The following is a 121,896-nucleotide window of genomic DNA, read 5'->3' as shown; positions in this document are numbered from 1 at the left end:
CCAATCTACACCTGTGGAGCCTAATCCCTTGGAACCTCTTTCTACAGTACGACTGGAAAATTTATCATGTAGGCTGGGTATTATTCGTAACTGTGCTATTCTATCTCCTGGTGAAATTACTGATATACCCTTTGGAGAACTGGCTATAATTTTTATTTCACCTTCATAATCGGGATCAATTACCCCAGGACTTATCATAAGTCCTTTTAGAGTAGAAGAGCTGCGTCCCAATAATAAGCCTACTGTTCCTTGGGGAAGAGGTCCTTTCACCCCTGTGGGAATGATTTGAACTCCCATCTCTGGAGTTAGTACTGCTCTGGCGGAGGCGCAGATGTCCAACCCTGCGCTCCCTCTGGTTTGTCTGATGAGGGATCTGATGGACAATGTGTCCTGGGCACTACCCTGATGGGGTTGCTGGGTTCCTCCAGTGCTCCGTATATTTGTGGTTTTGGGCCCCGGAGCATTGGGCCCCCCTGTCCATTTTTTGGCAATGGAGCCCGATGCCTTTCTCCACGATATCGTGGATAAACACCTGGTCCTTGTTCGTTTTTTGACAATGGAGTACCCTCTATGGTGGTTTGAGAACGGCATTCATTAGCCCAATGTCTCCCTCTACGGCATCGTGGGCAAATACCTGGTATTCTACTCCTTTGATATCTAGTTTTGTTAAACCCTCCTCCAATGGGGCAATTCCTTTTAAAATGTCCTGTTTGTTCACAATTGTAGCATGTTCTTGGCCTGGCATCTAAAGCCTGTTTTACTGCAGCTGCCACAATTTGCCCTTGTTCATTAATGTCTCTGGCATCTAAAGCCTGTTTTACTGCAGCTGCCACGACTTGCTCTTGTTCATTAATGTCTCTACATAATTTAATATATGTGTTTAAATCTTCATGTTTCCATGGTCTAATGATATCTCTGCACCAACGATTCGCTTGCTCATAAGCCAGGTGTTTTAGTAATGGCATTGCTTGTTCTGTATTCCCAAAAACTCTGGTAGCTGTTTGAATAAGCCTATCTACAAATTCAGCATAAGGTTCATTAGCTCCTTGTATTACCTTAGATAATTGACCTTGTAAACCTCCATGTCCTTGTAAAGTCTTCCATGCCTTAATTGCATCTACAGCAATTTGTGCATATACACCAGGATCCTATGCAATTTGTTGCTGCTGATCCTCATAAGGTCCCTTTCCTAACAACATATCTAGATTTCTCTGAGGATAACCAGCTGCTGCATTTCGCCTAGCCGTCTCCTTGCAAAATTCCTCATTGGCAACCTTCCATAACAGGTATTGTCCTCCATTTAGCACAGCTTTACACATATTAGCCCAATCTGCTGGCATCATGTTCAAGTTGTTAATGGATTCGACCATGCTTACAGTGAAGGGTGCTTGAGGACCATAGGTTGTTACAGCCTCTTTTAGCTGCTTCACTGTTTTGAAATTTAAAACTTGGTAAAATCGCTGCCCTCCTGCCTCAAATACAGGGCGTGTTAATATTTGAGATCTTGTCTCAGGATCCCAACTATCAACTGCGGGGGTTGGGGACCTCCCAGCATATGGATGTGGCCTTGTTAGTTGGACACTTACACCCTCTGGTGATAGAAAGGTGTTAGTAGCAGTCTCCTGTTGTAACTTTCCCCCTGATGGCTTTTTCTGTTTTACACTTTCTTTCTCTGTCTGACTAGCTTGAGAGGCCTTCTCTTTTACTTGAATCTTTTCCTCTGTCTGACTAACTTGAGAGACCTTCTCTTTTACTTGAAACATTATGTCTTCTTCTTCCTCTACCATTGTCTGAACTGAAGGCTTTGGACTAAGCAAACAAGATATGAACGTCCACAATGGCAATGTGCCAACTGGCAGAGTCCCTGGGCTTTTCTTTTCTATTCTTTTTAAATCTTCACCATGATGGTTCCATTGTGATATATTTAACAACTCCTCCTTAAAAAGCCATGGGCTACATTTTTGTATTGTATCAACGTATGCCCTGATTGTTCTTGATTTTACTGAGATGCCTCCTTACCAGAATTCAATGTGCTTACAGTATCAACCTTGAAGGAACCTGGTTCTGGTGAGAGCACCTCCAGAGAACTTGCATTTGAACTTCTGCTCCCAGGACGTGTTCTTGAATTTGAGGCTGGTTTTGAAATCCCATCTAGGTTTCCCTTTATAATATCCATTGGTATCCTGATCATTCTGATTTTCAAGTCTTGGAGAAAAGCTGGGAATTATTGGGCGGACTACAGCTAGTTCTTGGAGTTTTTTATGAATTTCAGCAAGCTGCTGATGCTGGGTGGCTGCAAATGTGTATCCTTCTCCTGGGACCAGCCAATCAGACTGATCACCCTCAGAACTGGACAGTCCCGAATCTCCATCATCTAAGTCCTTCAAAAGTTCAGCCAGTCTTTGCTTCTCTCTGTCAATCATAACCACTGGGTTTCTTGAATTCTTAGCCAACTCAATGTTTCGCTTAACAAAATCGTGGTTGTGTTTACCCCTGAGCTCAAATTTTTCTGTATTTGAGAAAGGTTTCTTTTCTGCTTTGATCAATGACTCATTTCTTTCCACATCATAGGTAAAATCTTGATTGGCATTTTGCATATGGTTTTCATATTCTTCTGGAGATATCTGAGTGTGAAACACTGGGAAAAAGGTATCTTCATCCTCACGATGAGAAAGATCAATAGTTTCTTCAGATGCAGCAGTCAAAGATAAAAATTTCTTTGTATTTTCCATCTCCTCATTACTTTGCAAAGCTTCACTATTTTTTGCAGACTTAAGTTCTTCCCACAACTTTATTCTCATTTCTAGACCTTGCTTCTTAATTTCTTTTTCTCTGTATTGTTTTTTTGCCAATATTTTATCAAGTCTGTTCATTTTATAAATAGCATCTTGAAGTTGAGAGACTACTTCTTTTAATTTGGTTTCATCTGAACATTCAGGGGTCATCTGATGTTGAATCAAGTCCAGATCTTCAACTGGCCCCTGTTTAGCCAGTTTTATTTTCTCAGAGTAGTTTGCCCCTTTATCATCATTATTATATCTTCCTTCCTCTGTATTACTGCTTTCTGAGTGCTGCCAGCAGTTGACCAAGTTCTAGTTAGTGAGATGGAAACAAATGTAATGTGGTAGCTACAGGAGCCTTCCTTGTCAACCCTTTCTTTGTACTCTTCAACTTCATTGCTTCTTCAGTTGTTCTGCAGGATTAGAGTGCAGATATCTTGAATCATGAGTTGAGGCTATGATCAATAGCACAAGAGACACCTGAAGCACCACAAAGCCCTGAATTGCCTTTTCTGTCTTTTACATATTAGAAAAGCAGGAAGAAGGAAAGGCAGAGAAGGGAGGAAAGCTGGGAGGATAAGGGGTAAGGGGAGAGGAGGTAAAGAGAGAACTGGGAAAGGAGGGAAAAAGAATGCAAGGAATAGAAAAAGCGGGGGAGAGGAGGACGAGGAGGAAGGACAGAAGAGAGGGAGGAAGGGAAAGACAAAAAATAAGGGGTGAAAAGAGGGAAAGGGAAGAGGAAAAGGTACAGGAAAGATGGCAGGAGCAGAGAGATTATGTGGGAAATTATCATGATGTATTCTGGTACAAGTTACAGAAAACTAATTGAAAAGGTAATGTGTTTATCTCAGTTCTTAGAACAAGCTCAGGCATAGTAAGGAACACAGTAGACTTTGGCTTCACACAATGGCTACTATAGTTTCAGTTATGTTTATAGACAACATCATTTCAAAAGAAGAGGGACCATCTCCTATGTCTTTTTTTTTTTTTTAAGGTACCGAGGATTGAATCTAGGGTCTTGTACTAGCTGATGAACTTCATCCCCAGCCCCTTTTATTTTTTTGATAGAGGGTGTTGCTAAATTGGTGAGGCCGGCTTCAAATTTACAATCCTGAGCCTCCAAAGTAGCTGGGATTATAAGCATGTATCACTGCATTGAGTTCCTATGACTCTTTCTTCCTACTTTTTTTTGGTGTGTGTGTATGTATGTGGCAATCTTTCTTGAATGTGATGAACTGTTTTCTAGAAACCCTCTAGTCCAGCATCACTAACCAAAACTAGATTATTTACCCATTACCGAAGCAATCACAGGCAAAGAAATAGGATTACCATGAACAAGAAATCATTCACACTATGCCAGATCTACCTCTGGAACTGGGCATGAGATCACCTTCTCTTGAGTCACAAAAGGAAGAGACAGACACCAAACTACTTATGTTTATTACACAATACTAGGAGGCCTAGTGATTGTCATCTGTAAAGTGATTATGACAGATTTCCAGCAGATGGCAGTAAAGTGCTTGGGGAAAGGGCACATATTTCAGATTTACACAAAGTGAAAGCAATCCAACAAAAAATGGTCAGTCTTCCTTATCTGTGGTTTCTGCATCCATAGATTGAATCAACCACAAATCAAAAATATTTTGACCTGAACACGTTTTCTTATACTGTATTGTTTAGGGAATAATGATAACTACTACTTATATAACATTTATACTGTATTAGTTATCATAACTAATTTAGAGATGATTTAAAGTTTATGGGAAAATGTGTATAGCTTATATGTAAATATTATCCATTATGCGAGACCTTAAATTAGGGTCTTGGATTTTGATATGGAGGCAGAGAGTGCCCTGGAACCAATCTATCTTGGATATGAAGGAAAATGGAATTATGCCGCAGTCTGGCTGGGCACAAATCACGAGCCACTGAAGCAGGAACAAACTTTATTTTTGAACTGCAGGAAAACACTTCACACAGCTCCCGGGGAATCCTCCCAACGCCACGCGGCTCGTCCAGGAACCCCCAGCCGGAAATATCTCTCCCGGAAATCCCTCCTCCTGCACTTCCCCAACCAATGGGAACTCTCGGGGAATCCCGGGAAATCCCCACGAGAACTCCAAAATAGTGCGAGAACTCAAAAGTTGCGGCAGAGGCGGATAGTAATGCCTCACCTGTCAATCAATACTGTTGGCAAAATGCCAGGGGCCATACAGACTCGGCCGTGGCTCTCAGCATCTCCCCCTTTTTGTTTAATTAAACAACAAGCAATGTGGCTTAGGGATCGTGCTTGTTAGGCAGTCCAATTCAACATATGGTCCTTACCCGTCATCGGATGAACTGACCTCTAGGCGTCAGCCTCCTGTCTTAGGTTGGTACCACTGCAATTGGATCATACCCGTCACTGACTACCGGTCCAGCATACAGCCATACTTGTGGATAGGCCTTTGCACCAGTGGGGGGGTGAGGTTCTTTGCCTCACCTCTGTTGGCCCCCAAATTTGGCCTTGGTGCCAGTGGGGGGGTGAGGTTCTTTGCCTCACCTCTGTTGGCCCCCAAATTTTAGACCATCACTAGTAGAAGGGAGGAGGATGCAAAATGCCATGACACTAAGCCAATTGAGGGCTCCTTTGAAAAATTGTACCACCGGTGACACCATCAGCAAAAATACTCCAGCACTACCACAATTCGCTGCACCAACAGATAGTTCACAATGCATACAAGTGATACATAGTCCAGGCAAGTTCTGCAAGCAGTTCAAAGCAGAGGAATCTGTCAATATGTCCATTTCCTCCCAAAGTAAATCGACTCCTTGATTGAGCATTACTTGTTGAGTTATTATTCATTGATGCATCAGTTTATACAGTTTATTGTGATAATTATCGAAGAAGCTGTAGTTTGGTTTTATCTTTGTCTTCACCGGCACTGGGATGAAGATAGGAATTCTGGCAATGATGCTAAGAAAAAAATTATGTAACATTCCAACAGGCACTAAGAAAACAATTTTTTGAACAATTTACATTATCCTGAACAGAATTATTAAATATAATGAGAAGGAAAGGTGAAAGTAAACAAACAGATCTGTTAACCTCCTTATTTGTTCACATATTAAAACAATTTTCAACAGCTGTTTACCCAATCTAAATTAAACCATTAAAATCACGTGAATAAAAAAATTCGCATCCATTTATTCATGAGCGCTCCTCATATATGATATATGGACATACGCACATACAGACATACAACACAAAACAGAAGTGTGCACACATAACATACAACACATAAGACAATAGTAAAGGCCTTGTAGCTTTACCTAGGTGAAATCTCCATTGCAATGTTTAAAAACTCCACAGTCAAAAAACAAAACTGATCAGAAAAACATTAACCTAGGTATGTATGAGCTCAAAAATAAAATAGAAATTTATGATGTGGGAAAAGGCAAATAATAAAATAAATATTGAAAAAAGCATCCTGGTTAATCACTGTCGCAGATGTAAGAATAGCCAAACTGGAGTTCTGGATATCAGCTGTTATGGATTTGATTCAAATCATCTTCCTTTTGGTCTGTAGAAATTGTTTTAGTTAATCTCTCTGGAATCCAAATTGGCTGCTGTTCTCCCTGTGGAAAAACACAAACAGAACCCCGACTCCAGACAATCACTGGGTCAGGATCTTTCCATTCTCCTGTTAGAATATCCTTCCAAAGTACCTTAGGCTTATGTACATTTTTTGGACACATATGCCTTTCCGCAGCACTAAGCGCTGATGAATCCAAATTTAAAAAGTTTAGAGTAAAAAGGGTTATTTTAAGTTTATCTTTGGGTGATATATACCCCTTTCCAATTCCCTCTTTTTGCTTTAATAAGTACATTTTAATAGTTTGATGAGCTCTTTCAACTATGCCTTGTCCCTGAGGATTGTATGGGATTCCTGTTATATGAGTAATGCCAAATGATGAGCAAAATTGTTTAAAAGAGGTAGAAGTACAACCAGGACCATTATCTGTTTTTAACTGTTTTGGAACGCCCACAGTGGCAAAATTTTGTAAGCAATGAGCTATAACATCTTTAGTTTTTTCTCTGGAATGAAGGGAGCCCATCAAAAATCCGGAAGAAGTATCAACTGTAACATACAAATATTTTAATTTTCCAAATTCTGGCAAGTGTGTGACGTCTATCTGCCAAATATGGTTAGGTATCAGTCCTCTAGGATTGACTCCAAGATTAACTTGTGGTAAAAAGGTCACACAATTTTGACATTGTTTTATTATTTGTCTAGCTTGTTCCTTAGTTATTTTAAAACGCTTTTGTAAAGTATTAGCATTGACATGGAACCTTTTATGAAAATGTGTAGCTTCTTCTAGTGTAGAGAAAATATGTATGTCATGTGTAGTTTTATCTGCTAAATCGTTGCCCAAACTAAGGGCTCCAGGCAATCCTGTATGTGCTCTGATATGTCCTATAAAGAATGGATATTTTCTGTCCCAGATTAGACTTTGTAGAGCAGAAAACAAAGAGAAAACAGTAGAGGAAGGGGAAATCCTGCCAGCATCTTCAAGGGATACTATAGCATTAACTACATACTGACTATCAGAAAATAAATTAAATACAGAATCTTTAAACATCACAAAAGCTTGTAAAACTGCATTAAGCTCTACCTTTTGAGCTGATTGTTTGGGTACTAAAAATGTAAAAGTTTGATCAGGGGTAACTACTGCTGCTGTACCACTATTTGACCCATCAGTGAATACATTTGGAGCATTCATGATAGGGGTTTTTCTTGTCATTTTTGGAAAAACTACAGGATGCGAAGACCAAAAAGACAACAAAGGATTAGGTGGTAAGTGATTATCAAATGAAACATTAGATTTACACATGATTATTGCCCAAGTATTTAACTCATTAGCTAACTCATCAATTTGATTCATAGTATATGGAGTAATAATTTTATTGGGAGAAATTCCAAACACTCCCTTTGCTGCTTTTAATTCCTTTGAGTATTAATTGTCCTACATCCTCAGGATACCTAGTAAGAATAGTGTTAGGAGAATAAGATAAATGTATCCACAATAATGGACCTTCTTGCCAAAATACTCCTGTAGGAATATTTTTTGTTGGTATTACAAAAAATAATAAAGGCAAAGTTATATCAATTCTATCCAAATGCATATTTTCCATATATGTTTCAATAATTTTTAATGCCTTTCTTGCTTCAGGCGTTAACATGCGGGGTGAATTTGGATCTGATGGACCTTTTAGGATATCAAATAAAGGTCCCAACTCTCCTGTTGGTATGCCTAGATAAGGCCTTATCCAATTTATGTCTCCTAATAACTTTTGAAAGTCATTAAGTGATTTGAGTTGATCTACTCGTATTTGAATTTTTGGTGGATGGACCATGGTTGAGGATAATAGAACTCCTAAATAATTAATTGGAAAATTTAATTGTACTTTATCTATTGCTATCTCTAGATTATAATTTTTTAATAAATTTGTAAGTGTGGCATAACATTCTAGCAATGTGTTTTTATCTTTGTGTGCTAACAATACATCATCCATATAGTGAAATATTTGTAGTTTAGGATTTTGATTTCTAAGTGACTGGATTGCTTTGTTAACATAAATTTGACACATAGTTGTGCTGTTAGCCATCCCTTGAGGGAGTACTTTCCATTCATATCTCTGATCAGGACCTTCATGATTCAGTGCAGGGATAGTAAATGCAAAATGTGGACTATCCTCAGGATGAATTGGAATTGAATAAAAACAATCTTTAATTCTATAGCTAAAACGTACCAGGTTTTTGGCAAAGCAGACAATTGGGGAATCCCTGATTGAGCAGGTCCCATAATAACCATCTCATTATTAATGGCTCTTAAATCTTGCAATAATCTCCATTTACCAGATTTCTTTTTAATGACAAAAATGGGAGTATTGTAAGGAGATATGGAAGGTTGTATATGTCCCTCCGCTAATTGTTGTTTGACCAGGTCATGGGCTGGTTGTATCTTTTCTTTAGTCAGGGGCCACTGAGGAACCCATACTGGTCTATCTGATTTCCAAGTAATTTTTATTGCCTCAGTGACCCCTTCTGAAAACCCAGTCCATATCTATTTATTCCTTGATCTATTTGAATTGGTGCTGCTATGTCTTGTTCTCCTAATCTTTTTTCTTTCCTGAAACCTTGTCTAGCCCTAATAGTGGGCGCATTTGGATTGATGTTATTTGTTAATGTCAAACCTAATTGATCTAGGACATCTCGTCCCCATAAATTTATAGGAAGATGATCCAATACATATGGCTGTATAGTTCCTTCACATCCTTCAGGATCCTTCCAATCTAATACCATTGCACTTCTATGGGGATTAGTCGCCACTCCTAGGCCTCGAAGCGTTTGAGTGGCTTGTTGTAATGGCCAATGTTTTGGCCATTCTTGACGAGAGATGATGCTAAGGTCTGCACCTGTATCCAGTAGCCCATTAAATTCATGTCCTTGAATATTTAGTTTTAGCATGGGGCAAGAATCTAAATTTAAAGAAAGCATAGCCCAATCTACACCTGTGGAGCCTAATCCCCTGGAACCTCTTTCTATAGTACTACTGGAAAATTTATCATGTAGGCTGGGTATTATTAATAACTGTGCTATTCTATCTCCTGGTGAAATTACTGATATACCCTTTGGAGAACTGGCTATAATTTTTATTTCACCTTCATAATCGGGATCAATTACCCTGGGACTTATCATAAGTCCTTTTAGCGTAGAAGAACTGCGTCCTAACAATAAGCCTACTGTTCCTTGGGGAAGAGGTCCTTTTACTCCTGTGGGAATGATTTGAACTCCCATCTCTGGAGTTAGTACTGCTCTGGCGGAGGCGCAGATGTCCAACCTTGCGCTCCCTCTAGTTCGTCTGATGAGAGATCTGATGGATAATGTGTCCTGGGCACTACCCTGATGGTGTTGCTGGGTTCCTCCAGTGCCCTGTACATTTGTGGTCTTGGGCCCCGGAGCATTGGGCCCCCCTGTCCGTTTTTTGGCAATGGAGCCCGATGCCTTTCTCCACGATATCGTGGGTAAACACTTGGTCCTTGTCTGTTTTTTGATAACGGAATACCCTCTATGGTGGTTTGAGAACGGCATTCATTAGCCCAATGTTTCCCTCTACGGCATCGTGGGCAAATACCCGGTATTCTATTCCTTTGATACCTAGCTTTGTTTGTCGCGACCCCTTGCCCGCAAGGAAGACGCAACTCAGGAATCTTCTTTCAGCAGTTTATTCAGGTCCCTGATATTTCTTCTTCTCCTTCTCGGATGCCCCTCCCAGCCTTAATAAAGCATCTCAAGCCCCAATGCAAAGCTGCCGCGTGGAGCTTTCTCATAGGGTGATAAGGGATTACGTGCCAACTCTCCAAAAAAGGAGTTGTTTATCACAGGCCACAGTGGAAGCCGGCGCCATCTTCTAATGGCGGCCACGGTCTATAGGAACGGCTCACCACAGTTCCCCCTTCTGTTTTATAAAACAATGCAGGTGAAAGTAGAGGTCCTATCCCACTGTGCAGAAGTGGCTGCAATGTATGGTTCAGTCCTAAGGAGGCGCCTTCCCCAGACCTGATCCCATATCAGCCGACGCCTTTTTTCGTAGGGCGGGGCGTGGACGTCAAACCCGCATGCAATAGGACATGCTTTCCTTGAGGTCCGTTGAGGGATCACTCAAGTGCAGTGCCTTGCCTCGCATCCTGCATCGTGACGACGATGAGAAGTAGGATAACACAGGTAGCCTGGTAATGATGACAAAATTTAAGTTGGCAACACAATCCCTAAGCCCCAGAGGAAGGTAAAGAGTCTGTAGCCGAGAAGAAAGACCAGTCCTGAAACCCATCTGCGTGCAATGGTAACAAGACCTGCAGAGTGCAAGGGCTATTCAGTACCGGGAGAGCATAAAGAAGAGGACATGCCAATCCCAGTGCAATGTGAAACTAACTTGGGGTGCAATGGCCATGCCCAGAAATCACTGTTTAAGATGTGCAAGCCAGATTTGTGGAGAAATGCCATTTTCTAAGGCCGCAAGAGCCTGTACAATCATAGCTTTCTCTTGCGCATGACGAGCTTTAAGGCGACAGAGAAGCCACAAACAAAGTACAACACCGAAGCAACACATTGCACCAAAAATGCCTACCCCCACCCACTCCTTGAAGAAGGAAAAAGCAGAAGATATCCAATCGGTGAATCGACCCAAAGTCACGGGATCGACATGGGTACTGTTCAAGACAGCTATCTGGGTTAGTTGAGACTGGATCATGTCTTCCGCTGCCATGGACCAATTTCTGGCCAAATATTCGCCAATGATGCGGGAGGCATTCCTGGAATCATTAAATCTGACAGAGGTTATGCATAAATGTGCACGTTGGTCAACACAACCCAAAAGCACCAAGTCAGCCAATTCTTCTACCTGAGTTTGGAGTAAATCTATTCTTTGGTTGGCAGCTAAAATCCCTGACAAAATATGTTGATTAATTGTATTTTGGGATTCAAGTATAGTGGAAGTTTGTTGAACAACTTGATTAATGGTGGCAGCAGTTTGTACTTGACTGGCCATGGCCACTCCGGCCGGCCGTAACCGCTGCAGCAGCAGACACTGCCACAGCTGTCACTATAGCTGCCGTAATTCCAAAATCTCTACGGGTTCTAATCAATTCAACAATAGGAAAGGATTCTGGATCTGCAGTAACCGGGATCAGGACAAAGGTTGGAATTTTCATAATCACTGCCATAGTCCAGGAGCCATTCCAACACTCAGACAAGTAGCAAGTAACATTAGAACAATTAAGCATCCCCTGTAATGTAACATTAGCCAAAAGAAACAGGAACGGAGATTGGAGACAGACTGCTGCGGAGGGTAATGTAGCATTAGATAATTGTGAATTATTTGCAAAAATTTTAAGCCTCCTACCTCGCTCCGAGTCTTGGGTAATGCCAGAAACATTAAACAGCCAACTTTGGACTCCTAATATTTCCCTGGGGAAACACAAGCGCGGACTAGACTAGCCCAATCTGAGGGAGTCATACAAAATCTAGTAAGTCCCTCCACCTGAGTGAGAGTGAAAGCGGCATCTATGCCATAAGTGCGGACGGATTCTGCCAAGGTTTTAACTATCTTAAAGTCTAAAGGCTCATGATATCTTCCCCTGTTATTGTCCTGAAATACAGGGTATGCAAGTCCCATATCTGTATTAACTGTCCTCCAAACTTGCGCATGAAAAGACCTCCCAGAACCTTGGCTCCCCCCCACATACGGGGGTGGGGCAACAGGCATCATATCTTCTTCTAAATTTTCAACCTCCTCCTCCTCAGAATTCTGTTGACCAATATTAGATCCCTCCCCCTTCTTACAGTAGGCATGCGCGCCTTGTGTCTCCTTTTTCTTCTTTTTCATTTTTATCTTATGTAGTTGTTGTAACAATATATCAAGGTCCTCAGAACTCTCTGAGTCGCTTGTGTTCTCAGGCGTTCTGAATTCGGTCAAGTCTGGGTAGAGCCTTCTCCTATTTTTATCTTCAGGCTCTTTTGCCTTCTCACTACTGTTACTTTTGATACTCTCTGCCACTTCACTATGTGATCCTTCAGATTTTTCCTCATGTAGTTGTTCAAGAACGGCCTCACCCTCACTCACAGCTTCTTGGCATTTACCATCTGTAAGGCAACTACGGACCATTTTCCAAAGGGGTATCACCCCACCCTCTAATATGCCCTGCTCAGAAGCAAAGTCAAGATCTTTGCCTAATTTATCCCAACTAGGTACAGTAAGGCTGCCCGAAAATGCAAACCACGGTGCAGCGATATCTATCTTCTGTAAAAATCTCTGTAAAGTACTATGTTTCACTTCCAGGCCCTTGGAACGTAACAGGCCATCTAGGGCCAGGAGAAGCGGACTTGAAGATGCGGCACCCATGACACAACAACAAAGGAAGCACAAAAAACAAAAGCGAAAGTAGAAGCAAAAGTACACAGTGCAGCTGCAATAAAATGTAATGCTCTCTCTTTCTTTACAGAGGAGCTGCCCCGCTTTGGTCCCGGATCCCACTTACCTGGGACTAACCCCGCTTTGGTCGCGGATCCCACTTACCTGGGACTAACCGGTGCACCACCCCTGACTGCTGAAAGTTCTGGTTCCCGGGTCTCGGCACCACTTGTCGCGACCCCTTGCCCGCAAGGAAGACGCAACTCAGGAATCTTCTTTCAGCAGTTTATTCAGGTCCCTGATATTTCTTCTTCTCCTTCTCGGATGCACCTCCCAGCCTTAATAAAGCATCTCAAGCCCCAATGCAAAGCTGCCACGTGGAGCTTTCTCATAGGGTGATAAGGGATTACGTGCCAACTCTCCAAAAAAGGAGTTGTTTATCACAAGCCACAGTGGAAGCCGGCGCCATCTTCTAATGGCGGCCACGGTCTATAGGAACGGCTCACCACATTTGTTAAACCCTCCTCCTATGGGGCAACTCCTTTTAAAATGTCCTGTTTGATCACAATTATAGCATGTTTTTGGCCTGGCATCTAAAGCCTGTTGTACTGCTGCTAAGACTTGCCCTTGTTCATTAATGTCTCTACATAATTTAATATATGTGCTTAAATCTTCATGTCTCCATGGTCTAATGACCTCTCTCCAGCAACAATTTGCTTGGTCATAAGCCAGTTGTTTTATAAATAGCATTGCCTGTTCTGTATCCCCAAAAATTCTGGAAGCTGCTTGAATAAGCCTATCTACAAATTCAGCGTAAGGTTCATTAGTTCCTTGTATTACCTTAGATAATTGACCTTGTAAATCTCCATGCCCCTGTAAAGTTTTCCATGCCCTAACTGCATCTACAGCAATTTGTGCGTATACGTCAGGATCATATTCAATTTGTTGCCATTGACCCTCATAAGGTCCTTTTCCTTACAACATATCTAGATTTCTTTGAGGGTAACCGGCTGCTGCATTTCACCTAGCTGTCTCCCTGCAAAATTCCTCATTGGCAACCTTCCATAACAAATATTGTCCTCCATTTAGCACAGATTTACACATACTAGCCCAATCTGCTGGCGTCATGTCCAAGTTGGAAATGGATTCGACCATGCTTACAGTGAACGGTGCTTGAGGACCATAGGTTGTTACAGCCTCCTTTAACTGCTTCACTGTTTTGAAATCTAAAGCATGGTGAATTCGCTGCTCTCCTGCCTGCTCAAGTACAGGGCATGCTAATCTTTGAGGTCCTGTCTCAAGATCCCATCTATCAACTACGGGGTTTGAGGGCCACTCAGCTATCTCCAAGGGGGAGCTGTTGGTTGAATTACGCCCTCTGGTGATAGAACGGTGTTAGTAGCAGCCTCCTGTTGTAGCTTTTTCCCTAATAGCTGTTTCTCCTCTAAGCTTTCTTCCTTTAAATTTTCTTCCTCTGTCTGACTAGCTTGAGAGACCTTCTCTTTTGCTTGATCTAAAATGTCTTTCTCCATGGTCTGAACCTCTAACAATTTACTTAACACTCTTTCAGTTTGTTTTTTACTAATTTCTAATCTGTTATAAAGATAACGCAACCCAATAAGATAACACAAAACAAAACCGAAACAGAATGAAACAAAAACGGAACAAAAAATCGTTGTATCAATTTTCCTATTTTCTTGATATGTGCATTTGTGGTCTATTTCTATCTCTTCCTCAGGGGCGAACAACTTCAAACCTTGAGCCAACCATTTTTCCCAATCTGCCTGAGAAAATTCTAGGGATAGGCAGCTTGAAACAAACACAAAACAAATCAAAACAAGAACACATTGTTTTTTAAAATGGTCACCCATTCTCTCGCCTTCCCTTAGGGGCAAGCAATTTCACTTGCCCCGAAGCTTCAGATGTTCCCTGTACGGGCCACCAATTGCCGCAGTCTGGCTGGGCACAAATCACGAGCCACTGAAGCAGGAACAAACTTTATTTTTGAACTGCAGGAAAACACTTCACACAGCTCCCGGGGAATCCTCCCAACACCACGTGGCTCGTCCAGGAACCCCCAGCCGGAAATATCTCTCCCGGAAATCCCTCCTCCTGCACTTCCCCAACCAATGGGAACTCTCGGGGAATCCCGGGAAATCCCCACGAGAACTCCAAAATAGTGCGAGAACTCAAAAGTTGCGGCAGAGGCGGATAGTAATGCCTCACCTGTCAATCAATACTGTTGGCAAAATGCCAGGGGCCATACAGACTCGGCCGTGGCTCTCAGCAGAATTACTGTAGATATTTCACAAAATCAAGATCTCTTAGAAGGAAGGTGGTAGCAGAAATGGGAAATAAGTGCTTAGTAGGTACTTTGAGTTCTGCAACAGGGAAGTGATAACTTATTGTAAACCTTTTATAATTATATGTGTTAGTCAGGTGTGATGGCATATACCTTGTAATCCCAACAATTCGGGAGGCTGAGGCAGGAATATCACAGGTGTGAGGCCAGCCTCAGCAAATTAGTAAGACCCTGTCTCAAAATAAAAAATAAAAAGTCCTGGGGATATAGTCAGTGGTAAAGTACCCCTGGGTTTAATCGCTAGTACAAAAAAAAAAAAAAAAAAAAGGAGAGAAAAAATTACTGCAAGTTGAAAAAAGCTATCATCAATTGAATGAAGAGAATATTATTACTAAAGATTAATCACACTATAAGGCATGATTACATTTTTAAAATCTAGAATTTAAAGAAAGTATTTAAGTTCCTCTATTATTTCTGTCAACCATATGAGCACAGAAAGAGAAAATATTGTCAAAACTAAGCAGGCACAAAGCCAGGCGCAGTGATGCACACCTCTAACCTCAGTAGCTAGGGAGGGTAAGGCAGGAGGATCTCAAATTCAAAGCCAGCCTCAGCCACTTAGCAAGGGCTCGTCTCTGAAAAAAATATAAAAAAGGGCTGAGGATGTGGCTCAGTGGGTAAGTGTTCTTGGTTCAATCCCTGGTACAAAAAAAAGCAAAAGTTTTTATTTATCATTTATTTATGTATTTTGGTACTAAGGAACTGAACCTAGAAGCACTCTACCACTGAGCTTCACCCCAGCCCTTTAAATTTTTTTAAATTTTATTTTGAGACAGGGTCTTGCTAAGAGGCTGAGGCTGGCCTTAAACTTGGGTCTGCTTGCCTCAGCTTCTCACATTGCTAGAATCACAAGTGTGTACCATCATGCCCAGATAAGGAAAAAAATTTTAAGTGAGATGGGATAATCAATTTTCTTGTCTCCATAACCTTTACAACCTTCTCTTAACATCAAAGCAAAATTGTACAAATAATTATATAATATAAAAATGCAGTTTTCTTTGGATCAGTTTGCTTAGGGTCAATAATATATGCACCGTGTACGATGAAATGGAATTCCTTTCATATCTTCCCTATGGTCACGGGCATAGTCCCATAAGTAAAAATCCAGAAGAATGGAATTGATCTCTCCATTAGGCTTTTCACCCTTTTTTTCAATAAGTTCCAGAAGACAATCCCGGATCAATTCAACACACCACAGGGAGCACCCTCTGATTTCCACCTCCTGCTTATCCCCATATGAAAGCATTTCTCCTGCAAGGGTTAAAAAAATGGAGAGAAAAAAAATATTTTCTAAACTCAGACATTAGTGCAAAATTACAAATTTATATTTCACAAGGACTGGATGGCTTGTTTCTCTCAATATTCCCAGGACCTAGAATAGCAAGCACCTTGCACATACTTGCTCCCTAAATAAACATTTGTTATTGAAGATGAAATAATTCTAAATTTAAAAATATGACAGCAAGCCGGGCTCAGTGGCACACGCCTGTAATCCCAGCAGCTTGGGAGGTTGAGGCAGGAGGATCATGAGTTCAAAGCCAGCCGCAGCAAAAGTGAGGTGCTTAAGCAACTCGGTGAGACCCTGTCTCTAAATGAAATACAAAAGAGGGCTGGGGATATGGCTCAGTGGTTGAGTGCTCCTGAGTTCAATTCCCGGTATCTATCTATCTATCAATCAATCAATCAATAAAATAAAATATGACAGCAAAAAAAAAAAGAGAGAACAGGAAAGAATAAAAGGAAAGAGAAAAGATGAAAACAAGTCTGATTTTTTTTAGGGGTTGGGAATATAGCTCAGTTGGTAGAAAGCTTGCCTAGCATGCATGTAGCCCAGAGTTCCATCCCCAGCACCACAAATAATAATAAATCAACAAATAAAAAATAAAAAATGATTATTTATTTATAATTATTGATTTATTAGTAACATATTATTAAGTTATTAGTAACCACAAATAATAAATTAAATTGTTAATTATTTAATAATTTGATAATTATTAGATCATTTAACAATTATTAATTATATAAATAATTATAGATTATTAAATTAATAATTATTTGTGGTTATTATTAATTTATTGTTATTATTATTTTTAAAGGATTTAAAAGTGGGTTACCAGGGAAAAAAATACTATTTCAAATTTTGAAAGACTCTGTGGCCCAATAAACAGGATCTTTCTCCCTTAGCTGGCTGAATACTGTCTTGGGGACATCATAGGTGCATCAGGAAAAATGCAGGATATCAAAGTTGTTAACCTGAGCATAGAAAATCATCACTGTTGTTTGGATTCGGGATCCTTGAGTTAGCTCTGCCTGAATATGGAGCTACAATCTTACGTAAGACCCCCAGTCTATTCAGTACCTATCTCCAGGATATATCTAATTCTGAAGGGTGGGCATTGGCTGCCACTGAGAATACAGTACAGTTCATCAACTCAAATGCCTAAGGGGATCAGACATTGTAAACTGCCTAAAGTACTGTTCAGGCCAAACAAAATACACCTACAGGCTATATTTGGCTTCTGGCCACCAATCTGCAATCTTGCACAGAGTTTTACAATATACATGAAGCCCTGTCATTCACCAAAAGCTGGGGAGAGGCAAGGAAGATTCCTAAGAATCTTTAGAAGGAGGAAGGTCATGCCAACACCTTAATTTTAGATTGCTGGCCTCCAGAACATTTCTGTTATTCTGTTATTTAGTCTCCCAAAGCAGCAGGATTACAAATGTGCACCACCAAGCACGGCTCAAAGAAATGTATTGTTTGTTTTAAAATAATTTTTACACAAACTTCAACACAATTTACCTATTTTATATACAATAATAGCCCCAGTCTTTTTTTTTTTTTTTTGGTACTGAGGATTGAATTCAGGGACACTCAATCACTGAGCCACATTCCCAGCCCCCCCCTTTTTTTTTTTTAATTTAAATTCAGAGACAGGATCTGGCTAAGTTGGCCAGGCTAAGTTGCCACCTTTTTGTCTCAGCCTCCCAAGTAGCTAAGATTTCAGACATGACTCACCATGTCTGGCTATGTCCCCAGTCTTGATATCAAAAATTATATCTGGGGATGGGGGATATAGCTCAGTTGATAGAGCACTTGCCTCGAATGTGCAAGGCCCTGGGTTCAATCCCCAGCACCACAAAAACAAAACAGCTACTTGGGAGACTGAGGATTGCAAGTTTGAGGCCAGTCTTGGCAACTTAGTGAGACCATGTCTCCAAAGGGGGAAAAAAATATCCAGTAATGTTGAATAGACAAGAGTAGAGAAGGGAGTCATTTGTGCAAGATAAAGATAAATCAGTGGGGATGATGTTACAGCCTTCTGACTCAAAGTTCTGTAAATATTACCTATCTCTCATTCCACCCTTTATATTAATATGCAGTGTCCTCTTCAGCTAAATTAATGCTCCTCAAATATTACACCTATACTGTATATCTCCTTGTACCATAAATTTAGGTTTATTTTATTAGGCTCTTGTAATGTTCCAATAGCACAATTTTCAACAATATCCACACTTCATAGTATAAACAAGAAGAGCCATTTTTCCTATATTTCAATTGCCCTTACATTTTTCTTCACATATATTTTTAACAATAGTGCCTTTTTTTTTAAGTAGAGTTTTTTTGTGAAAGAAACTAAACAGATTTAACAACAATGTATAGAATAACAAATAATGAGCTAAAGTTGCAAACCTTTAAGAAGCTTCTTCAGTAGTTCATTAGAGTATTTCAGGGCTCCAAGGTAAACAAGAATCTGAGGTAATCTATAGTCAGCAAACATAGTGATACTGGAGATATCCTTAAAGAAGCCATCTCCTTTTCCTTCCAACACACTCCATGTGTCTGCCACAAGGATTTGGGCTCGTTTATAAAAAGAAATTCTTTTCCCCTGATGAATGGAGAAGATATAAATGTTACCAGGGCATCTGAAAGCTTTATAAATGCTATTTTTTTAAATATTTATTTTTTAGTTATAGGTGGACACATATCTTTATTTTATTTTTATGTGGTGCTGAGGATCGAACCCAGTGCCTCATGCGTGCTAGGTGAGCACTCTACCTCTGAGCCCAAATCCCAGCTCTTATAAATGCTATTTTTAAAAAGACACATGTGCCAGGTGCCATGGTACACACCTGTAATCCCAGCAACTTGGGAGGCTAAAGCAGGAGGATCACAAGTTTGAGGTCAATCTCAGAAATTTAGTGAGGCCCTAAGCAATCGAGTGACACCCCCATCTCAAAAAAATAAATAAATAACTTAAAAAATAAAAAAAGGCTATGAATGTAGCTAGCTGAATGATAAAGTGCTCCTAAGTTCAATCCCCAATATCAAAAAAAAAAAAAAAGAAGAAGAAGAAGAAGAAGCCGGGTGCAGTGGCGCACACCTGTAATCCCAGTGGCTTGGGAGGCTGAAGCAGGAGGATTTCGAGTTCAAAGCCAGCCTCAGCAATTTCGTGAGGCACTGAGCAATTCAGTGCTTAGTGATACTTAAGAGATGCTGTCTCTAAATAAAATTACAAAATAGGGCTGGGGATGTGTATCAGTGGTCGAGTTCCCCTGAGTTCAATCCTCAGTACCCGCACCCCCAAAAGAAAAAAGTTGTTTCTTCAAGAGCAGAATAGTCTTGCTTTTAGAATTTATAGAAAACAGGACAGGGATTGTGGCTCAGTGGTACAGTTTTTACCTAGCATGCATGAGGAACTGGGTTCAAACCTCAGCACCACATAAAAATTAATTAAATAAATAAATAAATATATAAAAGAATTTATAGAAAACAAAAGAATCTAACATAGTTATCTCTCTTACTCAAAATTTGCTTCCTATTTCAAAGAACATAAAATATAAATTATGTAATCCCGGTACTATTTGGTATTCTTTTTCAATAACATTACTTCATATGCATATTTTAGTTTCACTATAATTCAACGTTTTTTGTTTTTTTTTTTAGTACTGGAAATTGACCCCAGTGTTACTTTATCACATTACATTCAAGCCCTTCTTATTTTTTTAAGATGAGTTCTCACTAAATTGCCCAAGCTGGCCTTTACTTGTGATCCTTCTGCCTGAGCCTCCTGAGTAATTCAGGTTACAGGCATGAGCCACATCACCTGACCCCAACTAGTTATTATTTTTAACATGTAGATAGTTTTTTGAAAAGTTTAAAACTTTAGTTTAAATATGTGTGTGTGTGTGTCTGTATCTGATTGCAACATAATTCATGTTAACTTTTTCTTATGGGGGAGGGGTACTTGGGATTGAACCCAGAGATGCTTTACCTCAGAGCCCAAAACCCTGATCCTTTTTATTTTTTATTCACTTGCTGGCTTGGAACTTGTGATCTTCCCGCCTCAGCCTCCTGATCACTGGGATTACAGGTGTGCACCACCATGCCCAGCAAGAATTCTTCAGTGTGTTTGTTGTTGTTACACTTGGGAAATTTTTCGTAAAACCTTATGAGCACTCATGAGAAATGGTTCCTGTGTCAATATTCATTTTAAAATGCATCTGCCTTGGGCTGGGGATGTGGCTCAAGCGGTAGCGCACTTGCCTGGCATGCGCAGGGCGCTGGGTTCGATCCTCAGCACCACATAAAAATAAAATAAAGATGTTGGGTCCACCGAAAACTAAAAAATAAAAATATTTAAAAATTCTCTCTTTAAAATAAATAAATAAAATGCATCTGCCTTAAAATTAATCAACTTCTTGGTAAATGAAATAGAAACTCTACAAAAATAATTCACATGGGGCTGGGGCTGTAGCTCAGTGGTAAAGCACTTGCCTCACATGCGTGAGGCACTGGGTTCAATCCTCTGTATCATGTAAAAATAAGTAAAGATACTGTATGTTCATCTACAACTAAAAAAATATTTAAAAAAAAAATTCACCTTTCGCCACAAAACAAAAAAGACAACTTGTAAGTAAACAAACTACACAGTGCTCTCAATTCATTCCATCCTAAAGTCATGTTAATTTTTAATCCTGATCCTTGCTATACTACAACCATGTTGATTTTGGAATACATGGATTACCAGCCACATGACTGGCAGATGGATTTCTTTTACATACTGTTCATCATAATTAGCCTCAATGATGGACCAAGGAACTTGATTCATAATTTCTGAAATGACATACTTTGAAGACAAAGATGAATTTCAAAGTAACCTTTGCATTATCAAAATAAAACAGAATGGAATTCAGCAGTGGCCTACAGACTCTGTTCTAGGAACTGCCTCTCTGCCCCATCCATTCCCAGCAGCAGTACTGAGCTGGTCATAATCTGTGCCAGTTCAATCAGTTTTTGTCCAGGAGTTTTAGAATTGGCATGGAGAAAAAGTATCTCTCTCCTTCTTTCTGTCCAGTGGCCAAAGAAATAAGATGCAAATAATGCAAAGACATTAACCTTTAGTTTTTTCACTGCATGGAGAAAGTTAGTCTATAGATACATGGAGTTAACAGAGGCAAAGATGAGAGGCTGAATGCTGCTGGCATTTGAATCCCTAATCTGGTATGTTCCTATCCCAAACACCCATCTAAAGATTCTTGCTTAAGTTTTTTCTAGTTTTGTATGTGTGTGTGTGACCTGCAATTTAAAAAATCTTGGCTGGACATGGTGGTGTACACCTGTAATCCCAGTGGCTTGGCAGGAGGATCACAAGTTCAAGGCCAGCCTCAGCAATTTAATGAGGCCCTAAAAGATTTAGCAAGACCCTCTCTCAAAATAAAAAATAAAAAGGGCTGTGGCTCAGTGGTTAAGCATCCCTGGTGTTCAATCCCCAGCATTTAAAAAAAAAATTAACTTTTTGTACAATAAACAAATAATATTGTGAAAGCATACTGTGTATGAAAAAGAAAATACATACTATATATATATACACTGAACTTTGCAAGAAATTGTTTGTTTGTTTGTTTTACTGGGGATTGAACCCAGGGACACTTTACCACTGAGCTACATCACCAGTCCTTTTTTAAATTTTTTTTATTCGAGACAGGTTTCATTACCATCCTCCTGCCTCAGCCTCTCCAGTTGCTGTGATTTCAGGCGTTTACCACCACACCTGGTGTAAGCTTTTATTCTTAAAATGAATTCTGGAAGAAAAAGAATTAATACTGAGAGAACTATTAAAACTTCTTAAATGCTAAACAAACAAACAAACAAACAAACAAAAACACACCTCAAACTGAGTCACATCTCTATATGAAGGAAAATTTTCAACCACCAAGTGCATTAACTTCTGTGCACTTTTTTCACTTTTTCTGATACAATTAATAAAAGAGCCTCCAAACTTTTCCAGTAGAATTTTCCCGGTTTCATTGAGAATCCGATGCCTCTCTTCTATCAAAGGCATGGATACATCTGTGTCGGAACGAAATATATGCTGAACCTGATCCAGGGTCACTGTGGCATAGTAGGAGGCACTAGTTATTGGTATTCCTTTAGAGAGAAAATATTAAAAAAAAAATCAGAGGAACAATGTCATGCTTTGAGAATTCAGCAGACCCTTGGTTTTATAACATGCAATTATGTAAAACCAAGTGCTGCAGAAATGCATTAGAAGTGCATAAAATAGCAATCAAAAGCAAAACCTTCATTTTCTACTACTTATTCCCCATTTCTAACTATTGCAATGTAACATCACATGCATTTTGACTACGTTTCATAATATCTGTCCCTTTGTTCTTCAGGTGTCACTAAAGTGGCATTCTTTTTCCTATGGTGAGATACTAAAAGCATGTTATTTTCCATTGAATATGCTTCTTCTCTTGCTTTTATATTAAGCAGAGAGACTAGCAAGGAAGAACTTCAAGATCGCCCTAACATATAATTCTAACACCCAACCCGCTCCTTGACACCCGCCCCTGAACCCCCCACCCCCGTCCCAGAGAACTAAAACCTCAAAGGCTGCCGGGTCCAACCGCGAGCAGGACACCAACCTTCGTCCAGGGCTCTGTTAACTGCGGCGCACAGGGACCAGTACCCACTGTAGGTCTTCCCCTTGTACGTTACCAGACACTTGTGCTCATCCCGCTCCGACCAAAAGGAGAAGTTGAGCGTGTCTACCACAAACACCCAGTTGACCGCGGCCTCATCGGCGGCCCTGGGGTTCAGCTCGTGAAGAGTTTTCCACCCTTCCACGCGTAACTCCGGCCCCGAGGCCTTGGCAAGCAGCAGTTCGGCCACCCTCCGCACGCCTTCGCTATCAATGAACACATCCTGACTATTTTCTGCAATAAATCTAGCGGACTCTCTAGGAGTTAGGAGGACGTCCATTCCGTCCCTCTCCTTTACTACTGGGAATGACGCTTTGGACTTTGGGTCAGCCAAACTCTTCCCCCTCTACAGAGGACAAAGTCCTGGGTCCCGCCCTCCCCGAGAGTGGCAAGGAGAACTGCGAGCAGACCAGTTGCAGGTTCCCTCCCCTAGCACTCTCAAGACAAGGAACCGTGGAAACCGTGAGGCCAGGCGCAGGGTAGAGGCCACAGGCACTTCCGGGAAAGTGGCCCCACTTACTTTCGCTCGGGCGCGCGCCCAGGCCTCGCTTCCGGTTCTGAAGGTGCGGAAACCGTCTGGAAGGGTACGTCGCACGCCGGCAGGGTGTCGCCCACCCTCGGACGTGAGGCTCCGCCATTTTGTGCCTCCTTCCACACCCGCTTTAGCTGGGTGGGACACGAACGCTGGGGTTCGCCGCCCTTTCGGGTAGCGTTTACTCCAACTGTTGTACCGCGTTGCTCTCACCTGGCTCCCGCCCCATTTTTTTCCCTGTGGGTCAAAATCTGGGTGAGATGCCCTCGGCGCCACCCCGCATCTCGGTTCCTTGGCTGCGACAAGCAGTCGATCTGACTTACCTGGACCCAGTCATCCCCAGTTCGTTCGATACGGAGCTGCGGTTCCCTTTTCCCAATCCCTAGGCAGGGGGCTCCCTTCTTTTACTGAATTCCTGGCCTATTTGGAGGCCTGATAAACATTTAGGATTAGTTGGAAGGCTTGGGAAAACAGATGAGGACACAAATGTATTAAATTGTTAACGTTTTATGCCTGTGCTTAATTACTAAATCTCAATCTCGTCGGGGTAATGACAGAGCGGCTGTAGTGATTCCCGTTTTGCAAATGAAGCTGGATGGTTTCGGTAATCTGCCGCCATCCCAGCAATGATTATGGCTGAGGCTCAACGCTTGGTTAATCAGTCTTCCCAAGTGAAGGGCATTATATGAGTCCATTACCAATACCATTCTAGTAATAACTATCAATGGCCCTACTGAGGAGACATAGGGCTGGGGATATAGCTCAGTTGGTAGAGTGCTTGCCTTGCATGCACAAGGCCCTGGGTTCATCCCCAGCACCCCCCAAAAAAAGTTTACTGAGGAGACATTAATAAATGAAAAAAGTATTACCTTTGAACTTTATTAGCTGGGCTCGTTGTTGCACACCTGTAATCTCAGTTTCTCGGGAGGCTGAGACAAGAGGATTGCAAACTCAAGCCGAGCCTCAGAAGTTTAGCAAGACCCTGTCTCAAAATAAAAAAAGGGCCGGGGATGTAGCTCTGGTACAAGGCCCCTGGATTAAATCTCCATGTAAGGAAAAAAAAAAAAAAAAAGAAAAAGAAAAACATCAACAGCAGCAAAACAAAAACAACCTCTTCATTAACAGATATAGGAGTCAATTTAATGATGATCCAAATTAACCTGGTGATTAACCCGGCTCAGCCCTTTTTGGTTTTGAGATAGGGTCTCATTATCCAGGCTGGCCTCGATTTTTGTGATTCTCCTTCCTTCTCGACCTACCACATTAGCTGAGATTATTGGTGTGTGCCACAGCACTGGATTGAAGTAATCCTCTAAGTAATCTCTAAACTTGCATTTTAAAGGTTAACAAAGAAGTATGATTCTGTGTTTCTATCACATTTCCCCCCTCCCAAATAGTACCCAAATTAGATTATTACAGTCATCAAGAGAACCATCATTGGGCTGGGATTGTAGCACAGTGGTAGAGTGCTTGCCTAGCATGTGTGAGGCACTGGGTTCAATCCTCAGCACCACATAAAAATAAAATAAAGGTCCATCAATAACTAAAAAACAATTTTAAAAAAAGAGAACCATCATTCTCAGGAGCTAAATTAAATGTCAAGCTCTTGGCAACAATTGTTGCTATATCTTCAGTTTTCTGTAATGAATAGGCTATGGCAGGTAACTAAAGAAATAGAGGGTTTATGAGGTATTGTTGAGGAAAAGTTGTAAAGGTTGGTTAGAGGCGAGGCACAGTGGCACACGCCTAAAATCCCAGCAGTTAGGGAGGCTGAGGCAGGAGGATCTCAAGTTCAAAGCCAGACTCAGCAGTTTAGTGAGGCTCTAAGCAATTCAGTAAGACCCTGTCTCTAGATAAAATACAAAAAAGGGCTGGGGATGTGGCTCAGTAGTTAAGTGCCTCTTGGTTCAATCCCCAGTACCAAAAGAAAAAAAAAAAAAAAAAAAAAAAAAAGTTTGCTAGAGCTATGGATGGACAATAGACACTGTTAGAGGAGAAAGTGTAGTTTCTCTTATATGTAGATGGAGTTATTTAGAAAAGTAACATTATAGGACACAACTAATTTGCTTCCCTTGTGTTACCTTTTTATCACTGTGACCAAAATACCCTCCCTATAAGAACAACTTAAAGGAGAAAAAATGTATTTTGGCTCATGGTTTCAGAAGTTCTGACCATGAATTTCTGACTATAGTGGTCTTGAGTTAATTCTTCTGGGCCCAAGGTGAGGGAGAACAGCATGGTGGAGGATGTGACAGAGGATTGCTACTCCATTCATGGCAGCCAGGAAGGAAAGAGGGGAAAAAGGGAGAGAAAGGGTGCAGGGAGGGAGAATGAGAGAGAAAGAAATATACTAAACAAAAAATCATTTGAACAGTTATGAAAAGTTCACAGGGTGGAAGAAAGGGCAGGACAACCAGACTCAAAAACAGAAACCAAGCAGTTTTAGACTATTGAAAACAGTAACTGCTTGAAGTTCTCTCATAGTAGAGCTGCTGAAAAATACTGTAATTATTACAACTTGCTTGCATCATTCTGCAAGATTGGAAAAAGAGACTGATTGGCCAAACCTATGTCTTTACCTTTTGGGTAGTAGAGGCCCTTCAAGGACTAGGATTGCTCTCTTTCATGCAACGGGAAAAGAAAAATTCCACAGAAAAACGTGTGAGAAACTGATGCTATATTTTTAATAAAATTGTAATTCATCCCTTTGGCATTCAAACAGTTTTGCTCTCATACATATACTTTCAAAAAACGTCCTGCCTAGGGTGGGAGGGAAAGGGAAGGGGAAAGGGATTAGCAAGGATGGTGGAATATGATGGTCATCATTATACAAAGTACATGTATGAAGACTTGAATTGGTGTCAACATACCTTATATACAGAGATATGAAAAATTGTGGTATATATATGTATTAAGAATTGTAATGAAAAAAAGTACATATATAATGGCATAAATTGACGTAAATGTTCATGCTTAGATACGAAAAATTATGCTCTATATGTATAATAAGGATTGTAATGCATTCCACTGTTGTCATGTATTTTTTTTTTTAAAAAAAGTCCTGCCTAATATAACACAACTATTCCATTTATTTATTTATTTATTCATTCATACATACATACTGGGGATTGAGCCCAGCCAGGTACACCCTTCCACTATGCTACAGCCCAAAGCCCCCCCTTTAAATTTTTTTTTTGTTATAGGACACAATATCTTTATTTATGTTAATATGGTGCTGAGGATTGAACCCAGTGCCTCACATGTGAGGCAAATGCTGTCTCTGATCCACAAACCCAGCCCCACAGCCCCAAGCCCTTTTTATTTTTTATTCTGAGATAGGGTGTCTTGCTAAACTTCCCTGAACTTGACATCCTCCAGTCCTCCTGCCTGACCCTCCTGAGTTTCTTGGGCCAAGTCCAATTCTGAAACAATTTTGAAAGGTTTTGGTGACTATAACTTTTATTTCCCTCACACTTAATAAATTTGGGAATTTGGAGATGAATATGAATTTGAAGGACCAGGGAAAAAATGGAGGATAAACTATTGGGTGAGAAGACGGGAAATTCTCATGGATTCTAGACAAAAAGTGAGGTAGGGATTAGAGAAGTTTGAAGTCATAAGGTAGTGGCATACTAATATATAATCCTGTTGATGGTGTCTGTTACTCGGTTTGCAAAGAGGGGAACCCATCTCCATGAAACATTGGCATTTTTAATTTATTTTGGTACCAGGTATCGAACCCAGGGTTGCTTTACCACTGAGCTACATCTCCATCCTTTTTGAGACAGTCTTGCTAAATTGCTAAGACTGATCTCAAATTTATGATATTCCTGCCTCAGCCTCCCCAGTTAATGGAACTACAGACATGTGCCCAGTGACATCTTATTTCCCAATGTGTATTTGTACACATAATCACCTCAACTCAGATTCTCTCCATTGTAAATACAAATTTATACTGTCTAGGCTTTCTCTAGTCATCTCCTTTTCCTTACATCAAATTTCTTCTCTAACTGCAAATGTTGAGGCCTGGTTGGATAAATTATGTCCATTTGTGTACACAGGCTCTGACAAGGTCTACATTTGTTCAGCTGCTGAAAGGAGCAGTCAGCAGCAGAATTTTGGATCCCAGACAGGGACAGTGGCACATGCCTTATAATCCCAGCTCCTTGGGAGGCTGAGGCAGGAGGATGGCATGTTCAAAGTCAGTCTCAGCAACTAAGATCCTCTGCAATTTAGTAAGACCCTGTTTTTTTTGTAAGACATTTTTTAGTTGTAGTTGGATACAATATTTTTATGGGGTGCTGAGGATCAAACCCAGGGCCTCGCCTGTGCTAGGTGAGAGCTCTACCACTGAGCCACAACCCTAGCCCTGACCCTGTCTTAATATAAGGAGGAAAAGGAAAAAAAAAAAAAAAAGGATTGGGGATGTAGCTCTGTGATAAAGCACCTCTGGACAACTCACTCCCCAGTACAAAACAAAAAAACAATTTGGGGTTCACTTTTTTTTTTCCTTTTTCTGGAGACTGAACCCAAAGGTGCTTATACCACTGAGCTACATCTCCAGTCCTGTTTTGAGACAGGGTCTCAATAAGTTGTTGAGGCTGGCCTGGAACTTGCTGTCCTCCTGCTTCAGCCTCCTGAGGTGTTAGCATTGCAGGCCTGTGCCACTGCATCCACCTGGAGCCCTAGATGTTGGATTTGAAATACTGGGATTTTTTTAAACTCCATCTCACAGTACTATTTTTGGTATTATTCTACCAGAGTCACCATTTCCTCCCACCCCAGCCTTTTTTAAAAAAAAAAATTTTGCAGTGCTGGCGATAGAACCCAAGGTCTTGCACATGCCAAGCAAGTGAAGGCTTATAGGTATTTTAGTGATATGTGAATCAGGAACTGCAGTTACTCTACATTATCTCCAATGTTCTCAAACATTAAACTAGAATTTTTCTAAGATATTTAAAGCAGGCAGAATTGCACTCTTAGGCTTAAACAAAATGGAAGCTCAACTACTAGAATTTTACCTATCACCCCTACACCAAGTTTAACTTATAAACTCCCGAAAAGTACTTCACATACACAAAACACATTTTATATTTGTATATATATATATATGTAACACACACACACACATATATATATATTATATATAAAATTTAAGATTACTGTTATTTCATTTCCCTACAAGAGGAATGCTTCAACAGATTTTACAATGTCAATCAACCTTCTCATTCCGGTACACATCAAATCTAGCATCATGGGAGTTTTATTTGGAAATGAATTTTGGACTATCAATACAAATGCCAAGACACTACACAAAACATCCACAGGAACTTTTTTTTTCATTTTTTTTGAATTGTTCACAAACATTTCCTACATAATCCAACATACAACAGAGAAATGATACATCTTTTCTTTCAATTTGCATACAATGGAAAAACAAGTGTGTATATATATATTTTTTACAAAGTTTAACTAATAGACACTAGCAGGTTGACAATTTAAAGTCTATAGTTGAGAAATTATCTAAGAAAAATAATCAGAATTTATTCTGCATTAGCCACTTCCATAACCAAATGTTATCGATTAATAAAACTTGCTGCCAACCAGGCATCTGATATATACTTATATCAATTTGTAGTATTGCTCCCCACCTTGGTTCTTCACAACTAACAGAAAATTGTTGAAAAGTAGGGGCAAGCATTTGCAAAAAAACAAAAACAATCCCCAGCTTATTATAAGCATGAGTATGTGTATGATGGAATCTCTTCCCAAGCAATGGACTTTCAAACCATCAAGAAATCACCAAAACCAAATTTGCCAATATATTCTGTCTATATCCAAGAGATGCATTTATATCCAAAGAGGAGCTGAAAATCAAACTTAGTGTTTAGTTCAGGGGTGGATTGGGAAATTCAGCCACCATTGAAAAATGTCTTTAAAAAAAAAAAAAGACCACCAAAAATAGGTTCACTAAATTTATTTTAAAAATCATAAAACGTTTCTTACAAAAGAGCATTACATTCTGCACACTGCTCTGAACAGATGCCAGGGACATGTGGACTATTGTTACTTTCCTCCCTGTCCCACCCCCCAAAATGTTTACAGTGACCACAAAGCAAGGTGCTCACAATAATTACATGGGGGGATTTTTTTTTAAACCACCAACAATGAACAAAAAATAAAATTCACTCACTCTGCTGCTGTTTCAAAATTTCAATGTTAGTTTTTGCACGCCCTTCCCCCCCCCAACCCTGTTTGTAAGGAACTAAAACATTACATCTGGTGAACAGCAAAGATTTCACTACACCTCAAATGCAGAACACCTATGAAGCAGAGGAATGTTGGCTTTTTAAACAGAAGCAGATAAAAAAAAAAAGATGCAGGACTCCTTCAGTTCTTCACTAGTCTTAGAAAAACTTTCCAGAATACTGCTTCACACTATAAAAAAGAAAAAATATCTTGCATTAGAATCCTTCAACATCTGCATACTGCTTCACACTATAAAAGAAAAGAAAAAAAAGTACGAATTAGAATTTTTGTTCGTAACATCTTAATCAACATTAAGACAATTCAATGCTAAATTAAAAAAACATGTCCATTACAACTAGAAGACTTTAAAGCAATGTAAAAGTTCAAGAAAAATGATTAATAGTAAATCAGACATTAGTAGAGCAGAATTAAGAAAATGAAATTGAAAGTCGTTAATATTTGGTAGAAAAGACAAAAGAAATGCCAGTAAGGTGGGAAATGCTGCATTTTACAGCACCAATCATTTGTCCTGTAGAGGTGGCCTGTGCCATATGGCAGACTGTGATTTGTTGTCAATTTAGTTATCTAAAAACAACAAAATCACTAGTCTTCCACACAGAACTAGGCCAACATCCAATGAAGCTTCTACATTTTCTACAGGCTCTGTATAATTTATAACAAGTGGTTTTGGCAGCAGTTTTCACCAGAGAAATGAGAAGTTTGCTTGGTTAAGGCTTCTTCCAGCAAGATTAGTACTGAATGTCTTCGTTTTTTAGTAAGAAAGCAGAAGAAAATTAAGGCAAAGCTATTAGAATGTTTAGTAGGTCCCCAACTGACTGAAACACCATGGTTTCTAAAAGAAAAACAATTGAGAAGAAAAGCTTTTAAAGTTTTTAGTATGCATAAGTCAACAAAAAGCTAAACTCAAACTGACCTGTTCTGCAGCAAATACTGTGCATTCTGTATCTGGTCCTGTGTTCCTGTAATGGTAATGATCCGATCTTCGGATCCTTCTAAAGGCTCATCAATTTTGATCGAGGCTCCGGACTCATGACGGATTTGCTTAATCCGCTGACCACCTTTGCCAATAATAGATCCAGCCAACTGAAAAGATTTTTAAATACAGTATTTATGACATCTTAAAGGTACACTTACTACTTATATTTTGTACCTATTAATTTGTTCAAACGCCCCTTCCCTTAAGCTAATCAAAGTGTGGATTTAAGATGTATTCATATAACATAAGTTAATTACAGGTTCAAAACCCTTTTAAAAATTAATGGGCACTGAGTATCTACTTGACAATACTCAAAACTGCTAAGTGACATCTCACGGAAGCCCTTACAACTTGTAACGTAAACTTACGGAACGAAATAAGTAACGATCACAAAAAACTATTCATTAAAATTTTCCTTAAGTAGAGATACTTACATCTTTGGGAATAGTTACTTGTGTTGTAATAATAGGTCCACCAAGATCACCATATGAGCCACGACCCCCTGCATAGGAATAATCTGATTTAAATAATGAGTATTAAGTTCACTTTAAAAGTATGAAATAATGTTTGATTTCATAAAGGAGAAAACTTACCATATCCAGAGCCACCCTAAAAATAGAAAAGAAGAAATAGACACATTACTTTGTCATCAAAACAACTCATTAATACTCAAAAATCCCTTGATTTGAAAATCAAAGCCCTCCCATGTTCTCCCTAATTTACTTCCAATAAGTAAACTTTCAGAAGACAACCCTCAGAAAAGTAATAAAAAGATTCAGGTACATGATATGCCAGGAAACAACAAAAAAATTTTAAGAGTGAAAATAAAAATTTACTGGTGAGTAGGTAAGGTACCTTAGATTACTACTAACACACTAATTCTGATACTCAACCTGTGGTTCATAAGCCATCTGCCATTCTGATGGGCTCCATGTATCTATTGCAGAGTCCCAAGTTTCATCAGCACTGAAACCAACCTGTTAGAAGATAAAGATTGACAACTTATATTTGTCAGTTACTGTTTTTATATGTCCAACTATTTTTCATAACTAAACCAGACAGTGGGCAGCAATTAGATATTTGGGGTCAGTAGATTCGATTAAGTCTTAATATTCCAGCAACAAACACTGTCTCAGTGTTTACTGAGATGTTTTAAGAACATTTTAAAATTACTAGTATTTTCATAAAAGATTATAATTTTGATTTTTAAGACCCTTACAAATCAATAGAAAAGTTCTTACCATGCCATCGTAGCGATCTCCAGGTCTTCCTCTTCTGTCATAGGCCATTAAATCTCTGCAAACAATCATGTTTATAATCTGTTTATAAAGACCACACAAATCAAAACCCACCCCATCTAACCCAATTGAAGCTATTGTATGTTAATCTGCAAATGCACAAAACAAAACTTACCCTCCTCTAGGTGGTGGTGGTGGAGGAAGAGGAAGATTCCGAGCTCTGCTTCCACCCCGGCCACCTCGACCAGGAGGAGGAGGTGGGGGTCCTCGACGAGGGCTCATATCATCATAGTCTCTTCTAGAGGGAGGCATGGGACGCCCACCCCTACCAGGTGGCATTCTGTCGAAACCACCTCTTCCCCGCATGGGAAATCCCACTGGACGGCCACGGCGGTCATCAAACATCATCGTAAAACCACCATAATCGTATGTTTCATCATAAAAATTAGGATCATAAGGCTGTGCACGTCCTTTGATGGGAGACTAAAAACAAAAATATAACAACCTTACAGATGAAGAAAACAGCTGTGGTTCATATCAACCCTTCTTCAACAAACTATTTTTACTAGGAGGTAGTACTTTTTACAAGAATAGGAACACTTAGGCAAAGATAATGACTAACCCGGGGGGATTGTGAGACCCACTATCTTGGGCATGAGTATAATCCATTCTAAGGTGAGGAACATGGAACAGAAAGCATGCAATCTAGTACAAGTAGCACTATAGGGTGCTACTTCAAGACCAAATCCATTTAATAGTGGAAAAAACTGCTAGGGAAAGGGCAAATAAAGACTATCAATCCAAACATTCTGAACTATATTTGTAAAAAGAAATCATTTCATGAATTGAATGTAAACAAAAATTGTTCTGAAAATACCTCAGATATAAGATCAAGGATGATCTTTATGCACTCTACAACCCTATCAGGCTTTCCTCCAATAAGAACGACTCTGTCAGTGGAATGAGGGCAGCATTCCTGGAAAAGCTTGATTGTTGTCTGAGTGTTCTAAAGCAAATTTACAAAGAGAAAAAACAGTTAAGAAATAAAACACTGAAAAAGCTTCCTAGATTCATTAATTTGCATTTGAATTCAGTAATTCCTCCCAGTATTAAAATGTGACCAATTATTGTAGGATTTTGGTAATAAAGTAAAAATGGACAGGAGGTGCATGTAGAACTGCCAAAGCTGTTATTTTAAATAGCAATAGATAAAAACAAAGTAATGCCTTTACCTCTCGAAGTTCTTTGATTTTAGCACCTTTGACCCCAATAATTCCTCCTGCCAGACTCTGATGAATCAACAGTCTCAACTCGCAGTCAAAGTCGCTTCCTTTATAGTGCTGGTACTGCGGAGGGAGAATTACAAAATTTCAGACTCATCTCAATAATTCCCCAAAACACACTTATCAGCTATAAGCACAATTTACTGTTGCAGTGAGCAACCTGAATTTATATTTCAATAACTTTACCAGTTATGTGCTTATTATCCTCAATAGCCAGGCCCAAAAAGGACATTCTGCACCACCTTAAAAAACTATTTTATTTTCAGGTCCTGCAACACCATACCCACACTGCAGCCATTTAGCATGTCGCTGTTACCACAAAATTATTATAACATTCAAATAACACCATAATAAAAATGACTGCAAAGCACTTTGCAAATGTAGTTAATTCCCACTGCAGCATGGAGCAGGGTCAACAGTGAGTTGTAAGACCATTCACGTATCATGTTTTTAAGCCTTTTTCTGTAGAGATGGGAAAAGCACACTATGTTAAAATAAAATTGATCCTATGGGCCAGGCTCCATACTTCAGTGGGGTTCAATGGCACTATGACATACATTTAAGCATTCCACAGCATCAGATTCGAGCGGGAGCTGGCTGGTTGCAGTGGGTGATGGCAACTGCAGGCCCTGAAAGTAGAAAAATAAGAGTAATAGGTTAAGTGTCTAGCGTGATCAGGCTATTGTCGCATATATTGGTAAAGCTACTATAACATCTTGCTCTATATTAAATAATGAAAAATTGCTTATCTAACAGTAAGACTATACTTCTCTACATACTTATTAAATAAATTACACAAAATTTTAACATTCTAGTTAAACACAAATAATTCCTTTTCATGATGTCCCCAATGTCTTTATAATCATAAAACACTTCCTTTAAGACTAAATCCTTTAAAATATGCTAAACCCATGGCAATGCGCAACCACAAGTTTTTCATCTTTATAAGAGTGGCCAGCTTGAATCTTTAAGTATTTCATATATAGTAATGCTGTGCATGATACAGCAGGTTCCAAGATATTGCTGCTACAAACTCATTATATCCACTTTCTTTCCCTTTTCCATTATGTCCCAATAAAACATTCTTTAAATAATCCCCCTAGTAATTGCCAAATACATCTTAAAAAAAAAAAAAAAAATGAGCCTACCTCTTCCAAGGTAGGGATGATTTTCTTCAGAATTTCTCCGATTGTTTCAATATCAGCACTGATACTCAATATGCTGTCAAACATCACAAATACCAGATAGTACAAAAAAGGTGGAAAAGAAAAATGAGTTCTGTGCTTGTCACCAATAGTCATACAAACTTTTAAAGAAGTAACAATTATTTAATATTCCCCATTTAAAGTAACCTATTTAGATTTTTCACATGCATTTTATTTATGCCCAATACAGACATGATAACAATATTAGGAGACTTGCAGAGAGGCAGAGAGACAGAGAGAATGGGCTTTTGGAAGGGCTCAGATTAAGTGGGCAATATATTGACCAGAACTGAAGCAGAGTTGAATATTTATGTTCCCCGCCACCAAGTTAAGGATACCCTCGCTGTTACATTGGTAAAACTGGCACACCTTCTCTTAGGCAAAGTGGGGGAATATGCAAGTGGTGAACATTGTATCTGGAATAAGGTTATGGATACCAGTTAGAAATTAGATCACTAATGGGCTCTGCAAGAAAACAAATACAAATGCAAGACAAAACAAAGACAACACAAATGAGAAGTGAAGGAAAGTGAACCAGAGTTAGCATTTCATCAGAAAAAATTATGAACAGGCAATGTTGGGAAGCAAGGTGGGCCACAAAGACAGAGCGAGAGACTATTTTGGTAACAATTTGATTTACAATGCAGCAAATATGCAACACTTGAAGCTGTGCTCCTTCCATCGAAATAAAATTAGTGGATCGTTTGGGTGGGCAACTCACGGTAAAAGTTCAGTGACAAAAAGACTTAATGGGGAAAATAAGACAGAAACTTGAAAAACAATACACCGTCTAAAGGGGATACTATTTAATTATATAAAGGCAGGTAATAAAATACATTTCTCTCTTTCTAATCAGGCAGTGAGGCATAAACTGTTGGGACATACCGCTCGGGGCCACTGCTGTCTGGGACTGAAACACTGGCATTGTACTGCATTGGTCATTGGCGTTCGTGGATGTTGGCATTGGGCATGGGCATTCAATCAGAAGTTGTCAAGTATGGTACCCGTTTGGCAACGAGCACATTTTTGGGCATAGCCAACCAGGGTTTTCACATGGGCGTTCAGGGGCGGATGGGCCAACGTCATGGTGGGCAACGCAGGGGTAAGTCGATCCAGTACATGGGCAACGGAGATATATGGCCAAAAAAACAAGGAGAGGGAAAAGGGGGAAAAGCAATAAATTTTAATTTAATACAAACTATACTCATACTCTCAATTAATGAAACAAGCTTAAGTTGTTCTGAAGACTAACACAATAATGGACTTCTCTATATCTGACCGTGGCTTAACATTTAAGGATCTTAAATGATGGTTCTAGGCTTTTTTTTTTTTTTTTTAAACAAACGATGCTTCAGTAGCAGGCTGGCTCATGAGGGTAGACACAAAACCTGTCATGACTCAAAGTTTACTGAAATTCCTGAGGAAAATGGGGAATTTAATAACCCAGATAATACCAGAACATCTGGATTAAGAGGAGAGAGGTTTATAAAAGACAAAACAAAAATTCCCACACCAAAAATCCCAACTAATAAAAGACTCTTTTCCTGAGGTTTTAAAACGCATTCCTAGATCTTAAAAGGCAGGTATGTAAAATTCTAAACAAAATTTCAAGTTCAGTTTACAGTATCAAGAGGAACATACAAAGATCTGCGACCAAGAAGAGAAATGAAATACTGTCAAATAAGTACTCAACACAAAGTTATTTGCCTCAATTTTAGCAAGAAAAACATTCAGAAATGTGTACACTATGAGAAAAAAAAAAATCCAGAAATTTTGGTGTAGCCAAGTCCTATAAATACACTAACTTCTGATGCTGCCAATACTTAAATGTGTCTAATCACAAGAGTCAACCCACTATAAAATATGAATACTCGATTCATAGGCATTGACAAAGGTTTCCTGATTATAAGTGTTCTTTATCCATATTTAGATCATGCAACCTCAACATTAAAATCTTGGTGCTCCATGTGCAAGCTGTTAAAGAACAGATGGGTGTTTTAAAAAAAAGGGAAAAGAAAAAGTTCTGGGTTCAATCAGCCACCTATGATGGTTTTGGGTAATATTGTCATGCACATGGGAAATGGTGCAATCAAGGGCTTTTACACTCTGTCACTATGTTATCTTGTGAGTGAGTAATTTGGTGGAATCTTATTAGAAAGTGAAAAGGTTTAGGTAAACCTTTCACCCTGCTCAATCTGAGCTTGTATAAAACAGGAACAGCAAACCTTGAAATCATCTATGTAATTAATTTTTACAAATGGCTTGTAGCTACATTGTGACTTCTAAGATGTAAACCTTTAAAAATTCTAGAAACACATAAACTGAATCTGTTTGTTCAGTAATTTAAATCTATACTTACGTCTGTCCGGAGAGCCTTAATATTCTTGCCTCCTTTCCCAATCACTGCCCCAGCATTCTGGAAAAGATGTAAAAGAAATAAAAATTATTTGGCCTACCTTTAAAAATAATCTCTACCTGTGACTTCTGAGTTTAACTAAAGCATATCCAATATATTTGAGATAGGACTAGAAACCTATCAGATATCAAAATCAATCACAGAGGTGGATGACAACATGGAAACAAAGATTCTGTATGTGCTACAAACATTAAGGTTTTAAGGAATCATACCTTCCCCTTCCCACTAAAGTAGTCGGACCTGTAATTGTTCACCGCAGCAAATGCTTTCGCTGCAATTAATTGTAATCACAAAATTGAACACTTTATTCTTCATCATAAAGTTGTGAAGCTTCACCAGAATTTACCTTGATCCATTCAAATTTTCAAGAATAAAAGTTCATACCTTGCTCTGAAGCAGAATTCGTAATTCAACCATCTCATCAGTGTTTCTAGATCTTTTAAAAGCTTGCTCCTCTTCCATATCTTCTGCAGGGCGCTTACCTAGAAATTAAAATTCAGATTTCAAAGAAGGCATTCTTCTAGAAAAAGCACTATAAGGCACTACTACATAGTCTATGCTTCCTTCAGAAGTTAACACAAGCCAAGATTCTTGGGAGATTTTAGAAGTTACAAAACGCATGGAAACTTCTTGCTCATCAATAAAAGCAAAGTCATAACTGATACAAAATTTATATAAGAGGTACCAAGAACACATTTAACTGTTAATTATAAACGACATTAAAATTAACAGAATAGGAAAATAACTAAACAAAATGTCTTCTCACCAAATTCACCATTGGTTTCAGTGTTGGGGAAGGTTTCCTCTGGCTGTTCAGTTTCCATTTTCTTGTATTAAATGGACACACCAATCTGTTGAAAAATAAAGAAACCTAGTACATATGTGGCTGTCTGGAAAACAAGCTGTTCATCTTGCCAGATTATACTCTTTAAAAAACAGAGCTTTGCTTCTACAACATACCAGTTATTATATTTCCTTGCAGAGCAAAACTGTAGTGTTCTGGGCAGGACCAATAACTGACACACTACTGCTGCAGTAGCCTATAAAAACCAACACAAATCAGTTTTTCTTCTTTTATATTACCGAATAGTAATTTCTGATCACAACACTGACTCGAATATGACAAACTACCTATTTCTAGACGCACTCTTCATTTTTGGGTCTAAAAATCCAAGGAATCTCAATTGTTCCAAAAAAGAAAAAACAATAATTTGTAACCAGGGAATTGTCCCTCACCATAGCAACTCGTTTCATTCTGTACTTTCATTAAAGCCTAAAAAAGCCTAACTCTGTGGCCTCAATTTTGCCTACCAAACATTAATAATTACAAAAGACATTAAAATTTCAAACTGCTTTTAGGTTTCTACGTCGACTTGAAACACTATTCCCTGAAATCTGGAAAGTTTACACATGCAAATGTAAACCATATCTAACGAGATCAATCTAGTGGAGGATAAATTCTAAAACGTTGATTAAAGATCATACTCAAACTACCACTATTATTCAACAAAGCTAGTGGAGTTCTTGAACTAACACCATGACTACCAGAATATTAAATTAGGCTAAAAATTACGTAAAAATGTATCATCAGTAAAAAACTAAAAATTATACTGCCACAATGTCGAAAAGACCGGTAGACGAGACATGTGCCTCCCCCCAACCAGTGGCTAGAAACACGGGGCTGAAAGTCACAACATTTATGCCTCCTATTCTACCAAAACGTTTGTTGATGTATCACTCTCCTAACGACCAACTGAAACGACATCCCTTCAGCCCGTCAGTTCAATTCCCAGGGCAAGTAGACGATTTAGAAAGCAGACTTAATGGGGGGGGGGGGGACCCCAAGAGCGTCTTTCAGTAAAGACAACGCTGCCGCGCGCGATTCATCCTTCAGGTCCTGTAACCATTTCTCAAGTCTCAGAAATTCGTTCCGTATTTGCTCGACCAGCCGAGCGCAAACATGCCTTGCCTTCCTAATCCCACCTCCCAACACCCGGACGGGCAACAGCCAAGTTAAAACTTGAAAAAGCCAGTTCAAGTAGAAGCGCCGCACCTCTCCTCACCCGGATCCGACAGGAAATGGCGGCCCGCGTAATGGCGACTACGTGCTACTAGGCGGAGCCGAGAGCGGACCCCCTCCCCCACCCACCACGCGGTCCCGAGATCTCGTCCCCCGCACCCTCCCCCCGACCGACCGGGAAGACAAAGCAACGGAAGCAGCCCCGACCATTCCACGTCCCGCTCCAGCTCCGACCTCGAGTCCCGAGAGTCACAAGTGAGGCGCGCCCCACACAAAGAAAGCGGCGCCGAGGCGTCCCCACCGCCTCGGACACCCGCCCACCGGCTTTTCTTCCCCCTATAAAATGCGCCCAGTTCCCAATATTCCAAAAGTACACCTTATCCCACAGACACATGCCTCACGAGCCCCTCAAAGGCTCTAGTACCACAACGCAACAGCAGATAGACACTCAGAGAAATGGCGGAGGTGGGGGAGGGGAAGCCGGTCAACGTTTCCCCTAAGAGAAGCGGCCAACCACCAAGCAGCCCTAGAACGCCTCCCTCAAGCGGAAAAACTGCGCTACGACCCTCACCCCACGCGCTGCCCTCTCAGCCCCACTCCTCACCGCGCGAATCTGCCGTCCCCTCACGGCCGCGCCGCCTCAGACGGTCACAGCTAGACAGAGAACAGGCGCAGGCCCCCTCCTCCGCCTTCTCACGCCCTCCCACCCCGCCGTCGCGCCCAATTGGCTACTCGGGCTTCAGCGGTGGTGCGAGGACGAAGCGATTGGCCCAGAGATGCATCAATCAAGGCAACAGAAGAGGCGAAAACTGCGCCTCCCGCCGGCGCCTCCCTTCAGGCTGTAAGGCCACGGGCCCGAGAAAGCCCAAGCTTGGAAAACGTCAACGCAGCCTTTCAGAGATGCCATACCCCCGCCCGAACCCATAAAACCCAAGTCCCAGTAATTCCAATTACCTATGGGCCCCAAACAAGTGAAATGCAGGCAAATCGTCGAGGTCGGTGCAGCAGAGAAACAGAGAATAATGGCGACTGCAGTGCTGTCGCCTGGAGCGCCCTCCTCCTTTCTCGTTCGCGCACTGACTAGCCGAGGGGAGGGGAGGGGGAAAGCGTCTCGCGAGATCTAAAGTCTGCTTAGTTCACGCGCACTGGGAGGGGGCGGCGAAGGGGCGTTTTCCAGCCCGGAGGGAGTCTTTTGGGGTTGGAGGAGGGGCGCGAGCGCGGGGCAAATCTGGCGGGAAAAGGCAAAAAAAAAAAAATTAGGTGGCGCGCCGTGGCGATTTCAGTTCTCAGGGCGCGGCCCAGGATCCGCTGTTGCACGAGGAAGGCAGAACGCCCAGGTCGGTGCTCGGCCCAGATCTATGCCCCCGTTTCTACAGTTCACACTTGTGTCTCCCTCCCTCCCTCCCTGGCTTTCTCCTCCCCTCCCCGGGCTGCCGGGCTGCGGGACCAGCTGCGCGGTGGTAAGTGCAACGCGCCTACGCCTCAGAGACCCGATGTTTGTAGCGGTCCACCGTGCCAGTCAGGCGCAGCCCGCGGTTCGCGGCCCGCTTATCTCTGGGGCGGGATCCGGGAAAACGCGCGGACAGCCTGGACTCTGGGAGGGCTGCTCAGGTTTCGCCCCGGAGTCAGTGCTCTCCGTTCTAATGAGACTTCTCGTTTCTTTCTTCTTTTTTATCTTAATTGGCCCTGTGATGCAGGTATTTGTAGTTTAGTCGTTGTAGTTTGAGAAAAACTTAAGTATTGTTCATCTGCTAAAATGCTAATCGCAAAATGTGCTGCAGACATCCGCATTCCGTTCATTCAACTCCAAAGCGCTTACCTTGAGTCATGGGATTGGGCAGTGATGAAAACACAAGTCCTCCTCTGGCCTGTTCCGTTTACACTTGTTTTGTAAGACCCCTGCGCCAAGTTATGATGACTTATTTTGTTAAAACGCTTAAGGTCATGGGAAATCGTTAGCTCTGCTAGTACCTGGCTTTTCGCATGGTTGCTCAGCCTTCCATCTTCCACCCATCATTCCAAACGCAAGCTGAGCGTAAAGATTTTGTAATCTACCCATAAGGCTATATCTGCTATAGAAATACATGTGTGTGTACGTACAGAGAGAGAGAAGATTGTGTGGTAATGAATTTGTGCTGATTCGTTACTGCTATAACAATTTCTTGAGTAATTTGCAACATACTTTTAGCAACATTCTTTTAAATAGCTTTGTAGTAATTACTTTCGTCCATTATTTACTTGCATGATTAGGAAGAAAACTCTTGTTAGGACTTTTGAAGTACCAACATTTACATTCTCGGAAGATGCCTCGACAAAAACTATTAAGAACACAGCGTTTGGGGTTGTGGAGCTTCTAAAAGTCCTTAAATGTTAATGCAATTTTCAAATGCTCCCACCATGAAAAATGTATTTGTTAAAGAAGTAAAACTGAGCTCACATTTTAGTTAGAAAGTACAAAGTTAGGATTTTTGTTAAACCTTCACCCAAGAATTGATGAGTGTATGTAGGGGCTGGTAATAAATTATGGAGATTTAATCTGCTAGTCAGGATTTGCAACATTTAGTTGAGTCTCACTAAAAATATGGGGTGTTTCACTAACACTAATAAGCACATATAAGAGAATTGTAATAATGATGCTTTTAAAAAAGTTAATAGTTTTGTTGCATCTATGTTATTCTGCCTTGATAAGCGGTGAAAAGTGGGAATCCAACGGAAGCAGCAAGCAGCTCTGGAGAGGGCCAGCTTCCTCCCAATACCACTGTCTTGACTAGACCATAATATGTCAACTTTCTTTAGATGCTATTGTGAGATTGTTATTTGGTCTTGCCTCCATTTGTCTTTCTTATCTCTTCTATTTGCTCTTTTTGTTTCCTCCTTAGATAACAGGAACTCTGTCTTTTCTCCATCCTTTCATTTTTTATTTAAAATTGCGAGTTTTAACAGTATGAAACCTGTGCCCAGGGCTGGCAATATTTTCTTAGTGACAGAGCACTATCCCCAGCACTACAAACACAAAAATCTGTGCTCATTCAAAGACTTGTGATTCCATTTAATTCATTCAGTGGCTTCTGTCTGGTGTAATTGTTTGGAATAAATGGTGTAGTGATGATTTTGGGCCTTCAGTGATTTTAGAGATAGTATTAACTGTGGCCTTTGTTTTAGTTAGGCTAATGTAATTGACATTATACACTAGCCAACTGGATTGTCATTTAAATATTTTTTATAACTACCATTTCCTGAATTCCCCATTATGTGCTAGACAGGGTGCAGTAATGTTTAATTACACCCTTTTGAATAAGTTGTGGTTATCTTTGGGGTTTGCTTTGTTTGTTTGTTTTATGGAGGAGAGAATTAAGACTAAGAAGGATCACAGTAGAATTGAGTTTCAGACTTTTATTCTGTCTTTTCCTACATTAAGTTATGGAGCATCTACAAAAAGCTCCTCTGATTGCTTTTCTGATTTTAGTCATTGTAGATTTTTTTCCTCTCTAATTTTTAGAGTACCTTCTCAGAATTCCAAAATTATTATGAAATCATCCCCCCAAAATTAAGACACAGACTTACATTTGTTTTTTTAGATGAAGGTAATGGACACATAGAATGGATTTAAATATTTTTATTGTTGCTGGGCCTGGTGGTACACACCTTTATTCCAGTAAGAGGCTGAGGCAAGAGAATTGCAAGTTTGAGGTCAGCCTTTGCAATCTAGCATGACCCTGACTCAAAATTAAAAATTAAAAATGATTGGGGATATAGATCAATAGCAGAGTGCCCTTGGCTTCTACTCCCAGTAGCAAAAAACAAAAACAAAACTGAATTAAAAAAACAAACAAAAAGAAGTTAAGTGTTTTTAAATTTTAGTTATTGATTGAATGCCACATACTATATCCAAAAGGATGGTAGCTTTTTCTGTTTTTAAAATTGGGTGAGTGAGGCTGATTGAATTAATCTGTAAGTCAACCTTATAGATTGACTTTTTTTTTTTTTTTTTTTCTGGTACACAATTTAAAAGATATCTTTTCCAAATTTATTTTTATCTTGTGCAGTGGATGAAGATCAGAAGCTATTCTTTGTGTATCAGCAGATGGGAAATTGTGCTGCCCTAGCTAACCTCTCTTTTGAGCTGCTACTAGCTGCTGTGACTGTGGGTGCTCAGTTTCTCAAGAAGGGAAGGGATGAAAACCTTAAGAATTCTCTGAAGGACTAGATGCTAGTAATACAATTTACCAAATGATTAAGGTTCTCATTTATTGAATCCCAGTCTAAACCGTGTAATGTAACCAGCATGGTGGTGCATGCCTGTAATCCCAGCAACTGGGAAGGCTGAGGCAGAAGGGTTGGAAGTTTGAGGCCATCCTCAGCATTTAATGAGACCCTGAGCAATTTGGCGAGACCCTGTCTCAAAATGGCGATGTAGCACAGTGGTAGACAGTGGTAGAGTGCCCTGGGTTCAATGCTGGAGATGGGAGCGGAGCCGGGTGGGGTGGGGTGGCATAATATAGATCCTGTGTGTTAAAAGTTTTTCGTTGTTGTTTTTTCATTACCCTAGTACTAGGGGTTGAACTCTAGGCCTGGCACATGCCAGGTAAGTGCTCTACTGCTGTGTTATACCATAAGCCTTTTTAAGTTTTATTTTGAATCAGGATCTCACTATTGCTGAGGCTGGCCTCATATTTAGTGATCTTCTTGCCTCAGTGTCCTAAGTAGCTGGGATTATAGGCATGCTCCACTGCCTCAATTAAACATTTTAACAAACATTTCTTTGTAATCCAAAGGAAAGAGTCCTATTTTTTAATCATCTTTTTATTAAAATTCTGATATGTTATATGGACTATATATGTGTTCTGGATTAATCATACCTTCTACTTTGCTGAGGTGAAAAACTCTGTGTAACAGACATGCATTTAGCAGTCTATCCCCCACCCCCACCCCCAAGTTCTTGACTTTTTGGTAAAATATTTGAGAATAGCTGTATTTTGAGTGCTTGTACAATGTATCACTCATAACATTTGCTTGTGTTTTACTAATGTCCTGTTTTTTCTTTGTTTGTTTATGATAACATTACTATCAAGTTATGGTATGTCAGTTGAGATTACAGAAGTATTGAGATTCAAATCTGGAGGGCAGTACTTGGAATTATTATTTAGGACTGGCACACATTAACAGAACAATTTAGTTCATATGGTTTAATGAACAGTGTTTTTTAGAATTTGATCTACTTGTCAGCTGAAAGGAGTTTTGTTACTTTGTGTCTTCAGTAGCACATACTGGGAAGTGCATGTTTCAAATTAAAACAAAAATTGACATATAAGCATTAAAATGTCAGTTTATAATATTTTGAAAAATATAAAAATTATTCTATGTGGCATTTTAGTCTTACAGAGAAAGGAAAAATACTGTTTAGCTATAACACTGTTGTTTTGACACTATCACAAAGGTAAAAGTAAGTAGAAGTTTTTAAGTTTTTTATTTGACTTTGTAAATGAAAGAATTTAGAGTATGCTAGGTAAGGTTGTTATTTACATGAAGTCTGACATACTGATGGCATCTGTTGTTACACTTTTGTACATGTACTCAATACACAGTGTAACAATCCTTATCTTTAATTCTCTGTTTATACTCTGTTTGTTTTAATAATAGTGTGATACTCTTATAAAAATGACCATTTATTTGGATTTTTATCTAAGGGACTGGGTGTACTTTCCCTTTGTGCTTAAGTAAATACAGTCTGGAAAAAGGTATAGGAATAGAAATGAACAGGATTTAAGTTCTAGCTCTGGGTCTACTGATCTTTATGCCTTAATCTTTGTACCTCAGTTTCATCATCTGTCAGGCAGATGGTAATATCTTGTCTATTGCAGATTATTATTTTGAGGGTTAGATAATGCTGCAGATATAAGTATTTTGAAAAAAATTAAAATCTTAAAACTAAGAGCTTTGAATTTATTTTCAGCAAATCCTTATCTTTAATTCTCTGTTTATACTCCTGTACCTGCTGGAATATAGGACTGATATCTCTGAAGTTATCCTTTTCATTTCATTTTTTGTCTAACCTTGACCTTTTCTATTCACAATTAGTCTTTCTTCCTTTCTTGCTAGTTCCTGCCTCCTTCTAAAAATCTAAACACTATCATCTCCTGGTATTTAATAGGGTCATGTGGAAAATAGCATTTGTGTTACTTGGCTGCAAATAATAACTTAGGGGTATATATTCTATTCAGAATGATGTATAGGATAAAATATTATCCAAGCATTTTAGCTGTAATTATGCATTTATAATTCACTGAGACAATTTATAACTCTGCTGAATTTGTACTTTGTTCTCCTTTCAGTTTACTTGATGACCATAATCACATTACCACAACATCTTTGAAAATTAGACTAGGTTCATTTGCCAGCACTGTGGTGTTTAAATTTTAGTGGAGGAAATAAGTACCATATTGAATCAGGGCAGCTAAGGGCTATAGATCTAGCTTAATTTTTGAGATTAAAAAAATTACAACAGGGCTGGGGTTGTAGCTCAGTGGTAGAGCGCTCGCCTAGCACGTGCAAAGCCCTGGGTTCGATCCCCAGCACCACATAAAAATAAATAAATAAAATAAAGGTATTGTGTCCAACTACAATTAAAAAAATAAATATAAAAAAATATAACAGGTGCAATTAAATTGCACTTTGAAATCTTAGGTCACATGAGTACAGATCTTAGTATTGAGGAAAAGGTATTTCTAAGCTATGACATGGAATCATGTTGAGCGGTTTTAACATGCCCTTATTAAAATCTTTTTTTCCCCACATTTTTATTGGTGCATTATAGTTGTACATACTGATGGCATTTGTTGTTACACTTTTGTACATGTACTCAATACACAGTGTAACAACATAATTTGGCCAGTATCACTTCTCAGCGTTTCCCTGATCCCTCCCCACCTCCCACCCCTTGGTCCCTTTCCTCTACTGATGTCCCTTTGATTTTTATGATATCTGCCCCATCTTTCTTTTCCTTTTCCACTTCTAGCTTCTGCATATTAGCATACCTTTATTGTAATTAATTTCATATTTTGGTGTTGATTTGTTTTAGGTCTCACGTTTTGGTGAAGCATTCATCTGGTTTTGGTTTATACAATTTGAGACTATTTTTTAATAGGTGAGTTTAACCTATTATGTTCATTATTGTTGCTGACAGATTTGGACTGTTTCTATTTATAGCACTTATCCACTCTTTGTGCCTTTTCTTGAATTGTTTTCTTCTGTTTTCCTTAGCTAGTGTAAAAGGTAGTTAATTATATTTCTCTTCTTTTGATGTTTACCTTTAGTTTTTCTATTGGGCCATAATTTACACTCAATAAAATTTATACTCTGGTGTAAGTTCTGTAAGTTTTGATAACACATGTACCTGTAGTCAGTGTAACTACCACAATAACAGTTCCATTGACCCCAAAATTTCTTTGTGTCCCTTTCCACACTCCAAGCCTTTGGCAACCATTAAATTGTTTTTTGTTTTTGTAGTGTTACATATTCCAGAATTTCATATAAATGAAATTATATATTCTTTGGCTTCATTTACTGCATTTGTGTTTTTGTGTGCATTAATACTTTTTTTTTTTTTTTAAATTACTAAGTAGTATTTTACTATTTGGGTATACCATGCTTTGTTATTTATTTGCCAATTGAAGTACATGTTTCCAATTTCTGTGTTTATGAATAAAGTTACTATAAATGTTCACAGTCAGGATTTTTTTGGGGTGGAGGTGGTGGTACCAGGAATTGAACTCAGGGGCACTCAACCACTGAGCCACTTCCCCAGCCCTATTTTGTATTTTATTTAGAGACAGGGTTTCACTGAGTTGCTTAGTGCCTCACATTTTGCTGAGGCTATCTTTGAACTTGCAATCCTCCTATCTCAGCCTCCCAAACCTCTGGGATTACAGGCATGTGCCATAGCATCCGGTGCCCACAGTCAGTTTTTTTTTTGGAGGTGGGGAGGGCCAAGGATTGGATTCAGGGACACTCAGCCACTGAGCCTTATCTCTATTTTGTATTTTATTTAGAGACAGGGTCTCAATGAGCTACTAAGCACCTCTCTCTGTTGCTGAGGCTGACTTAGAACTCATGATTCTCCTCTAGCCTCCAAAGCCACTTGGATTACAGATGTGCTCAACAGTCATGTTTGTATTGAATGTATTATTTATTTTATTTATTTGTATTATTTATTTTATTTGGTGCCAGGGATTGAACCCAGTGATGCTTAACCCCTGAACCATATCCCTAGCCCTTTTGACACAAGTTGATCAATTTTGTTGCCCAGTACCTTCCCTATTTTATTTTATTTAGAAACAAAGTCTCATTGAGTTGCTTTAAGACCTCGGGAAGTTGCTGAGGCTGGCTTTGAACTCTGATCTTCCTGCTTCAGCCTCCAGAGCTACTGGGATTACATGTATGTACCACTGTGCCCAGCTTCATAATTTTGGCTATCTAATATGTGCATAGTGGTATAACATTGTGAATTTAATTTTCCATTTCTCTACTGTATTTTATTTAGAGACCTTGTCTCTAAATAAAATAATATTGAACATCTTAAGTTGGGCATGATGGCATGTGCCTATTGTTCTAGCTACTCAGGATGGCTTGAGCTCTGGAGTTTAAGACCAGCCTGGGCAATGTAGCAAGTGCCTATCTCCATAATCAAAAACACAAGAGAGAGAAAGAGCAGGCAAGCACATATGTTTTTATTGTCACATTGTAACTATAAAATTTGTGGAGAGCTGGAGTTGTAGTTCAGTGGTAAGAGTGCTTGCCTGGCATGTGTGAGGCACAGGCTTTCTCAGCACCACATAAAAATAATCAAATAAAATAAAGGTGTTTATCTACAGCTAAAAAAAAAAAATAGTGGAATCCATTGTGATATATTTGTATATATACACAAGTTGGTCAATTTCATTATCCAGTTCCTTCCCTATTCCCTCACTCTATCCTCTCCACTACTGATCTCTCTTCTATTGTCATGAAAATTCCCTCTGTCCTCTCTCTTCTCTAGCTTTTGCATAAAAGAGAAAACATTTGACCCTTGATTTTGAGTTTGGCTTATTTCATGATATATTCCAGTTCCATCCATTTACCTGCAAATGACATAATTTTGTGCTTTATGACTGTATAAAATTCCATTATGAGTACTAGACTGGTTCTGTAACTTGGCTATTGTGAATTGTGGTGGCATAAACCTGTATGCATATATGCTATAGTATGCTGATTTTAATTCTTTTGGATAAATGCTGAGGAGTGAGATCTGGGTCATGTGGTGGTTCCATTTCTAATCTTTTGAGGAACCTCCATTACTGATTTTGGTAGTGGTTGTACTAATTTACAATTCCACCAGCACTGTATAAATGTTCCTTTTCCCCCACATTCTTTCTAGAATTTTTTATTGTTTGTATTTTTGATGATTGAGAGCCTCTATTCATGTGTTTGTTTGCCATGTACATATTTTTGTATGTGAAATATGTGCTCAAATCTTTTGCTGATTTTAAGATTTTTGTTTTCTTACTAAATTTTAAGAATTCTTTACATAGTCAGGATGTAAGTCTAGCCTCTGTTTCTCCCAAACTGTGGTAGCGTGTGTGTCTTTTTATAGTCTTATCTATGTTTCACAGAGATGTTTTGTATATGTTGTAAGATAAGGTCTGTTTAAAGTCTTTAGCATGTAATATCATTTGTTGAAAAGAAGACTATACCTTTCCCATAGTCAGCCACTATTGTCAAAAATCATTTGACCAGACACATGAGGGTTTATTTCTGGGCTCTCTGTTGTGTTCCATTGGCCTACAGGTCTCTCTTATACTATTTTTCCTTGTTTAAACTATGTGCCTTTTATTTCTTTCTGTTGCCTTATTGTTAGTACAGTGTTAAAATACTGACAGTAGACATCCTTGCTTTGTTAAGTTTATGATCTTTATTTTATTTATTTATTTATTTTTGGTATGAGGGACTTAACCCAGGGATGTTTAACCACTGAGCCACATCCCTAGCTGTTTTTATGTTTTATTTTGAGACAGGACCTTGCTAAGTTGCTTAGGGCCTCATTAAATTGATGAGGCCGGCTTTGAACTTGCAGTCCTCCTGTCTCAGTCTCCCCAAGTCATTGGGATTATAGGTATGTGCTACCATGCCCAGCAATACCTTTTAAGTTTTAAACACATATACTCTTGTGCTATTTTGTTCATTGCTAGTAGCAGTAATGAAGAACTTAGAAAGATGGAAGATAAAGTTAAGAAAATTTTCATCTACATCATAAACAACTAGAAAAATGAGAAGTTATACTCCATTTATGTATGATATGTCAAAATGTATTCTGTCATGTATAACTAATTAGAACAAATTTTTAAAAATTTGAAAAAAAAACTTTTTTGGGGGGGTACCAGGAATTGAACTCGGGGGCACTCAGCCACTGAGTCATATCCCCAGCCCTATTTTGTATTTTATTTAGAGACAGGGTCTCACTGATTTGCTTAGCGCCTCGATTTTTGCTGAGGCTGGCTTTGAACTCACCATCCTCCCAAACTGCTAGGGTTACAGGCACGCACCACTTCTCCCAGCAATAATAAAAAAAAAAAAGTCTAAACATTAAAATCAGTGCAAAGAAATCAGTGAAACCTAGACGATAGAAGAAATGTGTTATACATAAATCATTTAAATATCAAATTTTAAAGTGTTTCCCCCCCCCCCCCCCCGCCATATTGGGGGATTGAGGGGTTGGGGATTTAGCTGGGTGGCAAAATGCTTGCCTAGCATGTATAAGACCCTGAGTTCTGTCTTTGGCCCTGAAAAAAAACGATGGAAAAAAACCAAGGTTAACAGCATAGGGAATTGAACCTAGGCATGCTCTACCACTGAGCTCCACCGCAGACCTTTTTTAAAAAAGTTGTTTTTTTTTTTTTTTTTGTTGTTGTTGTTTGTTTGTTTGTTTTAGGCAGGATCTTGATAAGTAGCTGAGCCTGGACTTGAACTTGCGATCCTCCTGCCTTTGTTACAGGTGCACAGGTTAAAGCATTTTGAAAAAGACATCCCTTGCCCCCCACTACTATAAGCATTTCAAGTGTATTCTATTTTGTATTTACTGTGATATCTCTGAAAACCAGGCATAGATTTCTGCTTCTTGTTTTTCAGTTTTAGTTTTTCTGTTGACTTTTACCTTAGAGATGAGGATTTGGTCTCACCTATCTTTCTCACTGTCCTTCATCTCCATCCTCACACATAGTCATGTTAAAATTTTTGTCTGTTTAGTATTTAGAGTGTGTATTATTTATGACTACATATATGATGCCTACAACTAGGTCATGTTGTATATAAATAGTGCTGTATCTCTTCTCTACAACCTTTGTTTTTCTCTTGAGTTATCTTGCTTTATTTTCAGAGGAAATAAATATAAATATAAATACAATATTCTATATATTATCAACCTCCTAACTATTTTGGTTATTTAAATCTCCTCTCTACATTGAGAGGCATCAGTGTTCCAGTGTCACAAAAGAGTAAATCAAGAAAAATGATTATGTGAAAACCTGAATATAGTGTCTTACACAGTTTCATCTTGTTGAAAAAATAATCTATCCTGAAGCCCTCTGACTGTTTGTCCTTATATTCCTTAAATACCCTTCACCATGTTTTACCCTTCTTTTGTGTAAGACCTCATGTGTTCTTCTTTCTTGATTTATTTCTTTGTTATGTTAGGGCACATCTTCTATAATTGAGACAATGATGGTGTGACCAAATGTATTTCACTGTCATAATTGATAGATACTTTGCCTAGGTGAAGAATTATTGGTTAGAAATTATTTTCATTCAGAAATTTGAAATAATTGCTTATTTACCTGCTAGCTAACACTGAGAAGCATAAAGCCATTTTCATTTTGTGGGCTCTCAGTGTTACCTATTTGTTGTGTTTTCCCTCTCTGATAGCTGTAGAGTCTTTATCCCTGTATTCTAAAATTTTGTAATGATATTCTTTGTGTTGGTTCCTTTCTATTTGGAAACTCTTGTCTTTATGTTCTGGACAATTTATTTTTTATTATTTTCTCCTCCTGCCCCCCCGCCCCCCTTTTTTGAACGCCTAGTTTATTAAGACTTTCTGGGTTTCCTTTTTGTTTTTGTCTTTCCTTCTGTGTACCATAGATTTCTTTGTACTAGTGTTTTTGCTTTTGGAGATTTTTATAACTTTATGTTCCATTTATTCTACTGAGTTTATAACTTTATTGTCATTTTAAATTTCTCAGGTTTTTTTTGTCCTATTCCTTGTTACAGCATACTACTCTTAATTAATGAATATGATATCTTACCTGCCTGAGGATATTATTAATGATAGCTATTTGAAGTTTTCATCTCCATAATCAATTCATTGCATTTTTCTCTTAGATAACTTGTCATAATTAAGAGTGGGAAACTAGAAAGCTGATTGGAACTCTGGATCTGGATGTGGTCTCAAGATGGGCTGTTTAAGGGCTGGGGTTGTGGCTCAATGGTAGAGCACTTGCCTAGCATGTGTGAGGCACTGGGTTCAATTCTCAGTACCACTTATAAATAAATAAATAAAAGTCCATCAATAACTAATAAAAAATTTTTAAATGGGCTGTTTAATTGGAAATCTTTCATGTTAGTATCTTTAGGTCTTTTCTGTTGGTGATAAGATTGCCCAGAGAAAGATTTTTCAGTCTCTTTCTTGGAGAAAATAGGACTAGTCACTGATACTTCTTGAAGCTTTGTGGATGAAGAGAGTGTTATATGTTCAGCATTCAGTATTTAAGAATTTATTAAGTATTTAAGTATTTTAAAACAAGTGATTCTCCCTGTTTTTAGTATGCTTGTGTCTACTTTCAGCTTTACTCTTATTGTCTCCAGGCTAGAGACCATCTCTTTTTCCTTTCCAGAAAGTAGAAGTCTAAGTTTCTGACATGGGCTAGTGTTGGCCACAATTTAAAATGTCTTCTTCCAATCAAATCTATTTTTAGACTCTTCTTTTGTCTTCCAGAGTACTTGTATTGCCTTTTGTGGGTTCTGGGAATTTTGTTTTGTTTTGTTTCTTATGTATTTATTTTTATTTATTTATTTGTTTGTTTATTTATTTATTTTAATTTTTTATTGTTGGTTGTTCAAAACATTACAAATTTCTTGACATATCATATTCCACACTTTGATTCAAGTGGGTTATGAACTCCCACCTTCACCCCATACACAGATTGCAGAATCACATCAGTTACACATCCATTGATTTACATATTGCCATACTAGTGTCTGTTTTGCTCCGCTGCCTTTCCCATCCTCCACCATCCCCCCTCCCCACCTCTCCCCTCCCCTCCCCTCCTCTCTCTCTACCCCCTCCACTGTATAACCCTGAGGGTCTCCTTCCATTTCCAAGCAATTTCCCGTCTCTCTCCCTTTCCCTCCCACCTCTCATCCCTGTTAAAGGTTAATCTTCTTCTCGTGCTCTTCGTCCCTACTCTGTTCTTAGTTACTCTCCTTATATCAAAGAAGACATTTGGCATTTGTTTTTTAGGGATTGGCTAGCTTCACTTAGCATAATCTGCTCTAATGCCATCCATTTCCCTGCAAATTCTATGATTTTGTCATTTTTTAATGCAGAGTAATACTCCATTGTGTATAAATGCCACATTTTTTTAATCCATTCGTCTATTGAAGGGCATCTAGGTTGGTTCCACAGTCTTCCTATTGTGAATTGTGCTGCTATGAACATCGATGTAGCAGTGTCCCTGTAGCATGCTCTTTTTAGGTCTTTAGGGAATAGACCAAGAAGGGGAATAGCTGGGTCAAATGGTGGCTCCATTCCCAGCTTTCCAAGAAATCTCCATACTGCTTTCCAAATTGGCTGCACCAATTTGCAGTCCCACCAGCAATGTACAAGTGTACCCTTTTCCCCACATCCTTGCCAGCACTTGTTGTTGTTTGACTTCCTAATGGCTGCCAATCTTACTGGAGTGAGATGGTATCTTAGGGTGGTTTTGATTTGCATTTCTCTGACAGCTAGAGATGGTGAGCATTTTTTCATGTACTTGTTGATTGACTGTATGTCCTCCTCTGAGAAGTGTCTGTTCAGGTCCTTGGCCCATTTGTTGATTGGGTTGTTTGTTCTCTTATTGTCTAATTTTTTGAGTTCTTTGTATACTCTGGATATTAGGGCTCTATCTGAAGTGTGAGGAGTAAAGATTTGTTCCCAGGGTTTAGGCTCCCTATTTACCTCTCTTATTGTTTCTTTTGCTGAGAAAAAACTTTTTTAGTTTGAGTAAGTCCCATTTGTTGATTCTAGTTATTAACTTTTGTGCTATGGGTGTCCTATTGAGGAATTTGGAGCCCGACCCCACCGAATGTAGATCATAGCCAACTTTTTCTTCTATCAGACGGCGTGTCTCTGATTTGATATCAAGCTCCTTGATCCATTTTGAATTCACTTTTGTGCATGGCGAGAGAAAGGGATTCAGTTTCATTTTGTTGCATATGGATTTCCAGTTTTCCCAGCACCATTTGTTGAAGATGCTATCCTTCCTCCATTGCATGCTTTTAGCCCCTTTATCAAATATAAGATAGTTGTAGTTTTGTGGATTGGTTTCTGTGTCCTCTATTCTGTACCATTGGTCCACCCGCCTGTTTTGGTACCAGTACCATGCTGTTTTTGTTACTATTGCTCTGTAGTATAGTTTGAAGTCTGGTATCGCTATACCGCCTGATTCACACTTCCTGCTTAGAGTTGTTTTTGCTATTCTGGGTCTTTTATTTTTCCATATGAATTTCATGATTGCTTTCTCTATTTCTACAAGAAATGCCGTTGGGATTTTGATTGGCATTGCATTAAACCTATAGAGAACTTTTGGTAATATCACCATTTTGATGATGTTGGTTCTGCCTATCCATGAACAGGGTATATTTTTCCATCTTCTAAGATCTTCTATTTCTCTCTTTAGGGTTCTGTAGTTTTCACTGTATAAGTCTTTCACCTCTTTTGTTAGGTTGATTCCCAAGTATTTTATTTTTTTTGAAGATATTGTGAATGGAGTGGTTGTCCTCATTTCCATTTCAGAGGATTTGTCGCTGATATACAGGAATGCCTTTGATTTATGCGTGTTGATTTTATATCCTGCCACTTTGCTGAATTCATTTATTAGCTCTAATAGTTTCTTTGTAGAGCCTTTTGGGTCTGCTAGGTATAGAATCATATCATCTGCAAATAGTGATAATTTAAGTTCTTCTTTTCCTATTTTTATGCCTTTAATTTCTTTCGTCTGTCTAATTGCTCTTGCCAGTGTTTCGAGAACTATGTTGAACAGAAGTGGAGAGAGAGGGCATCCCTGTCTTGTTCCAGATTTTAGAGGGAATGCCTTCAGTTTTTCTCCATTCAGAATGATGCTAGCCTGAGGCTTAGCATACATTGCTTTTACAATATTGAGGTATGTTCCTGTTATCCCTAGTTTTTCTAGAGGTTTGAACATAAAGGGATGCTGTACTTTGTCGAATGCTTTTTCCGCATCTATCGAGATGATCATATGGTTCTTATTTTTAAGTCTATTGATGTGGTGAATAACATTTATTGATTTCCGTATATTGAACCAGCCTTGCATCCCAGGGATGAATCCTACTTGATCATGGTGCACAATTTTTTTGATATGTTTTTGTATCCGATTCGCCAGAATTTTATTGAGGATTTTTGCATCTAGGTTCATTAGAGATATTGGTCTGTAGTTTTCTTTCTTTGAAGTGTCTTTGTCTGGTTTAGGTATCAGGGTGATGTTGGCCTCATAGAATGAATTTGGAAGTTCTCCCTCTTTTTCTATTTCCTGAAGTAGCTTGAAAAGTATTGGTGTTAGTTCTTCTTTAAAGGTTTTGTAAAACTCTGCTGTATACCCATCCGGTCCTGGGCTTTTCTTAGTTGGTAGTCTTTTGATGGTTTCTTCTATTTCCTCAATTGATATTGGTCTGTTTAGGTTGTCTATATCCTCCTGACTCAATCTGGGCAGATCATATGACTTAAGAAATTTATACATGCCTTCACTATCTTCTAATTTATTGGAGTATCTTTTGTATTTCTGAAGTGTCTGTTGTGATATTGCCTTTTTCATCCTGTATGCTAGTAATTTGAGTTCTCTCTCTTCTTCTCTTCGCTAGCATGGCTAAGGGTCTGTCAATTTTGTTTATTTTTTCAAAGAACCAACTTTTAGTTTTGTCAATTTTTTCAATTGTTTCTTTTGTTTCAATTTCATTAATTTCAGCTCTGATTTTAATTATTTCTTGCCTTCTACTTGTTTTGCTCTTCTTTTTCAAGGATTTTGAGATGAAGTGTGAGATCATTTATTTGTTGGTTTTTTCTTTTTTCAAGGAATGAACTCCAAGCAATGAATTTTCCTCTTAGAACTGCTTTCAATGTGTCCCATAGATTCCGATATGTTGTGTCTGTGTTTTCATTTATCTCTAAGAATTTTTTAATTTCCTCCTTGATGTCTTCTATAACCCATTGATCATTCAGTAACCTATTGTTCATTCTCCAAGTGATGTATGCTTTTTCCTTCCTTCTTTTATCGTTGATTTTCAGTTTCATTCCATTATGATCAGATAAGATGCATGGTATTATCTCTACTCCTTTATATTGTCTAAGAGTTGCCCTGTGACATAATATATGATCTATTTTTGAGAAGGATCCATGTTCTGCTGAGAAAAAAGTGTAACTGCTTGATGTTGGGTGGTATATTCTATATATGTCAATTAAGTCTAGGTTATTAATTGTGTTATTGAGTTCTATAGTTTCCTTATTCAACTTTTGTTTGGAAGATCTGTCCAGTGGCGAGAGAGGTGTGTTGAAGTCTCCCATGATTATTGTATGGTGGTCTATTAGACTCTTGAACTTGAGAAGAGTTTGTTTGACGAACATAGCTGCACCATTGTTTGGGGCATAAATATTTATGATTGTTATGTCTTGTTGGTGTATGGTTCCCTTAAGCAGTATGTAGTGTCCCTCTTTATCCCTTTTGATTAACTTTGGCTTGAAATCTATTTTATTTGATATGAGTATGGACACTCCTGCTTGTTTCCGAAGTCCATATGAGTGATATGATTTTTCCCAACCTTTCACCTTCAGCCTATTTATGTCTTTTCCTATCAAATGCGTCTCATATAGGCAGCATATTGTTGGGTCTTGTTTTGTGATCCATTCTACTAGCCTGTGTCTCTTAATTGGTGAGTTTAAGGCATTAACATTTAGGGTTATTATTGAGATATGGGTTGTTCTTCCAGCCATATTTGTTTATTTCTGTTACTAAACATGGTTTGTTTTCCTCTTTGATTATTTTCCCCCCCTTTACTGTCCTACCTCCCACTGTTGGTTTTCATTGTTATTTTCCATTTCCTCTTCCTGTAATGTTTTGGCGAGGATGTTTTGAAGAGATGGTTTTCTAGCTGCGAATTCTTTAAACTTTTGTTTATCGTGGAAGGTTTTAATTTCATCTTCCATCCTGAAGCTTAATTTCGCTGGATACACAATTCTTGGTTGGAACCCATTTTCTTTCAGTGTTTGAAATATGTTATTCCAGGATCTTCTAGCTTTCAGAGTCTGTGTTGAAAGATCAGCTGTTATCCTGATTGGCTTACCCCTAAATGTAATCTGCTTCCTTTCTCTTGTAGCTTTTAAAATTCTCTCCTTATTCTGTATGTTGGGCATCTTCATTATAATGTGTCTAGGTGTGGATCTCTTATGATTTTGTACATTCGGCGTCCTGTAGGCTTCTAGGATTTGGGATTCTGTCTCAGTCTTCAAGTCTGGGAAGTTTTCTCGTATTATTTCATTGAATAGACTGCTCATTCCTTTGGTTTGGAGCTCTGTACCTTCCTGTATCCCAATGACTCTTAAGTTTGGTCTCTTAATGTTATCCCATATTTCTTGGATGTTCTGCTCATGGTTTCTTAACAGTCTTGCTGAGCTGTCTATGTTCTTTTCCAGTTGAAATACTTTGTCTTCATTGTCTGATGTTCTGTCTTCTAAGTGTTCTACTCTGCTGGTAGTATTCTCCATTGAGTTTTTTTAAGTTGGTTTATTGCTTCCTGCATTTCTAGGATTTCTGTTTGTTTGTTTTTTATAACCTCTATCTCCCTGTAAAGTTGATCCTTTGCTTCCTGGATTTGTTTGCGTAATTCATTGTCGAAGTGATCTTTCATTGTCTGATTTTGCTGTCTAATGTCTTCCTTGATACTCCAGATCATCTGAAGCATGTATATCCTGAATTCTTTATCTGACATTCCATCTGCTGCAGCTGTTACCTCTTCTAAAGTTGCGTTGACCTGCATTGCTTGTGGTCCTTTCTTTCCTTGTCTTTTCATACTGCTTGTGTTTCTTTCCTGCAGGCGCGGGCGGCGGCTCTGCCCTGCCCCTCCTACCACGCCTGCGGACCGCTGTGCCTGATCTGCAGGTTGGTCACAGGTCTGCTCACCCTGCGGGCATGCGTGGCGGTTTCACTCCGCCCCCACTCCAATTGGGGTCACGTGACCACCACACCGGCAGGGCCTGATCCGGGCATGGGCGAAGGATCTGCTCTGCCCCTACTCCAGTTGGGGTGACGTGTGTACCACGCTGGCAGGCCGCTGGGCCTGACCCGCCAGTCTGTCACAGGTCTGCTTACCTTGCAAGTGCGGGCGGCGGCTCTGCCCTGCCCTTCCTACCACGCTCGTGTACCACTGGGTCGCGGGTCTGCCCACCTTGCGGGCGCGGGTGGCGGCTCCGCTCCGCCCCCTCTCCAATTGGAGTCACGCGGTCACCACGCCGGCGAGCCGCTGGGCCTGCTCAGGGTGTTGGCAGCGGCCCGGCTCCTCGCCTCTGGCTCGACGACAAATCAAGAGAGACTCGGGTGTCTGTGCCTCACCCCCCCTACTAGGAGACCAACTGTTTCTGTCGCCGCTGGTATTGATGAAGTTCTCTCCTCCGCCGCTTTCTGATGACATCAGATCTCTGCCATGTTGGTATCCTATGCGAATGGCAGCATTTCGTTCCCCTTGCCGGGCAACCAAAGCAACGGGTGAGTCCTGACCGGCCCTCAGCAGGAGCCGGACCGAGAAGCAGTTTCCGCGGGCTCCTAGCCCTGGGCTAAGAGCAGACTCCAAGAAGCAGCCTCCGCAGGCTCCCCAGTCCTGGGCCAGGGCGGTTCCGGGAGCCGGAACTCGGCCGCCCCTCGCTCGGTGCTCGCTCCGATAAGAGCAGGCACTAAGAAGCACCCAGGCACTGAGCCCGAGCAATCTGTCTGCAAGCCACAGGCAAATGGAAGCCTGAAATTACCTGTTATATGGCTGAATGAGCTGCGGTCAGTCGAAAACAGGGATGGTGATGTCAGCTTTCCAACATGGTGGCCGCTGGCCTCCTCTGTGGTCTGACCGGTGTGGAGAACCGAGATGGACCGCTTCCTTCCCCCGTCTCGAACCCAGAATTCAGCCGTGAGTACGGTGCTTGCACAGCTGGCAGAAACTGCAGCGCTGTATCCCTGCGTCGCTATCTCCTCGTTTCCCAGCGCGCGTTGTAGACTCTAGCCGTGGGGCAATTTGCTGAATAAGCAGTGTTACCCTCCGTGCGACAAACCTCTCGCGTTTGAGTCCCCGTAGCCGATCCTCGTGCGATGGAAATCCTTCCTCCAGGTTCCGGAGCACCCCACTATTGCTGGAAATTCCTAACAAGATAGCCTTTAGCCGTCCTGACTTGTCATACTCCCACACAGTGAAGCAGCACACGGGGGCAATGCACTCCCCTCGCCGCCATCTTCCTCTCTCCTTATTTATTTATTTTTATGTGGTGCTGAGGATTAAACCCAGGTTAGGAGGTTGATAACTAGGTGAGCGCTCTACCGCTGAGCCACAACCCCATCCCGGGTTTGAGGTTTTTTTAAGCCATCCTTAAAACCAGTTTAACATTCAACTTTCTGATGCCTGCTAAGTTATGTACCACTTACTTATTTGTATTTGGCTTCCAAGATTTGTTGACATTGTTTCATTCTTAGGTTTTTCTTCCCCTCTGAACTCAGGATTAAACCCAGGATCAACTTGTACATACTAGACAAGCTCTCTACCACTGAGCTACATCCAGAGCCCTTATTTTCTATTTTGATACAGGGTTATGCTAAGTTTTATGACTTTTTAAAAATTCATTTTGGCCAAGAGTGATGGAACATGCCTATAATCTCATCTATTCCATCTACTCAGGAGGCTGAGGCAAGTTTGAGGTCAGCCTTGGTAGCTTGGCAAGATCCTATCATAAAGGGTTATAGCTCAGTGGTAGAGCGCTTGCCTAACATGTCTAGCATGTGTGAGGCACGGGGTTTGATCCTCAGAACAATATAAAAATAAATAAAATAAAGGTATTGTGTCCATCTACAATTGTGTGTGTGTGTGTATATATATATATATATATATATATATATATATAGAGAGAGAGAGAGAGAGAGAGAGAGAGAGAGAGGGAGAGAAGGAAAGGAAAAAAAAAAAAAAAACCCTGTCATAAAATTTAATGAAAGGGTTAGGGATGTAGTTTAGTGGTAGAGTCGCCCCTGAGGTTTAAACCCTAGTACCAGGAAAAAAAATTCATTTCGCATGGAGTTTTAGGGTGTTTATAAATGTTTTCCCAGTACTCGTCATCCTTACCACAAACACATTTTATATTTTTCTGTAAAATTCCAAACTTACTATTTTTATTATCCTCTTTGGCAATATAAGAATACCTTAATTTCCTTGTGAATTCTTTTTCTCATTTTCTACATTTTTATTAACTAGAATTTTAGATCTAGCTTATTGGCTCTTAAGATACTTTTTTCTTATATCTGTAATGTTTTCATTTCCCACACTATATTTAAGGGGATTTGATTTTAGAAAATGCTGATTAGTAATATTGGGCTTTTCAACCTAGAAGGTCATTTTTTTTTTTAAACTTTAAAATAAAGTTTCAACCATTATCTTTTTTTTTTTTTTTTGGTACCAGGGATTGAACCCAGGGGTGAGCCACATTTTTAATTTTGTATATATACATGTATTTTGACAGGATCTTGCTGAGTTCCTTAGGGCATCGCTAAGTTGTTGAGGTTAGCTTTGAACTCCAGATCCGCCTGCCTTAGCCTCCTGAGTTGCTAGAATTATAGGCATGTGCCATCACACCTGGCTCAACCATTATCTTTTTTATTTTTCTTTTTGCCATATTGGGGATTGGAGCCCAGGGTTTTTGCACATACTAGGTAGGTACTCTACTACTAATCCATGCCCCTAGCCCTTCAGTCATTATCTTTTAAAAAATATCTCCTTCACTGCTAGTTTCTTCTTCTAAAGCTGTAATTATTTCACTGTTGGAACCTGTCTTCACTACTTCTTAGCTTTCCCCCTCCTCTTTGCTTAATTTATTAATCTTTCTTTCTTTTTTTTTTGGTACTGGGGATTGAACCCAAGGCCTTGGGCATGCAAGGCAAGCACTCTACCAACTGAGCTATATCCCCAGCCCTATTAATCTTTCTTTGTAGTGTGTTTCAGGTACTTTCCAATGCATAAATTCTCTATTTGTCTTTAGTATTCTCTTTAAGAGTCTTAATTTTAGGGCTGGGGTTATGACTCAGTGGCAAAGCACTTGCCTTGTACATGTGAGGCACTGGGTTCTATCCTTAGCACCACATAAAAATAATAAACAAAATAAAGATACTGTGTCTATGTATAACTAAAAATATTTTTTAAAATTCTTAATTTTACATTTTTTTCTTTAGGTTTGAATTCTCCTACTTGTATCTGCTGCTGTGGCCAATGATTATGATTACAATTTTCCTGGAGTATATAATTTTGGTTTGCTGGCTCATGTTGAATAGAAGTTTTTCCACTTTTGTTTGGTTTTGGAGTTTTCTATGTTGGTTGTTTTATTAGGGATTTTTATTTTTATGAATAGCCCAATTCTGAACCATCCTGTGTATGTTATGTACCCTCATACATGCTATGCAAGCCCAGTTTCTATCCTCCAGGTGCCTCTGTTTCTTCTACAGGCCACAGGTACGTTTTGGGTAGGATGTTGTTTTCCATCAATTCCAGCAAGACTTCCGTTCCGGTTTTGGTTTTTCTGTCCTGTGCAAGGTATGCTGGACGTTGGAGCTTTAGTGACACTGTTTTTTATCTAAGTCCCCTCCCTATTCCCAGTGGGCTGCATGGTTTTAGTGTCCATTACCACTCTTGAAATATCTCCTCTGTTCCTGACAATGAAGATTTTGCTCTTGTTATTGAATGTAGCCATGTACTTGAATTTTTATGTTTCTTTTATGTCCTTCTGGGGGACGAAGTTTTATGTTTCTCATATGTCTTTCTGGAGGTCCTTCATGAATATACATATAATTAAGAATATGATTATTTTTCTGTATTTCATGTACAAAAGTTAGCATACTGTATAACCTGTTTTATGTTTTACTTTTTGTGACAATCGGGTATTTTCATTTGATAATTCAGGGAGCTGATTTAAAGACTCTTGGTTTCTTTGTTACAGAGACTTGTCAATTTGACACTATATCGTTTCTTATCTTTTTTTGTCTCCTCTCCCAGTTGCTTACAGTGTTGAGAATTGAATCCAGGGCATTCTACCACTGAACTACTCCCTAATTCTTTTAAATTTTAATTTTGACAAAGGGTCTTACTAATTTGCTGAAGCTGACTTTGAACTTGTGATCCTCCTCCCTCAGCCTCCCAGGTAGCTGGGATTATAGGCATGTACCAGTGTGCCTGCCTCCAACCCTTTTTTTTTTTTTTTGGTATCAGGGATTAGACCCAGAGACTCTTAACCACTGAGCCACATCTCAAGCCTTTTTATTTTTTATTTTGAGATAGGGTCTTGCTGAGTTGTTGTGACTAGCTCTGACCTTTGCTCCTCCTGGCTCAGACCCCTAAATTGCTGGCATTACAGGAATGTAGCACTATGCCCAGCTTTATTTTCTGTGATGGGGCAAGGTCTTGCCAGTTCTGCCAGGCTGGCCTTGAACTTTGAATCTTTCTGCTTTAGTCTTTCTAGTAGCTAAAATTATGGGCATGTGCTACCCACCCTCAACTTCACGTTGATTTTCATCACAACAGGAAAAGATCTTCTTACTTTTGAATTTTTCCATTGATTTCATATAGAATTAAAATATATATATATATATATATATATATATATATATATATATATATATATATACACATTAAACATATATATGTGTGTGTATATGTATATACATATATATATGCTCTTAATCATTTTCTTCAATATAAAGATTCACCAGTTCCATAATTAAAATGACCTAATGTCCCTTATTTATTTATTTATACAGGGGATTGAACTCAGGGGTGTTTTACCACTGAGGTACACCTCCAGCACCTCCCTCCCCTTTTTAAACATTTTCTTTTGTAGATGGACACAGTATCTTTTTTTAAATTTTTTTGTGTGGTGCTAAGGACTGAACCCACAGTGTCTCACTATGTTGTATAGGGCCTCTCTGATTTGTTGTGGCTGGCCTTGAACTTTTGATCCTCCCACCCCATCCTCCTGAGCTGGGATTATAGGCATGCGCCACTATAACTAGCCATCTCTATAAATTTTAATAGTTTATTAAATTAATAATAATTCATTCTATGGGTTCCTGAGAGCTATGTGATTATATATCCTCTTTTATGGGTCTTTAAAAAAAATTTTAGTGATAACAAGGACTTATCTGGCATTTACTTGTGCTAGGACAGAAATATAGGACAAAAGAATAATTTAAAGGCAATGATAAGGAGTCCATGTCACTGAGAAATATGAGAAGATGTTTGGCAGTTTTAGCATCAAGAATAAACTGAAGTTTTAGTTTTCTCTCTTTGCATTTGTCAGGGGTGTATTATACTTCTTTCAGTTGTTCTTACAGAGATACAGTATAAAATAGTTTTGTTGCTACGGTATAGCTTAAGGTGAGTTAAGCTAGCATTTTCAGAGTTCAAGCTCCTAAAATCTCAGGTAGGTGTATTATTTTCTTGTTTAAAACCTTATGAAAAAGTGTTAGTTTACTAATTTCAGTGACATCTAGAATTTTATCCAGTGTAGAAACTGGTTATACAATCTAAAATACAAATAACTAAGGGTTTTTTGTTTGTTTGCTAGGATTGAACCCAGGAGCATCTGAGCTCCCCAGCCCAGGATTTTAATTTTATTTGGTACTGAGTCTCAGTAAGCCAGGCTGGCCTTAAACTTGAGATCCTCCTGCCTCAACGTGCAGAGTAGCTGGTATTATAGGCATGTATCATCACACCTGGCTATAGTAGGTATTTTAATAATATAGTTTACATTCCCTAGGTCTTACTATGTGCCAACTGCTGCTTTTTCTATATTAATTTAATGTTCATAGCAAATCTAAAAAGAAAATGCTATTATTATTATTTTACAAATCAGATAAGTAGGATACCTTGAAGTTGAACAACTTGATCACAGAATTTATAAGTGAAAGATTATCTGGTACTACAGTTATACTGAGAATTACTGCTTGTGTCCTCCTATCTTTAATTTTTATGAGGTAAGTATAGAAATTAGGAAACAGGCTAAAAAAGAATACCTTTCTCATAGTCACTTATTTCTGTTTCTCTCACTCCAGCTTCATGTTTTTATTCTGTGTAGCCTCTGTTCTACCCTGAATGATAACAGGATTCCCAAGAACCGTACTATCAAATTCTTGCACCCATGAAATTAGGCCCGCAATTCTTTCTACAGTTTCATCTTTTTTTTTTTTTTAATAATAGGGATTGAACTCAGGGGCACTCGGCCACTGAGCTACATCCCTAGCTGTGTTTTGTATTTTATTTAGACACACGGGGTCTCCCTGAGCTGCTAAGCACCTTGCTGAGGCTGACTTTGAACTCATGATTCTCCTGTCTCAGCTTCCCAAGCCACTGGGATTACAGGGATGAGCCATTGTGCCTGGCTCAGCTACATTTTATAACCCTTAAGTGCTAATTGTCTTACCTCTCAAGGCCATTTCTGAGCAGTAGAGGGTTTGAGTACTCTATTAAACTACCAGTTCTCAATCCTGTTATCAAATTCTGTGCTGCTTTTCCAAGTTAGTTTTCTTACAGATAGATTAAAACTTAAATAAATTCTCTCTCTTAAATATCTTCATTTTCCCAGGTATACATCTATAATTCCAGCAGCTTGGAAAGCTGAGGCAGAAGGATTATGAGTTCAAAGTCAGCCTCAGCAATTTATTGAGGACCTAAGAACTTAGCAAGACCCTGTCTCTAAATAAAATGTAGAAAATGTCTGGGGATGTGGCTCAGTGGTTAAGCGTCCCTGGGCTCAATTCCAGGTATGAAAAATAATCTTCATTTGTAGGAGACATAAATTCAACTTTTGTGAATACTTGATGGATTAATACTTACTGTTTTGCTTATTTGCCTGACAGGGCTACTGAGAATGTTTAGTGAAACAAATAAGATGTTTTATATCAGCTCAGTCTGCTGTTATTTTTCTTGTTAAAGAACTTATAAAAAAGTATCAGTTTACTAATTTCAGTGAAGTCTAAGACTTTATCCAATGTAGAAACTGATCATACAGTCTAAAATAAAAATAACTATAGGTTTTTTTGTTATAACTTTATTCTTTTTTTTTTTTTTTTTTTTTTTTTGAGACAGGGTCTCATTAAGTTGCTATATCCCCAGGTTTTTTTACTTTTTTGAGACGACATCTTGCTAAGTTGCCCAGGTTGGCCTTGGACTTGGTATCCTCCTGTTTAAGCCTCCCCGGTAGCTGGGATCACAGGTATGCACTCCTACATCTGGATCATGTAATTCTTTTTTTTTTTTTTTTTTATAGTAGATGAACACAATACCTTTATTTTATTTTATGTGGTGCTGAGGATAGAACCCAGTTTCTCACATGTGCTAGGCAAGTGCTCTACCAACTGAGTTATAACCCCAACCCATGGATCATGTAATTCTTAATGCTATAAGATAGATGTTGTCATTGACACTTTATAAATGAAACATCTGGGTTAGAAAAATTATGAAACTTAATTTAGATCATATAGCTCTAATTTGACAGCTTTCAACCTTAAGTATATCTGTCTCAAATGTTTTGCTTTTCTCATTATACTATCAGATTATTCTGATATTTGAATTTGATGAGTAGAAATTCAAAGATTTATAAGATGTTAGAGAAAAATAGAAAAGATATATTGTTTATATGTATTTGTACATTTTAGAGAATAGTAGTAGCTGTAATTAAATGTACTATATTATTATAATATTTAATTTTTTTGTTTTCAGGTAACAGAAATGAGTGTAACTGGTATTGCTTCAAGAGTTGAAACCTGGCTGTTAGCTACGTGGCATGTTAAAGTACCTCTAATGTGGCTGGAAGCTTGTATTAACTGGATCCAAGAAGAAAGTAATAATGTTAATTTGAGTCAGGCACAAATAAACAAACAAGTATTTGAGCAATGGCTACTTACTGATCTGAGAGATTTGGAACATCCTCTTTTACCTGATGGCATTTTAGAACTTCCAAAAGGAGAATTGAATGGATTTTATGCTCTACAGATTATTTCCTTGGTTGATGTAAGTCAACCTGCATATTCCCAGATACAGAAGTTGAGAGGAAAGAATACAACTAATGATTTAGTTACTGCTGAAACACAAGTTACCCCCAAACCTTGGGAAGCAAAGTCTTCACGAATGTTGATGCTGCAGCTAACTGATGGAATTATACAATTGCAGGGAATGGAATACCAGTCTGTTCCAGCTCTTCATAGTGATCTTCCTCCAGGTACAAAAATTTTAATTTATGGAAACATTTCTTTCCGTCTTGGTGTTCTCTTGTTGAAACCAGAAAATGTAAAGGTTTTGGGAGGTGAAGTAGATGCTCTTTTAGAAGAATATGCACAAGAAAAAGTACTTGCAAGATTAATTGGGGAACCTGATCCCGTTGTTTCAGTCATACCAAATAATTCTTGCCAAAACATCCCCAGGGTTACAGATGCTCTAGATCCTGCCTTAGGACCTTCTGATGAAGAACTCTTGGCAAGTCTTGATGAAAATGATGAACTTGCAGCAAATAATGACACCTCCTTGGAAAGGTGTTTCAATACAGGTAGTTCCTCAAATACTATTCCCACAAGACAACCAGGTATTGAGCCAGGATTTGTTGTTTCTCCTAGACCAAAGGAGAAACCACCAAACCAATCTGTGCATTTCACTGATGGGGAAGTAGATGACTTTTCACTGGAGGAGGCCTTGCTTTTAGAAGAAACTGTCCAGAAAGAACAAATGGAAACTAGAGAATTGCAGACATTGACTTTGAACAGAAACAAAGATGAAAACATAGAGAGATTTTCACATAAACCTAATACTCTGCATGACTTTTCTTTGATTTACAAACAAGAAAATAGTAAATGGAATGAAGAACATTTATCTAAACAAGGGACTCATGAAGATAGGTGTTTTGGTAGTCCTTCTGGTAGAGACAAAAACAGCAGTGTTTTTTTGGATCATTGTAATGTGTCCTTAGCCCATGATTTTACAAGAAAAGATAAAAACTCAGAGACAGATTATAAAATAAAACAAATCATCAGCCGTTCAAGTAGCTATTCCTTAAATGATAAAATATTAAGTAAAGAACTGGTCAATGATGTATCGAAAAAAAGCTCACAAATTTCTAATGAAAATGGTTACCATTTACATACCTGTTCTTTACGTTCCTCAGAGACTAGCACTGATTTTTTTACAGGCATGGATTTGTATTCACCACCTTTTATCTATTTGTCTGTTCTAATGGCTAACAAACCAAAGGAAATTACTACAGTGAAAATCAAAGCATTTATTGTAACTTTAACTGGAAATCTCTCAAGTTCTGGTGGCATTTGGAATATAACTGCAAAGATTTCTGATGGTACTGCATACCTCGATGTAGACTTTGTAGATGAAATACTTACTAGTTTGATAGGGTTTTCCGTACCAGAAATGAAACAGTTAAAAAAAGATCCTCTTAAATACCAAAAGTTCCTAGAAGGTTTGCAGAAATGTCAGAGAGATCTAATAGATTTGTGCTGTCTAATGACTATTTCATTTAATCCTTCCTTGTGTAGAGCAGTGGTACTTGCATTACAAGATGTTAATATGGAACACCTTGAGAACCTAAAGAAGCGGTTGAATAAATAATTTACTAAAATATATTGCATGCTTTTTTGTTGTTTCGTTTTTTTAAGACAGTGTCTTGCAGTGATGTCCAGACTGCCCTCAACCTCATGATCCTTACCCATAGACCCCTGAGTAGCAAGGATTATAGGATTGGGCTACTGTACTCAGCCTTAAAACAGTATTTAAGGACATTCAAAACAAGGAAATATTTAGAATTTATTCACAATTTTATTTTTGAAACTTTATTTTTATAGAAAGAAAAAGTGAAGTTTCATAGCGTATTTCAGTTTAAAATATTTAATCATGTTTGTTATATGTGTAGGGTTTTTTAAACATGAATTTTTTATAGTATAATTCAGTGACTCACTATTAATAAGTTTTTTTAAAATTAGTGGATTATTTAATGAATATCAATGTTTTGACCTTTTTTGTTGTTGTTGTTGTGCTGGGGATTGAACCTAGGGCCTTGTACATATGAGGCAAGCACTCTACTGAGCTGTATCCCCAGCCCAATAAATTTGTTTTTATCTTATTTCATGTAGAATAATTGCAAAGTATTGTATTGATGTTCCTGAGGAGTCCTATTATTGAAGTTAATAAACAAGTAATTTTACCTCTAATATGTTGAGTACCTAACATTTGATTTGTTTGTTTTGTTATTCTTAGGGAAAAAAATGGATTAAGATATCAGGCCTTCAAATGCAAATTGCCATGCTGATTTTTTTTTATACCTTTATTTTATTTATTTTTTTTGTGGTGCTGAGGATGGAACCCAGGGCCTTGCACACGTTAGGCAAGCGCTCTACCACTGAGCCACAACTCCAGCCCATGCTTTGCTAATTTTTATTTTGCTAATTTTAAATATTTGTCTGGCATATTAAAAGTAACCCTTACTAACTTGATACTTCAGAGATTACATTGAATGATTAAAATGCTTTATTTAAGGAGAATTTATTTTAAATGACATTGAAAACTTCATCATTATTAAGTACTTTATCAGATTAGAAGAGGTATTTTCCATGTCGTTAGATGAATTAGCTATACCTATATGCTTTTCTTTAGTTTTGTTGTTAAGTGCTGATTGTTTTGAATGGAGGCTTTTAGCCGTTCTTCCACTTTGCTCTTAGAAAGTTACAGAATACAACAGACACTAGTATGGCAGTATGTAAAAAAGTGGATGTGTAACCGATGTGAATCTGCAATATGTATACGGGGTAAAAATGGGAGTTCATAATCTGCTTGAATCAAATGTATGAAATATGATATGTCAAGAGCTTTGTAATGTTTTGGACAACTAATAATAAAAAAAAAAAATTAAAAAAAAAGAAACAACTTACCACAGCCGCTATAGTAAGAAACAGAACTATAAATATTCCAAATATTCTTTATTAAAATAATTTTAAATTGAAATTAAAGCCATTTCCACAAAGAAAAGAAAAAAAAAGTTATACTTGAGAGTTAAACTTACATTAATTAATCTTTCAAAGTTTTAAAGTACCTTGAATTTTAAAATGTTAAATAAATGCTTAAATAATCAAATGGAGACACTGTGCTTACATTAGTGAAAATAGCTTGATAGGAAATATATGGAAGGTAAATACTTTTAAAATGATAACAGAAAAAAGATTTTAAAATACTTTCCATTGTTTGAAGAATGATAATCATAGTTCAAAGTGTAAGAATACAGAAACTGCTGATGTATGCTCTAATAATCTTGCATGTATACTTGTGTATCTCTTTTAGTATAAGAGAACTAAATGGGATGGCATTATCTTTTTTCTAAATGTCTGTATTCTGTCTTTATGAATGGTGCTTAAAGACTATAATTCGATCTTTTATTCCCTTCATACTGAGTTGCTGAAAAAAAGTACCAGTTCATCCTTCTATATTGTTTCTTCATGCTTTGCTTTTGTTTGTAGTTTTCTCTCACCTGGATTATTCCAGTGGTTTGCTAATTGGTCCTTATCTTATTTTTCTCTCAAACCATTCTCTATAATGCTGCCAGAATGATCTTTCTAAAATAAATTTTCTTTTTGTTTATCGTTTACCTTTAATATCAGTCTCTTCTCACTCCTTAATTACAAGGTGAAATCTGAAACTCCTCATCTAGTCTAAAGCCCTTTATGATATGACCCTTGATTTCCTTTTTAGCCACATCTTACCTCAATACTCTCTGTCTGCCTACTCTGCATCTGAGTTTTAGTTACACCAAATTACTTGTAGTTCCTTAAATATGTATAGGAATATACCTTTCACTTTCATATTCATGCTTTTAGTGCTTATACTCTCAGATTCCCCTATCTCCTCATATTTCCAACTCAGTGTAAGTTTTAGATGCCCACCATAGTGTTTCATGAATTCCCTTTCCACTTACATGCCCTCCTGTGCATTGTTCAGACTAATATGTATGTTGTAATTGTGCTTATTTGTTGCTTCACTGCTAGACTTTTTTTCCCATATTTTATTGGTGTATTATAGTTATGCACAATGATGGGATTTGTTGTTACATATTTGTACATGCACACAATGTAACAATGTAATTTGGCCAATATCACTCCCCAGCACTTCCCCACTCCCTCCCTGCTTCTCATCCTTTAGTCTCTTTCTTCTAAGGATCTCCCTTTGATTTTTAGAAGATCACCCCCACCTTTTTTTCCTTTTTCTTTTCCAGTTTCTGCACGGACCTTCTGAGTTTGACTTAATTTGCTTAATATGAAATAAATCTCTAGTTCCATCCATTTTCCTGCAAATGCCATAATTTCATTTATATTTATGACTGAATAGAATTCCATTGTGTGTGTGTATGTGTGTGTGTGTGTATTTTTTTATCCATTCATCCATTGATGGACACCTAGGCTGGTGCCACAGTTTGGCTAATGTGAGTTGTGCTGCTATGAACGTAGGTATGAGTGTATCACTGTAGTAAGATGACTTTAATTCTTCAGGATAAATACCATTCCTTGGTATAGCTGGGTCATATGGTGGTTCGGTGGTTCCATGTGTAGTTTTTTTTTTTTTTTAATATAGGTGGACACAATATCTTTTTTTTTTTTTAATGTAGTCCTGAGGATCGAACACTCTACCACTGAGCCACAACCCCAACCCTCCATGTCTAGTCTTTTGAGGAACCTTCATACTGATTTCCATAGTAGTTGTACTAATTTACAGTCCCATTAACAGTGTGAAAGTGTTCCTTTTTCTCCACATCCTCTCCAGCATTTATTATTATTTTTATTTTTGATGACTGACAAAATGACTTGTATGAGATGAAATCTCAGTGTAGGTTTTTTTGGGGGGGCGGGGAGGTGGATCATGGTACCAGGTATGGAACTCAAGGACATTCAACCACTGAGCTACTTCCCCAGCCCAATTTTGTATTTTATTTAGAGACCTGGTCTCACTGAGTTGCTTAGCACCTTGCCATTGCCGAGGCTGGCTTTGAATTTGTGATTCTCCTGCCTCAGCCTCCTGAGCCGCTGGGATAACAGGCATGCGCCACCATGCACAGCTCAGTGTAGTTTTTATTTGCATTTCCCTGATAGTTAATGGTGCTGAACATTTTTTCATGTATTTGTCGGCCATTTGTATTCTTTTAAGTTATGTCTGTTTAATTCATATGTCCATTTGTTAATTGGGTTATTTGATTTTTTTGTTGTAAAAGTTTTTTGAGCTCTTTATATATTCTAGAATATATAAAATTAATCCTCTGTCAGAAGAGTAGCTAGCAAGATTTTCTCCCGTTCTGTAGGTTTTCTCTTAATATTTTTTAATATTTATTTTTTAGTTATAGATGGACACAATATCTTTGTTTTATTTTTTATGTGGTGCTGTGGATTGAACCCAATGCCTCACGCATGCGAGGCAAGTGCTCTTCCTCTGAGCCACAATCTCAGCCCCCTCTGTTCACATTTCTAATTGGTTTTTGTTGTTGTTTGTTTGTTTCTGTGCAGAAGCTTTTTAATTTTATGCTGTCCCATTTATTAACTCTTGACATTGCCTCCTGAGCTTTAGGGGTCCCTCTACTGCTATTTATTAGGACAATTATTGTAGGAGGCTATCCTGTGCATTATAGATGTTTAACAACATTCCTGACCTGTACCCACTAGATGACAACAGAATTCTTCCAGTTTGGACAACCAATAATCTCTAGACATTGCCAAATATTTCCTGGGGGGAAGATGCTTCCGCTTAAGAATCACGGCTCTGTTAGCATATAAACTGCTTGAGTATATGGTTGAGTGATTTGCCTTTAACCCTAGTAAAGTATGTCATCAAAATCTTTATGCCTTTGCTTAATGCCTTTTAGTGACTTCTCATCAAGCATTTTATTTTATTATTGTGTGTGTGTATAATTTTTTTTTAAAATGGGTATTTGATTCTGTGGTGGTGCTTTACCACTGAGCCATGTCTCTAGCCCTTTTTATTTTAAAATTTTATTTATTATTTTTGGTTACTGGGGATTGAATTCAGGAGCACTCAACCACTGAGACTGTTTTTTGTATTTTATTTAGAGACAGGGTCTCACTGAGTTGCTTTGTTTCTTGTTTTTGCCAAGGCTGGCTTTGAACTCACAATCCTCCTGTCTCAGCCTCCTGAGCTACTGGGGTAACAGGCTTGTGCCACTGTGCCCAGCTTTATTTTTTATTTTGAGACAGGGTCTCACTGAGTTGTTGAGGGCCTCACTAAGTTCTGATCTTCCTGTTTCCGCCTCTGAGTTGTTAGGATTATAGGTGTGGAACACTGTGTCTGATTCCCATCATGTATCTTAATAGCATGGTATTTAAAGCCCTGAAACCTCATCTTACTTAGCTCCTCAAAGCGCTATTCTCCTCAGTGAAAGAATTAGTTGGGAAAAAAAAAAAATAGGTTGGTTCTATTATAAAGGCAGACTATGAGAAAACTTGACGTGGCAGAATGAGGGGAAAAAAGTTTTTTAGTTTTCCCTGAAAATTTGTAGCTATAGGTTTTTGCTTATGTGGGTCTAAAAAGACATTTAAGCTACCTTCATGATAACCTCCCAAACAAAATTTAACATAAACAAGTGATCTTATCAACATACGACAGTAGGCATTGGGAAACAAAAAATGGACCTAATCTATCTTTTTCCTGTTGGAAGTGAATCTGTTTCAGAGACTTATGTTTTTTGCTTGTCCGTTCTTAAATCTTATCTGCATCCATTGGTCCAGCACTGCTTGTGACTGATTAGGTTAAAGTCTGCCCAAAGTCTGGATTTAGCAAGTACCACATGAAATTCTCAGACATTCTTTTTTTTTTTTTCTTTCTTTTAAAAAATTTGTCCCAGACATTCTTGGACTTAAAATAAAAATTTTACGTGCTTAAGGAAAAAAAAAAAACAAAACTAAAAATTTCAGTAGAGAACTGGGAATTGAAAAATGGAAATTCTGTGAAAAATGACATAGTTAAGAATTCAGTGAATGAATTCAACAATAGCTGAATTACAGCTGAAAAGAAATATTGAACTACATTTTGTCAGAAGAAAAAAAAGTGACAATAATGCCTACAGAGACAAAGGGATAAAAAAGAACCAGAAAACTAAAATATAACAGAATGGGTTAACATTAAGCAACTTGAGTCCCAGAAGTAGAGAATATTTGTAGTTAATGCTTAGCAATTTTCTGAAACTTAGAAAATCATCAATCTATGGATTTCAGAGGTCCCACAAACCTCAAGCAAAATATTTAATGCAAAATATGTATGTAAGTATTACTAATACTATTGGAAACTTTTAAAAAAGAAGCAATGAAAGAAAAAAGAATCAAAGATCTAAAATAAGAACCTTCAAAGAACCGAAAATATGACAACTGATTTATCAATAGAAACAAAACAGAAGATAATGCAATAGCATTCTTCAAAGTGATAGGCTAATTGGAAACCTAGAGCTCTTTAAAAAAAGAAAACTGCCCTTAAAAATAGGGTACATTAGGTAAAATACAGGAAGTTTCACACACAAATAAGAATTCTTGGGCTGGGGATGTGGCTCAAGCGGTAGCGCGCTCGCCTGGCATGCGTGCGGCCCTGGTTTGATCCTCAGCACCACATACAAAGATGTTGTGTCTGCCGAAAACTAAAAAAAAAAAAGAATTCTTCCCTAATCTTACACAAAAGAAGTCAGAGAAAAATGATTATCAGCTGGTAGTTTAGAAATGGAAGAAAGATGAGTAGTGATTTTGAAAAAAAAGGAATGCCTTTGAGTGTTTTAAAAACCAGAGACTACATAAAAACAACAGCATGTACTTTGGGAGGGGCATAAATAGAGTAAAAGTGTTTTAAGTTGCTTATGCGAAAGGTGAAATTGTACTTTTGTGTTAAATTTGAATATTCAAAGTTATGTCTTGTAATATTTAGGGTGACCACACTAGAATATTTTAAAGAATACTTTGACAAAAAGAGTTAATGAATTTGACATAAGGTAAGAAAGAGAAAGCAAAAAAAAAAAAAAAAAAATGGCATATAGGAAATACAATTGGTGAGGTAGTAAATTTAATTCAAATGTATAAGAAATTGCATTAAATCTAAGAATATTAAATCCTCCAATAAAAGACAGATGTCAGATAATACAACCCGATTATATAGATAAAAGATGCACAAAAGGCAAAAATACAGAAAGATAAAAAGTAGAGGTTTGTAAAATATGATGGCTATATTAGTATCAGCATTTTAGGCGGAAGACTTACTGATTGTAAAAAGGGACAGTTGATGATGATAAAAGGGCTAATTCACCAGGAAGATTTAACAAATTTCTTTTTCTTTGTCCTGTACTGAGGATTGAACCCAGTGGAGCTCTACCACTGAGCTACATTCTAGCCCTTTAATATTTTTTTTTTTTTTTGGAAACCAGGGCTCACCAAGTTGCCCAAGCTACTCTTGAACTTTTGATCCTCCTACCTCAACCTGCCAAAATGCTGGGATTACAGGTGTGTGCTACCAAGTGGGGCAAAGTTTTAGATTTAAACAATTCAATATGTAGCTTTTAAATCTATCAAAGAACTACAAAGAAAAGTAGAGAAATTTGCAATGATAAAGGAAGATTTCATGTTCAATGATCAAAAAAGTTGGCAGGAGCCAGGTGTGGTGGCTAATCCCAGTAACTCAGGAGGCTGAGGTAGGAGGATCACAAATTTGGGGCAACCATCAGCAAGACAACTTAGTGAAACTATCAAAATAAAAAGTACTGGGGGTTGGGTTGTAGCTCAGTGGTTGAGTGCTTACCTTGCATGTGTGAGGCACTGGGTTTGATCCTCAGCACCACATAAAAAAAAAATAAAGATATTGTGTCCATCTACAATTTAAAAAATACTTAAAAAATAAAAAGTACTAGGGATGTAGAGTGTTCCTGAGTTAAATAACCAGTACCACCACCACCAAAAAAAAAAAAAAAAAAAAAAGTTTGTGGGGATATAGAAAATAAAGCTAAATTTGAACTAAATACATATAGACTTAAATGCTCAAAGAATGGATAGCATTTTTTTTTCATGTACTTATGGAACATTACAGTAATTGGCAATAATGCTGTGCCATAAAGCAAATCTAAACGAGATTCAGAGGATTATAAACATATAAAACATATTCTCTGACCATAATTAATCCATTTTGTTCCATCATCCCAGATGTGGAACACCTATAAAAACTTTATAATATATACTTGTAATATAGTAAATACACATATACAATAGATTATGATTTCTAACCTATTATTATGCACTTGTGTCCATTTTGTTGAAATATTTGCAGAATTGGAAGTTTGGGACTAAATGGGTTAAGTTGGGGGGAAATTGTTAGAAAATCCTATGAATTTAGATCTAAATTTATCTTGGGTTAAGGAAGAAATAACAATGAAAACCAGGAAATATTTTAATTATAAAAGTAAGACATCAAGATCTATGGAATGTAACTAAAACTGTTTTTAGAGAGAACTTTATCAGAAAAGAATAAATGCTAGTCAAGATGAGCATTTATCCCAGTAAGTTATAAAAACTTCAAATTAAAAGGAGGAAAGAAAAAGTGAATATCTAAATTTAGTAGAATATAAAGTGAGCGTAAAGGGATTAACGCACTAGCAAATGTAAAGGAACAAATAAAAATCAGAATGAAAAGGGAGACATCAGCCATTGTTTCACATAAGAGAACATTGTGTCTCTCTCCCTCACCTGGTCTCCCTCTTCTTTCCTACGCATATGGGATTGAACCCCTAGGGGTACTCTACCACTGAGCTACTCCCTAGCCATTTTTCTTTTATTTTGTGAAGGTCTCATCTAAGTTGTCCAGGTTGACCTTGAATTTGCAATCCTCTTGTCTCAGCTTCCTGAATAGCTGGAATTATAGGCTTGCACCACCATTCCCAGCTAGTCAATAACTTCATGCTGATATATTAAAAAATTTAGATGAAATAGTCAAATACCTGCAAAACTACACATAAGGAAGGAAAATCTGAATAGTTCTATATTGGGAATAATTTTAACAAGGTGTAAGGATGATAAATGGGGAGACAATCTTTCTAAAAAACAGTGCTGGGACAACTGGGTAATTACAGACAAAAGAATGAAGTTGAACTCACACTTGACACTGTATATAAAAATTAACAAAATGGATTAAATAAGAATTACATGTAAGCTATAACAATAAAACTTTTTAGAATACATGTAAGTCTTTGTGACCCTGGATGAGGCAACAGTTTCTTAGGATGTACCCATGCAAAAAATAACCAAAGAAAAAATACATAGATTTCATCAAAGTTTTAAAAATTTGTCCTTCAAATATCACTCTCAAGATAGTGAAAGTTGGAGGTATATCTCAGTGATAAAGAACTTGCCTAGCTTGCTTGATGACCCTGGCTGGGTTTGGTCCCCCAGAACCACAAACAACAACTAAACATTAAAAGAAAAAGAAAAGAAAAAACAAAAGATAATCCTGAGAGTGGAGGAATATATTTGCAAATCATATCTGGTATACTATATATAATATATAAAGAATTCCATATCAATAATAAAAAGATAAACAATTAAAAAATGGGCAAGATATTTGAATAATTATTTCTCAAAAAGTGGACAATAAATATTAATAATATCATAAGTTAATAGGGAGATGCAAATGAAAACCACATTAAGTTACTATTTCATAATCATGAGAATGGCTATAATTGAAATTATGAGGATGTAGGAAAATCGAAACCCTCATACATGTAAAATGGTGCAGCTACTCTGGAAAAAACACTGACAGTTCCTCAAAAAGTTATACAGTTACCATATGGTGTAGTTTCTTAGTCTGTTTTCTGTTTCTATGATAAAATGGTTGAAGCTAGATACTTTATTTTTTTAATTGGTTCTTTTAAAATATACATGACAGTAGAATATATTTTGACATATTTTATATACATGGAGTATAACTTATTCTAACTAGGATCCTGTTCTTGTGATTGTACGTGATGTGGAGTTATACTGGTCATGTATTCATATATAAACATAGGAAAGTTATGTCTGATTCATTCTACTATCTTTCCTATTCCCAATCCCCTTTCTTTCCCTTCATTCTCCTTTGTTTAATCCAATGAATTTCTATTCTTCCCCGCCTCACTCTCCCTTGTTGTGGGTTAGCATACACATATCAGAGAGAAAACTGGGCCTTTGTTTTTGGGGGACTGGCTTATTTTGCTTAGCTTGATAGTCTCCAGCTCCATCTATTTATTGGAAAATGCTATAATTCATTCTTTATGGCTGAGTAATATTCCATTGCATGTATATACCACATTTTTATCCATTCATCTACAGAAGGGCACCTAGGTTGGTTCCATAGCTTGACTGTGTGAATTGAGCTGCTCTAAACATTGATGTGGCTGTGTCACTGTAGTGTGCAAATTTTAAGTCCTTTGGGTATAAACCAAGGAGTGGGATAACTGGGTCAAATGATGTTTCCATTCCAAGTTTTCTAAGGAATCTCCATACTGCTTTCCATAATAGTTGCACCAATTTGCAGTCCCACCACCATTTTTATAAGTGAAACTTTCCCCCCACATACTTGCCAACATTTATTGTTGCTTGTATTCTTGATAATTGCCATTCTGACTGGAATGACATAGAATCTCTGTGTAGTTTTAATTTACATTCCTCTAATTGCTAGCAATGTTGAACATTTTTTTGTATATTTTTTGACCATTCGTACTTCTTCTGTGAAGTGCCTTTTCAGTTCCTTTGCTCATTTATTGATTGGTTTATTTATTTATTTTTTTTGGTGTTAACTTTTTTTAAGTTCTTTATAAATCCTGGAGATTAATGATCTGAGGTTGCAGGTGGTCAAGATTTCCTTTCATTCTGTAGCCTCTCTGTTCATGTTCTTGTTTCCTTTGACGTAAAAAGCTTTTTAGTTTGATATAATCCATTTATTCATCTTTTTAAAAAATGTTTTAGTTATAGATGGACGTAATACTTTTATTTATTTGTTTTTATGTGATGCTGAGGATCGGACCCAATGCCTCACACACACTAGACAATGATCTACTGCTGAGCCACAACCCCAGCCCACATTTATTGATTTTTGATTTTACTTGTTGTGCTGTAGGAGCCTTGTTCAGAAATTCAGTTCCTAAGCTGACATGATGGAGAGTTGGGCCTACTTTTTCTTCTAGTAGGCACAGTCTCTGGTCTAATGCCTAGGTTCTTGATCCACTTTGAGTTGAGTTTTGTGCAGGGTGAGAGGGGTCTAATTTCATTTTGTTAACATATGGGTTTCCAGTTTTCCCAGCACCATTTGTTGGAGAGGCTATCTTTTCTCTAATGTATGTTCTCTAATGTATGTTTTCTCTGATGTATGTATTTTTTCTGTAACATATGCACCTTTGTCTGATATGAGATAACTGTATTTACGTGGGTATGTGTCTGTTTTCTATTCTGTTTTATTGGTCTTCATGTCTGTTTTTGTGCCAGTACCATGCTGTTTTGTTACTTTAGCTCTGTAGTATAAGGCCTGATATTGTGATGCCTCCTGAAGCTGGGTACTTTGAAAAAGAGGTTTATTTAGTACATAGTTTTGGGGGCTGAAAGTTCAAGATTAGTTGGTCCCATCTCTTTGGCATCTAGTGAGGGCTTCATGGCAGATGACATCACAAAGAGTGGTAGTACATGAAGAAGAGTTCACATGATAAAACAGGAAGCTAGAGATATTCAGGTCAGGCTTACTCTTTTAGAACAACTTGCCCTTGTGGAAACTAACCATCACCCCATAAAAGTATATTAATCTCTTTCAAGGGCAGTACTCCTAATGACCCAATTACCCTCCACTAGTCCTTACCTCTTAAAGGTCCCACCACTCTCCACACTGCCACATTGGGGACCAAGATTTCAGCATGTGAACCTTTGTGTGTGTTGGAGGGTGGTGGAATATATTTCTCAAACCATAGCACCCAGCGATTACATTCTTACCCAAGAGAATTGGAAGCCTATACTCAAAACTCTTCTACGTGAATATTCATCAAAGCATTATTCATAGTAGCCCCAAACCAAACAACCTAAATACTCACCAACTGATATGGATAAATAAAATGTAGAGAATACAAAAAAAATGGAATAATATTTTGCAATCAAAAGAAATATTGTCACATACTACATGAATCAATCTTCAAAACATTCCAATTGAAAGAAGCAACACAAAAAGACATTGCATTATTAAATTTACATAAAATATCCATAATTAGTTAAATCTGTAAGACCAAAAGATGGTGGCTGGCAGGGACTAAGGAACAGGTGGGGAGAAAGTGAATAGTGAATGACTATTGCATTTGGATATGGAGTTCTTTTGGGAGGATGACTTAAATGTTTTCCCACATACACCCACCTGCATTGAACCTATGGGTGCTCTACCACTGAGCCATACATCCATATCCATTTTTAATTTTCAAACAGATTGTCACTATGTTGCCCAGACTGGGCTTGAACTCCTGCCTCAACTCCTGAGTAGCTGGGATTACAGGCATGTGCTACCACATACAACCAATTTAAATGTTTTCAAATTAGATAGTGGTGATGATTGTAGAACATCTTAATATACTAAAGCTACCAAATTGAATACTTTAGTAAGGTATTTTTATGGTATATTAAGCATATTTAAATTTTAGAATGTTATCACATCTAGTCAGGCACGGTTGTACATGCTTGTAATCCCAGCAACTAGGGAGGGTGAGGCAGGAGTATGACAAGTTTGAGGCAAGCCTTGACAACTTATCAAGATCCTGCCTCAAAACTAAAAAGGGTTGGGGATGTAACTCAGTATGATAAAGCATCTCCTGGGCTAAATTCAGGCTACTACAAACAAACCAACAAAATCTTTTTATTTAAAAGTTGGCCCCAAATTCCAGGCATCAATGACATCCTCACTGAATTTTCCAAAATATTAATAACACCACTTTACCTAAACTCTTCCAGAAACTAGACAAAGAGGAAACATCCCCCAACTTTTTTCACAAAGCTGTCAGCTTTGATACCAAAATATGCATTGGATATTTAAATTTTTTTTCCAGACCAATCCTCTTACGAATATAGATTCAAACATCATAAGTGTAATATTAGCAAATTAACATTAACATTTTGGGGGAGTACTGGGGATTGAACTCAGGGGCACTTGACCATTGAACCACATCCCCAGACCTGTTTTGTATTTTATTTAGAGACAGGGTCTCACTGAGTTGCTTAGCACCTTGATTTTTGCTGAGATTGGCTTTGAACTGTGATCCTCCTGCCTCAGCCTCCTGGACACTAGGATTACAAGTGTGCACCACCATGCCCGGCTGACATTAACATTTTTGTAGTGCTTCACACGTGTGAGGCACTGGGTTTGATTCTCAGCACCACATAAAAATAAATAAAGATATTGTGTCCAACTACAACTAAAAACGTATTTAAAACAAAACAAAAAATAGAATATGAGGGCTGGGGTTGTAGCTCAGTGGTAGAATGGTTGGTTGCCTTGCATGCATAAGGCCCTGGGTTTCATCCTGAGCATCGCATATAAATAAATAAATAAATAATAAAGATATTGTGTACATCTACAACTAAATAAAGAATATGACAAAGGGGTTTCAAAAATGCAAGGACAGTTTAACCAAGCAATGTAATTCATTATATTAAGAGATTTTTTAAAAAGCTCATTTCAATAAATGCAAAAATAGCATTTAATAAAATTTATCCATAATAAGCCAACAAACTGGTTATAAGAGGGGAATCTCTTTTAATAGAAATCTATAAAAAAAATTCTACAATAAACATACTGAGGACCAGGATGTTTACTGTTTTACAATAATTTATAGTCAACATTATTATGGAAGTCATAGCCAGAGTAGTGAGACAAGAAAAGACAGACTTAGTGTTGGAAAGGAAGAAATTAACCTCATTATTTGCTAAGGACAAGTTGCGTATATAGAAAATACAAAATCTATAAATTGTTAGAATTAGTAGGTGAATTCAGCAAGGTCACTATATCTAGGACAGATTATGGCAGACATGGCAGATTATATGTGCATTCCTATAATCCCAGCAGTTTGGGAGGCTAAGGCCGGAAGATCTTGAATTCAAAGCCAACCCCAGCAACCTAGTAAGTCCCTAAATAACTCAGCGAGATCCTGTCTTTAAATAAAATTCAAAATAGGGCTGGGGATGTGGCTCAGAGATGGAATGCCCCTGATTTCAATCCCAGGTAACCTTCCCCCCACCAAAAAAACAAAACAAAACAAAACAAAAAACCAATCAGTTGTATTTTTATATACCAGCAACAAGTATAAAATGAAAAGAGCAACTACCATTTATAATAGCATTAAAAATGTCATATGCTTTGGTATAGATGCAATGAAATGTATACAAGACTTCTGTACTAAAAACTAGAAAACATTGAGAGATGTTAAAGATCTAGGTAAATTCAGTTTATACATTAGAATATTCAATATTGTAAAGATTTCAGTTCTCTAAATTGATTTATGGATTCAATGCAACATAATCAAACTCACACGACATTTTAGTACAAATCAAACTGATTCTAAAATTTACATGAAAATGCAAACTTATCACCTGTAAGTAATTAGCAGGTATTTCCTATAAACAGGTATAATCTACTACGCACTTTTTGATGGAAAAGCCCCATCAAAATTGTGAAATAGAATTTTGCATTACTATCATCATACTCTCAGTCTTCATTTCAGTTTTGCCAAATGTCTCTCCTTGAAAAAGTAATATATGTGTATATGTGCATATACATATATGTATTTATGTGTGTGTGTGTGTATATATATATATATATATATACACACACACAGCTGTATATATATGTGTGTGTATATTTACACATTTTTTTAAAAAATATTTTTTTTAGTTACACATGGGCACAATATCTTTATTTTTTTATTTATTTTTATGTGGTTTTGAGGATCGAACCCAGGGTCTCACATGTGAGAGGCAAGTGCTCTACTGCTGAGCCACAACCACAGCCCCACACATTTTTTTTTTTTATTTTTTATTGTTGGTTGTTCACCCACACATTTTTTTAAAATAGCAAACAGATCCTTCCCTAGTCAAATCTCAGATGAGACAGAAGCCTTGGTCAAACACCTTGTCTGCAGTCTTATGACCCTAATCTGTACCCAATTTCTCATCCAAGGAATTATAAAATAATAAATATATTGTTTTAATTACTAAATATATGTAAATTTGTCACATATGCACATATGTAATATTACATTTCACATATTCTACTTCAGTTTCTTTTAACTGAAGTCGATCTTTTAAGTGAATTGGTATTATAGTTCATACTCATTTCACTAACAGATTTTGGTTTAGGTAGTTGCTTCCTGTTTTGATCCCACCTGTCCCAGAATGTTAGCAGCTTCCTGATGTTGCTCAATGGTTTCAACCATTTTTAACTACTTCTCCATATTACATTCCTTCTATTGAACTACCTGTCATAAGCCTTGATTTCTTGAGTATTAGGAAATCAACATGTTTTGACATATTAAGAATATCTATGTATCTGTGCTAGTGGTTTGATGATAGACAATGTTTTTTGTTGTTGTTTGTTTGTTTTAGAGAGAGAATTTTTTAATATTTATTTTTTAGTTTTTAGTGGACACAACATCTTGATTTTATTTTTATGTGGTGCTGAGGATCGAATCCAGCGCGCCGCGCATGCCAGGCGAGCGTGTTACCGCTTGAGCCACATCTCCAGCCGAGACAATGTTCTTTCAGTATTACTTCTAGAACATATCCAATAAATTACTTCTTTCCATCAACACTGGAACTGTTCCAGCCCAAAGCCACCATTATCTCTTGATCAAGGATGTTAAGGTAAGTTTTAATGGGGATTTTACATTCTCCTTTTTACTTCTTTTTTTTAAAAAAAAATATGTTTTTTTAGTTAAAGGTGGACATAATAACCTTTATTTTGTTTTTATTTGGGCGTGCTAGGCAAGAGCTCTACCACTGAGTCACAATCCCAGCCCCTCCTTTTTACTTATTGCCAGTCTCTTCTTTATCAGTCAGCATGATGATATATAGGAGTATGAAAATAATAGTAGGAGAAACAGACCTGGAATTTAAATGTTCTGTGATGGTATGCTTCTTTATTTAATACAGAGTTGTTGGTTAGACCTGTCTTGATATAATGAATTAAAATATCTTTTGACTGGGCATGGTGGTACATGCCTATAATCCCAGTGACTCAGGAGGCTGAACTAGTATTAAAAGTTTGAGGCCAGCTTTAGCAAAATGAGAACCTGTCTCAAAGGAAAAAAAAAGGGGGAGGGGCGGATGGGATGTGGGACAGAGGTATAGCTCAGTTGTAGAGTGCCCCTGAATTTAATCCCCAGTACAGCAAAAAGAAAAAAAAAATCCTTGTCTTTGGTGCCTAGTAGTGCATTTCATTCACCTAGTGAGTATGAACTATAATACCAATTCATTTAAAAGATTGACTTTAATTAAGAAAGAAACTGAAGTAGAATATAGATTGAACTGTATCCAAAAGAAATAAAAGTGGTAGTCAGACCAACTTGTGATTCTATTCCCCAGTGTTTCTTACCTTATTTTCTTTTTAAAAATATATTTTTAGTTGTAGATGAGCACAATACCTTTATTTTATTTATTTATTTTTATGTGGTGCTGAGGATAAAACCCAGTGCTTCACACTGAGCTAGAACCTCAGCCCCATATCTTGTTATTTTCAGTTTGCTCTTTCTAGAGCTTATTTTGTTACATATTTATTGTAGATATGAATCTTACTTTATGAATAGGTACAAGAATGTAATATTACATTTCACATATTCTACTTCACCATCTATTTATCTATTTATAATATCTCAACAAAGTAGTTCATCTATTTATAATAATATCTCAATAAACTAGTTACAAGGGGAAAGTTTCTTTCTTTCTTTCTTTCTTTTTTTTTTTTTTGTTTGTTTTTTGATGGTACTGGGGATTTAAACCCAGGGGCACTTTATCACTAAGCTATATCCCCAGACTCCTTTTGATTTTATCTTCATAGAGCATCTCACTAAGTTGCTGAGGCTGGCCTTGAACTTGTGATCCTCTTGCTTTAGTCTCTGGTGTTCCTAAGATTAACAGACATGTACCACTGCATTTGGTGGAAAAAAATTTTTTTTTCCTTAATGGAGATCTACAAAAAATTCTACAGTAACCATCATACTTAGGACCAGATGTCTGCTATTTTATAATTTTAAATAACTCACATAGTCTTTTTATTCATATTTTGCATTCAACCATTTATTTAATAAGGTGACTTAGCATGGAATCCCAAGGTGGACTCAAGATGAGTCTGGACCAACGATTAGCTCCATCCACTGTTCTCCAGAAAGGGGAGGAAGACTGGAGATTAAACTATGAAAAAAATAAATAAAAACATGAACAATAAGATTTGATGAACTATAGTCAAACGTCATTTACATGTCTTTTATGTGTGTGTGTGTGGGGGGGGGGGTGGATGGGTAATGAACCCAGGACTCACCTTTGCCAGGCAAGTGCTATAATATGGAGACACACCCCCAGTCCTTATTTCTCTCTTTTTTTTTTCTGTTTGCTGTCTCTTGTTGAGCTGATATGTTTTCTTTGTTCAGTTGTTTGGTTTTTTTTTTTTTTCTTTTAATGACTTGAAGGTTGAACATTCACTTGTATTCTTATATGGTTACTCTTAAAACTATAACATATATACCTTTTTAAAAAAAAATCCAGGGCTAATAATTATTTATATTCACCCCTTACCAAGATAGTAGTGTAGGCAAGCTTTACCTCATGTTTCTCACTCTTCTAATCTAATACTGAATTCACCTGGGGATTTTTAGTTCTAAATTGTAATTGGAAAAAAAATAGTCTAAATCACCAATTTATGTTTGTTTTTTTTTCTTTAAAAAAATCTACGTGGTTTCTTGTTCACCATTGGTTTGTATATCTATGATATATATACATTGTATATATATGTATATCAATGTATATATACATTGGTTTGTATATCTATATTTTTATTTTTAGTTAAATCTCTTAAATTCATTCATTTTTTAAAAAAATATTTATTTTTTAGTTGAACACAATATCTTCACTTTATTTATTTATTTTTATGTGGTGCTGAGGATGGAACCCAGGGCTGCACACATGCAAGGCCAGCACTCTACTGCTGAGCCACAACCCCAGCCCCAAATTCATTAATTTAAAAAAAATTCATTCCTAAATAATCTTATGTTTTTAGCTTTCTCAATTTTTTTTAAGAGAGAGAGAATTTTATTATTTATTTTTTTGTTTTCGGCAGACAAACATCTTTGTTTGTATGTGTCGCCCAGGATCGAACCCGGGCTACACGCATGCCAGGCAAGCACGCTACCGCTTGAGCCACATCCCCAGCCCAGCTTTCTCAATTCTTGAACTTGTGAAAATAGTTCTCATTTTCCCTTATATGATTGAATGATACTTTTATTGTATATATAATTCTAGACTTTGAGTTTTCTCTGAGAATTCTACTGTCTTCAAACATCAAGATTGCTAATGAGAAGTTTGACTACAGTCTGATTCTTGCTCTTTTGTGGGCAAAATATTTTCCCTTTTCTCCTTTTTTCCTTGGTCTTATAATATTTCACTGTGATGAGTTTGTGTCTAGAAATCTAAAATAATCATCCTCTGGCATTTGGCAGTTTCAATTAGAAAGCTCATATATTGCCTCAGCTCTGGGAAAAATCAACTACTATGAATTTCCTCTTTTCTGGAATATCATACATAATAGTCTTCTAGCTAGTGTGTGTGTCTCTCTCTCTCTCTCACACACACACACACACACACACACACACACACACACACACACACAGTACTGGGGATTGAATCCAGAGCCTAGAGGAAATCTTTTTGTCCTTCTCAAATCCATTCTCCAGGAAAAAAAGGCTAAAGGGCTTTTAAAAAAACCTCTTCATTATGGAAATTTTAAAATACATATAAAAGCATGAGAAAACAGTATAATAAACCTCCATGAACCTATCATCTCAAAACTATTCTGATTTACTTTTACCTCCTCTCTTTACCCTTCATTTATTGTGAAGCAAGCCCCAGATATTATATAATTTCATCTGTAAATATTTTTCTGAAAGACATTTAAAAATATGTAGCCAGCATGCCAATAATACACTTTAAAAATACATCATCAAATATCCAGCTAGTGGTTAAATATTCCTCGTGGTTCCATAACTTTTTTAAAAAAATAAATTCAGTTAGAATCTAAATAGGACCCATACATTACAAATGATTAACATGTCTCTTTTAATGTATAGGACCTGACCCCCTGCCTCCCTCACCACCTTTTCCTACAATTTACTTTTTGAAGAATGTAGATTATTTATCATGTAGAATGTCTCACAGACTAGATGTTGTGATTAATAGTAACTATCTAGATCCATTGATCCATTAGGGATTACAAATGATGATATTCCAATTCTGTAATTCCTCTTCATTTATTAGATACAAGAAATCTATAAGAAAAATTATTCATCTGGGCTGGGGTTGTGGCTCAGTGGTAAAGCACTTGCCTAGCATGTGTGAGGCACTGAGTTCAATTCTCAGCACCACATAAAAATAAATAAAATAAAGGCCCATTGACAACTAAGTATTTAAAATTAAAAAAAAAATTATTCATCAATCTCTTAGTCTCTCTTTCCAGTGCAGCCACTCTCCTCAGCCTTTACAGGATAATGGTGACAGCTGAGGTTAAAAAAAGAAGAAGAAGAAGAAGAAGTTTATGGACTTGTTACATAGTCAAAGAGTCCAAGGACCAGATTACAGCAGGAAATAGCTAGAAAATCATCTGGAAGAAAAAGCTGCAATCTCCCATAAAATTGTCAGTTGTCATTTTTAAATTTTAGAGGAAGCAGTTATCAAAATTGCTTTCACCAAAAAATTCGGGGAGACAGCTTTCATTGTGCCCCAGGGTGAAATGATTCAAATTGAATGGATTTGCCCAATAGCAACTTGTTGTTTTTTCAAAAGAAATCCTGGCATCAACTTTTGCCCACCTAGAGTAGAGATGTTTTTCAAGGATGATGCCAAGAATGATTCACAGTGGTGTGAGGAATAGCTAATTGCTGCAAAATTTTGCTTTGTTGGATTTGTCCGCCAAATTGAAGTAGACATCATGAGTCGTGCTACACAGATATTTTTTAAATATTACAGAAATCCTGGTTGTCCCCAAACTGTAGGGTGTTGATATGAAGATTGTATTTGGTATTAATGTGAGAATCAAAGAAATTGTTCTTGCTGATGTTAATGATGATGATCCCTGGTGACTCTGGTCATCATAAATCAGCAGAAAGACAGTCTTATAGTGACTTCAAAGAAGTAACTCCTGAAGGGCTCCAGATGGTAATGAAAGACTTAGAATGGGTTGCAAAGAGAGTAGATTGCTTCTGAAATCAGAAAGTCATACTGGGTTGTAATATTGATGGACTCAACCATTTTTAACTGTGAAAAGAAATCAACACTTGTGGAAATTTTGGAATTCCATGTGAACTTCTGATAACAATTGCCCATAAATGATAAGTTGGATTGAAGCATTAAAGCTGAATATCCTATTACATTGAGCATTAAAGCTGAATATCCTATTACATTGTGGCAGTGGACAGGAAGAAGCAGTGGTTTGAGACCAATGATGTTGGGTACCCCTGTGTCCCCAGTTACTGGCTGTCCTCCTGTCTCATCAAAATGGGAAGCTCAGGATGTATGGTTATCTCTTCAACTACCCAGTGAACTCAACAATTTGACCATACTTTCTTTAAAAAGATCAACTCAGTTTGCTCCTCAGATATTTGAACTAAATAGCCATTTTGTATGGGCCAAATTGTAAACAATCATATTGAACATGCAGATTTCCTTGAAACAAGTTAACAAGAAAATCAAAGAACATAATTTATCAGAAAGAATGTCAGTTCATTTTTTAGGGGAAAAATAGAAATTTTTAGCTTAGCTACAGGGAAAAAAAGTCAAGGGATGAAAAGATGATTTTAAATCAAAGAAAACAAAACTTATTAGTAAATAAAAAAGAAAAATTACTCATTAACTATTTGATTACACTAAGAGGTTATACAGAAAATATAGTAAAAATGCTTGATTTAAAAAAAAAATATTTTTATTAGTTGTTGATGGATCTTTATTTTATTTACTTATTTACATGTGGTGTTGAGAATTGAACCCAGTGCCTCACACATGATAGGCAAGCAGTCTACCACTAAGCCACAACCCCAGCCCAAGTGCTTGATTTTTTTCCCCTTATGTTTTCCTATCAGTTTCAAAATAATGAGTTCCCTGATGTGAGTTAATTCCCAGTAAAGGTAACCAGTGAGTTATTTTTATTTAAAATTTTTTGGTTATCACCATGAATTCATAGATTTGAAATATGTGATGCATTTTAGTCCTTATGTTATCATTCTTATTGAAACTCAAATTGTTATATTTCTGGCCAGTATCATCCTGTTTAGTTTGGTTCCTGAGTCCTTTTTATATGACCCTATTAGTGTTTGATAGTTTTCTTGATTTCTAGTAGAACAATATATTGCAAGCTCATTTGAATATTTGCTTCTCTGGACCTGGAATCAATCATTACTATCAGGAGATGTTGCTTCTCATAGTGGAAAATGATATTTAGAATATTTAGAGAACATAATCTGGGTTCTAGGGATATTCACTGATAAAGGGTTTGCTCTTTTTTTTAACCTTTCTTTTAATTTTCTTTCTTTCTTCCTTTCTTTTTCTGAGTATTTTCAGGGTCAAGCCCAGAAAATTTCAATAACCCCCTTTTAAAAAAAGGCAAAACATATCATGAGACTCTACTGATATTTTCAGTTTAAATTCAGGACATAAGCTTTTAATTAATCTAATGTGTATTTTTCTGTTTATTTTCCCCATGCCCCAAACCCTAATTCTCAATGGCACACCACCACCATAATAATTCATTTGATTTATATCATAACACACCTATAATAGTTTCAATGTAACAACACTAACACTGAGAGTAATGTAAGATTTTTAATTTTTTGCAATTCTTTTTTATTATTATGTTAATGATGTATAGTTAACATATTATGCTTTAAAACACTCAAAAGCATTCTTTTCTGTGTGGTTATACTACATACTCAAGACAAAGCTAAGTCTATTTTGCTTTTAATTTTTAGAAATTATTTTTTAATTAAATTTATTTTATAATAAGAAAAGCATTTGCATAATTTCAAGGTCAAATAATAACAGATGTATTTAAAAATTCATTTATAAACTTTTGCTTTTCATCATCCTATTCTCTCCCACTCTTACAGAATAACATTTTTTTTTTTTTTTTTTTTTGGTACTAGGATTGAACCCAGGGCCATTTTACCACTCAATCATCCTCAGTTCTTTTATTATTTTTTTATTTTGAGTCAGGGTCTCACTAAGTTGCTGAGGGTATTTTTTATTTTGAAACAAAGTCTCACTAAATTACTGAGGCTGGCTTTGAGAATTTGTGATCTTCCTGCTTCACCCTTCCCAAGTCACTGGATTATAGATACATGTGCCACTGTGCCCAGCTCCAGATCAACATTTTCAAAAATTTATTCTCTCAATAACAAATAAATATATATCATACAAATTAGTTTCAAGATAATATACATAGTGACATATATGTGTTTGTGTACATGTGAATGATTTCTAGGTTCGTCTATGATATATACACATACAGTATGTAATCTGATTGAGTTACTAGAATTATTCAGTGAATTTTTATTGTTCTTTTGATATACCTAGCCTAATTCTCTCTTTAGATCAGAAGCCAGCTTGTCACACCTTATGAAGGATTCATTTCTGTTTTCTGTAAAAATATTAGGATGTCTGTATAGCCTGGCCATAAGTTGATGTTGTGAAGCTGCTTGGAATGCCTGCCCGTGCCTTGAACTCACCCATGCCTGGTTTTCCCTGACCAGATAACAACCCTTTTCTAAACCTTAGTGACGCCTCATAAATCCTGGCCTTCTCTGGCCAGATAACAACCCTCTCTGAGGCTCTAACGACCTTCATAAATTCTGATGTCCGGGCCAGCAAAAATGTAAACTAGCATTTGTGTTATGCTCCTCAGAGTTTTGTTATCTGTAACCCCGCTTTGTGTAACATTTTGGGCTATAAAGCTGAGCTGCAAGAAAGCTGCAGGGCTGTCCTTGGCTCCCACAATTTTGTTGGGAAAGGCAGCCCGGCCAGTCAAAATAATAAGCTTGCTTTAATTTGATTTTAATTGGATTCGGTGGTCTTTTCTTGCGTCGTGGTCTAACACATATGATTAAAAATTTTTTTTAAAATCTTCACATGTTCTTCCTGACATGGCATCTGTCTGCTTGACCACTTCATTTTAAACCAAGTGACTTTCCTTTACCTTCTGTACAGCTGTTACACTGGGTTTCTTTCAGTTCCTTGAACATATCAGTTCTTTCCTACTCCAGATTAATTTTATATTCTGTGTTCTCTGCCTAGAAGATTTTATTCTCTTGTGTTCTCTCTCTCTCTCTCTCTTTTTTTTTTTTTTTTTTTGGTACTGGGGATTTAACTCAGGGTCACTCAACCACGGAGCCACACCTCCAGCCCTATTTTGTATTTTATTTAAAGATAGGATCTCACTGAGTTGCTTAGTGCCTCTCCGTTATTGAAGCTGGCTTTGAATTTACAATCCTCCTGCCTCTGCCTCCTGAGCCCCTGGGATTACTGGCATGCCACCAAGCCCGGCTTTGTGTTCCTCTTTCAATTTAGATAATTCCTACTTATTCTTTAAACTCAAATTTCACTTCCTTAGAGAAATCTCTCACTAGATTAAGTTAAATCCTCATTGTTATGTATTCTCTTAATACCCCATAGTTTTTCACATTACTTACTATAATCATAATAAAAACTTTTTAATGGAAAATTTCAAACTGAGAAAAAGTAGAAAAAATAGTAAAATAAGTCTTTGTATGTCTCTCACACAGTTTTAACAAGTATTAACTCATGGCTAGTATTATTTGAAAGGTATGTCATATTCTGATTATTCTGAAGGAAATTTGAGACATTCTATAATTTAATCACTAGTATTTTTTTAAAGTTGTAGATGAACACAATACCTTTATTTTATTTATGTGTTTATTTTTATGTGGTGCTGAGGATTGAACCCAGTGCCTCACACATGGTAGGTAAGCATTCTACCACTGAGCCACAACCCCAGCCCCGAATCAATAGTATTTTGTTATAATAATTATAATTTAATAATGAATTATGAACTCTTGTTTAATGACTGTCTTCATTGTCACAATGTAAATTCTAAGGGCTTAGGGATTTGAATATCTTGTTCATTGCTGCACTCCCAGAGCCTACCTTACTTAGTTCAGTAAATATAGTAAATTTTGAGAGATGTTTTGAATAAATAAATGAGATGTGATAGGTTGCTAGAGAAAACAGAATAAACATTTAGTAGAATTACAGAGTTCAGCAAGGCTTTTCATCTGTTGTCCCATAGAATCTTTGTTAACAGTGTAGACTAGAATTAAGAACAATTAGGTCAATAATGTCTCTTGACTGATTTTTTTCAAATGGATTAATGAAACTGTGTTTTTTCAGTAGTGTATCAAAGGGCTCTCCCATGGTCTATTCTTGTTCCACAAATATTTTTTTTATCAATGACTTGGATGAATAGAGAGGATATCATTCCCCCCCACCCCCCCCACCCCACCCCCCCACCCCACCCGCAGCTGGGAATGACAGGAAATACACTAGATGACAGACTCAATTAAAAAATGATTTTGACAGACTAGAATGACAAAAGCCAATAAGATAATTAATTGTAATAGCTTCAAAGCCTTATACTTAGATCCAAAAAACACAATTGCAGAACTTTTTGATGAGGGAAATGTGGCTTAGCAACAACATGTGTTAAGAATACCTAGTGAAGGGTCTGGGGGTAATGTTCAGTGGTAGAGTATATGCCTAGCATGTGCAAGGCCTTGGGTTCAATCCCCAGTACTCCCCTAGTGGGTACAATGTGATATAGCCACTGTGAAATCTGTTGGAAGCCTTAGGTTTTATTACTGAAAGGCAGCATCTAGAATGAGTGAGGTAATCTCCCTATTTTTCTTTTGTTAATTAGATGACACCAGGAAGTGTTATAGACAGAAGAAATTTGAGACTATAAGCGAAGAAGTGGTTGAAGTACTGAGGATATTTTTTTAAATTTTTATTTATTTTTTTTAGTCATACATGACAGTAGAATACGTTCTGATATATAATACATACATGGAATGTACATACATCAATCATATTGTCTATTCTATTCTGCTGCTCTTCCTATCCTCCCTACTCCTCCCCTCCTCTCTCATCCTTTCTCTCTATCCAATCTAATGTGACACACTTTTTTTTCTTTTTCTCATTACAACATCATATATGTATTCTGTATAACAATGAGGTTCTCCTTCCATCTTCTGTGCAACTCCCCTTCTCCCTCTTTTTCCCTCCCACCTCTCTTCCCTATTTAATGATAGTCTTCTTCTCATGCTCTTCCTCCCTATCCCATTTTGAGTCACCCCCCTTATATCAGAGAAGACAAGTACTGAGGATATTTAATCTGTGAAAGCTAAGCCTGACTAGCTAGTGTTTAAGAACTTTTTTTTTTTAATTAATGGACAATACTTAAAAATTGTGAGACATCACAATTTTGATAAATTGGAGGATAAGGCAAATGTGGTCTTGAACTGCATGTGAACAATTATGTGCATCTGGTTCAACACTACCTCTTTATAGGGTTCCCCTTCTCTAATTCACCTGAACCACTCTGCTAACACCCTGCTACCTTCACTCAGGCATCTTCCTTGGCCTTATAGGTATTTGCATTTGTAATCCCTGGGTAGGCTAGCTGTGTAAAACTTGTCAGGGAGGGACTAGGACCACTGAGGTTAAGGTTATGGGGGTGGATTTTGGCACAGGTGTAAAGAAGTCCTGTCAATCAGGACTGCTCAGATGCAGAATGAGCTGTTCTTTTCATTCTATGAAATTTCATAAAGTCACAGTTTACTTTCCTTCTCTATTCTCTTTCTCTCCTCTTCTTCTTTTTTCTTCCCTTCTTGCTATGGACTGAATTGTGTCCCTTCAAAATTCTTCTTTTAAAATTAATTTATTTGTTTTAATTACATACCTATGACAGCAAAATGCATTTTGATTCATTGTACATAATTGCAGCACAACTTTTCATTTCTCTGGTTGTACACGATGTAGCGTCACACCATATGTGCAGTCATATGTGTACTTAGGGTATTGATGTCCATCTCATTCTACCATCTTTCCTCCCCCCATGCCCCCTCCTTCTTCTTCTTCCCCACCCCCCTCCCCTTTGCCCAATCAAAGTTCCTCCATTTCCCTTCAAAATTCTTATGTTGAAGCTCTTATACTCAGTGAGACTGTATCTGGACCTAGGACTGTTAGAAAGTAAAAGGTTAAATAATGACCTTATTATTTAACCTTAATTATGACTTATAAGGATGAGGTGCTAAACAATAGGTTTGGAGGCTCTATAAGAGGAGGAAGAGAGAGATTACTAATATCTCCACCTACCTATCCATGTGAGGGCATAATAAGAAGGTAGACATCTTCAAGCCAGGAAGAGAGCCCTCACCAGGAACTGATCATGGACTTCTAGCTGCCCAAATTGTGAGAAAATAAATTTCTATTTTTAAAGCCACCTAGTATAGCATTTGTTATGGTAACCTAAGCAGACTATGACCCCTCCTTTTCCTATACTTTTTCCCTTTCCTTCATTTCCTTCCTTCCTTTTATCTTTCTTTCCCTCTCTCCCTCCCTTATTTGTTTCCTATCTTCCATTTCTCCTCCTCTCTCTTCTTCCCTCAGAGCAATCATGCCTATAGGAAATAGTTTTCTTGATTGTCTTACGTTTTAGTCAGTTGCTATGACCAAAATATCTGACAAGAACAACTTAGATGAGGAATAGTGTATTTGGGCTTACAGTTTCAGAGATTTTAGTCCATAGATGACCATCTGCATTGCTTTGGGTTCAGGATGAGGCAGCAAATCATGGCAGAAGGGCCCCATAGAGGAAAGCTACTCAGCTCACGGTGGGATCAAGAACAGAGAGAGAGAAGAGGTGGGCAAGGGGTCACAGGGAAAATGTACCCTTCTTAGGGTATGCCCCCAGTGACCCACCTCCTGCAGCCATGCCTCACCTGCTGCCTACAGTTACACCCAGTCAGTCCATTCAAACTTGGATGGACGATTAAGTTGCAGCTCTCTTAATCCAATCATTGCACCTCTGAATAGTTCTGCATAAACACAGGGTCTTTGAGGGGAATATTTCATATCAAAACCTTTTGTCTCACTTTTCTTTATATGGCTGTTTCTTTGTACATTTATTTGGATGAACATAGTCCTGAACTGGAACAAAGCATAAAATTTTCATCTGAGGGTACACTTAAAAATCATCTTTAAAATATTACACAGTCCCATCTACCCCACCAACCCTGATCCTAAAAGATTCAGACGCACTAGTTTTCTGTAGATTTAACAAGCCTCAAAAGAGATTTGGAATCTTCTTGGAACTACTGCCACAGGATAATCTTTATGTCTGTACTGTACCCAAATCATTTACTTAGCACTCACTTAATAAATGTATCTATATGGAGAATTCCAAACAAAGCAAAACAAAATGCCATAAAGGAAAACACCCTTTTGATGCTTGTAGATCCTATAGTCTAGTTAATAAAACAACAAGAAGTCAAAAAGGATTCTAAAAAGTGAGACCACTCTGGAATTTGGTTAGTTCAGGAAGGCTTCTGAAGAAAAGCAATGCCAATGATGCTTGAAAGAAGTTAGTATTTGGGTGAATAGAGGAAAAGAAGAAAGAAAGTTTGTAGCAGGGAAATAATATAAGGAAAGCATAGACCTTACCCAGTTTGACTTACTCAGGAAACATTAAGGGGAGTTGTTTGCTAAATGGAGTGTGCATTGAGAAACTGGATGGACAAAGGAAGTCCTGTGAGGAAGACTACTACTTGATGCCCAGTGAGAAGTTTGCAATTGGAGTCAGAGAGATCTGAACCTGAATCCTGCCTCCAGTACTGTCTACTGTGATTTTAGACAGATTTCTTACCATTCCTGGGTCTGTTTTCTTCAGTGAGAAGGGGTTCATACTTGTTATCCATGAGCAATGTTGGAGATTAAATGAGCCAGCTGTGCCTGGCAGAGTAGTGCTTAGTAAATAAAGTTATAGACACCTGATCCTGTGTGCTAAGATCACCACCAAAGGTTCTGGAACAGCAAGGAGGACAGACTTACTCACTTTGATGAGAAGATAATTCAAACTGGATTTTTGGCATTGTAAAGGCAGCATTATAATTCCAGCCTTTCTACTTCTATTGGGTGTTGTACCTCTTATATCTGTGATATCTCCCATGGTTAGCAAATAAATGCTCTTGCTACTCCTGCTTTGGTTCTTTAGAATTCCTAAGGACAGCAAGTGGGGAGCTGGAGGCACATAAAAATTGATCCTATTTGTTGATCATTGTATTAGGCACTTTATATGCATTCTACATGATTTATGAAAATGAAAGAAAACTAAGTTAACTAAGATATATATATATATGGGATTGAACTCAGAGGCACTCCACCACTGAGCCATATCCCCAGCCCTATTTTGTAGAAGCAGGATCTCACTCTTACTGAGGCTGGCTTTGAACTTTCGATCCTCCTTCCTCAGCCTCCAGAGCCACTGGGATTACAGGTGTGTGCCACTGCGCCCGGCCAAAAACTAAGTAATATTTTGACTTTTAAAAATATGTAGCTATATTTTTATAAATTTATTCTTATTAAATTAATGAGCTGATTAAAAACATTTGTCATATATAAGGTTTAAAGAATGTAAGGTTAAGGGGCTGGGGCTGGGGCTGGGGCTCAGTGGCAGTGCACTTGCCTGGCATGTGGGAGGCACTGGGTTCTATTCTCAGCACCACATATAAATAAATGAAATAGAAATTTATCAACAACTAAAAAAATTTTAAAAAGTTTATAAGGTTAAAAGAATGACAGTAAAACAAACAAAAAAACTCATTTCCCCTTTCACAGTTTAAGAACTAGAATGTTCCCTGTATTTTATTTGTTTTTTATATCAGAAAGCATTTGTACTACCATATCACCAGCTGGCTGGACTGGTGACATGAGCTGGATTCAAAAGAGCTGGCTGCATCAAAAACTAAGAAAATGATGAAGGAAACACACAGTACACAGAAATGCCTTTTGTGGGAATCAGGAATGACTCAGTGACTTAAGGGTCCCATGGAAAAAGAGAGCATTCACCAGGATTCTTTTTATTTTTATAAGGGGGACACACAGAAGGAGGTTCAAAGGAATGTTCTTCACCAAATAGGGCAAGGAAATCAGATTTCAGGGGGTTGTCCATCCCCATTAGGTAACGCCCAGGTAAGGCTTGAAGCAGCCTCCCTTGCCTAGCTAGGGTAAAGGCCACTTACCCTGCACAGCTTTCTTGTGCTGCCAGACCGGCACCCACATCGCTCCAGGCGGAGGTGGGGGGGAAGCTCAACCAGGGGCGATGGGTGGCTCCCCACAGTACCATAACTTTAGTCCCTATATTTTAGATCTCCTAGAATGTTCCTTCCCCATTCTACTTTTCTCTTTCAGAAGGAATCATTGTCACTAATTTTATGTTTAACACTTTCTTGCTTTCCTTTAAAAATTTACCAGTTTGTATGTATTCTTAAATACATACATTTACTATGGCTTTCTTGTCCTCATATCATTAGACGCTTGACAGAAAATAAAAGATGGGCATTTTCAAAAGTTTTAAGACAATGTGAATTCACTCCAGTTATTTTTTGTTATCTTATACATTGTTATCTCAAAACATATTTAAAATGAAGATGCAAATACGCTTTTTCCTAACAATTTCACTTACAGTACTTTGTGCTACAGATATATCCACACACATATATTTGCACAAAATTGCAAACTAGTCATTGGGGCACTGCTTATAAAACAGAAATTGAGAACAGCTTAAATGTCTATCAATAGAGAATGCATCAATGCAAGGTTATAGCATGCTGTCAGTAAAAATGAATAAAGTATGTTTTCAAAGGAATAAAATGCAAAATACACTGTTAAGTGAACAAAAGTAATTTGGAGTACAATGTATATAGCATAACTACTTAAATGTTATGGAATTTAAAAAATGTTTAAAATGTTTTTATTGGTGCATTATAGTTACAGGTAATAGTGGGATTCATTTTGACATTTCATACATGCATATAGTGTGCTTCATTTTACTCTCTACCACTTCCCCTTTCCCTCCCCTGCTTCTCCACCCTTATCCTGTTCCTCTACTCTATTGGTTGCCCAGGCTGGCCTTGAACTTGCAATCCTCCTATTTTAGCCTCCCAAGTTGCTGGAATTTCAGGTGTGCAATACTATACTTGGATTATTTATTATTTTTAATTGGTGCATTATAGATATACATAAAAGTAAAGTTCATTGTGACATATTCTTACATGCACATAGCATAACTTGGTCAATTCCACAGTTCTTCCCCTGTCGGTGCTAGAATTTTAAAATATATCTATACATATATACTTGCAGGTATATAGAATATTCTGGGTAAATACATACCAAACTAATAATACTGATAAAACTGATAACCCTGCTTTTGAGGAGGGGAATTAGAGGTATAGTGGTCAGGAAGGGTGGACTACATGCATTACTTTTTATGTATGCATTACTACATGCATTATATGTACATTGCTTTAGAAACTTATGCATTAATTTGAAAAATGATTTTTTGAAATAAATGATTTTTTAAAATAAATTCTATTTGAATACTAAACCTCCCCTGATTACTACTATTTGTCTTCCATAGTCTGAACCCTGAAATTTAACTTGTTTGCATGTGTGTGTATGTATATATATGTATATATATATTTATAATTTGGAGAATAATATTTACAATATAATAAGTTGATACATACGGAAAAGAATGATGACTATATTTTGAGCACACTGAGTTTGGGATGTCAGTAGGACAGAATGATGAAAAAGTCTAAGGCAGTTGGGAATGTGAACTAGTCAGGACTGAAGAAAAGATCTAGTAAAATTCTCAAAGGAGAGAATGTAAGAGGAGAAATGGACAGGGACATAACTAAAGGAAGAATTTACATTTGGGATCAGACTGGGAAAGAGGAATCAGAAAACAAGAGGCAGATCTGAGAATGAACAGATTTATAGGAAATGCAAAAGAAAAAAAAAAGGTAATATAAAGAAATGAGTTGTTAGTGGTGGCTTGATTCTGACCAGAATGAAAATAAGAGAAATCTGTTGGATTTAATCCTGCAGCTGGTATAAGGAGAACATTTTCTGCACAGGGTTAGATGGTGAGGAGATAGAAGCTATGAGAAAAAAACTTGATAGTGAAGGCAAAGAAGGAGGAACAGGAATATAGTTCAAGGTGGGGCTTGATGAATGGAGGTGATTTGTGTGTGTGTGTGTGTGTGTACTCACATGTGTGAGAGCTCTTCAAACTATTCATGAATTGGTAGGAAGAAGTCATAGAAGAAAGAATGAATAAGAAGTATGATTTGGCCAGGTTGGGGAACTTATTGATGGAGTGACAAAGAAAGGGCTACAGCAGGGGTCTTTTTTTACCTTGAAATAGAAGAGGTCACCTTTTTCTCTGTGACAGTGGTAAGGAAGGGAGAATGAGGAAGAAACAGGAAGTCATATTAATGTAGAAGCACCTTCACATTTTGAATGAAAGAATGAATGAGATAATCGGTAGAAAATAAGGAGATCAGAATAGAGAGGGGTTAACATTTATAAAACAGTCCCGTAGATGTCATAGTCAGAAAAGAAACAGATGGTTTGAAGCAACATAACAATAGAGCATTAACTTTGGAACCAGGAAGAACTGAGTTTGAGTCCTGACTTTATTCCATATTGACAAATTACCAAACTGATCTTTCTCGATTTCTTCATAGTAAAACAGGGAGGGACAATAATACCTACTTCCCTAGGCTCTTATGCACCTTTAACAATAGGACATGTTAGTTGAGCCTTAAAAAGTTTATTAATCTCCCACTGTGTGCTGAATATTCCACTAGGTCTTTGTCCTCAAGGAGTTTTCAGAGGAGGGAAGACCCTCCCCCCTTATTTTCTTTTGGAACAAACTATCAACTTTGCAGAATTATGAAAGGAATTGCTATAACTACTTTCCTGTTTATGTGCTTTAAAATACTGGATCTGATTTGGCTTGCAGGTTTTATTCTAGCAACCTGGATTCAGTCACTAATGCAGGGAAGCCATTTTCCCAATGCATCTAGCTCCTGTTCTTATCCCTTGCTCTTCAGCCAGTAGGCTTGGCAGAGCCATTCACAGCTGCCAATTATGAAGCATGAATGGCCTTGGACTGCTGACACCTTCAGAGGTGACTCAGGCTGTCTCATTCTTATCCCTGCAATAGACTTATTGATGCCTTTTTTTTTCTTTTTTCTTTTCTTGGTTGTCACCATTGTTGTTGGTAGCAGCTAAATGTAAGGTTATTTAGCTTTCAAATAGCTTTCCAGAGGGAAATGGTCCCAAACTCAAGACCTGAGAACAATTGACCACAATCAGGAACAATAATGAAATGTATCCATTTATACCCTTCATTATTAGTTAGAAATTTTTATTGATATATTATAATTATATATAATAATGGGATTTGTTGTTATGTATTTGTACATGCACACAATATAATAATACAATTTGGTCAATTTCGTTCCCCGGATTCTCCACTATTTCTAGGGGAGAATAAGTAAAGACATGCATAATTAATTAGGGAGATTGGAATTAATTGTTATGATTGGCCTTGGTGCATGAATCTAGAAAAATTATTAAATTATAACAAGTGCTTTTGCAAAAAGATTATAAATTAAAGCTTTAATTTGTGTACTTGAGTTGCTTAAATGATTGTAATATCACTTAAGCACTTAACAACAGTAGAATAATTCCAATGTTATTTGTGATGAAGATCAGCACATCCAAATCAGAACTGGGTTAATTGAAGCTCATTATCAAGGAAAAGACAAATCATTCTGATCAATACAGGCATACCTCAGAGATATTACGGGATCCTTTTTGGACTATCAAAATAAAGTGAATATTGAAATAAAGCAAGTCATATGAAATTCTGGATTTCCTAGTGTGTATAAAAGTTATGTTTAGTTGGTACAGGTCTGAAATCCTGGCAATTTGAAAGGCTGAGGCAGGAGGAGCACAAGTTTGAGGCCAGCTTCATCAACCTAGCAAGGCAGTAAGCAACTTAGGGGGAGCCTGTCTTAAAATATAAAAAGAACTGGGAATGTAACTTAGTGGTAAAGTGCTCCTGGGTTCAATCCCCAGTATTCCCCCCAACTCAAAAAAAATCATGTTTACACTATACTGTAATCTAAGCATACAATAGCATTATGTCTAAAAACAATGTAAATATCTTAATTAGAAATACTTTATTACAAAAATTACAAATGACGATCTGAGCCTTTAGTGAATTGCAATCTATTTTCCTGGTGGAGCGTTTTACCTTGTTGTTAATAACTGCTAACTGAATGATCAAGGTAGCGATTGCTGAAGGTTGAGATGGCTGTGGCAATTTCTTAAAATAAGAACAACGAGGTTTTTGGTGCAATTGATTGACTTTTCCTTTCACGAAAGATTTCTTAGCAGCATGTGACACTGTTTGATAGCATTTCAAAGAAAGAAGTTCTATTGTGAGTTCTTCATATTGTCTCAAACCCCGCCACAGTTTATCAACTAAGTTTATGTAGTATTCTAAATTATTTGTTGTCACTTCAACAATTCTCACAGCATCTTTACCAGGAGTAGATTCCATGTCAACAAACAACTTGTCTTTGCTCATCCATAAGAAGCAACTTCTCATCTGTTAAAGTTTTACCATGAGATTGCAGATTCAGTCACTTCTTCAGACTCCACCTCTAGTTCTCTTGCTGTTTCTCCTGTCTCCAGTCACTTCTTCCACTGAAGTCTTGAACACCTCAAACTCATCCAGAAGGGCTGCAATCAACTTTTTCCAAACTCTTTTGTCAATGCTGATATTTTGACCCTCTCCTATGAATCATAAACATTCCTAATGGCATCTACAATAATGAATCCCTTCCATAAGGTTTTCAACTGACCTTGCCCAGATCCATCAGAGGAACCACCTACATTTTTACAAAACATATTTCTCTTTCTTTTTTTATTTATCTTTTTAGAGAGTATTGGGGATTTAACCCAGGGCCTAATGCATACTAGGCAAGTGCCCTATCACTGAGCCACATTTTCTAGCCCTTTAAAAATTTTGTTTTTTACTTTTTGAGACAAGGTCTTGCTAAATTACCCAGTATGGACTTGAATTTGTGATCCTCTTAGCTAAGGTTTCTGAATAGCTGGAATTACAGGTATGTGTGTGTCACTATGTCTAGCCTCAAATTGTATTTTCTCCCAGGAATGGCTTTCTGTTCTCTATAGGACTGACTTGTTGCCCTGGTTGTCAGCCTTGCATGAAAATGATTGCAGTCTTACGGACATCAGTAGAATATTCCAACCAACCTTTGTTAGGCCTTAGAATAAATATGAGGGAAGAGAGAGAGAGAGAAAGAGAGAAAGAAAAAGAAAAATCCCCAACTTAACCAACTAAACAAAAAATTGGCAAGTGCCAGGTTATCTTCAGTAGTTAACAGTAATTTTCCTTAGAAACTTTGTGGTTCTGTTAAATGATTCACATGCTTCACGTGAAATAAAGGCACTCAGCACAGAGCCTGGCACAGGGTTAGTCTTTTCATTATTTGAAATGCATGTCACCCCTTTCCACTCTCTTTCCCTTCTTGGCCCTCATGAACATCTGCCTCTTTATTCTGAAGTCCAGTGCTGTGAAGGTAAGTGACATCCATTCTCATTTCTGAGGTCAGGCTGCTCTGATATTGAAGGTGATAGGACAGTCATAAGCCTTGGGAGTCCCAAACCAGATTCTGAGCAGTTTTGCTGGTTCAGCACAACCTGGCAAATTGGCAGCTGATTAGAAGACTGAGATCAAGTTTTGCCTTGTCCTGCCTACACTAATGAATTGCTGTACATAGCCAAAAATCTTCCCTGACAATAGGGAATAGAGAGCAGCTGTGGGCCCTTTAAATAAGATACTCATAAGCCAAAACTTAAATGCTTGCACCAGTGTTTGGATAGCTGAAGGTACTTTTGTCACAAGAGATCATTATTTAGGCCAAGGTAGAGTTGCTACATTTAAGGCTCTGTTCAGCTCACCTTGTAGATACAAAGATTTGGAACTTCTGCAGGTTCCAAATCAACTCTTATTTCAATGCAGATGGTTCCTTGTTCTAAATAATGTCCTCTGTATATTCTTGTATCTCAGACTTGGCATTTCTAACTTCCTGATGGGTGCTTTCATTCAGACCTTCAGCTGTTTACAGCTGTTTCTAACTTCCTTATTCCTTTCTGTGCTATCATCATTATTGAGGGACTGTATATGTAGTAGTAAGAGTGAGGGATTTGGAGGCTGACTGCTAAGTTTCAGATCCCTACTGAGCTACTTTCTAGGTAAGTGGATTTAGACAAGTTATTTGACTTCTCGGTGCCTTAATTACTAATCTGTATAATGGAGATAGTAATAACATATTCTTCATCAAGTTGTTGTAAGCATTTGGATGGATATTTGGTATGTAGTCAGTGTATCAGCTTGGTTTTGTTAGGCTTCAAGTAACAGAACACCAGTTGATAATAGCTGAGGCAACAAACCATTTAATGATTTTATGTAACTAGAATTCTGAAGGTGGTCAATTCTAGGTTGGCAGCAGCTTAGGGGTACCACCAAAGACCTCATTTAGAAAAAAATCTTTCCCCTCTGCCATCTTTAGCATGTTGACTTTTTATATTCATGGTTGTCATTTTATGGTCACCATGCTATTGTAACTCCAGGGATCACATACACATCAAGGCAGGGAGAAGGGAGAAAGGCAAGGCTGACATCAACTGTCTCTTCCATCCGACAAGCCTCTCAAAGACTTCTCCCTACACCTTATTGCCAGGAATAAGTCACATGTCTACCCTTGCCTCTGAAGAAAGTCAGGAAAGTGACAACCTTTTTTTTTTTAGACTCTATTATGGGAGATGAGCAAGAAAGAAAAGAGCTAGCCATGGTTGTTGAGGTGACCAGGCCACCGTCACTGCCACAGCAATTAATACATGTTAGCATGTTATTGTTATTATTGTTAATCCAGTCCTTAAGTTAGAGATGTTGAAGTTATGTTTCATTCCTTCTCTTTGTCTCAGTCACAAGTTCAGTGATTTTTCTTCCTCAATGGTTTCTATGCCTACTCCTTTCTTTCCCTTCCTACTGTTTCCATTGTTGATCTCATGTGGAAAAATGCAGCAGCTTTCATTCTGTTCCCTCTGTCTCCAGTGTCTCCATATTCCACTCCATCTTGCACTCTGCTAGATGAATCTTCATTAAATACCTTTATTATGCCACTTTCTTGCCACAAATCCCTCAATCTTTTTCTATTGTTCACAGTTGTGATTCTTAAACTACAGTGTACATCAGAATCACCTGGAAACCTTGTTAAAAGTCAGATGTCTCTTGAAATACAGATGCTAAGGTTATGAAATATTCTCAACGTACTCATAGTATAATGGGTAAGACAATAAAATAATTATAATCAAAGTTTTGTCATTTATTTTCTATGCCTCTCATTTGTCACATTACATATATTGCTTTACATAAGATCTATCATTAGTTCACTTTTTGTGTGTATAAATTTTATTTCCCATAGTGGATCAAACATTCCTTGAAGGCAGAGATTATGTATCTCTGTAGCTCTCAGTCCTAAAACATTAGACAGTTTTTTGAAACATATCATTGATCTTCATACAAAATATTCAGTGAGTGCTTAATAAATGTTGGACAGATTCAACAAAAATATTGCAAAGCCTCTGAGACACAAGACTGGATAAAAAAATGTCCATATTTATTAGATTATATAGTTTAAAGCTAGAAATGGCTCAATCTAATAGTGTAGTATAATGTTGTATGATTCAAATGGAAAGATATCCTTTTCAAGGCACTTATAATGTCCACTGGAAGAAATGCTGGTTTTGGTAGCAAAATATATTGTGAATGAAAAATAGGAGGAAAAAAGCCAACATTTATTTATTCATTTAGTCAACCAATAATTAATAAATATTTGTTCTGTGTCAAGGTCTTCAGTGATGAGTAAGACTGTCTCAAGGAACTTAGTATCTAGTAAGAAAAAGAAACATGCAAACAAGTCCAACAAGTGATTTCAGGTGTGACTATCACATATAGGGTGGGAGTAGTAGTCGGGAGAAACAGAAAATCAGGGCTTCTTCTGTCTGGATGAGAGCCTTTCTTCTCTCTTACCTTCTACTACTTTCCCTTTTTAAAAATATTTGTTTTTGGTTATAGGTGGATACAATATCTTTATTTATTTATTTATTTAAATGTGGTGCTGAGGATCGAAACCAGTGCCTCATGCATGCTAGATGAGTCCTCTACCTCTGAGTCACAACCCCAGCCCATCATCTTCTACAACTTTCTATTTGGCTTCTCTTAGAATCTTGCTAGAGTGATTATTTTTCCCATGTTTGATGTCATTTTCTCATCAACTACTAAGTTGCAAAGTTAAGCATACAAGGAGCTGATAAATATCTTTGCTTCTTCTCACAGATTAGACTGAAAACAGTCTCAGAAATCATCATTTCTGACCCAGCCTGATTAAGGAAATGGTCACCTGTATTCTCTCTTTCTACCTCCTTCTCCCTCCCATTCGCACACCCTGAATGTGAGAGACTAAGGGTGATCAACCACCTGGTATGCCTGGGAACCAGGGGTATCCTAAGACCGTCTTGGACAAACCCTGATAAGTTGGTCCCATGAAGCACAGATATTGGCTTAAAGGGCCAGGGTTAATTGAGGTTAAATTCCTGGCCACATTCCTTAATGCTGATGTATGCTTTGGGACACCGGAACATAAATGTGCCTTTGGAAGTGAAGCCTGCACAGATTCAGAGCAAATATCTTACTATAGCTCCTGGGCTTGATTTGGACACTAGTTGTCCTAAGTCAATTCAAGCATATGTTTTCAATAAATGTTTGACATAACTTCCTTGGAATTTCCCATTATCACAGTTTCTCATGGTCTAGTAATAAAATTTCAGTGGACCAAAATAGAGACAATATATTGAACAACTTTTAGATTAACCTTCTGATTTTTATTGACTCCAGGAAGTTGATTCCAGTTGTCAGAGAATTGCGTATGAGTCCTAGCTTTGTCACTTACCAACTACTTGACTTGAATAAGGGCTTTATTTTTCTCATCTGAAATAAATGATAAGGCTTAAATGTAATTTTGAAATGGTTGAATATGAGTAGTAGAGACTATTTTTTCAAAACTTTACAGATGAGGAAACTGAACTGTGGAGAGATGAAGTAACTTGCCCATGGCCATGTAATTAGCAAAGCTCAGAGCTAGGAATGAGCCCCCTATATGGTTCAGTCTCCTGAACCATCCCCTTAAATGCTACTCTTTATTGTCTCGTGGCATTGAGGACCTGTGTCCTGGGGCGATGGCAGTACCTTGGAGGGGAGTGAATGCATCTGAAAACTGAATTCTGGTGTCCCAAACAGCATGGAGCCTGGAGATATAAGCACTGACCAGCGGAGTGGACTTAAGATGAGGACTGTCCATGTCTTCTTGGAATCTCACAAATTTCTATAATTCTTTAGTGACCTAGGAAAGAAAATGAGTTTAGAATTGATTGAGACTGAATTTTCTAATGCAGGGATTCACATTTAAGTTGAACTAAATAAAAGAAGAATATTGATGCATTTATACCTTTCTTTGGTAACATCATTCTTCCCACACACAGAAAAAGAGCCTGAGGTCCTAATCCCCAATTTGGATTTGGAGACAGGTAAGTGAAAATAAGGTCAACAGGGTGAGCCTTAATCCAACATGACTGGTGTCCTTATAAGAAAAATTTAAGATACAGAAACATACAGAGGAGAGACTTTGTGAAAACACAGGGAGAAGATGGCCATCTACAAGCCACGAAGAGACTCCTGAGAAGACATCAACTCTGCTGACAGCTTGAACTAGGGTTTCTAAGCTCCAGAATTTTGAGAAAATAAAATTCTGTTGTTTAAACCACTCAGTCTGAGGTTCTTTGCTTATGGACAAAGAACCCACAGTCTTGGGCTTTTACAGAAGCATACGGGGATTTATTTGGGAGGTGATCCCAGGAAGCCCTGAATCAAAGAGGGGAAGAGAGAGAGAGGAAATCCAGGTCACTGCTGGAGGCACGGGGTGCCAACTCTGACTGGGGGCCTCCAAAGACTGCAGAATACTCTTCAGGTTGTCCCATTGTGGGAACAATGTACCCTCCATCTTCCGTTTGTCATGGAAGGGACAAAAGTTGGTCAATTGCCTGGCAGCTCTGGTCTGTTCTGCATAGTAATGAACTCATTTCTGTAGTTCAAGAGAAACCTCAGGCAGAGGGTTGGAGGAGCTTGCAATAAGAAGCCACAGGTGTACAAGGCAATAGTTTTTTTTGCTTTTACAATAAAATACAATAAAGATTTTAAAAAGAGGAAAATGATTGTATTACTGGGACCAGTTTTATTTAACTCTAGCAGTATAACCCAATATTATTGCCAGGTTCAGACTATGAAACTTGGCCTAGAAATGAAAGTTGCCTTCTCCAGGCAGAGTATGAGATGTGACATAAGCCATCTGCTTTCAGTGCCTGGGTGACGTCATGCTTAGGGCACACAGTGCCCTCTCATTGCCATTCCTGAATTTTTAGAGATTTGACTATCAGTGCTGACATTTTCTCAGGCTTCTTAAAATTGGCAATATGTTGGTTAAAATAAGAAGACTTCCCCTTTCCTGCTTAAGCTGGCTAAGGACAAAGAACAAAATTTGTCTTCCTTGTATCAACATTAAAAAGAACTCTCAGTGTCCTGGGCCACCAGGAAGATCATTTCCTGATCCAGGGACTTCCTATCTTTCCCATTGCCAGATAAGATAGATAGTAACTATTCAGCACTTTCCTCTGTGAGGACTGACATGGATAAAGTTCTCAAAATAAGGCCTGATTAGGAACTGCAAACATCAAAGCAAATTGGTAATCATTTTTTTAAACAACAAAAAAAGTAATAATTTTTATTGAAGAAACCAGAAATCTCCATATCAAATTAAATTAAATTAATTTACTTATTGTGCTACTGGAGATTTAGCCCAGGAGAGATTTTTTTTTAAACAATACCTTTATTTCACTTATTTATCTTATGTGGTGCTGAGAATCGAGCCCAGGGTCTCACACATGCTAGGCGAGTGCTCTCCCACTGAGCCACAACCCCAGCCCCAAGGAGAGATTTTTTTTTTTTTAATTTCTTTTTAGTTGTAGGTGGACACAATATTTTTTATTTATTTATTTTATGTGGTGCTGAGGATCGAACGCAGTGCCTCACGCATGCGAGGCAAGCGTTCAACCACTAAGCTGCAACCCCAACCCCCAGAGGAGAGATTTGTCATTGAGCCACATCCCCAGTCCTTTTTATTTTTTGAGACAGGACTTCACTAACTTGCTGCGGCTGGCCTCAAACTTGCAATCCTCCTGTCAGCCGCTTGAGTTGCTGGGATCATAGGCCTACACCACAGTGTCAGGCTGAAATCTCTTTTATTTTATTTAAAAAAATAAACTTTGTCTCCAGATGCCATTTCACTTGTGAATAGGCCAGGCTTGTACTATGGATCTTTTGTCCTGGTTTTAAGTATCTTCAGGTTGAATTATTGGGAAGTTTTTGTTTGTTTGTTTGTTTTATTTGTTTTCTTGTTTGTTTGCACTGGGGATGGAATTGAGGGTGAGCATTCTGCCACTGAGCTGCACCCTGGGTATTGGGAAGTTTTTACTTCAAATATCCTTCCGAAGTGAAGAAGTGAGGGTTCGCCATGATGGAATACCAGGGAGGAAGAGTACAGAATTGAACCCCGGAAGAAAGGAGGCAGCCAAGGGTTGGTCCTGTGTGCCTCCATTTTTCCTTTCTACATTTTTCCCTCAGAGCCCCTTCCACCTTCTTTGCCAGGTTTCCCTAATGATTCTTGACACTAAGGACAATGTACTTGACTAATGACATAAGAAAAGTTTATTTCCTTCATTCATAAGCTATAAAATGGGAATTCAAACAATTAGATAACTGTCTGTGGGTTTTGGAATAGAGGTGTTAACCTGGGTCTTAAATAGGGAGAAATATAGTTAGAAAACTTTCTAAATGAATCTGTCTTGACTAAACTCTTGACTAAACTCCTCAATTTAATGCAGCATATAACTCTCTGGAATTTCAGAAAATTCCTGTGCACAGGAGTATAATGAGTGACAGAGACTCCATAGGGAATTGAAGGGTCGGGGTCAAGGTTAAGCTCACAATGCACACCCACATCAAGTGACTCTGATTCCTCCTCCACCAACTCTGCTCTCCTAAATTCCCTTCTCTTCAGGCTGCCTCTGTCCTTTCCCTCGTATCTAGCCTTTTTGACTCCTGCTCATATTTCTCTCCATGCCCTCTTCAAATTCCTTTCACATTGCCACATCACGTGAAGGCACAAGAATTGACCTCATTTCTTTACAGTTTACTAGAGAAGATACTGTGTTATGCCAGAGGTATGAATCACAGTTCAAAGGAGGGAAGGCATCCTGGGGGAGATGTCGTGGACACTGGTGTGAAAGGATGGATTGGATTCTAAGAGCAATGGAAGAGAGTATTCTCGGTGGAAGGAATAGCTAGCTTGTGCCAAGACCCAAACATGGCACAACCTAGGGTCTGATTTTCCTAGCCAAAAGAAGTAGTAGGGTAGGAAAGGGGAGGCTGTCCTGATTCTTAGAGAGCTTTAAATGCCAGACTAAAGGCATTTATTCTATAGGTCACATTTTTGCACAGTTTATCAAATCCCCAGTATTTTAATATGATTTTATGTTCTATGAGTTTAGTCATAGAGCTTTCATCATGAATGGATGGGGGGAAAAGCAGAAACAGGACAGGAGGTCAATAAAGAGGATATTCCCATCAGTCTTCAACTCTCAGATAACTAGATCTAAATATAATTTTTGCCTCCTAAGAAATATTTAAGGTTTCTCCATTGCCCACAAAGTAAAGGGGAAAAAAAAAACCTAAAATGTCCTCTGTACTAGTTAGCTTGAGTTGCCATTATAAAATAACCACAGACTGAGTGGCTTAAATCAGAAATTTATTTTATCATAGTTTTGGAGGCTAGAAGTCCAAGATCAAGGTTTCTGGTGATTCAGTTTATGGTGAAGGCTCTTTACCTGACTTGTAGGTAATCACCTTCTCACTGTCCTTTCCTCAATGAGTGCTCATGGAGAGAAAAAGAGAGCCAGGTCTCTGATGTGTCTTCTTATAAAGTTACCAATCTTACTGTGGACCAGGGTCCCACCTTATGAATTCATTTAACCTTAATTAGAGGCCCTATCTCCAAATACAACCACACTGAGGGTTTATATTCCAATCTGAATTTCGGGGAGATGCAAACATTCTGTTTGTAACAGCTTTCTATGAAAACAATAACTATCGTCCCTGAAGTACCTGCTATGTTGTAGACATTATGTAAGGTTCTTTACATAGATTATTTCATCTAATCCTCATGAAAGTTGTATGAGGTAGGTTTTTAGTTTATGTTTTACAAATGAATTTCAGGGAAGGTAAATAATTTGTATATGGCTACATAAGCACTAGGGGTGGAGGCAGACTTTGAAGGACAGCAGACTGTTGCCAAAGCCCATGCTTTGCTCTTTGAGTGCTGCCCACTTCCCACTTAGTACTTCCACTTTCAGCTGTGGCTCTGTTCTTCCCACCCCAGCCCCCAGTTCTAATGTACAACATAGTACTCTATCCATGTGACATATTTCTTGAGGTCTTGAATTTGCTCACACAGTTTTCTCAGATGGTAATGTCTGCCTTCCTTTCTTTCTTTCTTTTTTTTTTTTTTTTTGTCAGCTTTTCATTGTTGTGACCAAAACACTTGACAAGACCAACTTAGATATTCGTGGTCAGTCAACTCCATTGCTCTGGGCCTGAGGTGAGGCAGAACATCATGGTGGAAGGGTGTGGTATAGGAAAGTTGCTCAGCTCATGCAAGCCAGGAAAGACAAAGAGAGAAAGATGCTGGGCATGGTGGTAAATACCTGTAATCCTAGTGACAGGAGGATTGCAAGTTCCAGGTCAGCCTCAGCAGCTTAGCAAGGCCCTAGGTAACTTAGTGAGACCCTGTCTCAAAATAAAAAATAAAATTATCTAGGGCTGTTGCTCAGTAGTAAAGTACCCCTGGGTTCAATCCCCAGTAGCCCCCTGAGAGACAGAGAGAGAGAGAGAGAACATCAAAGGACAATATTTAGTCCAAGGGTATGTCCCCAGTGACCTACTACCTCCAACCATACCCCACCTGCCTACTGTTACCACCCACTAGTACATTCAAATTATTAATCCATCAAATGGATTAACTCACTGATAAGGTTACAGTCCCCATGATCTAATCATTGCCTGAAAGCCCCACCTCTGAACCTTGCTGTATTGAGGATCATGTTTTCAAAACATGAGCTTTTCAGGGGACACTAAAGGTCCAAACCACAATATAGTTATTGTTTAAATTTCCCCTCAAAAGGCAATTCCTCTGTGAAACCTTCTTCTACTGTTTACTTTTGTGGTGAATCATATATGTGTGAAACTTTCCTATGTAGTCATTCTGTTTCATTTGCCTTTGCATTCTGGTTACCTGTCTAAATGTCTGTGTTTCTCTACTTCACCAGCAGATTATAAGTATTTTGAGGTAAATATTTTATATACCCATCACACAGGAGGTGCTTAAGCATTTACTGAGTCTTCAAAGGTCCAGGTGAAAGATAGTGAAGGTGTGAACTAGAGGAGGGACAACAGAAATGCAAAGGAGAGGATGGGTCAATAAGACTTGGTGATTCTTAGGATGTTAAGGCTGAGGGAGAAACAAGAATGACTTCAAAGCTTTTCAAGGAAAGAACACTATAATCATTTTTTAAAATTTATTTAGTTTTGCATTACGATTCTTAATACACCATTATACCATAATTTATCATATCTCTGATTATATATAAGGTATGTCGACACCAAATTCACATCTTCATACATGTATTTTGTATAATGCTGAGGGTCTCCTTTCACCATCCATGCTATTCCCCTTCTCCCTCCCTTTCCCTCCCACCCCTATTCCCTATCTAGAGGTAGAACACTATAATTATTATAGAAGCCAGGAGGGGTTGCTACTTGTGGGGAAAGACACAAGTCATGGGAGTAGCAATAGTGATGATAGCAGCCAACATTAACTGAATAATTGAACCAGTCACTGTTCCAAGTGATTGTCACATATTGCTCATTTATTTCCTGCATTAATTGTATGAGGTGTACATTATTAGTCTCAATTTATAGCTGATGAAACAGGCTCAGAGAGATGAGGCAAAATGCTTAAGGGAGCAGAATAAGCAAGCAATAAAGTGGAGACTCAAACTCAAGTCTGTCTGACTCTAATGTATGTGTCCTGAAGCAAATTTGTCCTCTAAAAACTGCTCAATGAAGTTATTTAGTTATCCAAGTGACTGCAGGGTCAGTCCTACCACTCCCCAACAACTCTATGTAGTGTCTGGTGACTGAGCAGAAGCCATTTCCATGTTCTTCACGACACTGACAATTCCCTATACCTAGGTGGAAAGTTCCAGCCCCTCTGGCACTATAAAATTATAGGAGTGAAACAGATGTCTGGGAAAAGCCCAGGTTGTTTCCTCTTTGGTTGTGTAGGATGTTTAAAGTAAGTTTCCAGAGCTTTCAGTCTTGTTCCAAAGAGACATAGCCTTGGCCAAAGACATACTGAAGAAAGCTGGAAAATGTCACCTCTTTTGCATATTCAGTGTGGACAGGTCTCAACATATTTTATCACAGTCAGCTGTAAATAAATACCTTTATCATTAGAGCACTGACATCTTCATCTATATATGGATGTGGGGCATATAACCTCAGAAGGTCAACAGTGGGAGATATTCAAGATTCAGGTCTGAAGTGGACACATCTCTAATTATACAAGAGTTTGGATAATGGAAATAAAATTTTCAGTTTTGTCAGTGATAATAAATATTATTCTGCATCTTGGAGAAAAAGAGCAAGCTGATAGGAAGTACAAAACAGAAATATGTTTTGCAGAATTCTTTAGGCAATTCCCTCCTGGGTACGATATACCTGTATTTTAAAATTATAGATCTGAGAGGACATTAATTGGGTCCCATCAGCAGAAGCAGTAATGTAAGTGGTTTGATGGAAGAGTGAGGAGGAGCTATAGCAGATTTCAGCAGATAATGGTGGCAGCTTTGCTTGAGGGATAGGTCTTTTTCAAAGACAAAATGGATTGACAAGATAAATAGAGAAAGGATGACTGCAACATTCTTCCTGTAGTATGAGAAAGAAAACAGTAACAAATTTTCACCATGTCTATCTAGGTCACCATCAAAGGGAGTTACAGTAGGTCCAGAAGGATGTGCAGATAGATGCAAGACAGTAGAACAACAAAATACAGTAGATTCTATCAAAAGGCAATAGAATCTGATTTTTGGGGGGCAGATTTTTGAAAAACAAATAAATTATTTCCTAGATTAGTTAGTGCCCTTTCTCTTTGCTCTGTGATTGTACAGAAGTTGTGGATGTTCTTAGTTTGTGTTAGTCCCACGTTCAGAAATTGATAGCTTTAAGCTCAATTGCATGCTGCTTGACTGAGAATAATTTAGCATTTTCCTCCTTCAAAGTGAAATATGAGCTTTCATATTTTCCCCATTGTTGTTACAACATTTCAATGTGATTTTATATTTTAATAATTTTAAATATATTAATTTTGATTATAAATATTCCCATACACATGCCCACTGGTGGTAATATTCTATGTTTACCTTCTCATTTGTACATTTTTGGGGGAGAGTAATGCATTCTGATAACTCATTAGGATACACGGCTGGAAAATTCTCATTTTAAAAGAATAGTTTTAAGGCAACATTAAAATTTAATTAGAATCCTTCACTGCATTTCATTATGAGGTTATTCTGTAATTACTCAGCAGGCCCTGGTGTTTACTAATGCAGAAGTGACGGCACATAATACTACTAAATTATTGCTACATTGCTGGAAAAGACAATTAGAAAATGGGGAACAGATAAAGACATTGTTTAAAGAGCCTCAGGGGAAAACACAGCTTCAGAGAATAATCCTTATTTTCTTTTAATCACCTTTTCCCAGGTCCATCCAGGGCAACATATAGGATGTGGACCTTGCCTTCCATAGATTAAGTAGCCTATATAATGGCTCCAGCTGCAATTTTCATGTTTTACTTGAAACCCTTTTCTTGCAATGATAGGTGTGGAGTCTGTTAGACATACTGTAGTTCTAAATTGCTCAGATACATTACATGTGTGGAGAAAATAAACCTCCAGGTAACTGTCACAAATTGAGGTTTCAGAGAAGCTTTATACTTCTTAATTATTTTATTTTCCATTAATAGAGGTACAGATATTATATTATGATCAGAGAACACAATGGAGTTAGAAAACCCTATTAAATGTACCCTGGCCCATATAACCTGGTAGGGATGTGCGAGTTATAATTTTCCCGTATGCGCACACTGAAATTCTTTTTTCTTTTTAAATTTTCTTTTATGCAGAACATATTTTTGCTGTTAATTCAATTCTCTGCCTGCTTCCCTCATTACTCCCAAACTGCTTTTGTATACTCAAATTAAATTTATTCAACTATTTTTGATAATTTAGGTGAAAGTGTTTTAACTAAAATCTCCAGATAACAGTTATGATTGTGTGTGCACACCTGTGTATGTGTCTGTGTAACGTTGGTGTTGGGGATGTTGAGTTGAGGGAGGAGATAACACTTATGGAATGAATTACTTTGGCAAATCACCTTTTTGTACTAGAGTAATGACAGTAGCAATACACATACACACACAGACACACACACACACAATACACAGGTTCAATATGCAAAAATCAATCAACGTAATCCACCATTGTAACAACTTAAAGAAGAAAATCCACATGATCCTGTCTTGCCTTATTGCTGATCTCAGAAGATACCTATGGGACTGGGGATGTGGCTCAAGCGGTAGCGCGCTCGCCCGGCATGCGTGCGGCCCGGGTTCGATCCTCAGCCCCACATACCAACAAAGATGTTGTGTCCGCCTAGAATTGAAAAATAAATATTAAAAAAATTCTCTCTCTCTCTCTTTAAAAAAGAAAAATTAAAAAAAAAAGAAGACACCTGTGTTCATTTGGTAGGGCTGCCATAACAAAGTACCACAGACTGAGTGGCTTAAATAACAATTTTATTTCTCACAGTTCTGGAACCCAGAAGTCCAAAATCAAGGCTGTAAGCGGGTTTATTTATTTATTTATTTATTTATTTTCCTGAGCCTCTCTTTGACTTGCAGATGGCTATCTCCTCACTTCTCACCTCCTCACAGTTTTTCCTTTCCTTGGTGCTTCTTTGTGTGTCCAAGTTTCTTCATCTCATAAGGATGCTAGTCGTATTGGTTTAGGATGCACCCTAATGGCATCATTTAAACTTAATCAGTTCTTTTTAAGCCTATCTCTGAGGTACTGGGGATTAGGGCCTTGTAGAGATTTAGGGGAACAAAATTTAGCCCATTAACAATATCTATTATCAAGTTAATATAGTTCTATTCTACTGCAGTTTGTAATTTTTATTATGAATCAATGTTAAAATTTGTCAAGTTTTCTTTGTGTGTGTGTGTATAATTTGTTAGGATTATATGGTTTTCCTTAGACTGTCAAGATGGTAGATTATACTGATTGATTTTGCATATTGAAGTATTATTATTTTATATATTGCTAGTTCAACCTGCTAGTGTTTTGTTAAATATTTTTGGAAAATATTCACAAGGTATATTTATTTTCTTTTCCTATGATGTCTTTGTTTGGTTTTAGTATCAGAATAATGCTGATGTAATAAAATGTGTTGAGAAATGTTCCCTCCTGGAAAAAAATCTCCTGATTTTTTGCAAAAACAGTGTAGAATTTGTTATTTCTCCTTTAATTATTTTTTAGAATTCATCAATGAAATAATCTGCGACTGAAGATTTTTTTCTTATAACCCCCCCCTTTTTTTTTTAAGTTTTCGGCGGACACAACATCTTTGTTTGTATGTGGTGCTGAGGGTCGAACCCGGGCCGCACGCATGCCAGGCGAGAGCGCTACCGCTTAAGCCACATCCCCAGCCCCTGAAGATTTTTTTTTTTTTCAGAAGATTTTCAACCACTAATTCAATTTATAGGTTAACTTTTTCAATGTTACTGAATTTTTAAAAAATATCTTTATTTTAGTTATTTCTTTTTATGTGGTGCTGAGGATCGAATCCAGGGCCTTGCACATGCTAAGCAAATGCTCTATCACAACCCCAGCTCCAATGACTGAATTTTTAAAAAATATTTTTTAGTTGTAGATGGACACAATACCTTTATTTATTTGTTTATTTTTATGTGGTACTGGAATCAAACCCAGTGCCTCACACATGCTAGGGAAGCACTCTACCCACTGAGCAACAAACCCAGCTCACCTTAACTGAATTTTGATTGTGGGTTTTGCAAAAGTGCTTCTTTGATTTCTGCAGAGTTTGCAGTAATATCCCCTTTTTCCATTTCTGATTTTGGTAATTTGTGACTTCGCTGTCTTTTGTCAGTCTTTCTAGAGGTTTATCTGTTAGGGTCTGTAAACAAGTCAGGATGGCGCCTGGCATTTTGCCAGAGGGAGTGGTTTATGAAGTAACGCCAGCGAGCCATTCCTTATTGGTTGACTGCTGTATCTAGTTTATGTTAATTAAGATAAGCTGTGTGTAATGTATATATACCCCTCCTGTCCTACAATAAACGGCTCCCACTCCTGCTGTATCAATGTACACAAGTTGTTCGTCCCCCCCCCACCCCCTGTTTATTTTGCTGCAGCCGGACTGTGGCATTTATCCATCTTATTGATTTTGTTAGCCTTGCTGAAGACATTGATTTTATTAATTTTTTTGAGGGGGCTACTGGGCACTAAACCGAGGAGTGCTTTACCACTAAGCTACACTCCAAGTCCTTTCTATTTTTTGTTCTGAGACAAGGTCCAGCTAAGTTGTTTAGGGCCTAGCTAATTTGCTGAGGCTGATCTTGAACTTACTATCCTCCTGTCTCAGCCTCCTGATTTGCCAGAATTATAGGCATACACTACCATGCCCAGGTGATGGTAGTGATCTTTTAAAAGAACTACCTCTGTTTCATTGATTTCAGATTGCTGCTTTTATCTTTATTATCCCTTTGCTTGTACTTGCATAGGATTTTGTTCCAGGTGGAAACTTAGGTTACTAATTGGAGAACTTCTTTTCTAATATGAGCGTTTTTATGCTTTAAAAATTTCCTCAAAGTACTACTTTGATTTCATCCCACAAATTTTTATATGTTGTATTTTTGTTTTAGTTCAGATGAAAATATTTTCTAGGGCTGGGAATGTGGCTCAAGCGGTAGCGCGCTCGCCTGGCATGTGTGGGGCCCGGGTTCCACCCTCAGCACCACATACAAACAAAGATGTTGTGTCTGCCGAAAACTAAAAAATAAATACTAAAAATTCTCTCTCTCTTTCTCTCTCTCTCTTAAAAAAAAAGAAAAGAAAATATTTTCTAATTTCCCTTGATAATTCTTCTTTGACCCATGGATTATATGGAAGTGCATTATTTAATTTCCAACTGTTTGTAGATTTTTTTTTGATTATCTTTCTGTTAGTGATTCATGGCTTAATCCATTATGATCAGGTGCATGATTCCTATCTTTGAAATTTATTAATGTTTCTTTTATAAACCTGTATACATTCTATCTTGGTGAATGTTTCATAAATATTTGAAAGGAATGAACAATTGTTCAATGACATGTTCTATAGACATCAATTAGATTTAGTTGGTTGATGGTTTTGCTCAACCAGGATTCTATATCCTTGCTAATTAAAAAAATTTTTTAAAAAGTATTTTTATTTGTAGATGGACACAATACCTTTGTTTTGTTTATTTAGTTTTTCTTATGTGGTTCTGGGGATCGAACCCAGTGCCTCAGTGGTAGAGCACTTACTCTACCACAACCCTGGCCCAGCTAATTTTTGTTTATTAGTTCTATTGATTAATGAAAGGGGAGTATAGAAGCTTCCAACTATAATTTTGAATCTATAAATCTATGTCTCTAGTTTTTTCAGTTTTTATTTCATGAAGCTTTGTCATTAAGTGAATAAACATTTAGGCTTGCTATATGTTTTTTGTGAATTGATTCTTTTAACATTATGTAACATCTGTCTTTATTCCTGGTAATTTTTTTTTTTGTTCCAAAGTGACTTTGTTTGCTATTAATATAGTCCCACCAGCTTTCTTTTGATTAGTGTTTGCATGGTTTGTTTGTTCCATTATTTACTTTAACCTACCTATATAATTATATTTGAGGTGAATTTCTTGCAGGTAGCATATAATCTCCTGCTTTTTTATTCATTTCTAAATCCATTTATATTCATTCTGATATCTATTTTTAATTGGTGTATTTAGAACATTTAATATTGAAATATTTGTATATACATAATGAGACATGTTGGAATGAAACCTAAATCTAAACATGAAATTCATTTATGTTTCATATATACCTTATACATACAGCCTGAATGTAATTTTATGCAATATTTTTAGTGTGCCTGCATTTTAACTGCAACCTGCCCCATGATGTCAGGTGTGGAATTTTCCACTTGTGGCATCAAGTGGCACTCCAAACGTTTTGGATTTTGGAGCACTTCTGATTTTGGATTAGTAATGCTCAAACTGTATTTTTGTTTAGTAGTTGCTCTAGGAATTACAATGCATATTGTAATCTTGTTGCATTCTACTCAGAATTAATATTCTACCTCTTCAAATGTGTGCAGTGAAGGATTAACTTAGCAGGCTTGAGATGCCCAAGTCTATGATATGTTGCACTTGTAGTTTGATGAGTGAGACCAGAGTTCATAAAAAACGTTATATGGTCATTTTCCTGAGTTCTTTCCTTTTTGTGATCTCTCTGGTACTTTCTAATTCCCTGACCCCATTTTTATTTTTCTGGCCAGAAATCTGGGGCTTTAGTTTTACTGTCTGCCACATGATTCTCATAATGCACCCGCCTCTGGGGCCAACTGGCCTGATGAAAGAGAGGAAAAATATCAAGAGTTTGCCTGTCCTACTAGAACCCTAGCTATTCTCATGGGAGAAGAAAGTTCACATTTTACAAAGTTTTAGGTGCCCATGGCACCTATAGCTGCAGCTGTTGTCACCATTACCAGCCCCCTCCCACTGCCACTAACAGGGATCCCTTAGGTCTGGGCCAAGAGATTAGAGATTATAAAAGAAATAGAGGGGGTTAGATTCTCCCACTCTGAGTATTGGGAGTTTCCTGTTCCCATTCTTTGAGACAAAACTACAGGGCTTCTCCTGGAGGTGTCCTTGTTCATTTCTTGGTATCCACTTCTGGGTTTTGGCTGCTTGTGTCAGACTGAGATGTCTGTGGAAAAACAGGAGCTCACTTACCTGTACTTTGCTGGTCTGGTGGTCTTTCGAATTCTGATCTTTTTTTTTTTTTTTCAAGTCTGCTTGCTATAATTTACTTTCCAGAGTCCTCAAATAGCTGCTCCATGCATTCCTTTTTGGCTTCAGATCTCTGCTTAGTGGTTGAGACAGAGAGGATTGGTCTTGTTCAATTTTACCTGGAATTGGAACTCTCATATTAACTCTTTAGCTTGATCCATAAGGTCCCAGGGCAGGTAATTAATTAGCATTGTTTTCATTCTAAATATATGAAATACTTAGGACCTATTAGTTTTATTCTAATGGTAGTGGAAGCCTAGGGCATTACAGAAGAAACCAGATAGGAGATAATACTTACTATGCTTCTGTTACATCTGAACTCCTACAATACCTGTTGATGATGTCTTTTGGGAACATATTGTAAATTTTGTGATTCTGATAGGTTCTAGACAAAATTGAGAAATTGACAAAATGCATCATAGGGAACCCAGCCTTTCCCTTCCTCTCTTGTAAAACTGAAAACTAAAAGCTTTGCTATGATGCTACTCATGCAGAAGGATTTCTGCATTTCTTTATTATTGGAATGGGTAAATCGGGTCCAATTACATGTTTCAACTATGATTAGAATGCTCTGTTGAGAAGACTGTTACCTTTGAGTTCAGAAGGAAATTGTGCTGCATTTCATTAGTGATGTCTGTAAAGGTCTGTGTAAAAGGTCAGTGGCAGCAGCATTTGCCAACTTTTTTTTATCTTTCCATGTCCAAATCTTACTACAGAAAGTTCTGCTATTGTCAGGTACAGTTTTCAATAAATTTAAGGTAAGTTGCTTCTCCTACCTCATATCCTTTTTACTATCATTCTACTTTTTAATGGTGGACTAATGGCTTGATTGTCTGTTAAAGGAATTTCTGGGACCAGTGAGCAAATGTAGGAGACCTTTGGGGAGAGGGAAGTAGTAGGTGTTGGTAGGAAGACTTTACTTGAATCTTGTTATTCTTTCTTATATATCCAGTCAGTTCAGTTATGTCCTTTTGTAAGGACCTGGGGGCTTTCCCTGATTGGAAGAGGGGATGGACAGTCTCAAGGGGCAGGCCTGTCACATGACATGATGCCAATCATTAGGTTGAATTTCCTACCATGGTCAGCTGTTGCTCTTCCTTCCTTTTTCCAAAAGTCACTCCACTGACAAAGGCCCATTACTTGCAAAGAGAACCCAAGGAGTTCTTGGCCTTCATGCAAGGAGGGGGAAAGCTTTGTCTAACCAGGAAAAGCCTAACTGAGCTGGACATATGTGAGCCAGCCTAGAAGAATGATTCAGGATATGGGTTGTAGAATAGAAACCCACTTGGCTTTGTGATCCTCATTTTACAACTTACTAGTTGTGAGACTAAGTTGCAACTTTTCTAAGTCTCACTGCTCTCATCTTCAAAATAAGATAATGTTAATCCACTTCCCTCTCTGGGTAATTGTGGAGACTAACTGACAAAATTTGAAGAAGAAAATGCCTGATTTGTGCTGTCAGTACTCAGCAAATGTTAGTTCTTTATTATTCTTAGATTGTATTGTGGATGCCATGTCAGACAATCACTGCTCATGTTGGGTCTTCAGTCTGTGAGGTGGAGAAAGAGTAAAAATTATAGGAGGTCATGTAGGCCTGAAAGTCTTGACCTTTCTTTGATGGGTAAAGGAGTTATTATGTTTTTTTGTTTGTTTGTTTGTGTGTGTGTGTGCTAAAAATAAATTAGTCCCTCAAGTCAATACTACTAGAGATAATAATAATCTACATTTTTGGCAGCCACCATGAAATTCAGAACTTTTAATTGTGAATCTTTTTCTTTAAAACAAAAATTTCACATAAGTAAATGCTAATATTTCAAGAACATTCTTAGAGGGGCTTTAATTGACACATGTAAATTCTGTAGTTCAGTTTACAATTAAATAGGCATTCTAAATATTTTCTTTAAAGTGGGCTTTATTTCTCTCTTGTAAAACTAAAAATTGATTTCTTCTTTTTAGCAAAATGGGTGCCTACTAGGGTTCATAGTTAAGAGATGTAGTGCAGCTGTTCTTTTATTTCTCCCACTCACTATGGAAATAGCCTTACCAGAGCATGGCAGAAGTGAACAATGGAAATAATATATTTTTAAAATGTGCTTCCACAAAGGATTGATCAGTGATTTAACAAAGACTGACATCAGCATGACATTTTCTCCATAAATGCACAAGGCCACACAGAAAAATCTCCCCCTATTTATAAGCACAGTTGATCCTCCATCTCTGCTTTCTCCTGGAGACAGCAGCGACCTTCTTAAAATGCACTGCAGGGATGAATTTTCTTTGCCTTTCCTCCTTCTGCATTGGGATAAGAAAGTTCTCTGAAAAAGCCTCCAGAAATGGAGTTTGGGGAAGTGGGATTCTCATCTGGAATTTATTATCAAAGTAACTTTTAAATAGGTGCTTGGTACATGTTCCCAGGCTCTTGAGAAGGGGAATCACAGTACAGAGTGGAATTTATTGAGGTTTTTTAATTCAAGTCTAACTTTAGGTCTGCTAATAATCTGTAGGAAGAAATACTAGGGGCTCACTCTCAATCCATGTTTTCCTCTTTATTCGTGGCTAGCCTACATTTTCCTGCCCTGTATAGTTAGGTTTGGTCATATGCCTAAGATTTATTGAAAACTGATATGTGCTGCTTCTAGGTTTGTCCAGAAGAATCTCCCGTGCGTTCCTTGCTCTTTTTTCTTTTTGGATGGTTGCAATGATATGGGCAACCTTGGAAGCCACATTTGAAGAACCCATCAGTTTAGGTTCCCTGTTCTGCCAACACGTTTGTTTGTAAAATATTGTTTTGTGAGTAAGAAATAAACTTCTATTTAGTTTGAACCATTGTATATTTTTTGATATAGCAGTTATTTTTTGCCTTAGCAGTTAGTCTATCCTAGCTAATAAAACTCCCCTTAGAATAATATTTTTGTACACGTTCAGTCACAATCTATGTATTTCCACAGGGCTGAGATCTGCTGTACACTACTCCTTTAAGCCTCTGGTATAATTTTTAATCCTCATAAACCCCCTACTCTAGAAATCCAAGGTCTACGTTATTGTCCGGAAATGCTGAAGTTCTTTCTCAGAATTGTCTGGCATTCCCATCCAACAGATCACTTTGAGGACCTTTCTCTTCTCAGAAACAGTCCCAGTTTATTCAGCCCGCATTCATTTGATGAACAAATCATCCATTCATTTGATTATCTGTTCTCAAAAATGTTTCAGACATGAAAGTTTACAAGATAAAAAAAAATACAAAACTAAGTGTGAAATAAGAAAGGAAAACAAGAATACAATCAATGAAATGGATTTAGGAATATAGCTATCATACATATGGCTTTGTTTCATTTGCCCCT

At 37.7% G+C, this 121,896-nt stretch overlaps 3 protein-coding genes and 2 pseudogenes across 17 annotated transcripts; 2 read left to right on the top strand and 3 right to left on the bottom strand.

Annotated features, from left to right (window-relative positions):
- Positions 1–2,042: 2,042 nt before the first annotated feature.
- Positions 2,043–5,018, bottom strand: LOC114083917 (fibrous sheath-interacting protein 1 pseudogene; annotated as a pseudogene).
- A 9,697-nt stretch (positions 5,019–14,715) lies between these two features.
- On the bottom strand, positions 14,716–23,992 carry Qng1 (Q-nucleotide N-glycosylase 1). Of its 2 annotated transcripts, none has more exons than XM_071600531.1 (4): positions 23,606–23,992; positions 22,269–22,528; positions 18,791–18,986; positions 14,716–16,347 (listed from the first exon to the last, which is right to left on the bottom strand). In XM_071600531.1, the coding sequence occupies exons 1-4, from the start codon at positions 23,721–23,723 to the stop codon at positions 16,115–16,117; spliced, it is 807 nt and encodes a 268-aa protein (XP_071456632.1). In that variant the 5' UTR covers positions 23,724–23,992; the 3' UTR covers positions 14,716–16,114. The 2 variants fall into 2 exon arrangements, with proteins under 2 accessions (XP_071456632.1, XP_027811418.1); XM_027955617.3 differs by lacking the exon at positions 23,606–23,992 and adding an exon at positions 23,029–23,584.
- Positions 23,993–28,862: 4,870 nt separating this feature from the next.
- On the bottom strand, positions 28,863–40,107 carry Hnrnpk (heterogeneous nuclear ribonucleoprotein K). Of its 7 annotated transcripts, none has more exons than XM_027955635.3 (17): positions 39,980–40,106; positions 37,966–38,045; positions 37,772–37,856; positions 37,390–37,487; positions 36,949–37,005; positions 35,475–35,518; positions 34,533–34,605; positions 33,942–34,013; positions 33,334–33,447; positions 32,979–33,107; positions 32,277–32,584; positions 32,105–32,159; positions 31,757–31,840; positions 31,457–31,472; positions 31,298–31,380; positions 30,801–30,970; positions 28,863–30,115 (listed from the first exon to the last, which is right to left on the bottom strand). In XM_027955635.3, the coding sequence occupies exons 3-17, from the start codon at positions 37,827–37,829 to the stop codon at positions 30,082–30,084; spliced, it is 1,395 nt and encodes a 464-aa protein (XP_027811436.1). In that variant the 5' UTR covers positions 37,830–37,856; positions 37,966–38,045; positions 39,980–40,106; the 3' UTR covers positions 28,863–30,081. The 7 variants fall into 7 exon arrangements, with proteins under 7 accessions (XP_027811436.1, XP_027811435.1, XP_027811433.1 ...); XM_027955634.3 differs by lacking the exon at positions 39,980–40,106 and adding an exon at positions 39,630–39,705; XM_027955632.2 differs by lacking the exon at positions 37,966–38,045.
- A 94-nt stretch (positions 40,108–40,201) lies between these two features.
- Positions 40,202–67,230, top strand: Rmi1 (RecQ mediated genome instability 1). Of its 8 annotated transcripts, none has more exons than XM_071600524.1 (5): positions 40,202–40,362; positions 46,104–46,169; positions 64,191–64,368; positions 64,721–64,820; positions 65,327–67,230. In XM_071600524.1, exon 5 carries the CDS (start codon positions 65,336–65,338, stop codon positions 67,214–67,216), a length of 1,881 nt encoding a protein of 626 aa, XP_071456625.1. In that variant the 5' UTR covers positions 40,202–40,362; positions 46,104–46,169; positions 64,191–64,368; positions 64,721–64,820; positions 65,327–65,335; the 3' UTR covers positions 67,217–67,230. The 8 variants fall into 8 exon arrangements, with proteins under 8 accessions (XP_071456625.1, XP_071456623.1, XP_027811429.2 ...); XM_071600522.1 differs by having other exon boundaries at positions 64,694–64,820; XM_027955628.3 differs by lacking the exon at positions 64,191–64,368.
- Positions 67,231–86,420: 19,190 nt separating this feature from the next.
- LOC114108054 (bifunctional phosphoribosylaminoimidazole carboxylase/phosphoribosylaminoimidazole succinocarboxamide synthetase pseudogene) lies at positions 86,421–87,135 on the top strand (annotated as a pseudogene).
- The last annotated feature ends 34,761 nt before the right edge of the window (positions 87,136–121,896 follow it).

Source organism: Marmota flaviventris, chromosome 13 (assembly GCF_047511675.1).
Source record: "Marmota flaviventris isolate mMarFla1 chromosome 13, mMarFla1.hap1, whole genome shotgun sequence".
In the NCBI taxonomy this organism is placed as follows: domain Eukaryota; kingdom Metazoa; phylum Chordata; class Mammalia; order Rodentia; family Sciuridae; genus Marmota; species Marmota flaviventris.
This window is presented reverse-complemented; position numbering and strand designations above follow the sequence as displayed.

Bases quoted from the DNA above. Each gene is read 5' to 3' on its own strand.
- Qng1 (XM_027955617.3), bottom strand. From the start codon at position 23,365: ATGGACGTCCTCCTAACTCCTAGAGAGTCCGCTAGATTTATTGCAGAA. The intron at 22,529-23,028 runs GTTGGTGTCCTG...TTCTCTCTAAAG, and splicing joins TAACAGAGCCCTGGACGAAG to GAATACCAATAACTAGTGCC. The intron at 16,348-18,790 runs GTTTGCAACTTT...TAACCCTTGCAG, and splicing joins ACTGAAGAAGCTTCTTAAAG to GAGAAATGCTTTCATATGGG.
- Hnrnpk (XM_027955635.3), bottom strand. From the start codon at position 37,829: ATGGAAACTGAACAGCCAGAGGAAACCTTCCCCAACACTGAAACCAAT. The intron at 32,160-32,276 runs GTAAGTTTTGTT...GATTGTTTGCAG, and splicing joins CCACCACCACCTAGAGGAGG to AGATTTAATGGCCTATGACA. The intron at 30,971-31,297 runs GTAAGTATCTCT...AAATCTTTTCAG, and splicing joins AAGTAACTATTCCCAAAGAT to TTGGCTGGATCTATTATTGG.
- Rmi1 (XM_071600527.1), top strand. From the start codon at position 65,336: ATGAGTGTAACTGGTATTGCTTCAAGAGTTGAAACCTGGCTGTTAGCT.